Raw genomic sequence first — 143,495 nt, 5'->3', positions numbered from 1 at the left:
TTCTTTCTTTTTTGTTGGTTTGTCTGTAGTTGTTTAAAACCTTTTCAAATGTGAAAGCCCTTCTAGATGCTTAGTGCTCCTATTCTATGTGGGTTCACCCCTCATTCTGGGGGTTCTTCCTGGACCACTCCACCCACGGCCATTGCTCCATCACCCACCTATAACCCAACGACCTAAATAGTGATGTCCTTTAAGTTCCATCTCCCATCAAGAGGTGTTAAGAATGTCCCATTTTCTGTATTCCAGGAAAAAAAAATACAGTTGTGCAAATGAAAAGAGGGCAAAGCATGTGAACAGACAATTTACACAATAGTAGATGTTGATGGCTTTTAAGCATATGAAGATTCTTGACCCTCCTATACAACAGAAGAACGACAAGTCAACCCACAATGAGATGTGGTTTCTCAACCTTGCAGACTAACAAAGATGAAAGAATGATAACAAAAGAAATTGATGGGGTATTGGAGAACTAAGCATCATCCTTTTTGATGGCAATATCTATCAAAATAGAAATGCACGTACCTTCTGAGCCAGGAGGTCCATTTGTAGATAGTTACATGGAAAAGGCAGCATGCAAAACACATGGTGGCCCATGACTGCTTGTGTGCAGAAGGCACAGGAAGAACACATGCACACCCTGCAGATTGTTCAGAGTGGGGGAGGGCGGGGCGCAGAAACTACAGAGCTGGGAGTCAAGGCTGGGGAGGAACTTTTTCAGTGTGTAACTTTTCGTATTATTAGAGTATTTTTGTCTTCTGCATATAGTATTTTTACCAAAAAATTTAACATAGGAATTCTCATTGAAGCTCAGCGGGTTAAGAACCCAACTGGTATCTGTGAGGGTGCAGGTTCGATCCCTAGCCTCGCTCACTGGGTTAAGGGTCCTGCATTGCCACAAGCTTCAGTGTAGGTCACAGATGTGGCTCGGATCCCACGTGGCTGTGGCGTAGGCTGGCAGCTGCAGCTCCAGTTCAACTCTAAGCCCGGGAACTTCCATATGCTGCAAGGGCAGCCATAAAAAGGAAAAATAAATAAATAAATGAGTGGATAGATACATAGACAGATAGTTGGAGGAATCTTATAAACAGAAAGAGGAATAGTTGAGGCACAAGGGACCTTAAAGCCTATCTAATCTGATACCTTCTTTTGTGGATTTTGGGGATTTTTTGTGCTGTGAGGAAACTGAGGCCAGGGCAGTTCTGTGACTTTCCTAAGATCCAAGGCTGAGCAGGAACTTGAATCCAGGCCTCCTAATTCCAATCCAGCTACTGTCCCTGTCCACACACTGCATCGGATCTCTTGGCTGACCCCCTCCATGAAGGAAGTTCATCTAAATAATTGGAACTTGAGGAAGAAAGAAGGCATTTGTAAGAGTGAACAATGGGATATATGCATATTTTTAAAGTCCATTCTTATATTTTAAAATTACCAGACTACAGGCACACCTCATTTTATTGTGCTTCGAAGATACTATGTTTTTTTTTTTTTTTTTTTTTTACAAATTGGAGGTTTGTGGCAACCCTGAATGAGCAATCTGTCAGCGCCGTTTTTCCAACAGCATTTGCTCACTTTGCGTCTCTGCGTCACAATCTCTCCGTGGCGGTAATTCTCACCGCCTCTCAAACTTCTTCCTTTTTACCATCTTTGTGATGATGACCTGCGATCGGCGATCTCCGATGTAATACTGCCAGAAGATTATGACTTGCTGAAGGCTCTGAGGGCAGATAGCAGAAACAAACCAGACCAGTATCTACGAGGATGCGGGATCAATCCCTGGCCTTGCTCAGTGGGTTAACGATCCGGCGTTGCCGTGAGCTGTGGTGTAGGTCGCAGACGTGGCTCGGATCCCGCGTGGCTGTGGCTGTGGTGTAGGCCGGTGGCTACAGCTCTGATTCGACCCCTAGCCTGGGAACCTCCATATGCCAGGGGATCGGCCCAAGAAAAGGCAAAAAGACCAAAAAAAAAAAGAAAAGAAAAGAAAAAAGAAAAATCCCAATCCGTTTGTATTAGAGCTAATTTGATTTAGCTTTTCTGTTACATACCAGGTGAAGAGACCTAAATGATACATGTTTAAACAAATGAAAGTCCCCTCACTTCCATGTCCAAAGAATAACTACCGTAAAAAATTTTGTGCATGTGTCCTTTTTTACATACACGTATGTATAATTTTTAAAAAAATAATCCTCAGTTATACTATTCATGTTCTTTTACAGCTTGTGTTTTTTCCACTCCGTAATATGACATGAGTAGTTTCCCAGTCAGTAAAAAGAAAACTACCAGCTTGCTGCACGGTGTCCCATGGTGTGGCTGTAACTTGCTTTTCAAACTCTCCTAGTTTTAGAATTTTAGATTTAATCTCTATATTCTAGTAATGCTGTGAAACAGGGAGTGATGATATGGGTGGGCTCTGGAATCTGACTGCCTGGATGTAAATCCCGGCTTCACTATTGGCTGTGAAACCTCACCTTCCCTAAGCCTCAGTTCCTCCTCCTTCTGGGGAATGGAGGGGATCACAGGCTTTCACTCACCCGGCCTTTACTCCTTGCGCAGGAAGCGCTGAGGTGTGAGGTCCCTGGTGTGGGACCTGGCCCTTCGACCGTACTCAGTTAAGATAAGCTGGTGTTATTTTCCTTGAAGTCAATTCCTAAAATTGGACTCTTTGGGCACAAGCATGTTTACCTTTTAAATGTTGGTAGAAGCTGCCAGTTGCCCTCCAGAAATAAACCAGGTTGCATTTTCCCTGAGTGCCCTTTGACCTCCGCCTTTACCAACACTGGTTCTTTTTCAGTTTTTGCCGATCTAGGAGACCAAAACGTTACTCATTGCTGTTTTAATTTGCATTTCTTAGATCACAGGTAGGTCCTCTGATTGTTTATCACTTGTTTTGCTGCTACACGAACTGCTTGTTCCTCTCTCTTGCCTCTTTTCCTTGAATTGGAGTGTTTCTCTCTGGCTCTTTGTGTGCATTTAAGATTAAACCTTCGTCTGATCCATCTGATGTAAATATTTCACTCTCGCCTATCATATGTCTTTTAACTTTTTAAAATGTCTTTTGTTTTTCAGAAGGTTTTTTTTTTTTTTTTAACTCCACAATCCTCAAATTTCTTTGATGATATCATGCTCCATTGCCCTTTTTTTTTTTTTTGGAGGAGGGAGACGGTTGTTGGCCCACAGACACACTTTGAACATTTTCAGAGACGTCTCAATTGAAAATACCATAGGGACTACTGAAAGTTCCTTAAGACCAACACCACATAACAGGATACAATCCAAAGGATTGTATTTCTGGACAGGAAAACCCAGTTATGCAGGTCATATTCAAACAACCAACCCAAACCAATGTGTTTATAGTAATGAGGAGGGGGGTGTGCCATATTAGTTTCTGTCCCTAAAAAAAATGAAGTTAACAGAATTGATCCTGAAATACAAAAAGGCGTGCAGATTTTCTTTTGGTGCTTTTTAGGAAATAAGTTAAAATTCCACCTCTTGATGCTCTATATTGATTTTATCCATTTCTTCAGAGACATACTTCCTTCAAGGGGTTGACATACAGGGTAGAGGGTACAGACCATATTTCATCGATTAAAAGATACCACCATGTGTCAATATACTCTTATCCTTTAAATCTCTAAAGGAAAAAAAAAAAAAACACTGCTAATTAAACAATGACATGCCATGGGTCATGAGAAGGCTTCCAGTCTGAGCAGTGTTGAAATATGAACCTACTTTGCATTCTTCCTCCTTCCCCTCATATTATTGAAAATGTTTCCCCCCTTTAAAGACAATATTAAAGATGAGAACAATACAAAAAAAGGACAAGATTCACGAGATTTCTGTTCACCTTACCGTTACACTTATATTCAGATGTTATAAAGGCTCTCTTTAAACAGATCAAACAAACCGTTTTTAATCATTCTGTTTGATTCTGAAAAAACTAGCCCCGAGGAAAAACACAGAACTTCCTAAGAAGTTTGAGTTCTGTTTGAGAGATGGTTCATTTAAACTATTATTTATTAAACACTTAAATCATGCACTAAACCAGGTGCTTAACATCTGTTATCATTTAATTCTCACCACCACCTGTGATATTATTTTCATGCCGACTTTTTGGATTAGGACGTTGACGCATAGACACCTTAAATAACTTGCATAACAAGATGTTACGTGGCAGAGCCAGGGCTCGAACCCAGGTCTTCACGGCTTCAAAGCTTATATTCTTCAACACTTTATCATATGTCTAAATTATCTCACAAAGTGGAATAGGTAAAATTGAAAGAATTAATTGCTAGTAACTAATGTATCTGCTTACAGTAGCCCAATCTATTGAGTTGTTTGTTGTTTTTTTAATGTAGTCAAATCTTGTCTTTTTTTTTTTCTTTAGGGCATCTAGATTGGGTCTTTTTAGGATAGTTTTTGGTTTGTTTTCTTCTTCTTCTTCTTCTTTTTTTTTTTTTTTTTTTTGGCAACACCCAAAGCATGTGGAAGTTCCTGGACCAGGGATCAAATCCATGCCACAGCAATGACAGCACTGGATCCTAGCCCACTGAGTAACCAGGGAACTCCTAGGATTGTTTTTGTTCAGGATTCCTTTCTCTCTTTCATTCTTTCTTCCTTCCTCCTTTCCTTCCTTCCTTCCTTCCTTCCTTCCTTTCCTTTTTGGCTGCCCCATGTCATATAGAGTTTCCAGGCCAGGGATCAGATCCAAGCCACAGTTGTCACCTATACAACAGCTGTGGGATCCTTAACCCACTGTGTAGGGTGGGGGATCGAACCTGTGACCTGATGCTGCAGAGACACCACCAATCCCGTTGCACCACAGCGGGAACTCCTTGTTCAGGATTTCAGCATTTGGCTTTTCTATTTAGAGCAGGTTTGCTTGTGGCTTCTGGGCATACCATGGGATTTTTTTTTTTCTTTTTTCTGTTAAGTGTTTGAGCCATTATTATAGGCTGGTCTGAAAAAGGTTTATAGTGCCCAGCCCTGGGGGCTGGAAACTGTGTCCACAGTGCCCCCTCCTGGGCACCACCTGGACACCCAGCCTCAAATAGGCCTGAGCTGAGAGAAGATGGTGAGGATCCGGGTGGAGGAAGGGGGTGTGTCTCTGGTCTTCCATGGTTTAGTGTTTACTGAGCTACTGAGCGTGGTATTTAGCTGTGCAATAGGGGAAGGATACAGGCTATAGAAGTCATAGCGTTCCTGCCTCGAAGTTGCCGGGAAGGAAACAAACACATAAAAATCCTTTCAGGAGTTCCCGTTGTGGCGCAGTGGTTAACGAATCCGACTAGGAACCATGAGGTTACGGGTTCGGTCCCTGCCCTTGCTCAGTGGGTTAACGATCCGGCATTGCCGTGAGCTGTGGTGTAGGTTGCAGACGCGGCTCGGATCCCGCGTTGCTGTGGCTCTGGTGTAGGCCGGTGGCTACAGCTCCGATTCAACCCCTAGCCTGGGAACCTCCATATGCCGCGAGAGCGGCCCAAGAAATAGCAACAACAACAACAAAAAGACAAAAAAACAAAAAAAAATCCTTTCAGTTTTCCTCTAATGCCTGACTAACAGTCTGCTGGACCTTCACAAAACATTTAAATACAGATATGAGGTTGACCACATCACTTCAGGGAATACTCCAGCATTCTACCTTTAAAAAATGGGGAATAATATGGAGTTCCCGTTTTGGCTCAGCGGTAAGGAACCCAGCTAGCATCCATGAAGACGTAGGTTCGATCCCTGGCCTCGATCAGTAGGTTAAAGATCCAGCGTTGCCACAAGCTGTGGTGTAGATCGCATATGCGGCTTGGATCCCGAGTTGCTGTGACTCTGGCGTAGGCCGACAGCTGGAGCTCCAATTCGACCCCTAGCCTGGGAACCTCCGTGTGCCTCAGGTGCGGCCGTAAAAAAAAGAAAAAAGAAAAACATGGGGGGGGCTATGATCTAAATTCCATGACAACCATGTGCCTTAATTTCCTTTACCTGCAAAAATGGGGTAACTTGAATAGTCTATACATCCTAAGGGTATTGCAAGATCAGATTATGTGATAAATGGAAAGCCATTCAAGCGGGAAACAAATCGGCATTATACTACACATGCGTTTGTAATTCGCCTTTGTCATTTAGCAGTATATACTGGGCATCTTTCTGTGTCAGGAGAATAAAATCTACCTCATTCTTTCTAACAGCTACATAGGGTCCCATGGTTGGGTGTAGCTTGATTTTCTTTCTTCCAGTGAATTTTTTCCTATTTTTAAAACATACATAGCATAAGATTGACCATTTTAATCGTTTTAAATATCTATTTTGGTGGTATTAAGTATGTCCACACTGTTATGCAGTCATTACCACTGTCCGTTTAAAGAGCTTCCTTCATCATCCCGAAATGAAGCCCTGTAGCCATGAAACGATAACTCCCCATTCTCCTCAGCCCCTGGTGGGCTCTAGTCCGCTTTCTGTCTCCATGAATCTGCCTATTCTAGGACCCTCATATAACTGGAACCATCCAGTGTGTGTTCTTTTGTGTCTCCAGTGGATTTTGAAGGATGTTTTCTCGGTGGCCCTTCCTGCACAATCCACACTCTCGATTTTGAAACTGCTGAGGAGCTGGTGGTTGTCCTTCTCGGTGGCCCAGGCAAGACATAGGTCCCACTGCTGACCTTCTGCAACAGGCAGCCTCTGCAGGCTTCTGACGTGTCATTAACAAAACCCCAGGTCACCCTCCTTCCCCCGACAGCTACGCTGGCCAGTGCCGGACCAGGTTCTGTGGTGTGCTCTGCAGTTGGGAAATGAAACCTCATTTTGGAGATGCAGACACTGGATCAGAAAGGCTAAATGGCCTGCCTGCTCTTACTTAGGGACAGAGGGGGGTTAGAGTCAGGCCCAGGTCCAAAGCCTGTGCCCTTTGCCACTACCTACGAGTCTGACAAACACAAAAGCAATTGTTTCCAGAATATTTTCAACAATATTCTGACTAACACAGGTAGAACTCCAGTAACCTCATAACCCGAGGTTCTGATATGTAGCCAAAGTAAGAGGGGTTTGGGCTGAGCAGAAGAACTCCTCACTGATCCTCTCTTGAGAAACCTCCTCATTTCTTCCTCAGTTGCCCAGAGAGAGAACATTTTCACCTGCATGAGTATTTGAGTAGGTGTATACTGCCTACTATGGTCCAGCCTCCTTTTTCTTTCTTTCTTTCTTTTTTTGGTCTTTTTAGGGCCACACCCAGGGTATACAGAGGTTCCCAGTCTAGGGGTCAAATCAGAACTACACCTGCTGGCCTACGCCACAACCACAGCAACGCCAGATCCGAGCCACATCTGCCACCTACACCACAGCTCATGGCAATGCTGGATCCTTAACCCACTGAGCGAGGCCAGGGATCGAACCCGAGTCCTCATGGATGCTAGTCAGATTCGTTTCCACTGAGCCATGACAGGATCTCCCAGCCTCCTTTTTCAGGGGGTCTCATTCCCATCACGAGAGTATGTTGATTCAGGCAGAGGCAACCTCTGTGATCTCTGACATACATAACAGAATCCAAGTGCTAGTTTCATTTCTTCTGATATTCCCTAGCCAACTAAATGGGCAAGTGGGGTGTGTGTGTGTGTGTGTGCATGTGTACCCAGTTACTTCATAGAACTAGAGTCAATGCTCTGTTAAAAAAAAAAAACAAAAAAAACAAAAACCTAGTTTTGAATTTGATGGAAAAAATCCCCTAAAAATGGCTCTAACAATCACATGTAAAAATTCTGTTTCTTTCTCCTCCGAGGTGTCTTTTGTCTCTTGTTTTTGCCAAGAAGAAGAGAGCTCTGTTAACATTTTGCATCACCCTCTTCACGTGCTCGCCCGGATCCTCTTCGCCAGGCTCACATGTTTTGGCAGCCCGCGGGCGTTCCTCCCTGCTTCCCCCCCTTAAAGGAGCCTCGAGCAGCCGAGCGAACCAGGCTGTCACCCGGGCAGCAGGAGGATGGGTGTACTGCACGCTCTGCCTGCCCGATGTTATGCTCTGAGTCTGTTTTGACTAGCTGGGGAAGGCTTGATCATATCACCTGAATATGATGTACTACCCAATGCCACTCTCTTATTCATGAGGAACAGCAATAAAACAAATAATAATAATATCCCAAGGCCTCTTGGAAGGTGTACTGCTCAGGAGGTCAAGATTTGCCAGATCTGGGAGTTCCCGCTGTGGCTCCGTGGGGTAAGAACCCGACTAGTACCATGAGGAAGGATCCAGGTTTGATCCCTGGCTTCACTCAGTGGGTTGGGGAGCCGGTGTTGCTATGAGCTGTGGGGTGGGTCACAAACACGGCTTGGATCCTTTATTGCTGTGGCTGTGGTATAGGCCAGCAGCTGCAGCTCCGATTCAAACCCTAGCCTGGGAATTTCCATCTGCCACAGGTGTGGTCCTAAAAAGCAAAAAATAAAATATTTTCCACATCTGATGCTTTTTAGTGTTTTGGGTCAAACTAGTTAACATTTCTGTGTTGATGACTAATACCCAACCCCTACACAGTTACTAGGGATTTAATTATAAGACAAACGTCTGGTTTGTTATTATAAATAAGTCTAAAATTCAAATCACATGCAGCTCCATCCACGGACTAGCTTTGAAGGATACAACTTCACAGACCAGCAGCTGCCTTAAACACCGGTGCCGTGACACAAAGACTGAGGGTCCATGTCATGCTAAGCAATTGTTTTGATTATTTTTTTTTAATTGAAACCAAAGCTGCTGCCTGTCTTCACTCAGACTCTGTCAAAAGATGATCTTAACCTTTGATCCCTGTCTTTCAGTGGTTCGTACGTATAATTGTGCATCCCTGTTCAGTGAGAATCTTATAAATTAAGGAGTTCGTGTTACAAACAGGGTCCAGAAAAACAGGTGTTTTGTTTTGTTTTGTTTTTCTATTTTGGCCACAACTTGGCATATGGCGTTCCCAGGCCAGGGATCAGATCCAAGACAAGACTGCAACCTAAGCTGCATCAGCGGCAACGCCAGGTCCTCAATCCACTGGGCCAGGCCCGGGATCGAACCTGTGTCCCAGTGCTCCCAAGACACAGCCCATCCTGTTGCGCCACAGCGGGAACCTCCCTCCAAGATTTACATGCATGTCCTGACCATCCTTTGAGGTAGGTGAAATATGAATTATGCGGCTTCTGAGGTCTACACATTTTGGAGAGAGTGTTACTTTATATGCGAAATTCTAATATATATTTGTTGGACTTTTGATGCTGTGCTTGCCTTCAGCCAAGAGCTGAAACTAAACGAGAGGCCAGAGGTGAAGTAGCTAAGCGGCCCCTCTTCCGAAAAGATTTCCATCCTTCTCTCTCCACCCCGATAGCGTGTCCCTACCCAGGGCGCTGGTTTCAGTCTCTCAACAAGCCTGTGAAAGACATAACGAAGTGGATCTTTAAGGAACTTCACTCTCTAGTTCACGGGAAAGGATGTGTATACATAAAAGGGCTAGAGATCCACACGAGGTATTACAGAATCGAGAGCGAGAATGTGGGGACGAAGATGGGGCTGGGATTTTAAAAGAGGAGGAAATGGCTGAACTCAGGTTAGCGAGGTTCTTCTGCAGGAGACAGAACCTTGGGAGCGGCCTGTGAAGGGAGGCGTTGAACTAGTGCAGAGGACAGAAAAGTGGGCTTTTCCAAAGACTGGAAAATAGATGAGCTCGAGCAAAGCAAAGAGGTAGAACGAAAGGACTGTGCAGCCTCGTTTCCTTTCCATGTTTCTCTGCTGCTTTGCATCTCAGAGGTCCTCCCGCTCCAGCGAGGGGGCTGCAGATTCCGCGCCCAGACACCCTGATGTCTGCTCAGGGAACGTGGAATTCTGCTCTCCCATCTTTCAGGGGAGGGGAGGAGAATTGTATTTGATGGGGGAAAAACTTTAGGAGAAGTGTGCGCTTTTCCTCCCTGGCCCTTCCCTTTCTTCCCAAATGATTCCGTCATCCTAAAGTATTCAATGGGGCAGAGCGAGACGGACGTCCGCGGTGCGGGAGAGATGTTAGCACCCAAGCAAGGTGCATGCGGGGGAGCTGGCCTGACATGGGGGTCAGAGCCCATGAGATAGGGGCGTCCACATATGGGGTGGCTCCGTGTGTGTGTGTGTGTGTGCCAGAGTCTGAGCACGATGACCAAGCCAGCTTCGAGCGAGGGTATCGGGGCTGGAGCAGAGAGGAAAGTGGCCACGAGAGGGGAGGGGTGGCTGGGGAGATATTGATCAAATAAATATAGGACGGTTTCGCACTCAGAAAAAGAAGTTACAGATATGGAAAGAAGAAAAAACAAAAATTTTCACAGTGGTGTTAAATTGGGATTGGTAGGAGCCATGAGTTTCAAGCTAGATAAACGAGAGAGATGGAGAGACTGGATGGAGGGTAGGCAGAAGCACGGGCATAGATGTGCGTGTGCGCACAGGTGCCGCGGCATCCCGGACCGCCCCCTCCCCTTCCCCCTCCCCCTCCCCCGTTACTCGCTTTGGGAGGCTGGGTCTCTCCTTGCCTTTGCCTCTTGGTGAGGGGATTACAGTAAAGAGATCCTAAGACGGTTCCCCGCCGGTGCCCCCTCGCCCCGGTCCTCGTGCCCGTGTGTAACCCCCCTCCCCTTGCATGTGACACGGCCTGTGACTTGCTGCTAACCAACAACGCAAAGCTAATAGGAGGTCACTTCCGCTATTAATGTTGCATATGCTCATGACGCCTGTCTTGCTCAGAGACTCGCTCCCTTTCTGGCTTTGATGAAGCAAGCTCTATGTTTAGTGCCTCGCCCTGTGCAGAGGCCCACGTGGCAAAACAAAACAAAACAAAACAAAAAAACACTGGGGGCAACCTCCAGGAAACAGCCACCAAGAAACTGAGGCTCTCAGCCCCACCAATCCACAAAGAACGGAACTGTGCCATCCCACGAGCTTGGGAACAGGTCCCACCCCAGTTGAGCCTGGAGACAAAACCACAGGCCCAGCTGATGTTTTCTGGGGCTGTGATGCAGAGGAGCCAGCGAAGCCATTGCAGGGCTCCTGACCTCAGAAAGCTAAGATAATAAGTGTGTGTCATCCCAAGCTGCCAAGTCTGTGGTAATTTGTTATGCGGCTACGAGAACTAGAACTAGAATATACACCTTAGCTCTCCCTGAGGAGGCCTGAAGGCGCAGCACTCCAACAGCAGTGAGCACAGCTGGTGCCCAGATTTGGGCTTCTGTGCCATTTTCGACTAAAAGGACCCATGACCCCTTAGAGAAATGGCTGATTCCAAGAAGGCAGCAGAGAGGACAGTTGATTCTAGAACATTTGGCTATGGCAGAAAGGAAGAAGGTGCTCAAAGAATGATGGGGACATGTCAAAGGGAGAGAGAAGGCAGCTCGAGAGGGCTCCACGAGCCAAATCAGGAGAAACTTGAGCATCGAGGTGAATAATCATAGCAGTAGAATCTGAGCCTATGAAGGAAACTAGGAGGCCTTGAGTCCACAGAGATATAAGTAAATACTCAAAAGGATAAATTCAAAGTTCGATTAAAAAGTGAGATTTCGGAGTTCCCGTCGTGGCGCAGTGGTTAACGAATCCGACTAGGAACCATGAGGTTGTGGGTTCGGTCCCTGGCCTTGCTCAGTGGGTTGGGGATCCGGTGTTGCCGTGAGCTGTGGTGCAGGTTGCAGACGTGGCTCAGATCCTGCGTTGCTGTGGCTCTGGCATAGGCTGGTGGCTACAGCTCCAATTCGACCCCTAGCCTGGGAACCTCCATATGCCGAGGGAGTGGCCCAAGAAACAGCAAAAAAAAAGACAAAAAAAGTGAGATTTCTGGGGGGGGGGGGCACCAAGCCCATGGCAAGTGAAAGTTCCTGGGCCAGGGACTGAACCCCAGCCACAGCAGTCACAACACCCCATCCTTAACCACTGGGTCACCAGGCAACTCCAGAAGTGAGCTATTTAGATCATTTCAAATTACTTCTTAGGAGTTCCCTGGTGGCCTAGAGGTTAAGGACCTGGTGTTGTCACTGCTGCGGCTCAGGTTTGATCCCTGGCCCAGAAACTTCTTCATGATGTGGGTGTGGCTAAAGAATAATAATAGTAAAAAAAAAAATTTTTTTTTTAAACCAGCAAAAAATCTAAATACTTCTTCACACAATATTTCTTGATGACAGAGGAATAGACTAACTTGATAGCAGAGAGGCCTGGCCGATACCACCTCTCTTAAAGCTCCCTCCTCACCAATGGGAGAGCCTGAAATCATGTCACCTGATAGGATGCACTGAGAGCACGGGGACATGTATAAGCTATTCCTGCCCAAGATGCAGAACGTCAGCCTACTCACGAGGAAATGTCAGACAGATCCAAATCGGGGGACACCTCAAAACAACTGGCCTGTGGCCTTCGAAAGTGTCGGTGTCATGAAAGTCGAGGAGAGATGCGAAACTGTTCCAGGGCTGTGGGAACAGGACAGGTAAATGCAGTGCCTGGTTTTGAACTGGATCCTTGGGCTATAAACACTGTCGCTGGAGCAGGTTGCAAAACGAGAAGGACGGGGGACGATTCGATGGTAGAGAGGCACGGGCCCTCCTTTCCTGAGCACAGTGGACCTGCTCTGATGGTGCAGAAGAATATCTTTGAAGGGATTCCACGTGAAAGTATGAGAAGGTGATGGGCCATTATATCGGCAACTTCTTTGTTTTTCTTTTTAAGGCCACACCTGTGGCATGTGGACGCTCCTGGGCCAGGGGTCCAATTGGAGCTGCAGCGGGTCATCACCACAGTCACAGCAATGCTGGCCACATCTGTGACCCATGCCACAGCTTGCGGCAACGCCAGATCCTTCACCCACTGAGCCAGGCCAGGAATCGAACCTGTATCATCATGGAGACTACCCGTGGTTCTCAACCTGCTGAGCCACAACAGGAACTCCTCAGCAACTTATTTTTAATAGCTCAGTTTAAAAAAAAAGAGAGAGATTTTTGTGAGTTCCCTGGTGGCCTAGCAGTTGAGGACTTGGCACTGTCACTGCTGTGGCTCTGGTTGGATCTCTGGGCCAGGAACTTCCACATGTTGCTGCCCCTTGCCCACCCCACCCCCCAAAAAAGATTTTGTACTGTATTTCCAACTTTCTTATAACTTTATTCTTGTTTAAGAATTCCACTCCAGTGATTCTCAGAGTGTGGTCCCCAGAAGAGAAGCAGCAGCACTGTCTGGAAACTTGTTGGGAAATGCAAATTCTTGGGCCCACCCTGGCTCTATCCTTTAGCTGATAAGGAAGCATTCTTTTTTTAAAAAAATTTTTTGTTATAGTTGACTTATAATGTTCTGTCAATTTCTGCTGTATGGCACAGTGACCCAGTTATACATATATATATTCTTTTTCTCATATTATCTCCATCACATGTTCCATCACAAGTGATGGGACGTAGTTCCTAAGACCTCATTGTTTATCCACTGCAAATGCAATAGTTTGCATCTACTAACCCGAAACTCCCCATCCATCCCACTCCCTCCCCCCTCCCCCTTGGCAACCACAAGTCTGTTCTCCATGTCTGTGAGTCTGTTTCTGTTCTATAGATAGGTTCGTCTGTGCCATATTTTAGATTCCAGATATAAGTGATATCATATGGTATTTGTTGTTCTCTTTCTGACTTACTTCACTTGGTATGAGAATCTCTAGTTCCAACCATGGCATTATTTTGTTCTTTTTAATGGATGAGTAATATTCCATTGTATGTACGTACTTCACCTTCTCAATCCATCGATCTTTTGATGGACATTTATGTTGTTTCCATGTCTTGGCTATTGCGAATAGTGCTGCAATGAACACAGTGGTGCATGTATCTTTTCAACTGAAAATCTATCTCTAGATAGATGCCCAGGAGCGGGATTGTTGGATCATATGGTGGTTCTATATTTAGTTTTCTGAGGAAACTCCATACTGTTTTGCATATTGGTTGTACTAACTTACATCCCCACCAACAGTGTAGGAGGGTTCCCTTTTCTCCACACCCTCTCCAGCATTTGTTATTGGTACACTTACTAATGATGGCCATTCTGATGGTGTGAGGTGGTACCTCATTGTAGTTTTGATTTGCATTTCTCTAATGATCAGTGATGGTGAGCATTTTTTCATGTGCCAGTGGGTCATCCATACGTCTTCTCTGGAGAAATGTCTTTTCAATTGGGTTGTTTTTTTTGCTGTTAAGGTGTATAAGTTGTTTGTATATTTTAGAGATTAAGCCCTTGCTGGTCTCATCGTTTGCAACTATTTTCTCCCATTCCGTAGGCTGTCTTTTGGTTTTTTCGGTTTCCTTTGCTGTGCAAAAGCTTGTCAGTTTGGTTAGGTCCCATTGGTTTATTTTGGTCTTTATTTCTATTGCCCTGGGAGACTGACCTAAGAAAACATTTGTACAGTTGATGTCAGAGCAAGTTTTGGCTATGTTCTCTTCTAGGAGTTTTATGGCGTCTTGTCTTATGTTTAAGTCTTTAAGCCATTTTGAGTTTATTTTTGGGCATGATGTGAGGGTATGTTCTAATTTCTTTGATTTACATGCAGCTGTCTAGTTTTCCCAGCACCAGTTGAAGAGACTGTCTTTTCCCATTTTGTATTCTTGCCTCCTTTGTCGAAGATTAATTGACCACATGTGTCAAAGTTTCAGAACCACTGTTCGAGTCCATTTATTCAAAACATTCAAAAAGCCATTTTTTAGCTGAGTGTAACTTAAACTATTGAAGACACATAAGATTGGTTTTTTTTTGAATTCTCACCTCTCATTGCATTGATGATCCATTATATAGCTGATGAACTAGATGCTAAGACAGTGAAATACTGGATTTTAAAACTGTTTTGGAAAAAGAAGAAAGGAACTGCTCTTTATTGAAAGTATGTCACATGCCACATTTCTTGCTAGGTTCTTTCCTGTAGGAAAAAAAAAATCCGTAGTTTTTCAGGATAGCCTCCAGAAATTTACAAAATTAAATTGGCCAGAATCCCCTAACCCAATTCGCTGAATATACTAGGTTTTTAGAAGTCTATTCAACATTCATCCAGTAAACATCTATTGATCACCTCCCGTACACCACACAGTGAGCAAAGCACTGAAAGTTATACTGTAGTAGATTTTCAGACGTAGTGTTTTGTGGCTATGACCAAAACCTTCTCAGTACATAGAATCTTTTTTAAAAAAAATTACAGCTTTGGGAGTTCCTGTTGTGGCTTAGTGCTAACAAACCCGACTAGTATCCATGAGGATGTGGATTCAATCCCTGACCCCACTTAGCGGGTTAAGGATCTGATGTTGCAATGAGCTGTGGTGTAAGTGGTAGACGTGGCTCCGATCTGGGATTTGGCATTGCTGTAGCAGTGGTGTAGGCAGGCAGCTACGGCTCTGATTCGACCCCTCGCCTGGGAACTTCCATATACCACAGGCGTGGCCCTGAAAAAAAAAAATCAAAATAAAATGACAGCATTATTGAGATATATTTCACACACCGCATAGTTCATCTATTCAAAGTGTTAAATTCAGTGGTTTTTAGGATATTCAAAAGTCATGGAGTTCCTGCGTGGCACAACGGGCTGATGATCCTGCTTGTCTCTGTGGCGTTGCCAGTTTGATCCCCAGCTTTACACAGTAGATTAAGGATCTGACGTTGCCTGCCGCACCTGTGGCTTAGGTTGCAGATGTGGCTGATTCAGTCTGTGGCCCTGGAACTTCTCTATGCCACGGGTGTAGCTGAAAAAGCCAAAAATAAGTTTTCAAGGAGTGCTTACTAGATGTAGGGCACTGCAATAAGAAATAAGCCCTTCTAAGGTGTTTCTCGTGGTTGTGTTCAGTAAATGGGACACCTATGACTCAGATTTCCCTGGCAAGCCAGGAAGTATCTCCAGATCTCTGCATCTGGTTCTACAGGCCGAGCAGCGTGACTGAAAAAACTGGCGCTTCCAAACTCCCACAGAGGGCAGAGGCACATGGCGACGTGGGTTTATTTCTTATTTTTATTCCATTTTTAAAGTTACCTTCCATATACAGTTATTGCAGAATATTGGCTACCTTCCCCTTGTTGTACAATACATCTTTGAGCCTATCTGACACCCAACAGTTTGTGCCTCCCACTCCCCACCCTCTAGATTGCACCTCCCCCCACCCCCCGCTGGTAATAACCAATAGTTTGTTCTCTATATCTGTGAGTCTGCGTCCTTTATGTTATAGTCACTAGTTTGTGCTGCTTTTTAGATTCCACGTATTAGTGATATCATGCAGGATTTATCTTCATCTGACTTATTTCACTTAGCATAATGCCCTTCAGGTCCATTCATGTTGCTGCAAATGGCCACACTTTGTTCTTTTCTATGGCTGAGTAGTATTCCATTTTGTGTGTGTGTGTGTGTGTGTGTGTGTGTGTGTGTGTGTGTCGGGGGGGGGGGGTACACCTCCATCATTCATCTGTCGTTGGACACTTCTGTTGCTTCCATGTCTTAGCAGTTATAAATAATGCTACCCTAAAACACCAAGGTGCATATATCTTTTGAAATTAATGTTTTTGTTTTTTTCGGATATATGCCAACAGGTGGAATTGCTGGGTCACGTGATAGTTCTATTCGTAGTTTTGGAGACACCTCCACACTGTCGTTCACAGTAGCTGTACCAATTTACATTCCCATCAACAGTGTAGGAAGGTTCCCTTTTCTGCCCATCCTCACCAACGTTTGTTAGTTGTGTTCTTTTTGATGATGGCCATTGTGACAGGTGTGAGGTGATACCTCATTGTGGCTTTGAAATAACAACAGTTTTTGGCTCCTCAGGGAGCCAGACAGATGTGCGATGCAGAGAACAACCAAGACACCAGCCATTGGCCTGGATTTCCCACTTTGAGTTCAGGGTGGCCTTTAGGCCACTAACTGGTGACCCAGTAGCCAGATCTGACCCACAGAAGTGGTCTGTTGGGCTCACGTTATGTTTCAAACCTTCTGATTTGAATTCCTTTACTGTGTCTAGTCTCTTACCGTTCCTACTCATCTCCTGTTTTTTATACCTCACCTGCTTCTGTCTTTTACATTCTCTCTGGCTTCTAATATTCAATTGTGCACGTCCTGCTTAGCATGACATCTTTGTCCTATGGTGAAAGCCTGGGCAATTATTAAGTAGAGCGTTACTGTCAGCATCCCAAAGAAAAGAGTCACATACCTACACGGCATTGTCAACATGAAGGGGTTATTAAGCAGATAATTGAGCAACATGTGACATGGAGAACAATAAATAGATGGGACCTGTACCTACTAGGACCTTATAGACTAAAATAAACCGTGCTGACACAGACAGACACTCATGTGGTCAACAGAGATTGGAAAAAGACATACAGGAGTTCCTGTCGTGGCTCCGTGGTTAACGAGTCTGACTGGGAACCATGAGGTTGCGGGTTCGATCCCTAGCCTTGCTCAGTGGGTTGAGGATCCGGCATTGCTGTGAGCTGTGGTGTCAGTTGCGAACGCAGCTTGGATCTCATGTTGCTGTGGCTGTGGTGTAGGCTGGCGGCTACAGCTCTGATTCGACCCCTAGCCTGGGAACCTCCATATACTGCGGGTACAGCCCTAGAAAAGACCAAAAAAGACCAAAAAAGAAAAAAAAAAGGAAAGAAAGAAAAAGACACACAGGCCATGATGCAGGTCAGGCCTGGGCCCGGCAGCACAGCTAAACTTGTGACTCCTGTGAACACAGGCATCCTCAAAATGGATTTCTTTACAAAAGATACTCTTCCCAGAGTATCCCTTTTAAGATTTAAAAGTATTTGCTCATTAGCTCTCCATAATATGATTTGCAAGACTCGTGAAATTCCAACACTCTTCAGTAACACAAACGTGTTGTTTTCTTTCAGAGAGTTCTCTTATGGCAGATGTAGCCACTAAAAGGATGAGCTGGGTGATGAGAAATGCAGTTTGAAGCCATAACCATTTGGGCCTAGAAGCTACGGTTCCCCCAGGGTGTTCATGTCAGGCTGCCATGAGCCTTGGTTACCCGTGGTTCACGCCACACCCTCCTCCAGAGAACTGCCCTCGCCTAAAGGGAGACTCCTTGCCCAGAGAGGCCCAGGATGTCATGTTCCCCCAGGGAGGGAGGTGGCCTGCAGCCAATGAGTGATTAGTACAGGTCGTGCAAGTCCTGGACTCTTGCTGGGGCTGGGGGCGGGGTAGGGTGCAGTTCTGTCGTGCTGTACACCCTCTAGCTCCCTGTGGGGTCAGGCTGAAGCCAGACTTCACCAAACCCTCATTTTTGCCTGGCTTCTCCCCCTGCCATATCCTGCCTCCCTAACAGATTTCATCTGAGAGCACTCTCCCCGCCAAAGGCACTTGCACTAGAAACGCTACCTCGGGGTCTGCTGCTAGGAAACCCGATATAAGACACCTGACCTATCCTGTGAAGTGCCCCTTATGGAGTCAGGTTTTTAAACGGTTGTTAAAGTATAATACACATCATGTGAGACAGGTAATGGTTAAAAAGTAAGAGGCCTGAGCTGTGGCAGCCAGAGTGACCCTCTAATAGTGTCCTTAAGGCAGTTTGATGGCATTTAGGCTTCTGCTCCGCAGAAGAGCCATTTTAGTTCATACCCTAATCATAAAATTACTTTTCCATCAAACCAGAGTGCTTATAGCCCCCTCCCCCGCCTTTGGTGTGGAAGTGTGGTCAGAACCCAGAGAGAGGAAGACTAAGCTATAAAATGATGAAGACAAGCAGTGATTCTGGAGTTGCCCTCTTGATGTATACAGCATATGAGCTCTGCAGCTTACGGAAAAGTATATTCAGGAAAAAAGCATTTTTTTTTTGGTCTTTTTTGGTTTATTTTTTAGGGCCACACTTGTGGTATATGGAAGTTTCCCAGCTGGGGGTCGTATCAGAGCACCAGCTGCCAGCCTACGCCACACCCACAGCAACTTGGGATCCAAGCCATGTCTGCAACCTACACCACAGTTCATGGCCACGCGAGATCCTTAACCCACTGAGTAAGGCCAGGGATCGAACCTGCATCCTTGTGGATACTAGTCAAGTTCATTACTGCTTAGCTGTGACGGGAACCCCCAAGAGCGCTGCAATTTTGATCAGGGAGATGAGTTCATGGTTCACGTATCCCTCTGGTCTCCACATTTTACCATATACAACTCTTCGCCAGCACCTAAAAGGTGTGAGCTGGATGTGTGCATTAGTTTCCTATGGCTGCCAAACAAATAACCACAGATTTGGGGCTTAAAACAACAGAAGCTTATTCTCTCACCGTTCTGGAGACCAGCAGTCTGAGATCAGGATGTGGACAGGGCTTCGCGCCCCCCACACCAACACACACACCCGCCCCCAGTTCCAGCTTCTGGTGGCTGTAGGCATTCCTCGGCTTGTGGCTGCATCTCTCTGCTCCATCTTCACACAGCCTTCTCCTCTGTGGGCATCTCCTCGTTTGTCTGTCTCAAATCTCCCTCTGTCTCTCTTCCTAAGGACACTTGCCATTGGATTCAGGGCACAGCAGGATAATCCGCAATGATCTCATTTCAAGATCCTTCATCTCATTGACAAAGACCCTCTTTCACACTCACAGGTTCATAGGTGGCGATCTTGGTGGGGGGCACTTTGGGGTTGACCACAGTGTGTACAGGTGTGTGCAGACACAACGACACCAAGCGGAAGAGGGACTTGCACATTGGAACCACCCGATCGGGGCCAGACTACACACTTCTGCTCATAGTGAACCTCGCAGCCTCCACGCCTGCGAAGGTGTCGGGGAGGTTCTTGGTGTAGTTGTGGCGCATCATTGCGCCAAAGCACAAACTGCGTCACACGTGTGATGAGGTTAGTGCTGGCATAGGCATATGCACTTGGTCACTGAGTGGTCTAGCCGCCCCCCAGTGTTCTCATGTCACTGTGATGCTGCTGTTCTTGACCCCTGTAGATTGTTCTCATTACACATATTGCATTTTAGGGGAGGGCATGCTAGGCTGCGGCAGAATTTGGAATTTAAGGATTTCACAAGTTGCTGGGCCTCTTAAGAATACCAAGGATTGGGGTTCCCATCGTGGCTCAGCAGGTTATGAACTCGACTGATATCCATGAGGATGTGGGTTCAATCCCTGGCCTTACTCAGTAGGCTCAGTACGCTGGTATTGCAGTGAGCTGGGGGCCCAGGTCCCAGAGGAGGCTTGAATCCTGCGTTGCTATGGCTGTGGTGTTGGCTGGCAGCTGCAGCTCTGGTTTGACTGCAAGGCTGGGAACTTCCATATTCTGCAAGTGGGGCCTTTAAAAAAGAAAAAAAGAATGCCAAAGATGAATCACCTATGTGCAGTTTTCAGATGGCCGGTAGCATAAGGCTTGTATGAAGAACAGAAACTGTTGGTGACATTAGGAGACCAATAATTTCACAGCAAATGCCACTCCTCTTTAAACCATTGATATATATAAGTTAATTTTTTTATTTTTATTTTTTGGTCTTTTTAGGGCCTGGAAATTCCCAGGCTAGGGGTCAAATCGGAACTGTAGCTGCAGGCTTAGGCCGTAGCCATAGCGATGCCAGATCCGAGCTTTGTCTGCAACCTACATTGTAGCTCATGGCAACGCCGGATCCTTAACCCAGTGAGTGAGACCAGGGATTGAACCTGCATCTTCATGGATACTAGTCGGGTTGGCTACCACTGAGCCACAAGGGGAACTCCTCTAAGTTAAATATTCTTAAGATAAGTAATTGCGGCTGAAGCAGAAACTAAAGAAGTCTTTGAAACAGTTTTTCAGATACAGATGTTCTGACATCTTTGAAATGTTAAAATTTTTGAAAGCCTCAGATACAGCTGGGCATATTTTTCCTTGCATATCTTTAAAGGCACTTAAGGGAAACAAACAAAAAAATACTTAAAAATTTAATTACCAAGCATAAAAGGATATAGAGCCATGACAAGAGAAATAGTGAATTGGGAAACAAATTGCTTCACTAAATTACTTTCTTCTTATGTTTACTTAGATTGCAAATTAGGCCTTGAGGACCATCCTGATAAAATATATTTATGTATTTTATATAGTTATCATACATATTAATATATACTATACATAAAAATCTATACTATATGCTATCTCCATGCTATACCCTAGGTACAAGGAAACTTACATTTAAAAATTCGTTTTAGGGAGTTCCCATCGTGGCTCAGTGGTTAACGAATCTGACTAGGAACCATGACGTTTTGGGTTCAATCCCTGGCCTCACTCAGTGGGTTAAGGATCCGGCGTTGCCATGAGCTGTGGTGTAGGTTGCAGACGAGGCTCAGATCCCGCATTGCTGTGGCTGTGGTGTAGGCCGGTGGCTACAGCTCCGATTGCACCCCTAGCCTGGGAACCTCCGTATGCCGAGGGTGTGCGAGCCTAGAAAAGACAAAAAAAAAATTCATTTTAAAGATAACAGTAGGTTAGGCCGGAGAATTACTTTTCCTGGGATATTGGAAAAATAGCCCTTGTGCTTTTTGTCTCTATTGTAGCACTTTTCATCCTCTTCCCTGAAAAATAGGTTATGTAAGTAATATTGTTTGCCACAAAACTTAAGGACCTTAACTTCACTCTCTTTCTCTCTCTTTTTCAAAAAATTTTCCACATGCTGCCCAGCACTGTGTATTGCATATACTAGGTACTCAAAAATGATGACTGAAATGCAGCCCACATGTCAGGAAAGTACCCGGCTGAGTCGGAGGGTAGGCAAGTTACAGTCCTCAGTAATGTCTGGCGCTTTGGGGAAAAGTTTACCATTATTCTTTAAGGATAGATTTTCTTTTCCTCTTCTCTTTTTTTCCTTCTATTTTTGTCTTTTCCTTTCACCTACCTCTTCCCTCCTAACCATCTGCTATGGACTGTCTGTGTTTTCCCCATCCCCCAACCCTCTCATCTGTTGAAACCTAACTTCCCCTCTGATGGTACTAGAAGGTGGGGCCTTGGGAGCCACGAGGGTAGAGCACTCGAGAGTGGGATTAGGGCCCTTATAAGTAAGATCCCAGAGCGCTCCCTCGCCCTTTCTGCCATGTGAGGACATGGAGAAGATAGCAATTATGAACCAGAAAGCAGACTTTGGGTTTTTGGGGTTTTTTTCGGCCATGCACGTGCAAGTTCCCCAGCCGGGGATCAAACCCGAGTAACAGCAGCCACTGAGCCACTTGCAGTGACAATGCTGGGTCCTCAACCCACTGCATCCCAGCAGCAACTCCCAGAAAGAAGGCTTTTATTAGACACTAAATCTCCTGGTGCCTTGATCTTGGACTTCCCAGCTGCCTGACTGTGATAAATAAATGTTGGTTATGTATAAGCCATCGTGTCTATGGTATTTTATTAGAATTTAGACCAAATGGACTAAAACACTATGCCTTTGGCTGCCTGCATGGTGTGGAATCCACTGAAACTGTAGGCATTTCCTAGGTGGCATTGCCTGGAACTCAGGGAAATCCTGGGGAGGCTTGCCATTCCATGATTCCACCAAGAACTTGTCACACCCACCAGCAGCACCGAGGGAGACGGCGCAGAGGAAGTGAGTTTTCAAACTTCACAGGGAGTTCTGGTCCCCACTGTTACTCCATTCCAAATGTCCTTTTCATGTCACCATAAGGAAATAAGAAAAAGGGCACACACGCACACACGCACGAGGGCACATAGAAATCAATGTGAAAGAAAGAAGGTGAGTTTTGACAAATGAAAAAGGAGTTACAGTGGACTGGAGAAAGCAGAAGGAAAAATTAAGAGAATCAGGAGATCAATAGTAGATTATCCTAAATAATTGTTGGCTCAGGTTCTTTAAGCTAAAATTGAAAATATTGCTCAGAGTCTTATGGAACAGATTAATAAAACATCTAGTTTCCTCTAAATTTAATAACTTTTGGTTTTCACATATATTTTATTGATGAACCCTGAATTGTAACTGTTTTATTCATACTTGAATAAAACCAAATAGTGCATTCGTGTTACCCTGTGTGATGCTGCAGAACATTTGCACCCTGAACCCTACGCCCCAAGAACACTGTCTCTGGGTGTGTGGTTACAGCCCAGCCCAGCCCCACTTTTCTGGTTTGGCTAAGACAGCGTAAAAAATCCTCCCCCCTTAGACTGTTTTTTACCTGGCCTTGGACTCTCTGAAGCCTTTGTTTCTAAAGAGCATCAACTGTTTCTCTAAGTCCTTGCTTTTCAAAAAATAGACCGTGGACCAGCACCAGTGGCATCACCTGGAAGCCTGTGAGAAATACAGAAATCTTGGCTCCCACTTGGGAAGTGCCCACGTTCACGTTTGAGAAGCACTGTTGCTGTGCATGTGCGCTAACCCTGCCTCTTCAACTGGATCGCATTCACTGAAGGAATAGATTCTGCACTGCCCTGTTCATTGTGATCCTTCTTCTTTTCCTGACTCTTTGGCCAGAACCTAACATAAGGCTCCATACATAATAGGTGCTTAAAAATACTGACCAAGGAATTCCCTTTGTGGCTCAGCGGTTCATGAACCCGACTCGTATCCATGAGGTTGCAGGTTCGATCCCTGGCCTTGCTCAGTGGGTTAAGGATCTGGTGTTGCTGTGAGCTGTGGTGTAGGTTGCAGAACTTCCTACGAAGTTTTGTTTTAGGGCGAGTGAGGCCCTAAAAAACAAAACAAAACAAAAGGCTGACCAAGAACTCCTCCTAACTTGGACCCCTTCCTGCTGCAGTTTCCTAGCATTGTTCAGCCATTTGCCATCCAGTTCAGTCTGCCACACAGCTGCAGGAATACCCTGACTCCCATCACATGTGGCATTGGGCCTGTTCGGGGCTCTAGGGTGGTGTATACATTATTGGTCATGAAGTGAACTTGCTGACCTCTGGGATTTCACTGTTAGTGATGTGGTCTTGCCATTAGAATGGTTTAGAAGGGATGTTGATAGAAGGGTCTAGAGCTGGGATCACAAAATACAGCCTGTAGACCAAGTCCAGCCTGCTGCCTATTTTTTGTAAATGAAGATTTTTTTGGGAACACAGCCACACTCATTGCTGTATGTACTATCTATGGTTACTTTTCACCTAAAAAGGCAAAGTTAAAAAAAAAAAAAAAAAAAAGCAGGAGTTCCTGTCGTGGCTCAGTGGTTAACGAATCCGACTAGGAACCATGAGGTTGCGGGTTCAGTCCCTGCCCTTGCTCAGTGGGTTAACCATCCGGCGTTGCCGAGAGCTGTGGTGTAGGTTGCAGATGCGGCTCGGATCCTGCATTGCTGTGGCTCTGTCGTAGGCCTGGGGCTACAGCTCCAATCAGACCCCTAGACTGAGAACCTCCAATACGCCATGGGAGCAGTCCAAGAAATGGCAAAAAGACAAAAAAAAAAAGCAGAGTAGTTTTTTTTTTGTCTTTTGTTGTTGTTGTTGTTGTTGTTGCTATTTCTTGGGCCGCTCCTGCGGCATATGGAGGTTCCCAGGCTAGGGGTCTAATCGGAGCTGTAGCCGCCGGCCTACGCCAGAGCCACAGCAACACGTGATCCGAGCCGCATCTGCAACCTACACCACAGCTCACGGCAACGCCGGATCGTTAACCCCCTGAGCAAGGGCAGGGACCGAACCCGAAACCTCATGGTTCCTAGTCAGATTCGTTAACCACTGCGCCACGACGGGAACTCCCAGAGTAGTTTTAATAGGCATACAGAGCCTAAAATATTTACTCTGACCCATTACAGAAAAAAGTTGGCGTAATTGATGTGTGTGTGGCAAGTGCAGTTCCCCTGGGTCACTGGAAATTGCAACAACCCTGTGACAGGCAGTGTTCAAAGAAGGCCTGCAAGATCCCTGCCTCCGGGTATTCACACCCTGGGTCATCCCCTACCCTTGAATGTGGGCTGGACCTCGTGACTTACTCTGACCAAACAGATTATGGCAAAAGCCATGGGACATCATTTCTGTGATTAGGTTACAAAAGACTGGGACCCTGTCCTGCTGCTAGTACTCCCTCAGCCTGCACACTTAAAAAAATTTTTTTTTTTTTAGGGAATTCCTGTTGTGGTTCAGTGGGTTAAGAACCCGACTAGTATCTGTGAGGATGCACATACAATCCCTGGCCTCACTTAGTAGGTTAAGGATCTGGCATTGCCACCAGCTGTGGCGTAGGTCACAGGTGCAGCTCTGATTCAACCTCTAGCCTAGGAGCTTCCATATGCTGCAGGTATGGCCCTAAAAAATCCTTTTTATAAAAGTATAGTTTATTTACAATGTTGTGCCAATTTCTGCTATATAGCAAAGTAGCCCAGTTATATATGTGTGTGTGTGTATATATATACATATATATATATATTCTTTTTCTCATATTATCTTTTGTCATGTTCTATCACAAGAAGTTGGATATAGTTCCCTGTGCTATATAGTAAGATCCGCTCGCACACTTTGATGAAGTGAGCTGCCGTGTTGGAGGGGCCCATGTGGTAAAGAACTGAAGGCCCCTTCTAGCCAACAGGGCCAGCAAGGAACTGAGGCCCTTAGACCAAGAGTGTCCAGAAACGGCATCCAATCCTCCAGAAACAACCATGTGAATGAGCCTGGAAGTGGATCATTCCTGGGTCAAGTCTTTTCAGCCCCAGCTGACACCTTGAATACCTGATCTACAGAAACTGATAATAAGTGTTGTTATTTTAAATCACTCAGTTTGGGGGTAATGTGTTCAGCAGCAGTAGCTAACCAATATCCTAAAGCCACACGACAGATCTGGGCACACACTGCCATCGTATTTTTCAGTCCCTGGAAGGATACTGTCGTGGACGTTTACTGAAACTGGCTGGCCAGTGTCTGGACCTCTTTCCCGGTATTGGAAATTCCTCAGTGGTTGGGTATCAGCGACTCCCTTCCCATTAGGGCAGCATGTTCTAAACTTTTCATGTCATGCCAAGCATAGAAAATGAACGAGATATGTTAAGTACATGAGGCTACTCACTGCCTGATGGGGACCAGAACCACAGGCTCTGGCCACTCCAGGCCCACCTTGAATTGAAGGTCTCCATAACTTAGCATCTCTGTAAGCTGGAAATGTCTGCTCCCTGGCAGCCCCTGGCATGAATATGCAACCTAGGCTTGGCCAAAAAGGCATGAACACCTTTATGTCTCTTTATAAATAGCACCTCACACGGGCCTTTCTAAAATGATGTTGATACCCTCTGCCACCTCCAGTATGAGGAGAGGCCCGATCCACAGCCTCCTTCTCCGCAGCTGAAATCATTCATTTCTTGAGGTTGCTAGGTAGAGAGCAACCAGTAGCTTCTATAAAAAACTTCCCACAAAATATCAGATACTTTTATTCTCTCAGCTGTTCCTAGGATATGCAGAGTTCTAAATGGTTTCTAAGTGTGCTGACAGAATAAAGTACACCTTCATAAATAAAACCTTGATGACTATTTCAAGAAAGTCTGATGAGGCCTGGAGCCCATTTATTCTACCTTGGCTAGCCATCATTTAAATAGAGCTTGGCTTACATTTAGCTCGTTGCTGTGATATAAATGACAGACTTAGAACAATTTAAATACAATGACATCATGTAATTTAAAGTGCAGTGGCTTGAAGAAAGTCATCAAACAAGAGGTTAGAATTATCGGATATTTTTATTAAGGAACAACAGGGCATCCAGTTGCTGGGTAATTGAGGGAAAAATTAGACTCAATGACTATTAGTTCTGGCCAGGCATTGAGGGCCTTCAATTAAATCACCATTTACCTACCCTCTTCAAGACAAAATAAATCTCCATTCAGCCAAAAACGTTCCTGACCTGTTTGGCCCAACAATGACCCTGGTATCTTTGGAAGCAAACAAAATACCAGAATTGATATCGTGTAGATTACACGCGGAAAGCTCGGTTTTTTTGCCAGCTAAGGAAAGGATCACCTGAACGAAGGGAAGCGGTGAAAACAAAACAGTAATGTTAGGTAGACGGTCAGAGAGCAAAACTTGGCGAGTTGTGCCCAAGTAGTCGACCAAGCAAATCACTATTGGGAATTGCAAAGTAGGAAGTCCTATTTTTGACTCTGCTGACCTCAGTGAATATTTCCTTGTTTTAAAAATGAGCATAATTCTTTGCTACCTAACCACGAGGCCTGTGATGAAAATTAATGAGTCTATAAAAGGTTTTGATGCCTCTTGAAGCCCTTCCGAAATACACCTTGTGTTCATACGGTTCGTGTTCCTGCTCTTTGAAGAGATGCCAATCTTTATTAGTTTTCCTAATAAACGAGTGACACTTTCTGCCACTCCAGGTTCACTTTAAGGCCTCATAAAATTAGTAAAATGCTCCCTGTTTTAAGTGGGAGACTTCCCCCTCAGAAAGGGTTATGTTAGGTATTGAGGACCGTGAAGCACGCAGAGCAGTTGGTTTATAAAAGAGCGAGGCGGCCAACCGGGTCCTGTACGGAGGCACGAGCTCGAACAGAGCCCGAGCAGCCGGTGGACGCCTCACCTCCGGGAACCCGAGCTCCTGCGTTCGGCCGGAGCTCGTGGACCGGGCTCGCGGCGGCGCCAGCGGGGCTCGATTACTTTCGTCTGGGCGAGAAGCGGCCCCGCCGCGCCAGCGGGAACCCTACGGTGGGGAGGTGGGGCGACGACAACAAAAAGAAGTAAAGTAGGAGGAGGTTCTCCCGGGGAGGAACCGGGCGGGCGCGAGGAGGTGACGGGCTCTCGGGGACGGCGGGGACGCCCGCGCCCGGCCGGCGGGCAGCCGGGGAACCCGGGCAGGAGTGCTCCGCCCCGCGCCGCCGTCCTCCCCAGCGCCGCCTCCGCCCGGCGCCGGGACCCCCGCGGGCCAGCCCCCGCCGCCCGCGCGGCCCCGCCCCTCGTGCCGCGCTCGCGCCTCCGGCCCCGCCCCCTCGCCCAGCGCCGCCCGCGCGCAGCGTCTCGCGCCGGCCCGGCCCGCCCGCCGGGAAACAGCCGCGAGAGCAGCGGCCGCGGCGGCCGCTACCGCGCCTTCTCCTCCCGCGCTCCCGCCTCGCCCCCGCCCTCGGCGCCTCGTCCCGGGCCCGCGCCCCGGCCAACGTTCTCTCGGGGCCTCCCCCGGCCGGCCGCTCACTCCCCCGGCTCCGAGCCCCCCAACCGTCGCGCTCTCTCTCCCTCCGCGCGCGGCCAGCCGCCTGCTTCCGGGGCGGGCGGACTGGGCGCCTGGTGCCGGCGGCCGCAGCGACAGCGCCCCCGGGAAGCGGAGGAGGAAGGAGAGAAGAGGTGGAGGTGGCCGCAGGCTGAGTCGCGGCCGGGATGTCCGGGCAGCCGCCGCCGCCGCCGCCGCCGCCGCAGCAGCAACAACAACAGCAGCAGCAGCTGCCGCCGCCACCGCCGGCGGCCGTGGCCCCGGTGCCCGGAGTCGTCTTGCCGGCACCCCCGGCCGTCAGCGCCGGTTCCTCACCGGCCGGCTCACCAGGCGGCGGCGCGGGCGGCGGCGGTGGCGGCTTGGGGGCCGCGGCGGCCGCCCTGCTCCTCCACCCGCCGCCGCCGCCGCCGCCGCCCCCGGCCACCGCGGCCCCGCCGCCGCCCCCGCCGCCCCCGCCGCCCGCCTCGGCGGCCGCCCCCGCCAGCGCGCCTCCCGCACCCCCGGGCCTCGCCGCGGGTCCCGGCCCGGCCGGAGGCGCCCCGGCCCCGGCCCTGGCGGCAGGCAGCAGCGCCGCGGCGCCTTTCCCGCACGGGGACTCGGCCCTGAACGAGCAGGAGAAGGAGCTGCAGCGGCGGCTCAAGCGCCTGTACCCGGCCGTGGACGAGCAGGAGACGCCGCTGCCCCGGTCCTGGAGCCCGAAGGACAAGTTCAGCTACATCGGCCTGTCTCAGAACAACCTGCGGGTGCACTACAAAGGTACTGGGCGTGTGTCCTGCGGTGGGAGTAGGGCCGCCGACCCCGGCCCGCCCCCGCCCCCAGCCCTGCCCGGGCCCGGTGCCCTCGGAGGGGACTCGCCACGGGCTCTGCTGCTCCGAGGGCGGCCTTGGGGTCGGGAGAAAGGGGCGGTTCTGGGCAGGGGAAGGTGAGTTTAACGCCCTCGGATCTAATGGAGCTGGTAATCCCAGGCCAGGAGCAGGACACCTTGGGGGAATCCAGGATGACAGGACATAACTCGCTTTCTGATTTCCCTTCGAGATAAATCGTAGGGCCGGGATGGAGGAATCTCTGGGCTCGGAGTTGGGTTACATTGTTCTCCAGGTGGTGGTGGGTCAGGCGCTCTCCTCTTACGTGGGGGGAAGAGAGGCACGGTTCTGAGGGATAATTTCTAATTAAGGGAGAGCAGGGACGTGTAGGGGGAGGAGTAATCAGTGGAGGATTTTGCCCAAAATTAGGCCAGAAATCGTCTAGGGGGACAAAAGGACCGGGGCCCAAGTTTGGCGTCGGTGTATCTTGCTGAAAGCTACGGGAGGGTAAGAGAGGTGAAACCTCTGGAGTACGTGTTTTCTTAGGGGAGCAGAAACCTACCTCTCCTGATTGGAAATGCCCCGTATTTATGCGTTGGCATTATATAAAGTCCTGCTGGAAACAGGGATTTGTTTAAAATGTTTTTTAGTATATCAGAGGAAATCGCCTGATGTTTTTCACCTGCAGTTAAAAAAACAAACATCCTTAGGCTCAGAGCTTGTCCCCCTCCTCCCTCACCTACCTCTCCTATGTGAAAACAAAGCTTTAAGCAGATCAGTTGTATTTAAAATTATAAATGGCCATAGGAATTTTTGAAATGTAGTCCAAATTAATAGCACACATCAAGTTTACTTGTCTGAGGTGGTGGGGGGGAATCAATCCAACATATCAGTCTATCCGGAAACAAATCCAGTTTTTTTAGGCCCCAAACCTGCTGCTTTTACATTCAAAGCAGCCTCATTTTGATTGGTTTCAAAGGGAGGGTCTTACTCAGATCCTAGTGACGTGGAGATAGAGGGTATAAACCACCATTGTGGTGAAATTCTTCAAGTTTACCCGACTGAAATTTGAGAAGAACCTTGATAAATAAGTTACTATTTAATCAGAAAGGAGAAGGGCCGCAGAAATCTCCCAAATGATTTGGCTGCAAAGAATAACGCACAAAAATAGGCCTTGTTGAGTAGTCTTTCCTTTTATCCATAGATCCAGAGAAGTACTTTCAATTTTAAATGTTATGGGTCTTAATTGAAATGGTTGACAATTCCAAAATATTGGACCTCGACTTTCTCTTTGGTAGAACATTTTGTTAATATCCTATGAAGACTACTATTTAATTTGTTTTGTGTGAACATTGCTATATTGTGTAAGTATTTACCTCTGATCTAGCTACCAGAATGCTTTTTGTTAGACCCCACAAAACTTTAAATTTATGATTAATGGTTAATAATTAGCTTACAAAATCAAAGGAAGAAGATCGAGGAGATTACTGAACAAAGGATTCTAGCTTTCCAAGTTCTGCCATCATTTGCGATGTCAAGCATTTTCGCAGCCAGGGCCTCAGTTTCTTCCTCTGAGTGATGAGGGAATTGAACTGGGTGATTTGTAAGGCAATTTCCAGCTCTGAATCTCTGTGATGCCTAAGATTTGTGATTACAGTTTACTTTGCACTGTAACATGCCTTGACTAGTTTTACTAGCTCCTTTTACGTAAAATTGATGATTTGGGTCAGGGAAAAGTGCATCTTATGTGAAATTGGTTGGAGTTTGGAGTATTTATGACCCTGCTGTCTCCGTTATTTTTCCTGTTGGCCTCTTTATTACTTTGTATTGTGTAATACTAAGATTCACTTTCTGGAAACTTCACTCTTTTATAAACATAAACATTATTTCTGGAAGAACAGATTTTGTTGTTTGTCATCTTTTTTCTTTCCTCTCCCTTTCTTCTGTCTCCCCTTTGTCTCTTCCTTCCCCCTTGTCCCAAACATGGACTCTTTTGCCCCCTTTTTCTGCCTCTTCCTCTTGTTATTTTTCATGTGTGTGAGTGTGTGTGTGTTTTTCCTGCTGTTCTTCTGTGTGCCTTCGGAGTGGACCACCCCAGAAGTTCTGCACATCCGAGCACAGGGGGGATCATAGGTAGTGGTAATCAAACTTGCAGTGACAAAATCACATTAAAAACGACTGTTCATAAAGTACTTTTGTATATTAGAGAATTTCAAAAGATTGATGATAGTTATTTTCCAGAATGATGAGGATTTTCCTGACCTTTGAAGTAGAAATTTCTTTTACTCTGAAGTATTCTGTTTTGAAGATGTTATTCTCCTAAAGTGGAGTTACTCTTTGGAAGCAGCGAAGGTCCTTAACCGAATCGAAGGGATTAATGCCAGCTCTGTACACAGAGTTGATTGCATTGCAGATGAATTGGGTGTGTTGACTGTATGTTAACAATTTTAAAAACACTTTGCTTAGCAGTCACACACCAAATGTTGAACCTCTCAAGAATGGCCCCTTTCATTTTTAAAATTCTTGTCAGCTTTGAATAAGTACAAATATACGACAAACGTAGACCTAGTTGTAATGATACCTTTATCCCAGCCTAAGCATTTTAATGAATATGACAGAGTTTGATTAGTCTGAATGTTTCGGTTACAGGTTGCATTTTTATATTTGTGAAATTCCTACTCTTTGGATACTTTGCAAAGTGTTTTGATACATGCGCTCAGGAACGTGTCAGTGGATTGGGATAAGATGGTGGAATTCTCATTTTAGACATGAAAAAGTAGGAGCATCTGGAGGTTAGATTTTCCCAGTCCCAAGTAAGCCAGGATTGGAAACTAATTTTCGCCGATTCTGTATTGAGTGTTCTTCCCACTATACCCTGTTGCCTGTTTCAATTTCTATGAGACTTAGTATCTCAAATAGATAAAATCCAGTGATCATATTTATAACCTTTTGAAGAAGAGTTGACGAAGGTACTTCCTCTGGGGAAGAGTGCTGCCTTGAGTACACTAATGCCAAGGAAAAGTCCAGACACCTTGATTATCCTGATTTAGGGCAGCTTGGAAGAAATGTAAGATAAGTGAAAGCTGGGAATGGTAGGAAGTGTGAGGAGTAGTGAACCGCACCTTCTAATTGAAGTGTTACGTATGAATAGTAACCAAATAGCTTGAGCTTTTGGTACGCCTGTTACCCCTCCCCCTCAGTATCACCCGACATTGGGCCTGAAACACTTCCTAAATTTAATTGCTTATCTAATTTCTTGCACTTCTTTGTGTAGAACAGATATCTCAACAAATATTTGCTTGCTTACCAGTGTAAATCTCTTTTGAGATTTATGGGAGGTGATATAAAAAGGTTCTTTAGAATCGAAGAATTTAAAAACTGGGTTTTTCCCAGGGATCCCTTTGTCGGAATTTAGCTTTAAAAATGCTAGTCAATAATAGCATGAGTTAAGTGAATCTAACAGTCATACTTAACAGAAAGTAGACTATAATAACGATTTTTTTAAATGATGGTTTATTGAGCAGTTGCTATAGGGCAGATATTCTTTTAGACAGTTTGTATGTATGCCTAACTATTTATTCATTTCATTTATTCAGTGAGCTTTTAGTGAATGTTGACTCTTTTTTTTTTTTGTCTTTTAGGGCCGCACCAGCAGCATATGGAAGTACCCAGGCTACGGGTCGAATCCGGGCTACAGCTGCCAGCCTATACCACAGCCACAGCAACACCAGACCCAAGCTGCACCTGTGACCTACACCGCAGCTTGCAGCAACGCCAGATTCTTAACCCACTGATCAAGGCCAGGGATCGAATCTGCATCCGCATGCATACTAGTCAGATTTGTTTCTGCTCAGCCATGATGGGAACTCCTGAATGTTTACTCTGTGCCAGGTTCTGGGCACTCGGTGAATAAGATGCTGTCTGTGAATTCAAAGAGCTCGGAGGACATAAAACTGTGTAGTAAGGGGAGTGTTTTAAAAAGCACTGTGGTAGGTGGGCGGAGCATCTGCTCCAGGCTGACATTGGAAGGGGTTGAAGCTGTTGGGTCAGGGACAGCTTCTCGAAGGGGAAGAGGCCAGTGGTCAGTCTTAAAAGATGAGGATGCTATAGGGGAAGAGAAGGGGCTGGGCATTACAAGGGAAAAAGCATAGAGAAGAGAATTACTCTGTATGTTTGGAGCTACAGGCAATATGGGATGGTTGGGATTTAAGTGTGTGACAAGGAGGGAACAACTGGGAAGAGATCGTGCGAAGCCTTATAGAATATTTTATTGAGCTTAGATCATCTGTAAGAGATGAGGAATCATCAGAGGATTTTAAATAGGAAGTGACCGGCTCATTTTCATCTTTGTCAGATTGCACAACTAATTGGAAGATGGATTCAGGGGGCGCAGGACTGAAAGTAGCAGCCTCATCTAGAAGGCTGTTGCAGACTCTGTAAGACGTCAAGACCTAAGGCTGGTCGGTGGTGGGGTGGAAAAGATCAGACCTGCTGTGACCTGTATGGAAGTGACCCTGACAGGATATGATGGGATGATAGAGTAATCAAGGATGACGCTGGCTTTCTAGTCCTGTTAGTTTTTTGCAGTGGACTCGATCCAGTAATGAGTGCTGGGAAGTAGTACAGTATATTTGGAGGTACGTACAAATGGCAATCATGGTCATACTGTCTGACTTCTTGTAAACCAGAAGCCAAAAATCCAGTCTTAGAGAAAGAGCAGAAGGAGGTCTTCTGGAGTTAAGGTGGCTCTGTAATCGCCACAGTTGGAGTCCAAGATTGTCACTTTCTTCTAATGTTAGAATGACCCAGCTACAGTGCTCGCTTTGGTTGTTGTCTTTTCTTTTCCTTGCTGCCTGGTTTATCCTTTCCTTCTTATTTTAAATTCCTGATAGACTTAGCACATCGGCCTAGCTAGTTGCCCCTGTCCTTAGCTGGGCGGAGCTTTTCGTTGTCTGCCGTGGTGTGAACTGGTGGTCTTCTGGTAGGTGCTAACCTGTGTTGAATCAGCTCTAGGGACATTATGAAATACAGAGTGTTTGCCTGGCACAAGGGTAGTCTGGGCCCCACTTCCTTCTGTAGGGACGGTGCCGGGGGCAGGAAGAGCTGATACATAACATCACTGACCTGAAGTTGGGAGGGAGGTTGAGGTCATGACTGATTGGTGAGTCACCTCCAGCTGGTAGTTGAAACTCAGAGTGTATGAGAGAAAGTGAAGTGAGACGAGCAGTGGGCCAAGGATGGAACCCTGAGCGACACCAGCATTAAAAGACTGGGTGGAGCCCAAGAAGGAATAGTTAAGAGGCACCTGGACAGAGGGAGGGTAGTGTCACAGAAGCTGAGCGGAGGAGTATCAGAAATGAGGAAGTGAACTTTAGTGTCAGATGCAACAGATAGGTTTAGTGAGCTGGGCACAGAAAAATTTCCACTGCATTTGGAGATGAGATTGTTGTGGCCTTAGGCAGAGCTGTTTGAATTGAGTGATGGGGGCAGACATCAGAGTAAATAGAAGGGATCAAGCAGAAATTACAGTGAATTTAGATTATTCTTGGGAAATACTGATGAGGAAAGAGGCAGTATCTGGAGGAGAATGAGGGTTAAGGCAATTTTTTTTCCTCTATTTTTTTAAAATTTTTAAATTTTTTGTCTTTTTAAAAATTTATTTTTTTAGGGCCGCACTCTCAGCTTATGGAGGTTCCCAGGCTAGGGCTCTGATTGGAGCTGTAGCTGCTGGCCTACACCACAGCCCCAGCAACGCCAGATCCTTAACCCACTGAGCGAGGCCAGGGGTTGAACCCGCAACCTCATGGTTCCTAGTTGGATTCGTTTCCACTGCGCCATGACGGGAACTCCTTCTTTTTATGGCCGCATCCACAGCATGTGAAAGTTCCTGGGCCAGGGAAAGAATCGAGCTGCAACTGTGGCAGTGCCGGATCCTTTAACCCACTGCACCAGTCTGGGGATTGAACCCACACCTCCTCAGCAACCTGCATTTGGAGTTTTAACCCACTGGGTCACAAGGGGAACTCCCAAGGCAAATTTTTTTTTTTTCCCCCCAATGGCTGATGGTGGAGTTACGTTGTAGCTGGGATTAACTTCTAACATCAATGTGTAAAACGTAAATCCACATAGTTAAAAGTATCCCTCAAAAGCCCTTTAGAAAGTACTGTATTGGAGATATTGTATCATTCCTAAGTAGGTCCTGTTTTAGTTTCGCTGTGTCGGTAAAACTGAAGTGACATAAGTGAGATGAGAGTATGATGTTTGTGCAAGGTATGACGTCCCAATAAATGTCTACAAAATTTAACATTTTAACAAGTAAGATAAATAGTAACGATACCTGGTTTTAATAGCTTAAAGTTAGGAAAAAAGTTCATTATGCTAATCACCAACCCTGGTGCATTACTGACAGTGATTTATAACACAGGCATAGAATTTTATGGAAAGCGTCTATGTTTTTAGGACACTTTGCCCTTACAGGTTGAGGAGAAGGAGAGTAAAGAGGGAAAGGATGAAAGGACTAACCCCGGAGCTTGGAGGGAGGAAAGAGGTTCAGAAGCTGAAGACGTTTGGCCTTGAAGAGGAGGGAAGTATGCACTCTTCCTTTGATGATTGTGGAGCGAGGGACGGGGGTAGACAGAGCACCTGGTGAGAGTGGAGAGTAGAGCGTGACCCCATGTGACGGAGTGTATCATGGTGGCGTCCCTTTTAAGTCCCTTTTTATGACAAAGGAAGCAAAATTGTTTGCTCACTGAGTTTGAGTAGAGGACCTAAAGTGAATGAGGACCAGGCATTGGGGGAATGGGGAGCGAGCTAACTGAAGACGTCTAAGTTGTCATCGTGGGGGACCCCAGCTGACGTCGGCAGTCCACAGTGGTGGCTGTTTGCAGGGTGGTTGGACTTGATTCAGCAAAGGCCAGCTGCCCGGAGCAGGAGCAGGAGCAGGGAAGGTGGATTATAATGTTGATTTAAGGCTGTGGTTTGGCTGGTAGGGTAAGATGGAAGGAGAGACCAGTGAGGGAAGTCAAGATGTTTGAATGATCACCACGTCGTATACTATCCTGGGAGAGGAAAAAGAAAAGAAACGAAGAAAGGGTTCTGGGAATTCGAATTCCCTGGATATTGATAAGTGCAGGAGTGAATTCTTTAGGAAGGGGAGAGGGTGGGGGGTGTGTCCTGGGGGAAGACGTCGGTATTTCCGCTGTAATGCCAGGATTGCATTGCTGGAAAAAGCTCGTGTTTTCCACAGAATTGCACACTAAAAGTAACAGGGCTTATGGGAAAAATTGGGCTGGAGCAGACCACTTAAAACCTATGGAACTTTGTAACCAGAGCACTACAAAAATATCAGTCTTAGTAAAATACAAGCCCAGTTAAATTTCCGCTGCCACTTGTGCCCAATATCACTGGCTGTTAGATCCTTCACAGCCTTCAACTCTGGGGTTTGGTCTCCTTGTTGGAGATGTTAAGTTCTTGCCAGTCGTTTAATAAAATAAAAAAAAAAAAATCTGATTCAGGGTTTAGCCCTTTTCACCATTTTTTTTTTTTTTTTTAAACAAAGAGGAAATACTTACTCTTAGCTATTTAAGTGGCTAAAATCCAGAGAAAACCTGACCGTCCCAGTTGCTGGTGAGGGTGCAGAGAGCGACAGGAGCTCTCAGTGCTGCTTGTGAGAGTGCAAAATCACAGCCACTTTGGAAGATGGTTTGGCAGTTTCTACTAAAGCTAAACATAGTTCTAGCGTATGATCCGGCAGTTGTGCTCCTTAGTATTTACCCAGCTGATTGGAAAACTTATGCCCGTGCAAAAACCTGCGTGCGAAGCTTCCTGACTTTTCTCATCATCACCAAAACCAAGAAGCAACCAAGATGTCTTTGAGTAGGTGAATGGGTAAACTGTGGTACATCCATGCAATAGACTGACACTCAGTGATAAAAAGAAGTGAGCTGTCCCTACGCACAGAGACACATACGGATCTTAAATGCACATTGCTAAGAGAAAGACTCCAGTCCGAAGAGATTACATACTGTGTGATTTCAGTTAATGTGACAGAACTCTGGAGCTAGTGAAAAGATGAGTGGTTGTCAGGGGCCTTTAAGGGGAGAAAGAGGAGAGTGAGGCAAAGAACGGGATTTTTTAGGTCAGTGGAAGTCATTCTGTATGATGCTGTAATGTGTGTTTCACAAACACATAGAATCTCAGGCCATAAAGAGTGAACCTTAATATGTACATATTTAAAAAAATCTTAGATGGGAAGGGGGAAATCCTAGGATAGGATGTAGAATGTGACAAAAGAATGTATCTTACAGATGTATGAAAGAGTCTCAGGAGGAGGGAAAGGCACTGAGGTTACTTTGTAAGTAACTTTGGAAATCTGTGGAGTTTGTAAAACTAAAAGTATTGAGTTCTTGTTGCTAAGTTGTGTCCCATGGAGATACAGATGAACAATCCTGATATACTGGGATTTAACAAGTCAGCGGACGGTGGAGGGTGGGAACTGGGTTTCTAACCATTGAAGTGGAATTTTACAGGTAGGCAAAGGGTTGTGTTAGAATGATCCATGCCGTAATGGATTAGAGTTGGGCTCAATAGTATAAACTCATGTATAGCTTAGTATGTACACGAGTGACTACATGTAAAAGTGTAAATGTGTATATATATAGGGGTTAGTATACACACATGTTACTTCCTTGCTCTTATCAGTGAGAGGGCCTAAAAGCAGTGATACCCCAGCAACAAGCGTACCTGGTACCTAGATCTTGGGTTCTAATGCCGTTTGTTCGTAAAAGGAACCAGGGCTCCTTGGAGAAATAGCCGATTCTAGGACTGGGGCAGGAAACACACAAGTTGAGCTCCCAGCATCTTGTAGTGCCAGAAAGTAACAAACAAAACCAAAAAACACATAATGGAGGTATGTCAGAGTGCCAAAGCAGCCAACTGAAAAACCTCCCGGTGACTAAACGGGGAACAGTTTGAGCAACAAAAGGAATGAAGCAGTGTGGAATTATAACCCAAAGTAGAAAGTAAACATGCATGAGATACATGAGTCCATGCCAGTATTAAAAAAGAAGAGGCCTCTTAGCACTTCTTGATCTGTATTGTACTTGCCTTTTTCCCAGATGGCTGGATATAGCAGCAAGTATAGAGTTGCTGAAGCATCAAACACAGTGTACAACAGGAAAGAAAACCCTTCTGTAGGAGTCTCAGTTTTTTTGACTTAGGGCCTTTAGTGTTTTGCTAAAATCTTCTAACTCATTCATGTCCCTGGAAAGGCTGTGTTATGACCTGAATGTCTTTATTATGCTGACATCATTCCCGTGCTTACCAAGTGCATGTGAGCTAGTTTGTATTCAGGAAATGTGTTTTATAGCAAAACAGACTATAGAGTTTAATATTTCTGAGGTGGAATAGTTTGAGGGCATGTCAGAATCCAGAGTATGGCTCTGGGAAGAGTGATTGAAATCAGAGTGGAAGTTAGAGGGAAGAAGGAGGTCCTGGAATTAAAATGCAGGAATAAGAAAAACAATCACCAAAAAAGTGTCGTGTGTGTTGATGTGCATGTAAAAAAAGGACGTTCGATGGACTCAGAGAGGTTAGAGAAAGAAGACGTGAGGAAGTAAAGCTTGAACTAGGACGGAAAGGCCAGGCAGGGCCTGGCCAGTCTGGGAAGGAAGGGCACAGCTTTCGGGGTAGCAGGGAGCAGCTGGGTCTGGCCGGTGGGGCCGGAGCCGAAGGAGGTGGAAAATGCTGAGGGAGGCCGAGATCCAACAAGGGTTTCAGAAGGTCTCTCTTTTTCTAGGCCGAATGGGAGGTACCCTACCTGTGTTGAGGGCTAGCGGTACAAGGAAGGCAGTCTTAGACGTGGCTGCATGTTGGGGGGGTGGGGGCTGGGGTGGGCTTGATTCAAGTCCTTTCTGATTCAGTCGAACACCGGCAGCAGATTGTTTGACCAGGAAGAGCTGACCTTGTTAGCCTTAGAGTTCTGAAGTAATACATGTATTTGCTTCTTGAACCATCTAGAAAGCACTTAACGGTGAAGACTGTGGGTTTTTGTATTTTTTTAACTTTTTAATTTTTTTTTGTCTTTTTGCCTTTTCTAGGGCCACTCCTGCGCGGCATATGGAGGTTCCCAGGCTAGGGGTCCAGTCGGAGCCGTAGCCACCGGCCTACGCCAGAGCCACAGCAACACGGGATCCGAGCCGCGTCTGCAACCTACACCACAGCTCACAGCAACGCCGGATCGTCAACCCACTGAGCAAGGGCAGGGACCGAACCCGCAACCTCATGGTTCCTAGTCGGATTTGTTAACCACTGCGCCACGGCAGGAACTCCGAAGACTGTGGTTTTTAAAATGCACACTTTAAAAGGGGCATTCGTGTGCGGTTGTGCTTTGGTCACCACAGAATTTAAGGTAGTAAACGTCCTGCTGATGAACAGAATTAGAAATAGGCCCTTTTGCTCTTTTAGTCCCACCTGAAAGTGGTAAGAATCCTTTTAATCTTGCATCTCAACTTTTTCCTTTAAAACTTTAAAGTTAATTTTAAAATGAAACAAATCCTTTCAACGATTTCAGAATTGTCTTTAGTGTCTTGGTAGAGCATAATGAGTATCACTGAATCTTGAAGATTTATGACCGTGTAGTTCTTCACAGTTATTTTTGCGTAATGGAAGGATGTAGAGGATTTTAATTCAGACACGGATTTAATGCATGATTCTATCAATTCGGGGCAAGTTATATAACCTCTGTAAGAATGTCTTCATTTTTAAAAATGAGGTTAAATAATACCTGTTTCACAGATGGTGACTGAGAAAAATCTGTACAAAAGCACCTAATACTTTGAGATTGTTTAGCCTCTAATATTAGTTTCCTTTCTCTTTTCCCATAGAAATAGCTAGAATAGGAGGTGGGAATACATGTGAAGTGATCCCAGAATGCTCATTGTAACCGAATCCTTCCTGTGGGTTCAGGGCTTGCTCTGAATCACGCTTCTAGAATTTAAATCCCAGCGAGAATCCTGGTTTGGGATTCTCGCTCAGCAGTACCCCCTGGGGAGAGTTTCTCCATCTTCCCTTAGCTTCCTTAACTGTGAAATGATAATAAATAGTACCTACTTCATAAGTTGTTTCGAATGTTGAAATGAATTAATATATACAGTGTGTCTATTTATTAACCATTTTTTACATTGAAGTATAATTAATGTACAGTGTTGTGTTTTAGGTGTACCGGCAAAATGACTCAGTTATACATACACATATATATGTTTTAAGGTTCTTTCCCATTATAGGTTATTACACAGTATTGAATATTGTTGCCTATGCTATACAGTGAGTCCTTGTTGTTTATCTGTTTTACATATAGTAGTATGTATATGTTAATCCCAAACTCCTAATTTATCCATTCCCCCACCCCACCCCCTTTGGTAACTTTTTGTTTTTTTGTGTGTCAATTCAATGCTCTGGAATGGTGCCTTTCCCATAGTATTAAATGTATGTCAGCTATTATCCCTAAAAGTTTTGGGATAAGGGAATCTCAAGGTATACTTAAACCGAAAATAAAGGCTGGTTGATTTAGGACTCCAGAGTTAATCAAGGTATTCTTTAGTTATTTTTAACTTTAAATTTTAAAAATGCTTTTCGTATACATGACCTTTCCCCAGGCAGCTCAATTATTTGAACGTAAGTTTACTGAAGAAAGGTGTTTTGCTGAAGTCATAATTTATTGAATGCCCGTTTTTAAAGTGTGACTAGTGTATCATTCTGCAGAATTGAGCTGTTTTTTTCTTCTTCTCCTTAGCTCAGCATAAACATTATCTGCGTGTGTTAAAGCAGTTTTGTTGGCGCCTCTATGTTGCTGCTTACATTTTTTTTTTATTTTTATTTTCCCACTGTACAGCAAGGGGATCAAGTTATCCTTACAACTGCTTACATTTTTATCTTCTAGCCAAGTGTATTGCCTCTCAGCGGTCACCAGGCTGAGAACTTCTGCCCATAACACACATGCTTAAGACCTCTGTGAGCGGCCATAGACAAGAGCAGCTGAGTTTTTTCCAGTTTCTTTTAGGCCATGTGAACATGTGCGCGTTTGCATCACAACTAAACATAACTAACTGTTTAATGGTAGGGTGTGCATTGATAATTTGGCAGAGTAAGGGAAGATATGTGTGATGGTTTTTTTTTTTTGTGGGGGTTGGGGGGCGTGGGGGAGGTGGGCTATGCCTGCAGCATGTGGAAGTTCCTGGGCTGGGGACCCACCCTGCACCACAGCAGTGACCTGAGCTGCCTCAGTGACAACACCGGCTCCCCAACCCACTTTGCCATAAGAGAACTCCCTAAGATACAACTTTTGACTTAAAGGAGGTGTTTAGTTTTAAAACCAAATTGGTAAATTTGAGAGGGGGAGTTCTGCTAGCCACGAGGGTGATTAAGTTAGAGTCCGACTGAAAGATGAATGACACAAGTTTGTATTGGGTGAAGCGTATCTAACTAGAACACCTGAGTGATGATTGCGAGCCTTGTTTCTCCTACAGACCTTTGGGGGGTTGGGGAGCCTGTCTCGCTCCCTCTCTGAGTACTTTCTGACATGCTCCTTCAGCTTCTGTCTTTAATCTTCTGGTGGTTTTATGGGTATATTTCCTCTGCTCACTGGCTTTGTTCACATGCTAGCTTTCAGGGTAATTTGTGTCTTGGGCCATGAACAGGGGAGGTGATATGAGTAAAGAAAACCCTTTGGGATTAGATTGAGGAATAGCTAATTCAGAAGTTTAAATCCATTATCTAAAGATTTCCTAAGCATGTCAGCAATAGCGTGGTGTTATATTCCTTTGTTAAAAAAGAAAAGACAACTAGAGGTTAGATATGTTTGTCTAGAGGCTGTTATTGACCAAAGCAATTTTATGGATCAGCCTTCGTATAGAATTAATGATAAGACTATGTCCAAGAACAAAATTGTGAATTCTTAAAGTAAGAAAGCTGTTTCACCAATTGAATCTAATTGTATAAAATTTCACTTAAAAATATACTCTCTGATACAGATGCTTCCGGTTTAAAAAGTATAGGCCCTTGGGAGTTCCCACTGTGGCTCAGCGGGTTATGATCCTGACTAGTATCCATGAGGATGTGGGTTCAGTCCCTGGCCTTGTTCAGTGGATTAAGGCTCAGTTGGTTAAGGATCCAGTATTGCCGTGGCTGTGGTGTAGGCCGGCAGCTATAGCTCCGATCCGACCCCTAGCCTGAGAACTTCTTTATGCCACCGGTGCAGCCCTGAAAAGCAAGAAAATAATAAAAAAATAAAATAAAAAGTAGGCCCTTTGGCAAAAAAAAAGTGCTGTTTAGGAATTTTATAAATTATATTCAAATTTAGATCTAATAAAAATAATCCTTCTCATCATGTTCTTTAATTGCAGCTTTTTGTTTCTTAAAAATACTGTCTATCTTAAAATACTTGAATTTGCATAAAGGACTGCTAGGTTCACTGTGCTTACATTCTGAAATTTTAGCAAAACTAGTAATAGTTTGAAGAGTTCCATGACTCATTTGTGCTACTTTTCATATTGGATCAGTTATGATGAAAGTTTCATTAAGTCTTTGGTTATTTGTACTGATGGGAGCAGAAATGTATATATCATTCAGAACCCATATTTGATTCTGAATTATTTGTTAAGATTTTCATTTGACTGTCTTTGTTTCTTTCTTTCCTGTTTCTCATGCAGGTCATGGCAAAACCCCAAAAGATGCAGCTTCAGTTCGTGCCACGCATCCAATACCAGCAGCCTGTGGGATTTATTATTTTGAAGTAAAAATCGTCAGTAAGGGAAGAGATGGGTGAGTGTAAATTTTGGTGGGAGAAATCATTTGCTTAAAGTTAGTTATTTTTGTTTCAATTCATAACCATTTATGATATAATTGGACAATTGGAATTTTGTGGAAATGTCGGTAATTGCAAAAATGGCATCTGAGTATTCCAGTGTAGCAGGTTGGATCTGGTTCTGCTTAATACTAGTTGAAATTAACACTTGGGTTGATGAAATTACCAAGTTTTTCTACTAGGTTTGTCAGTAAAATGGAGAATTGAAATAAAACAATAGATTATGACTCATTTTCCATGCCTTTCTTACACTGCCATTTCATTGCCATTTTCTGAATTTCTGCTGAGAAGTTAAATCTCTAAGGTAGTTAACCAGAGCTAAAAGGTGGTTCATAGATATTTTACAGGGGTAGGGGCTCAGAATTGTGGGTATAGATGAGGGAAATTGTTTGCTCACAGTTGGCGGCGAGTCCCCAGAGTTAGGATGTGGTTTAGAAGTCTCCAAATGAGATCTTCCTGTAGATGCTGGAATCAGCTTTTATATCAGCTTTTCAACTTGGGATTGTGGGGGGTGTGTGTATGTGTGTGTGTGTGTGAACATCAGAATCAGAATCACTTAGGGGATTGTTAAAAATACAGTAGTTGGGGTCTTACCCTAAAAATTCCTTAATTAGTATTTTCAGACGTAGAGCTTGGGCAAGATAGGCATTTTGAGGAAATTCCACGTGGAATTTCAGTGCATATCTCTGACTGAGAGCTAATTACCTAGAATCATTGGATCTGTCTGCTGGTATATTTCTTGATAACTTCATTGTGGGATCAGAGATCCTTTAAAGCATCTATAGAGTCATTTGTCCAGCTACTGAGATAAAATTATGAGGCTGTGTGAGTTGACCTGTAGTGGAAGTGAGTCATTTAACCCCTCATGGTGCTTCTCTTTATTTGACGTAATAAGTGCATTCAGTAGATTTTTCCTCTTTACTTGCCGAGTATCTTCAGTGTCAACAGTATGGAAAGTACAGAGTGAAACCTTGGATTCAAGGATAACTTTTTATTCAACTACCTCAGTTTTCCCAGGGTGATGAAGCCAAAGATAAAATCAGAGAATCCAAGGATAAAGTGGTTGAGAGACCCCTGATTGAAATAGGCACATGATTGTAACCATTTCTAACTCTTCTAACTCTTCTGCTGCGTACTCAGTAAGCCAGTTCTTTTTATACTTCAAGTAATATCATCAACTCCATAATGCCGGTGTTGCTCAGGATAACTCCCAGGGTTCTCTTTACCTGTCGTCCTGCATATTCTGTCTTTGCATGAGCTTGGCCTTTTGTTTTGATTGCTGCAAATACCCTGACGAGTCTCAAGTCCAAAGCTACATCGCAGGTTATTCCCTTGAGCTCTAGACCATTATATCGCACCAGATGTTTGCATTTGAATGTCCCACAGGCACTTAAATTTAGCTTGTTTAAAATCTTTTTCTCAACCCCACTTTGGTTAATGGTTTCACCATTGGTGGAAACTCAGAATTTCCTGTCTCTAACTTTCTCTGTCCATTTCTACAGTTTCTGCTTTAGTCAGATCTTAGATGTTTGTCCTCTAAATTACTAAGGTCTCCCAATTGCTCCCTGTTTTGCTCTCACGCCTGTCTGTAACTGTCATCTGTCTCCTTTCTAATACACAACTGACCTGTGTCTGTCCCTTTCTTGAGATCATTTGGTACACCTTGGCTTTAAGAATAAAATCTAAAACTTAGCAGTGTCCTTCATGATGGGACTAATACCTTTGTAATTTTTCAGTCTCATCTCTTTTTTGCCAGGTTCCCTCATCATATTTTTTTCTTGCATTTTTGATGTTGGGCATATCTGGCATGTAGTAAGATGCATGCACCGTTTGTAGTGTGTAGGTCTGTGAGTTTTGACAGTCACGTATGTCGTGTAACCATCACCTCGCCCAATCTGTAGCACAGTTCTGTCACCCCCAGAGTTCCTCCACACCCCTTTTGACCTAGGCCTTCCCCGTCTCCAGCCCCTAGCAACCACTGATTGGTTTTCTTCCTTTATTGTTTTGCCTTTTCTTGGGTGGTATATAAATAGTCTTTTAAGTCTGGCATCTTTCACTTAGTGTAACGCATTTGAGGTTCATCCCTGTTGTTACCTGTATTGGTACATCAGTCCTTGTTATCACTCATTGTGTGATGGAACCAACCAAGTTTGCTTATTTACTCTTCAGTTGAAGGATGTTGGTATTATTTCCAGTTTTTGGCGATTAGGAATGTAGCCACTGTAAACACTTATGTGCAGGTTTTTATATAAACATGAATTTTCATTGAACTTGGATAAATACCTAGGAGTGGAATTACTGGATCCTTTGTTAGGTGCGGTTTTCTTTTTTTTGTTTTGTTTTGTTTTTTTTTAACTTTATAAGAAACCGCCAAATTGTTTTGCAGAGTGGCTGTACTAGCTTGCATTCCCACCAACATTGCATAAGAGTTACTGTGGCTTTACCTCCTTGGTAGGGCTCATATTGTCAGGGTTTGTTTTGTTTTGTTTTGTTTAAATTTGTAGCCGTTCTAATAGGTATCTAGTGGTTTCTTGTTGTGGCTTTACTTTTCCCTGATGACTAATGATATTGAAGAATCCTTATCTGCCCCCCCCAAACCAAACTCAATAATTCCTTTATTTTGATTTTAAATTATTTGTCAGCAGTTGTGAAGGTGGTGAAGAAATTATCTACTTAAAAATACTGAATTGATGGAGTTCCTGTCATGGTGCAGTGGTTAACGAATCCAACTAGGAACCATGAGGTTGTGGTTCGGTCCCTGCCCTTGCTCAGTGGGTTGACGATCCGGTGTTGCTGTGAGCTGTGGTGCAGGTTGCAGATGCGGCTCGGATCACGTGTTGCTGTGGCTCTGGTGTAGGCCGGCGGCTACTGCTCCAATTAGACCCCTAGCCTGAGAACCTCCATATGCCGTGGGAGTGGCCCAACAAATAGCAAAAAGACAAAAAAAAAAAAAAAACTGAATTGACAATTCAATTGAACAGAATGCCGCTTAGCGCAGTTCTCATTTTGGCATTCACCCTGATGAAATTTAAGGTCCTTATCCCTCATTTCTTTGCTAAGCTGAGGGAGCTCTGACTGGGGCATCTAGTTAATCTCCATTTCCACTTTTCTGCCGGCTTAGGCTTGGAGAAATAAGCCCCAGAAAATAGAAAGTAGAGTATTTAACAGTTGAATCAACATAAAGTGACCCCAGAGAAGAGGGATGGAACAAACTCTTTAGGTTAGGAAATGTTGCCTAACCAGACTGGTGTCCCCTTGCCCGATGTCCTGCAAAGCCAGTCTGCTGACCAAGTTGTGGTGAAGGAAGATACAGGGTTTATTGCAGGCACCAAGCAAGGAGGATGGGTAGCCCCTGCTCAAGAGACCAGAGTCCCCAAGGGCTTTCCGGGAAGGCTTTTTAAAGGCAACGGTGGGGCGAGGATTGCAGGGCGTGTGATCCGCCTGTGGACTTTCTTCTGATTGTTTGGTGGTGAGGGTGATGTTTGGGGAATCTTAATGATCAGCCTTCTGCTTGTGCTCCGCATGGAGTCACCATCCACCACCTGCAAGGGTGGGTCTTACTTTCTGCAGAACACCTGAAAAATAGGTGTCAGATGGTTGTGTATGTTCCTTGAGGAGGAACCAGGACTCTGTTCTACAGTCGCTGCGCTGTTGTTTGAAGCGGTCATTACTTTTCTTGTTGACTACTTTTCCTTTGTTTCTGCATCCCCTCCTTCCCTAATTAGTAACTGCTTGAGTCTGCTCTTTGGAAGTCAAGGAAGGCCTAGAAGATGAAAGTCTTTTTTCTACAAACAAACATGGAAGGGTTTTTATACCCAGGAAGGCCCCTCAGGGTCATTCACCCCTTTTCTTTGAAACTCCTCAATCCTGAGGGGATGAGGGGTGGACAGGAAAGGGAATAATTTTGCGTAGAGGTTAACCATAAACTTGGCAGGGGGACTTGGTTTTAAAAATACTCTCAAGGACCTTTTCCAATCAGAATTGGCATCTGTGGAACGTGCAGTGGGCACACGGGAGGTATGTGGTGCCATTAGGTACCCTCTGTAGGGCCCTGACCGTACTTGCTGCTCGTGTTTCTAGTTCTGCATCCAGGTTCTTCCTTCCTCCTCACCTATATTCACTTTCTCTTGTCCATTTCCCCACTTGCCAAGCTTAACTAATTATTCTTCAAGTCCTAGTTTAAAGGTATGTGTTTTTTTGGTGCCACTTTCTCCTCCCCAAAATATGATTATGTTTTTATTATGGTTCCTTTGCTTTTTTGGGCAGACTGTAATTATAATATCTGTAATTGTTTTTTATTGTCTGCTTATTGGTGGTGTGTACAGATTCAGTCTGGTGTACAGCTTCAATAAGGGACTATTTTATATTTCTGTAACTGCAGTACTTAATTTTTAGCTAGCATTCATATGAATGAACAAATGAATGGATGAGAAACAGTACCTACCTCCTGAGTATTCTTGGAGAAAACTGTTGTGTTTTCTTTGGTCCAATTTTGCTTATCTCTGGTAATCTTTTTGAACAGTTTTAGATCCAACCCACTGCTTTTGGAAGGAAAGAATGAACAATTCGTTGATGGGAGAAAAGCAAGTCGTGTAGCTTATTTTGGCCAAGTAATATCTTTCTGGAGATGTATTGAAGTATATCAAGAGATATTAAAAATTCCTTCCTAAAATCCTAACGTTATTGTAAAGCCTTGACCAGAAAGCGCAACCGTTAGTTACCTTTCATTTGCAGTGATATATGCTTATCTAGGAGTTTTTTATACTTAATTTAATATTGAGAGTTCCCTGGTGGCTCAGTGGGTTAAGGATCCAGCGTCATCACTGCTGTGGCTCTTGTTCCTGCTTTGGCATGGATTTGTTCCCTGACCCTTGAACTTGCAAATTTTTTTTGAGTTTTCTTTTAAACAGTATGTTTATCCAAGATAAGGACAAGTAAAGAAATATTTGGGTCCAAAATGTCAGTTTTCTTAAGAGAAATTGTCATTGTAGCAAGTTTTCTCATGAAATGGTAAGAACTGGTTATGAATTGCTTTTCAGTTTGTTTGTGAAATGCGTGATTTCTAGGTCTGCCTTGGAAGATTAGAAATATGACTGTGATTGTTATTTTTATTTCTTCATTGCCTAAGAGGTAAGGCTTGAAGGAATTTCCTTTGAGTGAAACAAATAATAGATTTTATTTTCTGCCTTAGGTTTTCATTTCAATGAAACATAATTTTCGTGTATGTTCAGCGAAGTTTAATTTATTAGGACAGAATAGCCTGTTTTAAGTTTTTTGATTAATTTAAAAATGAATTTCTAACACATTTTGCAGCCAAAAAATTAAATCACCTTATCTGCATAAAATCATTTTTTAGGAGATGTATTTAAAGGGTATGTATTTACTTTATGATTTTGCTAATTCTTATTGCCTGTCAAGATGAACTTATAAAAGTAGCCGTGTCTCATGAATGTACTTTTAGTTCAGGAATTTCATTCAAGTTTTAAATTATGCATATTAATAGAAGCAGTGAAGATAAAGTTAGGTGTAAATGTGAGAGATAATAAATTTTTTATTTGGAACTTTTTAGAATAAGAATTTATTATGAGTGTGATATTTTTAGCTCTTCAAACAAAATGTTGATGCCATTCTGCCAGTGCGATTCAGAAGAAACCAGCAAGTAATCCCGTCTCTGTTCTGTTCCTACATGCTGCTAATAATAAAATGCAGTCTTCAGACCATTCTTTCTATTCTTCCGGCCATTCTGGCTTAGGCCGTTTTGGATTATTCCTTCGGGGAGTGGAAAAGAAAGGCCTTTCTTCCCATCTAGCTTTAAAAGGCTTTAAAAGATCTTTCCTTTTAGTTTCCATTGGCGATAAGCAACAATGGAGAAAAGGATGGAAAATATTAACAAAGACATCAAATAAGCAATATGTTTATTAATGTAACAAATATATTGAACAGGTATGTATCAGGCATTGTCAGCAGCTGCATGTTAAGAAATTATTTTATTTATCTCTAATGCATAGTGTCTAGTGGAGGACCTAACACTGAGTAGAAACTCAATACATTCATTGAATGAACTGAATGTGGGTTCTTGTCCTCAAGGAATATCAAATTCAGTATTTGGAAGGTACAGTGAGGGCAGGGCAGAGAGAAGACATAATAAGTACTTAAAGAATGAGAGAGTAGGGAGTTCCCATCGTGGCTTAGCGGAAACAAATCCAACTAATCCATGAGAATGTGGGTTCGATCTCTGGCCTCGCTCATTGGGTTAAGGATCCAATGTTGCCGTGAGCTGTGGTGTAGGTGGCAGATGTGTCTTGAATCTGGCATTGCTGTGGCTGTGGTGTAGTAGGCCAGCAGCTACAGCTCCAATTAGACCCCTAGCCTGGGAACCTCCGCATGCCACTAGTGCTGCCCTCAAAAGAATAGAGAATGAGTATCTGGGCAGACTGAGGAGAGGATGATTAATTCTAGCTCAAGGAAACAGATTCCTAAAGGAAGTAGTATTTGCCTCAGAAAATGAGTAAGAATTTGAGGCACTTTGTTGGGGGAAGACATTCTAAACTGTGACGAACGGCTGGGCTGGTCTCAGGGGAGAAATGGACCTGTATGGTGTCTTTGGCATATGGCTCAGTGTTGTTGGATCTTGAGGGCTTGTCGTGAAGAATTTATGGAAGTAAGAGTGGAATTGGAATCAGATATTAGAGGGCCTTGATGATAGTTCTGAGGGGGAACCGTCTGTGTGCAGTAGGGAGCCTTCAGTCTTCCTGAGGAGGGCAGTGAGATAGGGTCTGTTTTAGAAAAGCAGTACTGGGTGGGGATGCGATGGCAGTGCAGGAGGTGCCTAGCGATAGGAGGTAGCCTGGGGATGGATTGTATAGAGGTTAAAAGGAGAGGAGGAGGAGGAGTTAGCTTAATTTTGTTGGTCAGAGAAAGAAAAGTATGGAGGAGCTGTGAGATTTAAAACTGTGAGTTTGTTGTGACAGCAGTTCATATCTGTAACATTATTTTTCCCTGAGAACTCAGCTGGTTACGGAGGAAAGTTGAATTGTGTGGTTGCTGCAGGATGGGAAATTCTAAGTTGGGTAAGTTGCAAGAGCAGTTGTAGTAGTTGAGGTTACTGATGAGGGAGCATTTAAGTCGAGAGTTTTCGTTCAGGCTGGGTAAGGAAGGAAATCAGTAAAGAGCTGATGAAAGCAAACAAAATGGAGAAATGTGTATGCTGCTGTTGCTCGTGAGGTTTGTGAAGAGATGTGGCGTTTCGGAGGTTGGAGCTGCTGGAGAGCCAGGTGGGATGTGGCAATGAAAGAGCTTATTGTGAAGAGAGACGGGGAGATGGGGGTTTTGTGCACTGTATCCTCGGCGCGAAGAGCCGTGCCAGGCACATAGCAGATGCTGGGGGCGTGTGTGGCCTGAGTGGAGTTTGGGGGGTGGGTAACACCTTCCCTCTGCACCCCCTCGGCTCTGCCTCGTACGGAGTGTGGGTGTCTGGTGTTTATAGATGAACATAGTGAGTCTTGCATTTTGGATACTTCCTTACCTATGTTTTGAAACCCCCAGAGATGGTTGGGAGCTGCGTTTTTTGGTGGTGAGAAAAACGTTATCTAACAAAGTACCCGGTGAAAGTGGGAAAAGTGCCCTAGAGATACATAACCGTCACGTTTCTTAAAGTGTTCTTAAGTTGGTTACCTGTCTTCGGGTAGTTTAAATCCCAAACCGCATCTGCCCCTTCCTCCATCAGGTGGTGTATTACCCAGCAAAGACGTGCATTTTTTAAGAGCCTTTTTTCCAGTGGTAAGGTAATGTACTCTTAATGCAAAAGGAAAAATCAAGCAAATCCTGTGAAATAGGAAAAAGCAGAGCTATTTTTTTTAAAAAGCATCTGCTGTCCAGCACTCATACTAAACTACAGTAAACATTTTGTGGTATATTCTGCCTGCCTTTTTTTCCTTTGTTTGAAGAGATTTTAACATTAGTCTAAAAAAGAAAAATTGGTTTAATATGTATTTGAATCACAGAAAAGAGATTTTTAAAACACATTATTCTCATGTGTAGCACTACATGATATACGTTTAATTAAAAATACAGAGATGATCCCATTTTAATAAATATCTTAAAAGATAGCCATTCATTTCAATATAGTGTTAAGATTGTGTAGCTTTGTCGTAATGAATGTGTTACTTGAAATCATATTTCAGTTTTTCAGAAACGGAAAAACAGCTTGTAACAATCTGTTTGTGTTTACCTCAGATAGATTGAGTGCTTGTTCTTTGCCTGCTGTTGGAATCACTGATGTGGAAAGTAAGTGGTCCAGCATCAGAGACAGGGTCTGTTAGTGCCGGACCTTTTGATTCTTTGTGGGTGATTTGGCAGTTGGGTAGGTTTTTGGGGGAGAAGTGGTTGAGATGTTGAAAATGATGAGACTGTAGTAACTGTTGGGGATGGAAGCACAGCCTGGCGAAGAGTTGGGCTTCATCCCGGTGCTGCTGTCCCTGCCACTTAGACGCTTCAGAATCTCAGCACTTTCCCTCCCCCTTGACGTTTTCAAACACCAAGTTAATGCTGTCAACACCATGTATTACCCTGATTTTAGTTAGGATTTTGCTGCTGTTCTTTATCACAAATTTGTCCATCCATGAACCTATCATTTGTTAATGCCTTTCAGGGTGAGCGTTTCCAAATCGGCTTTTATTCATATTCTCTAATTTTACACTTGGGTCTCTTCTTACTCTGAAAGTCTGTGTCTAATGCTGTTGACTAATTTTTAATTTGCTTTGTCCTAGAATATAATGATACATTTTAAAATCAATATACCAATATTACTACTAAGAAGAATATTGAATACTGTGTGATTTTTCCTTTTTTTTCTTTTTTTTTTTTTTGTTTTTTTGCTATTTCTTTGGGCCGCTCCCACGGCATATGGAGGTTCCCAGGCTAGGGGTCGAATCGGAGCTGTAGCCATTGGCCTACGCCAGAGCCACAACAACTCGGGATCCGAGCCGCGTCTGCAACCTACACCACAGCTCACGGCAACGCCAGATCGTCAACCCACTGAGCAAGGGCAGGGACCGAACCCTCAACCTCATGGTTCCTAACCACTGTGCCACGACGGGAACTCCTGTATGATTTTTCTTAACAGTTTTTATTTATTTTTGTCTTCTATCCCACTAGGGATAGACATTCAAACTACTGTGTTTTAAAGTCAATTGAAGTAATTCTTTTCTGTTTCTGTCACCAACTTGATACATTATTAGTTTCACTTGTTTATCTTCTATTTATAGGGTTTGCTTTATTCTTTTTGATTTTTGTTTTCTTTAAGTAAAACATTAGAACATTTTCATTGTTCCCAAATTAAAACCGTAGAAGGTTTGCTTCATCCTGGTCTTCTCCCCCAAAGGAACCACTTGGACTAGTTCTTGTTTTTCATTTCATTATTTCCTTTTGAAAATATAAGCAAATGTACCATAGAGCACTGTGAACAGATCTCACAAGTAACTGGTGACCCTCTTGCTTCTAGCTAGGGGAAGTGGTTAGCTGGAGATCGGAGCGAAAGGAAACTTCATAAACATTTTTGTGACTTTTGAAATTTTTTTTTTATGATGTGGTCTCTTTGCTTTTTTTAGAGGGGGGATTAGTATATTTTTACATTTAGAAAATTACTTTATCTAATCCCTCTTTTAAAGATATTCTCTCTTGTGAGCAGTGATGAAATTAGTTATCAACATCTTCACCTTCCCTTCCCTCTTCCCTAGAGCCTTTTTTTTAATTGATTAATTTTTTTTTGGCATTTAAAAATTTGTTCCTGATTCACTTTCAGTGAAATTCACTTTGGGGGGGTTGGTGGTGTAGGTCTGTGAGTTTTGACAGATGCGTAGACCCACGTAACAATCACCCTAATCAAGATCCAGAACAACTCCCTCATCTCCCAGAATTCCCTCTTGATGCCCCTTTATAATCAAATCCTCCCCCGCACCCCTAACTCCTGGTAACCGCTGGTCTGTTTTCTATTCCTATAGTTTCTCCTTTTGAAATCAGAGTGTTGTGTGTCATATAAATGGGAAGGTCATACAAACGGAACCTTTTGAATGTGGGCTTTTTTTTTTTTTTTTTCTTCAGCATGATGCATTTGAGATTCATCCAGGTAGTCTAGTGTATCAATAGATCATTCCTTTTTTTGGTAAACTCCACCCTTATCCACTTTATTAATTGTTATATGAAAAGCACATAACATTTGCCTATACAACTCTGTTTCCTGCTTCATTTAGTATTAGTTCTCAATTCAGTGTATTTAATACTCACCACCAGATCTTATCCCAAAGCTTCTCTTAGGGTTTGGGGTTGTCTGAAGCTCATTCTTTGCTAGAGCCTAGAAAGAGCTTATGGGAATAATGTTGTTTAAGTCCTTTCTGGTTCATAACATTTGTTTGTGACCATTATGCCCGTTATATTTGAAGGTTTGACTGAATATAAAATCCCTAGCTCAGTGGGCTTGGATATCAAGTATCATTGTTAGAGTCTTATGCCATTGTTTTTTCCCTTGCAAGAAACTTAGTCTTTTGCTTGGGTGCTCGAAGAATCTTTTTCTTTCTTTCTTTCTTTCTTGCTTTCTTTCTTTCTTGCTTTCTTTCGCTTTCTTTTTCCTTTTCTTTTTACGACCATACCTGCGGCATGTGGAAGTTCTGGAGCTAGGGGTCAAATTGGAGCTACAGCTGAGGCCACAGCCACAGCTATATGGGAGCCAAGTCACATTTGTGACCTACACCACAGCTTATGGCAGTGCTGGATCCTTATTAACACTGAATGAGGATTGACCCACATCCTCATGTTGGGTTCACACCTACTGAACCACAATGGGAACGGCCAGATTTTTCTTTAAAGAAACAGTTTTAAGTCAGACAGAGAAAGACAAATATCATATGGTATCACTTATACGTGGAATCCTTAAAAAGTGATAGAAATGAAATTATTTACAAGGCAGAAATAGACTCACAGATATAGAGGACAAATTTATGGTTGCTAAAGGGGGTAATAGGGGTGGGGTGTGCGTGATAAAACTGGAGTTTGGGATTAGCATGTACATACTACTATATGTAAAATAGGTAAACTATAAGGACTTACTGTATAGAATAGAGAACTATACCCAATTTCTTATAATAATCTATAATAGAAAAGAGTTTGGAAAAGAATATATGTAAAATAACTGAATCACTTTGCTGTACATTTGAAACTAACAACATTGTAAATCAACTTCAATTTAAAAAACAGTATTAAATATGTCTTGGTGTTAAGCGTCATGTATGACTGACTGGATGTAATAGACTCAAGTCTTCTATTTCAGAAATATTTTCTTCAGTGATAATTTTCAGTATTTTCCATTTTCTGTTACACAGGTTTCTTTTGAGGGGACTCTAATTTCAAGCATATGTTGGATCTTCTTTGCCTAACTTCATTATCATTTGCTCACAAAACCTTTTTGTTTCCTTCTTTGTGGTTTAAAATTTTTCCTCCATTCTGTTTCATCTTTTCTTGGAAGGTTTGTTCATTCTTGTGTTCCATTTAGTTTGTCTTCATTTTTTTTTTGATGTAATCCCCCCCCCAGTTCTTGTATAATGCTAATAAAAACACCATTTTCTTATTTATATTAAAAAATGGTGACTTCCTATGAAAAAGTTAAGTTAGAACACTTATGGAAAGAAATGGTATTGCTGAAAAACCTTAGAGTAAAATGCACCCCAATCTTAGGTTATAGGTGTACCTCACTTGGTATGATGGATAGTACCCATAAAGCTTATAAAATTGAAATGCGAAGCAGTTTCTTACTAACTTCTCATGATTTGGAATTGCTGTTTTCATTCTTCGTCAGTTTTTCAAGATGATAAGAAATAAAGGATTTTAAATATGGATTGCAGGAGTTCCCATTGTGGTGCAGTGGTTAATGAATCCGACTAGGAACCATGAGGTTGTGGGTTCGGTCCCTGGCCTTGCTCAGTGGGTTAAGGATCCGGCGTTGCCGTGAGCTGTGGTGTAGGTTGCAGATACAGCTTGGATCCTGCATTGCTGTGGCTCTGGCGTAGGCTGGTGGCTACAGCTCCGATTCGACCCCTCGCCTAGGAACCTCCATATGCCAAGGGAGTGGCCCTAGAAAAGGCAAAAAGACAAAAAAATGGATGGCAATATAAAGAATTTTATTAACCAAAAACTTCACTTTATTGGAGTAATAAATAATTTATTTATTTTTTTTTTTTGTCTTTTTGCTATTTCTTTGGGCTGCTCCCACGGCATATGGAGGTTCCCAGGCTAGGGGTCTAATCGGAGCTGTAGCCGCCAGCCTACACCAGAGCCACAGCAACGCGGGATCTGAGCCATGTCTGCGACCTACACCACAGCTCACCGCAACGCCGGATCGTTAACCCACTGAGCAAGGGCAGGGACTGAACCCGCAACCTCATGGTTCCTAGTCGGATTCGTTAACCACTGCGCCACGACGGGAACTCCGAGTCATAAATAATTTATTTATGCCTAGATGAAAAGTAGGATGTGTTTTATACCTATAATGTGATAAATTATTTTCCTCACTCTACATTTAAAACTGTAACAGGCTACTTTAAAAAACTGATATGTTGTTATCTGATACACATCAGATTCTTTGACAAAGGGTTATTAAGAGGAACTCTCAAACTAGTGTTCCGCTTTTATTGATCTTAGAGTTTTATTGTCTTAATTAAAAAGGCAGGATAAATGAATAGGTACTTAAAGTCCATCTTAGTAAACATAGCCAGGCCTTAATTTAAGATATTGATATTTATATAGCTATTTGAGAGGTAATGGGAGAAACACACAACTCAGGGGTTGATGTATATTATTGTGGCCTTTGCTGAGGCAAGAAGTAGAGCCTGTTAGTTTTTGGTTTCTGTGATTCTTCTGCTTTGGGAGAAATGGGGGAGGGGATCCTTAACCCAGTGAGCGAGGCCAGGGGTCGAACCTGCCTCCTCATGGATACTAGTCAGATTGGTTTCTGCTGAGCCACCACGGGAACTCCTAATTTGTACTATTTAGATGTGCATATTCTTGAATTCCTTTTGCATATTAATAGAGGCTGATCTAAGACTGTGCATGTTGGATATAGTGTGGTAAAGTCATTGGGACCAGCAGAGGCTTGGAAGGACGTTTATTATACTCATGGGACCCGGAGGGGGTTATGAATGCGGCTCAGGGTCACAGGGAAGCACCAGGTCTCAGTCAGGTGGGAGAAGAAGGTAGGGGAAGGTGAGGCTGAGCAGGGGTGGATGGTGTCAAATTGACTGCTTTGAATGATATCGGCCGGCTTTGGGCGGTCTCCAGTTATCTGGTACCTGATCTGAGATGATGTGGGGTGGGAAATGCTGTTTTAGGTGTGAGAGTAAAATAAGGAGATTGGGGCTGTGGACTCAGAATCGATTGGTTTGTGTGTGGGAGGCATGTTCCTGGCCAAGTCCTTTGCTCGCTCATAGGAAAGGGCAATCTCTCTGACCAGCAAGTTTTTTAAGATGTCAGGACTTTGTATGAAACACAGAAAATAGAAAACATGACTAGTACAGTGGCCAAGTGAAGTTGTATCTGATTACTCTGTCATATAGTTTGTGATATGTTTATGATCTTAGCTTTCTGGATAGTTGCTTTGTTTGCTTTTTCATAAGTTTTTAAAACCTTTTAGTTGGTGATTACTTTTTTGGTTTTTTGACCCTAAAATATGAATCTTTGAAACAGCTGATTAAATTATTTTCCACAGGAGGACCTGCAACTTTAATGGTTTTGATTTAATGGTAATGATTTAATGTTATAGCACTACTCTAGGGACCACTAGTTTGGTATATATCAGCAGTTCACTTTTTTTTTTTTTTTTGGTGATGCCTGAGGCATGCAGAGATGCCTGGGCCAGGGATCAAACCCACGCCACAGTAGTGGCAATGCTGGATCCTTAACCCACTGAGCCACCAGGGAACTATAGCAGTTCACTTTTTTTTTTTCCCTTTTTACTGCTGTACCTGTGGCACATGGACAATCCCAGGCTAGGGGTTGAATTGGAACTGCAGCTGCAGCCACAGAAACATGGAATCCAAGCTGCATCTGCAACCTACACCGCAGCTTGTGGCAACGCCTGATTCTTAACCCACTGAGTGAGGCCAGGGATTGAATCTGCATCCACATGGACACTATGTCAGGTTCTTAACCCACTGAGCCATGGTGGGAATCATTTTAATGATTCAAAGTAGTTATATGTTTCTTATTGATAAAGAAGAAATAGGTGCACATTCATATCTTTTTAAAATGTTTAAGATTGTAGCTTGTGAGTTGTAGATAAATGTCCTGGGTTTCTATATAGAAAGAGGCAGATATACATACATCAGTGTATCTTGCAGCACTTGTGTTCTTTTGGTCCTCTTACTATTTTTTTTTTTAATGGTTACACCTGTGGCATATGGAAGTTCCCAGGCTCGGGGTCGAATTGGAGCTGCAGCTGCTGGCCTACACCACAACCACAGCAATGCCAGATCTGAGCCACATCTGTGACCTACGCCACAGCTTGCAGCAACGCTGAATCCTTTAACCCACTGATGAGGCCAGGGATCGAACTGGCATCCTCATACTAGTTGGATACTAGTCAGATTCTTGACCCTCTGAGCCACAACAGGAACTCCTTGGTGCTGTTATTTTGAGAGTCTTACTTCATTATATTTGTGATGCCATTTGACAGAAATAAAACATTTTATTTCAAAAGATATGAAACAGTTTTAAAATCCTAAAAGACAGGATCCCACTTGTACCTTGAGTAACATGAAGAAACTATCCAGAATTTGAAATTTTAAAATTAAACATCAAGCAAGAAATTTGATAAATGACTGTTTGGCCCATTAGATGAATGCTTACTGAGCAGCCAAATTATTCAGATTTATATAATTTGAAATTTTCTTTATTTCTGAAATTCATGAATACTTGTGTTAAGAAATTACATTCATAAAATTGCTTTTCAAATAAGGCATTAAATTACTATGTAAATTAAAAGCTAACTCCAGCCCTGTAGGACAGAAATGTCTTGCTTGCCAGTCTTTTTGACATTGTATTATTTCATTCAAAAAGGCAAGTCTACCCCCACGTTTACCCTTTTGGAAAGCAGTGTTCATTTACATACTGTACAAGCTGTTGGTAAGATGTTTTGCCCCCGTGATTGTTTCATATCTTTACATTTCATTAAATACTGTTTCTATAACAGCGTTTGTAATGACCACATAATACCCTCAAGATTAAGCCATGTTGATGCTTGAACCAGTAGGTCAGTGCTTTTTGATTCCTGAGTAGTTGTCCATTGTAAGGAGTTGCCACGCTTCATCATCCTTTCACCAGTTGAAGGACTTGGAGTTGTTTTCAGGTTGTGTCACTAGAGGGAGGACAGCTATAGAAGTATTCGCAAACAGGTTTTTGCGTGAACCTCAAATATTTTTAAGCATGCTTTATTTTATGGATAAAGTTCTTTATTGTGTATGCTGCAGTATTTCTCCTAATTTGCCCTTTATATTTCCCCCTAACAATTAATAGACATTTTTAAAGAACAGTTTCAGATTTACAGAAAAACTAAGCAGAGAGTACAGAGTTCCCATATATTCCTCTCCTCCAGCTTCCTCATTAAGTTCTTGCATTGGTGTAATACATTTGTTATGATTGAGGAGCTAATATTGGTTGTTATTAGCTAAAGTCTACAGATTGATTAATTAGGCTTCCCTCTTTGTGGTGTACATTCTGTGGGTTTTGGCAGATGCGTTATGTCACACATCCACCTTTATCGTATCATGCAGAACACATATTTTAACCAGCCCCCAGATCCCCTGCGGTCCACCTCTTCATCCCTCGGCCTCTGCCCTCCATCTCTAAACTCCTGGCAGCCATGGATCTTTGTATTGTCCCCATAATTCTGTGTTTTCTAGAGGGTCATAATTGGGATCATACAGTGTCAAGCCTTTTCATACTGGGTTCTTTGACCTAGCAGTAGGCATTTAAGATTCTTACGGCTTGACACGGCTTGATCATTTCTTTTTATCGCTGAATAATATTCCTCGGCTTGTTTATTCAGCTATTAAGGAGCATCTTGGTGATGTTCAGTTTGGGGCAGTTATGAATAAAGCTGCCATGAACATTCATGTGTGGGTTTTTGTTTGGACATTTTTCAGTTCATTTGAATAAATGCCTAAGAGCATGCTTGCTGGTTTGGGTGGTAAGGCTGTGTTTAACTTTGTAAGAAACTGCCAGTATCTTCCAAAGTGGCTATCACTTTGCAGTCCCACTAGTGAGTTCCTGTTTCTCCGCATCCTCATTACTAATGGGAAGTCAGGGTTTGTTTGGGATTTGTGAACTATTATAATAGATGTGTAGTGGTGTCTCATCATTGTTGGAGTAATTTGCGGTTCCCTGATGGCATATAATGTTTAGCAGTCTTTTCATTGTGCTTTATTAGCCATTTGTAGATATCTTTTGGTGAAGTATCCGTTCGGAGTTTTGGCCACTTTTTAATGGGACTGTTTGTTTTCTGATTGTTGATTTTTAAGACAATTTGAATATTTTGGATATAAGTCCTTGATCAGATATGTGTTTTGAAAAATATTTTCTCCTAGGGTATGGCTTGTCTTCATTCTGTTAATACTGTCTTCTGAAAAGAGAAATTTTTTTTTTTGTCTTTTTTTTCCAGGGCCGCTCCCACGGCATATGGAGGTTCCCAGGCTAGGGGTCCAGTCGGAGCTGTAGCCGCAGGCCTACGCCAGAGCCACAGCAACTCGGGATCCAAGCCGCGTCTGCAACCTACACCACAGCTCACGGCAATACCAGATCCTTAACCCACTAAGCAAGGCCAGGGATCGAACCTGCAACCTCATGGTTCCTAGTCGGATTCGTTAACCACTGCGCCACAACAGGAACTCCCTGAAAAGAGAAATTTTTAATGAAGTCCAGCGTTCCCATTTTTATTTCACAGATCTTGCTTTTTGGTTTTATACCTGAAAAGTCATGGCTGAACCCAACATGGTCACTTAGATTTTTTTCTATGTTACATTCCACACACTTTATAGTTTTGTGTTTTATATTTAGGTTTATCATCTATTTTGTGTTAATTTTTGTAAAAGGTATAAGGTCTCCGTCTAGATTTATTTTTGCAAGTTGATGTCCAGTTATTTAGTACCATTTGTTGAGTCTCCTTTCGTCATTAAATGGCCTTTGCTCCTTTGTCAAAGATCAGTTGACTGTGTTTTTGTGGGTCTATTTCTCAGTCTTAGTGGGAAAGCATTTATTTTCTCATCAGTAAATACGATATTAGTTGTAGGGTTTTATGGATGTTCTTTGTCAAGAGGATGTTTTCCTGTATTCCTGGTTTACCGAGAGTTTTAATCATGAACGAGTGTGTTAGATTTTGTTAAGCTCTTTTCTATTATGATCATATGATTTTTCTTCTAAATTATTGATGAAATGGATATATTAATTGATTTTCAAAAATTGAATTGTCCTTGGTTGTAGTGTTTAATTCTTTACATACATTGTTGGATTTGATGTGCTGATATTTCGTTGTGGATTTTTTTGTGGTTTTCTCATTAGGGAAATGCTCGTCTCAAAAAACGGCTAAGGAAGTGTTCCCTCTGCTTGTATTCTCTGGAAGGGATTGTAGACAGTCATATCATTTCTTCCTTAAATTTTTTGTAGGATTTACCAGTCAAACTGTCTGACCCTAATGTTTTCCTTTTTGGAAGGCTGTTAATTATTGATTCAATTTCTTTAATATATAGGGGCATATTCAGATCATCTGTTTCTCCTGTTGTTAGTTTCGGTAGGTTATGTCTTTCAAGGAATTGGCCCATTTAGTTGTAATTATTAAATTATTATCTAAGTTGTTAATTATGAAATTGGTTTATTTTATCTCTATTATTATTAATAAATTTTAAAATAATTTCCTTTGTTTCTTTTAGTATCCATGAGATCACTAGTGATATTACTGACATTAATTATTGATTTCTTACAGTTCTGATATTAATAACTTGTGTCTTTTTTTTCTTGCTTAGCTTGGCTAGAGGTTTATCAGTTTTATTAAGCTTCTCAAAGAAACAGTTTGAGTATGTAGAGATAAAACTAGTTTTTTCATATTGTATTTGGTTTTTTTTGTTGTTTTTTTATCTTTTGTCCTTTTGAGGGCCGCACCTGGGACATGGAGGTTTCCAGGCTAGGGGTTGAATCGGAGCTGTAGCCACTGGCCTATGCCAGAGCCACAGCCATGCCAGATCTGAGCCACGTCTGCCACCCACACCACAGCTCACGGCAACGCTGGATCCTTAACCCACTGAGCAAGGCCAGGGATCAAACCCACAACCTCATGGTTCCTAGTTGGATTTGTTAACCACTGCGCCACAGTGGGAATTCCTCATATTGAATTTGAATCCTGATGTCTTGCTGAACGTATTAATTTAATAATATTTTGGTAAGAATTCTTTCGGATTTTTTAATATACAAAATTACTTGTACGTGAATAGAGGATGTTTACTTCTTCCTTAGCAATCTGGTGCCTTTTGTTTTTTGCACCTTATCACTCGGGCTAGAACCTCCAGTACTGTGTTGAACAGAAGTGGTAAAAGAGGGTATTTTTTCCTTGCTCATGATTTTAAGGGAAAAGCAGTCTCTTATCTTACCATTAAGTATGCTGTTAGCTACAGAGTTTTCATAGATACCCTTTATCAGGTGGAGCAGTTCCCTTTTATTTCTAATTAGGTGAATGTCTTTGTCAAGAAGGGTGATAGATCTTGCCTAATTCTTTTTCTAGGTTTGTTGAGATGGTCATATATCTTTTATCTTTTATTAATATGGTATATTATGTTGATTTTGTTTCTAAACTAGCTTTTTATTCTTAGCATAAATTCTTCTTGGTCATGATCCTTTTTATGTGTTGCTGGGTTTGGTTTGCTAGTAATTTGTTGAGGATTTGTGTGTCTCTGTACATAAAGGATATTTTTCTGTCATTTTCTTGTGATGTCTTTATCTGATTTTGTCATCAGGGTGGTATTGGACTTGTGGAATTAGGAAGTGTTTCTAACGTTGGGGTTAAGAGTCTGAGAAGGATTGGTGGTCATTTTTCTTTATATGTTTGATAGAAGTCACTAGTAAAGCCATCTGAGCATGGTCTTTTTTCTTTGTGGGAAGTTTTACGATTGCTGATCCCATTTAGGTAGTTATGACTTCCTAGGAATTTGTTCGTTTTTAAGTAGGTTATATAATTTGTTGCTGTATACTTCATAGTATTTTCTTACAGTACTTTTAATTTCCTAGTCATTTTTAGTTTGATAGGAATGTTTCTTCTTTCATTCCTGTTTTTAAATTTGTCTTTCTTTTACTTAGTGGAACCAGTTTTTTAGTTCATTGGTTCTGTTGTTTTTCTGGTTTCTATTTTATTTCTGCTCTAATCTTTATTATTTCCTTCCTGTTGCCTGCTTCAGGTTTAAGAGTTTGTTGCTCTTTTTCTAGTTTCTCAAGGTTGAGAGTTGGATTATTATTAAAGATCTTTCTATTTTATAGGCAATTGCAGCTATAAATTTCTGTACAAGAGTATTTTAGCTGCATCTTAAAAGTTTCGGTGTATTATGTTCTCATTCTCATTAATTTATAAGTATTTTTAGATTTCCCTTGTGATTTTTTTTGTATTGGTTTTATAGGAGTATGTTTAATATCCACACATTTGTGTACATTCCGTATTTCTAATTTAATTTTCTTGTGGTTGGAGAGTGTACTGTGTATGATTTCGGTTTTTTTTTTTAACTTGTTGAGGCTTGTTTTATGGTTTACTATATCTTGAAAAATCTTTGGGTAGAATATACGTGTAGGAGCATGTTTGGTGGAGAGTTTTGTAAACTACTGTTAGTTCTGTTAGTTCTGGTTGGTTTACAGTTATGTTCAATTTTTATGTTTCTTATTGGTCTTCTGTCTAGTTGTTTTATTCATTATTGAAAGTAGGTTATTGAAATCTCCAACCATTATCGTGAATTGTGTATTTCTCCCTAATTCTGTGAGTTTTAGCTTTAAACATTTTAGGGCTCTGTTAGGTTCATATTTGTGTATAATTTTTATGTTTTCTTTATATATTGACCCTTTTATCATAATAAATGTAATGTTTCTAGTAACAACTTTTGTCGTTGTCTATTTTGTCTGATATTAGTATAGCCGTTTCAGCTCTCATGTGATTACTGTTTGCATGGTATCTTTTCTTCCTTTGAATTTCAGCTTATTCATATGTTCAAGTTTAAAATGTCTCTCTCCATAGACAGATACCTCATTGGCTCTTAAGGAAAAAGAAAAGAAAAATTATGTTCTGTGAGTCTCTGCCTTTTGATAGGATGATTCTGTCCATTTGCATTTTTTTGCAGGTGGTACTGCTGATGTCTGCCATTTTGGTCTATGTCTCTTTTTCTGTTCTTCTCTTGCTTTCTTTCGTTTGAAGTAGATTTTTTTAAGTGTACTTTTTAATTTCATTGTGGTTTATTTTCTGTAGTTTTTGAGTTATTTTCTTTGTGTTTGCTCTGGAGGATTACTCATATAATATCCTAACTTGAAACAATATAATTTAATTATCAACTTAATTCCAATGGTGTGTTAAACCTAACTCAGTAATATCTTCATTTACTTCCCTCTCCTTTTTGCTATTATTGTCATAAATTTTTCAATTTATTTATTTATTTATATTTGTTTTTGTCTTTTTGCCTTTTCTAGGACCACTCCCATCGTATATGGAGGTTCCCAGGCTAGGGGTCAAATCGGAGCTGTAGCCACTGGCCTACGCCAGAGCCACAGCAACGCAGGATCTGAGCCAAGTCTGTCACCTACACCACAGCTCACAGCAACGCCGGATCCTTAACCCACTGAGTGAGGCCAGGGATCGAACCTGCAACCTCATGGTTCCTAGTTGGATTCGTTAACCACTGCGCCATGACGGGAACTCCATTATTGTCATATAATTATATCTTTATACATTTAAGCCCAGAGAGTTATAATTATTGCTTTATGTTTTTTTAAGTTAGTAGAAGAAAAGAGTTACAAAGAAAAATATTTTTATACTGCCTTTTTATTTATCTGTGGCAGTTATCTTTACTGATGTTCTTTATTTTTTGTATGTGTTTGAATCACTGTCTAGTTTCCTTTCCCTTCCACCTTATTTTTTCTTACAGTGAAGGTCTACTAGTGATAAATTCCATTTTTGTTGTATTTCTCCAGTTTTGAAATATAGTTTTATTGGGTATAAAATTCTTGGGGTTTATAGTTTTTCTTTCAGCAAGTGCAATATATCATCTCACTGCCTTTAGGCTTCCATGGTTTCCGATGCGAAGTCTGTTGTTGATCTAATTGGGTTAAATAGCATTAGCTGTGTGAAGCAATGATAATAATATGCTTTCATGGAGTTTGTGACATATAAAGAAGTAAAACATGACCCCAGTATCAGTACATATGGGAGGAGGTAAACAGGTGTTAGAAAGTTGTGTGTTGCATTGTTCGAATCTGATAAATATACTGATTCAATCAAGAATACAGTGTATTAAAGGTGAAGTTTTTAAAGAACATCTGTCATACTCATTAATACAATACCAAATGTATAGCAAAAAGTTCACAAGGGTTCATAAAATACAAAGAACACAGAAAAGTATGGAGAGAACAGATGGGACAGATAACAAGATAGTAAACGCCAATCTGTCTGTAATAGGAATTAAACTAAACTAGTCCTCTTAGTTTCTGTTATTTGATTGATTTTTTTTTTTTTTTTTTGGTCTTTTTAGGGCCGCACTGTGGCGTATGGAGGTTTCCAGGCTAGGGGTCCGATGGGAGTTGTAGCCACTGGCCTGTGCCACAATCACAGCAATGCTGGATCTGAGCCATGTCTGTGACCTGCACCACAGCTAACGGCAATGCCAGATCCTTAACCCACTGAGTGAAGCCAGGGATCAAACCCATGTCCTCATGGATGATACTCATGCTCATTAACTGCTGAGCCAGGACGGGAATGCTCTCTGTTACTTGATATTTGGGACAACATTTTTTTACTTACCAATGCTAATAATGTATAAATTGAAATTGTTTTGATATATTGATCTAAAAATTCTTTGTGTCCATTTCCCTTTGTAAACACATAGTGCCACAATAAGTTCTTTGTCCATCGAATCTTTCCACTCCCTCACTGCTGTTGAATTTGAGCTTGTTTTTATATGTCATGCAACACTTCAAACATCTACCAGCTATCTTGGTTCAGTGTTTGTTATGGGTCACACCCATCCACATCTGGTGTTGCAAATTTCCCCCGTCCTTGCACTCCTTCACAGTAGCTCACAGGCTGCATCATCTACTTCCTCAAGTGAACTTCAGGTCTTTTTCAGTGTAAGGTGCCTTATTTATTGTAGTATTTATGTATGTCTTGACAGCTCAACATATGTAAAACCATTTTTATTGAATTTTGGTGGCTTTATTGGGTTCTTAACTTTTTTTTTAAGTGTTATTGATGAACTTTTTGAATGTTTTGATTTTAACCCATCTTCCCCATAAGCTCTGTGGTTTTTATTGCATGAAGTTGTATAGTGCAGTGATTTTTTAAGGAACTCAAATGTCATGATATAGCAGAACTGACTGTAATTGCTCTTTCCCGTATCTTTCCAGTCCTTTGTCCATCTGTTGATCCAGCCTATTTTTTTTTTTTTTTTTGTCTTTGTCGTTGTTGCTATTTCTTGGGCCACACCCACAGCATATGGAGGTTCCCAGGCTAGGGGTCGAATCGGAGCTGCAGCCACCGGCCTACGCCAGAGCCACAGCAACTCGGGATCCGAGCCGCGTCTGCAACCTACACCACAGCTCACGGCAACGCCGGATCATTAACCCACTGAGCAGGGGCAGGGACCAAACCCGCAACCTCATGGTTCCTAGTCGGATTCGTTAACCACTGTGCCACAACGGGAACTCCCAGCCTATTTTTTGATGCATTTCAAAGTAATTAGACTTAATTCCTAATTACTACAACATGCATATCATTAACTAGAATTTGGTACTTTCTTACTGCTTTTCTTTAGGTCATTATAAAATGTATGTACAGGGAAATACACACATCTTAAGTGTACCTTTGGAGTTTTGCAGATGCATTCACCTGTGAAATGCAGGCCCCTTCAAAATGTAGAACTGTATCATCCTGTCCCCTCATACTCTTTCCCAGTTAGGCCCTGTCCTCACCCTCTCAGAGGTAACTCTTTTCATTTTGCCTGTTCCAGAACTTCCTATACATGCATGCCTTGGAGATACAGCAGGTTCACACCACCACAATAAAGCAAATAAAGTGAGTCACATGACTGTTTTGGTTTCCCAGTGCAAGTAAGTTATGTTAGCCATATACTGTAGTCCACTAAATGTGCAATAGAATTATGTCAAATATATATATACCTTAATTTTAGGATATTTTATAGCTGAAAAAAGGTAGTAATAATTTTTAAAGTTTGAAATACAAGAATTACCAAAATGTGACAGAGACACAAAGTGAGCAAATGGTATTGGAATATTGGTGCTGGTAGACTTGCTCTATATGGGGTTTGCCACAAATTTTCAATTTGTATTAAAAAAAAATCATAGTATCTCTGAAGTGCAATTAAATGAGATATGCCTGTAAAAGGAATCATATAGCATACACTCTTATTGAAAGGCTTCTTTGATTCAGAATAACTTTTTTTTTTTTTCCTGCACCCACCATATATGGAAGTTCTCGGGCCAGAGATCTAATCTGAGCCACAGCTGTGACCTACACCAGATGCTTAACCACTGCACCATAGCGGGAGCTCCGTCATTATAACGTTTTTTAGATCATCCATGTTGTGTATATCACTAATTCATTTCCCATTTTATTTCTGAGTAGAATGTAGCACAATTTATATATCCATCCATTTGGTGATAGATACCCAGGCTGCTTCAGGTTTTTTCTCTATTGTAAAGAAAACTCTTATGCATAATCATTTAAGTTTTCGGGTGCACATATTGCCTTCATTTCTCTTATGAGTAGAATTGCTGAGTCTTGGGGTCAGTACATGTTCGGTCTCTTTAGAAACTGCCAGTCATTGTTCCAAAAGAATTGCACCATTTTACATTCCCCCCAGCAGTCTGTGATAGTTATTGTGCCATATCTTTGGTAATACTGATGTTGACAGTCTTAAATTTTTAACGGTTTAGCTGGGGTGTACAGTAGTATCTTAGTGTGGTTTTCATTGGCATTTCTCTAGTGACCAGTAGTGTGTAGCAGTTTCATATGCTTCTTATTTATTTGCAGTATTCTGTTTTGTGAGTATTCAGATCTTTTTTTCATTTGTAAACATTGGATTGTCTTAGGTCTTTTGGGTGGATTTAAATTATGAGTTTATTATTTTATGGTTCTTGCTTTCTGTGTCCAAGTAGGTATTTGCTTTATCCCCAGGTCATTAAAATAAATAGGTTTATATGTTTTCCTTCTTTCTTTCTTTCTTTCTTTTTTTTTTTTTTTTTAAGGGCTGCAAGTGTGGCATATGAAAGTCCCCAGGCTAGGGGTCAAATGGGAGCTACAGCTACTGGCGTACACCACAGCCACAGCAATGCCAGATCTGAGCTGTGTCTGCAACCTACACCACACAGTTCATGGCAATGCTGGATCTTTAAACCCACTAAGTCAGGCCAGATATCGAACCTGCATCCTCATGGATACTAGTCAGGTTTGTAACCAGCTGAGCCACAATGGGAATTCCTTTATAGTTTTAACTTTCATGTATAGTTAGGCTATAGTCTGTCTTCAGTTGAGTTTTATATATTGTGTGAGGTAGAGATTAATGTTCATTTTTCTAAGTGGGTATCAGTTCCATCACGCTTTGTTAGAAAAATCTTTCTCTCTTTTGGATTGTTTTGGCACCATTATTTTATTGGTAAAATATTAAGTGACTCTGTGAGTGTGGCTCTTTTTGGGCCCTTTCTTAACCCATTGCATTGTTTTATTTGTTGATCCTTATTGCCAGTTCCATACTGTCTTGATTACTCAGGTTTATGTTAAATCTTAAAGATGATTAAGTCTTACACCTGTATTTTTCAAACTTTCTTGAAATATTTTTAGATCCTGTGCCTTTCTGTATAAACATTAGAATCAGCTTGTCAGTTTTTAGAAAAAAACCTCCTAGCATGAGTATAATTTGGATTACATTGATCTAGGATTAATTTGGAGAGAATCGCAGGCTTAATAATATTGAGTCTTCTAGTCCATGAACAGGATCTTTCTTTCCACTTAGTTACACCTTCTTTAGTTCCCTCTATCAATGTTTGGTAATTATTAGCAGAGAAATTCTAGTTGCCTTGTGTTCAGTTCTTCAGTATTTTATGTTTTCTGGTGCTACTGTAGATGTAATTTTTTTAAAGTTTTATTTTCTTAGTGTGTGTGTTTTTTTAAAGATTTTCTTTTGTTAAAACAGTGTTAGCTACAAATAAAGTCAGATTTATTTCTTCTTCTTTTTCCAAACAGGATGTTTTTATTGGGCGAATGTATTTTCCTGTCTATATTGTTTTAACAGTAAGCTATGTTAAACTCTAAAAATATGCCATACCGTTACTTTAAGAGTTTTTTTTTTTTTAGTCAAACTAATCATTTATTCATTCATTCAAAAATATGTATTGAGCACCTATTGTGTGCCAGGCTTCCACTGGGCACAGAAAATATAATGCTAATTAGTAGTCACAGCACAGTTCTTGTTAAATACTTGGCACACTTCTAAGTTTTTTGTTTTTAATGGCCCACGGCATATGGAAGTTCCCGGGCCAGGGATTGAATCCAAGCGGCAGCTGCGACCTGCATTGGACCTGTGGCAACGCCAAATCCTTTAACCTACTGTGCCAGGCTGGGGGTTGAACCCATGCCTCCACCTTGACCCAAGCAGGTGCAGTTGGATTCTTAACCCACTGCACCACAATAGGAACTCCCTAAGTTCCTTATATGCACCAATATATTTAGCCCTCACAATAAGCCTATGCGACAAGTTCCATTATTTTCAGTATCTTGTTCAGATGAGTAACTTGCCCAGTAAGTTCTGCCACTTACTAGATGATATTGTGTAAGTTATTTCTTTTTTATTTATGCCTTTTATTTCTCTTTATTGCTTTATTGAAATTCCTAGGGCTTACAGTACAGTGTTGAACAGAAATGGTGAGAAGCTGGCATTCTTACCTTAATTACCTTAATCTTGCAGGAATAGCTTTTGATATTTCATTATTAAGTATGGTAGTTGTAGGTTTTTATAAACATAGATTGATGAAGTTCCCTTGTAATTCTAGTTTGCTGAGAGTTTTTAAAATTGTGAATGAGTGTTAAATTTTGCAAGGTGTTTTTTCTACAACTATTTAAATTTTCATATGAGTTTTCTCCTAATTTGGTAAATAAAGTAACATTGATTGGTGCTTTGAATGTTAAACAGTGTTGTGTTCCTGGATTAACACCACCCAGTCTTGATATGTTATTTTGAGAATTCCATCTTGATTTTACTATTTGGCTTTTAAACTAATATCTCTGCGTTTTTTAGTGGTTAATCTAAAGATTTTAGTATATATTCCTGTTTTCATAATCTACTGAGAATTAACATTATATTATTTCACATTAAATATGGCAATTTGAAACCGTATAGGTCCATTTACCCCCTCGTCCTTCCTTTTTGCTGTAGTTGCCTTTACGTATTACATCTGCTTATCTTATGAACTGCACAATACATGTTGTTTTTGCTTTAAGCAGTCATACGTGTTTTAAGGAAATTAAAAGTGAAATCAGTCTTTTATAACCATGTGTGTGCCATTTCCAGTACTCTTCTTTGCTTTCTAAAAATCCAGGTGTCTGTCTGATACACCTTTATAATATATATGATAGGGAGTTCCTGCTGTGGCTCAGTGGAAATGAATCTGACTAGCATCCATGAGGATGGAGGTTCAATCCCTGGCCTTGCTCAGTGGGTTAAGGAGCTGGCGTTGCTGTGGTGTAGGCTGGCAGCTACAGATGTGATTTGGACCCCTAGCCATGGAACCTCCATATGCCATGGGTGCGGCCCTAAAAAGACCAAAAAGTATAATGTATGTGATAAATCTATCTGATGCCTTTCAGTTTGGCAGATTTTCTTTGGCATTTCCCTTAGCGTAGGTCTGCTGGCAATGTATTTCTTTTTCTTTTACCTGAGAAACGTTTTTATTTTGCTTTCCTTCTAGAAGGATATCTCCTTAATTTAACACCCTGCCTTGGCGTGGCTTCTCCTTCCCCTTTTCTGCTCCATTAAATATTTTGTTCCACTGTTTTTCGGCCTTCATATTTTCTTCTGAGAAGTCAGTAGTTATTCAGCTTGTTGCTCATATTGAAAGTAATGATACCTTTTTTTTTTTTTCCTGACTGCTTTCAGTTTTTTCTCTTCATTCTTCGTTTTTAGCTATTCAACTGTGATTTGTACCTTTAGTGGTTCAACTGTGTGTGCTTTTTGTGCTGTTTGTGCCTGTGTGTGCTTTTCTTTGTACTTAACCTGCTGAGGTTTGCCATGCTTCTTAAATCTGATTTTTTTTTTCTTTTACCTAATTTGGGGAATTTTTCTCAATTTTTTTGTTCCATTCTCTGTTTTTCTCCTTGTGGGGACTTAGATTACATGTATATTAGACCTTTTGATACTGCCCTAGGGACTCTTTTCATTCTGTCAGTACCTTGTCTCTCTGTTCTTCAAATCAGTTCTGTCTTCGTGTTTACTTACTCATTTTGCCATTTCCAACATGCCATTAAATACATTAGTAAATATTTATTTCAAATATATTTCATCTCTGAGATTTCCATTTTTTTAATTGTTTCTTTTTCTTAATTGAAATTTCCTGTTATTTTGTTTAGTACAAGCATTTTTCCCTTTGCATCCTTCAGCATTATAGCAGCAGGTGCTTTAAATGTGTTAACTGCTAATTCCAGTTACTTGATGATCTCAGGAACATTCTTTTTTGTTTTTTTCTCTTGAATATGGGTCATGTTTTCCTGTGTCTTTATATGTCAGGTAATTTTGAATTGTATTCTAGCATATTGTAACAGGATTATAGATTTTGAAAACCTTAATAGTGTTTTTTTCAGTAAGTAATTTTAATGGCATTTCACCATTTTCTTCGCTAATTGTCATTTCTTTGTCTCTTGCCTTCCTTCTCTCTTCTCACTTGTCTTCCTACTAAAGTCTATTCTCAAATAGTTCTTTTGTGAACATTTATGGACAGTAAAGTGTTAGCTTTATTGTGCCATGAAATACCTTACTTTGTGCTCATTCTTGGGTGATGCTTTACCTGGAAATTAAGTTCTAGGTTGAGAGTTCTTTACCTTCAATACTTTGTGCCATTGTTACAGCCATCAGCTGTTTCTGGAGAGAAGTCAGCTGTCAGTTTAGTTGTCATTCCTTTGGAGGTAATCTGCCTTTCTCTTTGGAAGCTTTTAGGATTTGGTTTGTACTGATAGTCTATAATGTGTTTACATGTGAATTAATTTTTATCTTTCTCTGTATTTGGTGTCTACTTTCAACCTAACATATTTATCAGTTGTGAAAAATCACTAGCTAAATTATCTCAGTAAATATGGGTGCTCCACTATATAGATAGATATAGATATATTTATTTATTTTATGGCTGCATCCACACCCTGTGGAAGAACCTGGGCCAGGGACTGAATCCCAGCTGCAGCTGCAACCTGTACCACAGCTGTGGCAACACTGGTTCCTTTAACCCTCTGCACCAGGCCACTGATCAACCCTGCAGGGGTTTTTTTTAATCTTTTTTTTTTTTTTTTTTTCCCTTAAATGGGAGTAACAATGTTTATTTCAGATTCTCTCTTGGGGATTTTTGGTTGCTTTTTTTTTTTTTCTTTTCTTTTCTTTTCTTTTTTGCTACACAGGCAGCGTTTGGAAGTTTCTCGGCCAGGGATCGAACCTGCCCCACACAGCAGTGACCAGAGCTACACCATTGGGAGTGCAGGAGCCTTAACCACCAGACCATCAGAGAACTCCCCCCAATTTTTTTTTTTTTTTTTTGCTTTTTAAGGTCCCACCTGCGGCATATGGAAGTTCCCAGGCTAGGGGTCAAATTGGAGCTACAGCTGCTGGCCTATGCTATAGCCAGAGCAACACAGGCTCTGAGCTGTGTCTCTGTGACCTACACCAGAGCTCATGGCAACGCCAGATCTCTGACCCACTGATTGAGGCCAGGGATCGAACCTGCCTTCTCGGGCATACTAGTTGGATTCATTTCCATTGCACCACAATGGGAACTTCCTAAGTGTATGTTTTTAAAAAATTTTTTGTCATACTGTCCATTGATTAATGATGTCGTCTAGAATGAATTCATGTTCTGGTTGTGTATTTCATTTGTCTTATATGCATCTTTGGTGTATTTTATTTTTTGACCCTCTCTCCTAAATTTTGTTTTTTTAATGATTTTTATTTTTTCCATTGTAGCTGGTTTACAGTGTTCTATCAGTTTTCTACTATACAGCAAAGTGACCCAGTCACACATACATATGTACATTCTTTTTCTTGCATTATCCTCCATCATGCTCCATCACAAATGACTAGGTATAGTCCCAGTGCTATACAGCAGGATTTGGTGTATTTTAGAATTTTGTTTTTGCTTCTTCATTTTAACTGGATTTTTTTTTTTTTCTTTCTCTTCAGGGACACACTCATGGCATATGGAGGTTCCCAGGCTAAGGGTCAAATCAGAGCTGTAGTTAAACCACAGCATCACAGGATCTGAGCTACATCTGCAGCCTACACCACAGCTCATGACAATGCCGGATCCTCCCCCCCACCCCCACCCCAACGAAGCCAGGGATTGAACCTGCGCATCCTCATGGATGCTAGTCACATTTGTTTCCATTGGGCCATGATGGGAACTCCAACATTTTTCTTGATTTTATTTATCTGTCTAGTTCTACACTGTCAAGTTATCCAGATACCTAAAATACTCATTTATTTAGTACTTTTAAGATACCATTTTGGAGCTTTACTTGAGCTCTTTACTCCTATTTTATAGTTTTTGTAGTTATGTGATTGGTATATGTTCTACTTCCTTTCTGTAGCTGGTTATTACCTGAAAAGTTAAATTGTTTTCCTTATATTCAGTCATTTTGCTAAAATACCTGATTAATTCTAAAAGCTTTTAGTAGATTTCGTGGTTTCCTCTGTGTATGATCATAGCAACTACAAATAAAGATAATTTTATATCTTGTAATATTTATTCTGGTTGTTTTTCATTTTCCTATTAAACTAAAGCCTTCAAAACAATGTTTAACAGTTGCAGGCATCTCCTCCCTTTAATGGAAATAACCTCAGTGTTTCGCTATTGAACACACCTTGCTTGCTGTATTAGATTGGAAACAGGTGTGTCAAATATTAGGTATTTTTGTTTTATTCTTTGTTTTTATTAGGAGTGGGAGCTAAAGTTTGTCAAGTACCATTTTAAATCTTGATACAGTCAGTCAACACTCTTAACAATTTGGATTGTGTGCTTTTTTATTTTTCTTTTCTGTGTTAGTACTTCTGAGTCTATTTCTTTATACTTTCCCCCTCTTTGAACTGTCTCTATCAGATTTTATTAATATTTTATAAGCTTTTAAAAATGAATTATGTGCTGTAATAATTTACCTTTTCTTCTTATTTTTCTTTGTGGAGTTAAATTCTAGTGTTTTGTAAATTAATAATTAGAGTCTCATTTAAGTACAGCTTGTCAGTTTGCCAAAATACTTTCGGAAAATCAATATATAGATATCCTGTGGCACATGCTTTTTAGTATAATTCTGTTAAGTATTTCAGATGTTTTTATGTGAATTAGAAATTTTTTTTCAGTTATGTCTGTGTGTGTGGTTTTTGTTTTGTTTTGTTTTTTTTTTGTGTGTGTGTGTGTCGTCTTTTTGTCTTTTCTAGGGCCGTACCCACAGCATAGGGAGGTTCCCAGGCTAGGGGTCTAATTGGAGCTCTAGCCACCGGCCTACACCAGAGCCACAGCAATGCGGGATCCGAGCGATTCGAGCTATGTCTGCAACCCACACCACAGCTCACAGCAACGCCGGATCCTTAACCCACTGAGCAAGTCCAGGGATGGAACCTGCATCCTCATGGATACTAGTCGGGTTTGTTACCGTTGAGCCATGATGGGAACTCCCGAATTTTTTTTTTATTTAACATTTTTCTTTTTTTGCTTTCTAGGGCCGCACCCACAGCAAATGGAGGTTCCCAGGCTAGGGGTCTAATCGGAGCTGCAGCTGCCAGCCTACACCACAGCACATGGCAACGCCGGATTCTTAACCCGCTGAGCAAGGCCAGGGATCAAACCCACAACCTCATGGTTCCTAGTCGGATTCTTTTCCACTGCACCATGACGGGAGCACCTAACATTTCTTTTTCCTTCCACAAGTCTCTCTGTACTTTTTACTAGCAGTCTTATTTCTGAATCTCTATGTGAAGATAAGTTGGAAAGATAATTATGGTTTGTTAGAATACATAAATATTAGTAATCCTTTGGGTGTATTTATGAATGATTGCTATAGGAATTTACTATGAATCTGGCTTTTGTTTAATAGTGCCCTTTTTTTCTATTCATGAATTCTAATAACTTTTTTGTAGCTACCCTTTTTTTTCATCTTGGGCTTGGTTCTGATAATGTTTGGAAGTGTTTGATAATTTATACAGATATGTCTATAATAACCTGCTTTTCTTCCTTCCTTTTTTTTTTTTAAAACAGTTACATGGGAATTGGTCTTTCTGCTCAAGGTGTGAACATGAATAGACTACCAGGTACACTTGTAATTGAATTACAGTACAGTCAGTCTTATGGCTAACTCTGGCTAAAAATGTCAAGTAATAACCTGAGATATTTAAGTACATTAATCTTTTGCATTTTAAATCAGTTATGAGTTCAAAGGGGAAGCTGAATGGTTCTAATAAATGTTATGCTATTTAGCAAAACAGCACATACACCATGCATTATTTTGTTTTGCTTGGTTTTGTTTTGTTTTGGTATTTTTAACATTCAGTATATGGTCATATCAACTACTTTAAATATTTTAACGTGTTTGGTTCTATTTCCAATCAACACATTCCTGGTTTTTAACCCATTTTCAGCTGTTTGATATCATGGGCATGTAGGCTGATATTAAATGTAAACTAAGACAGGTGTCTGAGCTGGCAGAACTGTTTCCCAAAACCATTAATCGCATGGATGTGATTCCTGAATTATGTTTTCTGGGATTCTCTTACAAATGTTAAAAATTAACCTTGGAGGAAACTTTTTGAAAATTGAAAGAAAAATTTTCTGTTTTGTATTAAACTGTGGGAGTGGTGTCTGTGTGTGTGTGTGTGTGTGTGTTTAAACCAAGTCAGAGTAAACCTTTGGTCTATTAGCAAAGGAAAGATGCATGGAAAATGTGTCTTGCCATGTTTGTTTTTTCTGATAGAAGTCCTCTCTGTTTTAAGACATGTTTTCAAAGTGATCTGTGTGGCAAATGTATTTTCCTTAATGCTGTAAGCAGTATTTTAATAGAGAAGTTATGTAATGTAATTGTTGAGAATTTAAATGTACTTTGGGGAATTTTATCTTGGTACTATCTGTCGTACTACTTTTGCCTATCTTGTTATAATCTTAATGAATATCTCTAGTATAGAGGAACCTTACTTTTCATTGTAAATATACTGGAACTTTCTCCTTAGGCTGGGATAAACATTCATATGGTTATCATGGTGATGATGGACATTCATTCTGTTCTTCTGGAACGGGACAACCTTACGGACCAACTTTTACGACTGGTGATGTCATTGGCTGTTGTGTTAACCTTATCAACAATACCTGCTTCTACACCAAGAATGGACATAGTTTAGGTACTGAGATCATGAATTGCATGTAAATAACCAGATGTTATGATTATTGTACTTACAACGTGGTGGTCATGTTGATTATGTAATTCTCCTTTATGAGTAGATGCCTCTGGAAATTCTTTGTTCCTTCTAGGTGGAAGTTGAGGAAATGGTGAAAATTTAAATCTGAAGTATGGGCACATAATCAACTGAAACCTCTGATTTTTCTTACAATGAAGGCCACATTGTATCACATATGTGGGCCTTATCAGAAATAATCTTCATGCTCAGATATTTATTCTAGTAGTAGAAAGCCAGGTGTTCTCTGCTTTGCTCGAGTACAGCCCTTCAGTATGATTCAGTCCTCTAGGTTCCAGGTGCTAAGAAAAAAGGGCTCTCAGTTTTTAGGATAGTGCGGGGGTAATGACGAACAAGGAAGATCTTGAGGCTCCCAGCCAGATGAAGGACTTTGACCTACTGAAAAATCAGCCCTGCTAACAAAGGATGGTGACTACAACTTCTGCAAAAGGAAGCAGAATTCAAATGAGCAAATAGCAGCAAAACTTGTAGAAGACACATGGCAAATAAATAGATTAATGAAAACTTGAGGGACTCTATCCATTGTAAGACCAGAAGGAAATTAGGGGTTTTAGTTGAATGTGGAGCCGTAATACTTTAGATTTAAAATTGTCTATGGTTGTTATGCTCCCTTTTCTTTGAAGCTTTTTTGGTTGTTTTCTATTAAAGTATAAAGGATAGTAAGACTGATGCTTTAAAAGTAAAAAAGTTTTACATTATTTTACTGTTTAAAACATCCTTGAGTCATAGCAAATTATTTCCAATGAGGTAAAATGAATTAACTCTTAAGTTAACCCCAGAAGGCCAAAGTTTCAGTTTGCTCATAAATAGTACTTAAAAATTAAGCCGTAAATAGTATGCCTAGACTATAATAAATGTTCTTTAATACAGAAATTCTGTAATTTCATAGTAGAAAATTCTAGATTTTTGGCATTGGTTGTAGTTACTGTTTTTTTAGTGTCTCAAAATACTCCTTATGTAAAGTTACTGTCTTCTTCATTGGTACATTCGGCTTAAATCTTTTCCTTCTGATTGTTCACATTGATTCTGAGGTCCTTTGCTCTCTGACTTAAAGGTTGTGACAGGTGCACAAAGATTCTCACAGTCTTCTTAGGTACAAGAATGTCGATAAAGGTCGCCATGCAGGTTATGTGGTTTTGTGATTTGGTTGTTGTGGCAGAATTGGTTCCCAGAAGGATACAGCCCTTTTAGTTTTTGCTGTTACTTTTTCAGCCCTGACTTACAAAGCAGTTACCTGGGATAGTCTTCATTGACTTGGCTGCTTAAGATACCCAAGATTTTTAAACTAAGCCAGGAGAAATCTGCTTTTAGGTATGACCTTTGGTTCAAAAATGTGAAAGAAGACTTTTTAAAACCAGAATTAATCTTCTTATAGTTTTAAAACTTTATTCCAGAGAAATTTTATTTGGGGGGAGATGAGAAGATCACAGGAGATAGGATATTGCCTTTACCTGTTAGATTTTCACAAGCATTTACGTTGACATTTTCTCTTGAGTTAGAAAGTTGTTGTAAAAATGTGAGATACAGGAGTTCCTGTCGTGGCGCAGTGGCTAACGAATCCGACTAGGAACCATGAGGTTGCGGGTTCGGTCCCTGCCCTTGCTCAGTGGGTTAAGGATCCGGCGTTGCCGTGAGCTGTGGTGTAGGTTGCAGACGCGGCTCGGATCCCGCGTTGCTGTGGCTCTGGCGTAGGCCGGTGGCTACAGCTCCGATTCGACCCCTAGCCTGGGAACCTCCATATGCCGAGGGAGCGGCCCAAGAAATGGCAAAAAGACAAAAAAAAAAAAACGTGAGATACTACTTAAGAAAAGGTAACTGATGAAGTCAGATTCTAATATTAAGTCATTTTGAAACATTTGGTATTCATAAATTTAATAAATATTAAGCACACAGAAAGTCAGTATAACAGTGGTCGGTATGAGTTCTTTAGTTGCCTGGGTTTCTCTCCTGGTTTGGCCATGTGACCTTATGCAAGTTACTTAACATTTCTGTGCCTCAGATTGTAAAATAGGATCACTCTAATACCTCCCTTATAAAAATTGTTAGGACACACTGAAATGATGCCTGTGAAGCTATTAACTTATTACCTGGCACACAGTGAGTACTCATGAAATGTTTAGTATCATATGCCAGACTCTGGACAGGTGCTGGGGATGGAATGGTAAAGCATTGGTGAGCAAAAATTATTCCTCTAGAACAGAGTCAGCAAGCTATGGCCCATGGGCCAAATCACTCTTCTCTCATTTTTTAAATAAAGTTTTATTGGAACACAGCCACTCTGCTGTGGTCCGTACCCATTCATTTGGTACTGTGTATGGCAGCTTTCCCGCTACAGTAGCAGAATTGAGTAGCTGAAACAGGAGCATGTGGCCTAGAGAGCAGACCATATTCCCTGGCTCTTTATAGTGTAATGTGCTTATCTTTGTTTCAGATTCTAGCTTCTAGAAGATAAAATTTTATTTTATAAAATTTTATTCAGTTAATTTTCCCTTGTATTTCCCAAAGTAGATACTTTTTAAAAAACTTTATTGTAGTTGATTTACAATGTTTTGTTAATTTTTGCTCCACAGCAAAGTGACTCATCAAAGTGGATAATTTCTACCCAAAAGCTGTTGCATTTTTAGTTTGTCTCATGAAAGTTTCCTATATATATAGATTTTATATATATATATATTTTTTTTTAACCATGTAGAGAGAAATGGAAAGGGTTTTGAGAAAATAATTAAAGGAGAAACATTTCAGTCTGCAAGTTAACTTATTTGAAATTTTTTAATTTTGTTTTATTGATTATCATTCATCAGTTGAAGATCACTTTTCAGAAAGCCTCTTTTTTTTTTTTTTTTTGTCTGTTTGTCTTTTCTGCAGCCACACCCGAGGCATATAGAGGTTCCCAGGCTAGGGGTCGAATTGGAGCTGTAGCTGCTGGCCTACACCAGAGCCACAGCCACGCCAGATCCGAGCCGAGTCTGCGACCTACGCCACAGCTCACGGCAACTCCAGATCCTTAACCCACTGAGCGATGCCAGGGATTGAACCTGCAACCTCATGGTTCCTAGTTGGATTCGTTAACCACTGCACCACAACGGGAACTCCCAGAAAGCCTCTTGATAGATTAGCAAATTAGGAAAAAGTTGTTTTCTGCATAAAATTTAAATAATTATACAACTTGTTCCTGTGCCATCTGAATATGTGTAGGTTGTGGTTGCTTTATTTGGCAGAGTTCAAAAGTGTTAATCTGTGGAATTAAGTCGGAGTTTTTATTAGAGTTTTTTGTAAAGTGAAGATTTAGTAATTACCGACAAGAGTTTTGTTTTGGGTTTTTTTTTTTTTTTTTTTTTTGCTTTTTAGGGCCCCACTCATAGCATATGGAGGTTCCCAGTGTAGAGGTTGAATTAGAACTACAGCTGCTGGCCTACACCACAGCCACAGCAATGCAGGATCCGAGCCACATCTGTGACCTACGCCACAGCTCACGGCAACTCCAGATCCTTAACCCACTGAGCGAGGCCAGGGATCAAACCCACAACCTCATGGTTCCTAGTCAGATTCATTTCTGTTGCACCACAGCGGGAACTCCACTGACAAGAGAATTTTTGCTAAAACATAAATTTAGACAATCAAAATCTGTTATCAGTAGACATTTTTGAGGAAAATGATTAGGCTGCTATTTTATGAAAAATAGTAAAAGGTGTATGGAAATATTTAGTCTTACTGTTTTCCAAATCCTGTTTAGTTCTCTGAAATTTTTAGAATAAACTTTCATGCTCGTTTGGCCCACAGTCACTTGGCTTTCTATGTATTAATGAAGCTAAAGGTAATCTGAATGTTTCATGGTGGGTGGGGGGACTCCAAATTTGTTTTTCCTTTGGACACACCAGCAAGAATTTATTAGTTTTTACAAGTCATAAAAACAGCACTTTAGGTTCAAATCACTATTTATTTAGAAACACATATAATGGAGACTTATAGTCAGTTTGCCTTTCAACTTTATTACTTTAAAAACAGTCTGATTGCTGTGTTTTCCGGTGATGTAGCAGTTACAGAGCCACAGGGTCTCAGGTGGGAAGAGACCTTAAAGATGCTTTTAACAGAAGGGCCCTCGTTTTCCAGATGGTGGCCACATCGTAAAGGTAGTGGTTCTGACAAGGTTTTGTTTTGTTTTAATGTGTGTTTAGACTGGAAGAATGGTGAAGAATCGTGATTAAGTGACTCACCTACACCACCCCTTCCCGTTTACTCTAGAGCTCAGTCTTCTAAAATATATGAGTGAGATCCTAGAGACATATTTGGTTTGTTTATTATCTATTTTCAGCTAAGTAATATATTTGAGTGTTTGAAGGGAGATTATTACTCCGCCACTTTGAATGTCAGGAGATTTATTTCAGTGAAATTGCTATTGTTCCGAGAGTTTCTTGCACACGACTGTTGAAATTACTGTCAGAGAACTTTCAAAAGAAATTCTCAACTGGATAAATCTTTGTCCTTTGAAAGAGGAATTAATTTTTCCCCCCAGAGTGGTCAAAAGTTTGAGAATGTACTTTTTAGAGGAATTTTTTTTTTTTACAAAATGAAAGTGCTGTATATTCTGTACACTTTTTTTTTTTTGGTAATAAAATCTTTCCCCTTGGAATTATTTAAAAGCTAAATCTAGATAAGGAAGATATAAACAATAAGGCTGGATAAAGCAACATAAGTGTCAGAAATTAAATGTGACTATTTTGCAACCAGTTTTCTTTTATGATTCCTAACATAGCTCTGAAGATATTTCTAAAACCATTTCCAAAATCCTGGAGGCAACAGCAGCACCCCAGAAACTGGTGTGTTACTCTAAAGGTGATAAGCTTGAAAGGGGACAGCATTCGCTCAGACCTGTGTTAATGTCATTGAGAAAAAAATTAGCCTTATTTTGTATTTAGGTTTTTAATATTTTTCCTCCTTTGCTATTCTTTCTCTTCTTTTTAGTTAGAAATCAGCTTATCACCATACTCTGCCTTTGAAAAACAGCTTCTAATGCCATTTGTTTTCTTTTCTTTTCTTTTCATTTTAGGTATTGCTTTCACCGACTTACCGGTAAGACATAATTTCTTGTAAAAGTAGTTTTGCACTTTTAATTAAAAGGAATATAAAGAAACTAGAACTGATCATGCTTAAAGTGCAGTCTTATTTTACATGCCATGCCGCACATGCATTAGAGCTCCTTTATCGAGCCGCTGTTGGTGCAGGCCTTCAGAAATTAAGAATCAGTTTGAGAAATGTCCATCTGTAAACTGATTAATTCAGCTGGGATTAAATTCTCTTGTTATAGAAGTTGTTGGCATTTAAAATGATGCACCTTTCCAGTTCCTTAGGCTGATTTGAAATCTGCCTTTTATAGATAGATACATTATTTGCCTTTGTTTTCATCAGAAAAAAATCTTATAAATGTAAAAACAAAACTGATGTTGAGAATATGATTTTATTATGTTGATTTAAGAGTTCAAATAGTATTTATAGTAGTTGTCTTCATCTCTCATGGGTTAACAGAAGTGAAACCTGTGTATTTTTTATGTATGTTCTTTCCTATTTACTTCTGTCTAATTCTACATAGGTGTGTTTTTTTGTTTGTTTGTTTGTTTGTTTTTACAAACAGTTTCCCAGAAAAGATTGTTTTACGTAAATCCATAAACTCCATACATGCTACAGCATGGATGAACCTTGCAAACATACTAAGTGAAAGAAGCCAGCCATAAAAGACTACAAATTGTATAATTCTGCTGATAGGAAGTATCCAGGATAGGCAAATTTATAGAGTCAGAAAGGGGTCTAGCGATTGCCAGAGGTTAGGGGGTGAGAGGATACAGGGAGTGACTGTTAATAGGTATGGGTGTTTGGGGGGTTTTTTTGGAGTGATGAAAATGATATGGAATTAGATGGTAGTGATGGCTGCAAAACTAGGGCTCTACTAAAAACCACTGCATTGTTATATTCTGTTTTCAGAAATCTATAATCTAGCAAATTAAAACGTCTATTATGTTTTTATAAATTCATAGTTTAGTCTGTTAAGGGCTTTGTCCTTAATCTCTTAACCTAAAATTCTTCGGTTTCAAGGTTAAGTGGTATAAAAGTTACACTTACTTTTCACTGAACCCAAGCTGACTCTATCATTTTTAGTGTTTTATCACTTTCCGATGACAGAAGGTAATATACAGTATTAACTATTCAAATAATAAAAGAAATGTTTATAAATACGGTAATGTACAAAAGAGAAGTTCCTTATAATTCCAGCCTCTTTGGATATAATGAATGTGTTGAGCATGTATCCTTCTACCTCTCTTTTAAACTTAGGTTCGGCAGTATGTCCATTATTTAAATGGAGGCTGGGGAATGGTGGGGTCATTGTTTAGACAGGTTCTGTAGCTTGCTTTCTTCATTTGGTAGTGGATATTGGGCCTCCTTCTGTGTCAGCATATGAATTTTTTACTCTTCTTTTTGTTGTTTTTATAGTACCTTATTGTAGGATGTACTAATACAATTGGACGATGTATATTTTTTCATATTCTAACATTTATGTGATGAGGTGCAGCTTAGAATACATGGCCTGTCAGAACTTAATAGGTAGTGTTTTTTTCTTAGACATAAAATGATGGTAAATCTTGTAGATATTGGAGTCTGAGCCGCCATGATTGTGGTATATAAAACCACCTGTGAAAGGACATTCTTTTTAAGGTTTTATTTGCTATTACAAATAATGCTGCAGGACATATCTTTGCACATGCTTGTTTTTCTGTGGGATTAATTTCTTATAAGCGAAACTTTGTCAGTTTTCACAGATTTTGCCAAATTTCTTCCTTAAAAGGTTCTTTTTGTTGTTGTTTTTGTTTTTTGTCTTTTTGCCATTTCTTGGGCCGCTCCCTCGGCATATGAAGGTTCCCAGGCTAGGGGCTGAATCGGAGCTGCAGCCACCGGCCTACGCCAGAGCCACAGCAACTCGGGATCCGAGCCGCGTCTGCAACCTACACCACAGCTCACGGCAACGCCGGATCCTTAACCCACTGAGCAGGGGCAGGGACCGAACCCGCAACCTCATGGTTCCTAGTCGGATTCGTTAACCACTGCGCCACGACGGGAACTCCAGGTTCTGTTGTTTCACAGTTCTGTGTATAGTGGATGAGAGGGCTTATTTTCTCAACCTTCATCAACACTGGGTATTCCCAGTCTTTTAAACTTAATCTGATGTACAAAAACAAACCAAAAAAACCCCTCATTTTAATTTGCATTTCGGTTTGTGTCTTCATTATTTTTGTCGTCATTTTCTATTTCTTCAAATTGCCTGTGGGTCTATTGCCAGTTAAAAATTTTTGAACTAGTAATCTTTGTCCTCCTATATCATGAGTATTTTTATATTTGGAATATTGATCCTTTCCTATATGAGTGGCAGATTTTTTTTTCTAGAAAAGGTTTTAACATAAGAGTCTTTTTGGCTTTCTGTATTTTTGTTTTAAAGTATGTCGGTTTTATAATGGGTTTAATGAAAAGAATGCTCTGCTAGAAGCCGAGAGACAAGCTGTGTGCTTTTGGACAAACCCCTTAAGCTCCTTGGGTCTCAGTTTTCTCATTGGTGAAATGAGAAGGTTGTAATAAGTATCTCACTCGTCTTTGGCTTAAAATTCTATGAATTTACGAGTTTTGTTGACTATTAAGAATCAGTACATTTGTGTACGTTGTGTTATCTTTTATTTCCCTAATCGAGTGTGACTGTATTTCTCCATATTTTGACATGATACTTCTGTTCTGATTTTGGTTGCTTGCTTGGTCAGTTGGTTTTAAAAGCACCCTGTCAGCTTTTTGTAGTGATGTCTATCTAAACATCTCATGTTTACACACAGATTATACTCTCTTAACCTCTCTTTACTTGATTTTGTACTGAAAGTACTTGTAATTACCATTAAAGCAGAGAAATAAGGCGTAAATGCAGAGAATGAAGATGAAGGAGGGTTTAGAACTGTAGAAAGAAAAGTTGAATTTAGATTGGTGTTAGATAGACCTCTGTTCTAATCCCACCTCTGCCACAGTGTAGAGTGACCATGAGCAAGTTAGTTAATCCCCAATCCTCAGTTTCTGTATCTTCGTAATGCAAGTAGTCATAACAGCGACTTAACGGGGCAATTGTAGTGACTAAACCCTCCTGTTTAGTAGACCATTCGGTAACTTATGTCCATTTTAGATGTAACAGCTGGTGACAGAACCAAAATGAAAGACAAGTGTATGTATGGTACACATACTTGAAGCTATTATATGTGATTGTTTAACCTCGAAATCTTGGAGTATATCTTGGAGTAGATGTATTGCTTTATGAATTTGAATGTTTAAATCCATCCTTTTCCTTTCTTGAAATGTCTGCATTTGAGTCTCTTATTTTTATGTAAAGAATCTCTTACTCTTAATGGTACTGTATTTTGCCTGTAATTAAATGCTTATCACCATCCCTTTATAAAGGCATCTTAGATGTACAGATAAATGAAATTAGTAAACTTAAAATAGTACATGCCCACTTAGGGTGTACTTCTATAGTAACTAGCTTTCACATACAGTTTCTAGAAATGCATTGCACGTATCATATATAAAAGGGTAAACCTGAATTAGATGTTTATCCTTGAATAACTACTGTACGACATATTCTTAAGAGCAAGAATGATGTCTTTATTTATTAGAAGTATAATGCCACATGGTCTCTGAATAAATAAGTAGCTTAGGGGGCTGCATGTTTTTCTTGATTAGATTACAGGAAGTGCTTTTTATTTTGTCCAGCATATAATACATTTTAGATCGTTTGCTTTAGTCTTCCTCCACTTGGTTTGGTTGAGCTTTTTAAATATTCATGAAGTAAATTTATAGTTCTCTTATTTTAAAGATAGCGTTTGAAAGAATGAATATGTTTTTAACATAAAAAGAATGGATGTTTAGTGAGATGTGTTGTCTTACAGCCAAATTTATATCCTACTGTGGGGCTCCAGACACCAGGAGAAGTTGTTGATGCTAATTTTGGGCAACATCCTTTTGTGTTTGATATAGAAGATTACATGCGAGAGTGGAGAACCAAAATACAGGCACAGATAGACCGGTTTCCTATTGGAGATCGAGAAGGAGAGTGGCAGACCATGATTCAAAAGTAAGTGAAGAAATAGGAATGGCCTTATTCACAAGCGCGCTTTTTATAAAGCATTTTTTCCTTTTGGTATGAAAGACAACTTATTGAACCTTTTTTATCTATTAATATAGATCCTAATAGTTTTAATGTATTAATGTTTCATTTAGTGACATGCATAGAGAATTGTATTTTAGTCTGATTTATTAATTTGCTGGAGGAAATAAAGTGACAGTAGATATCTTAGGTTAATATATTTGCCATTCTTGGTAATAGAAGTTGATAATTTCCATAGGTTACATGATTCAGCTATTAATAGTGCCGATGCAAAAGATAAATTCAGAAAGATAAATTGTGTAATTCATCGTTGTGGTTTTTGGACATGAACTTGACTGTGTTAATGTAAATACTTATGAGGAAAAAGAATTAGGAATAAGCATCAAAATAATGGCGTTGTTTACATACTGGAGTACAAACTTGATGTGTCTATTTCACATTTCAGGATTTGGCTAAATTTTTCCAGTGAATGGGATTCCATGCAAGAATAGGATCTACTGTTTTTGTTTACTTGGCTCTCTCTCCAGCTTAAGGAACTTTAAAACCTCCATTTGCTTGTTGTATATTCTCTTGTTAGACCTTTAAGAGGAGGTAAAGGGAACAAAGAGCAAGGAACAGTGAGCATGGGGTTAGGATTCCTCAGGTCAGTCATTGTTGAGGCATCAGTAATGATGTGGTGGAGGGCAGGCAGCAGAGAGCAAGAGTGGATGTCAGTAAAAGCGCCGTAAAATGAATGACCTTTCTCTCAACTTGTCCTTTACCCCACATTTTCAACTCGTTTTATTAGGGAGCTTTTTATGAACCAGAATTGCATTGTGGAAGTCAGCAGGAGAATATCGTTCCTGAGACGGTCGAACTCTCCAGACTGCCTTTGTTCAGAAGGCTAGCGATGACCCCTAACCTCAGTAGTACTGAATGGTAGCTCTTAAACTCAAAATAGTATAGACTTTAAACAAACACCATTGGGTTTAAATAGTCATTTTCATTACTATAACTCAGGAAATAGCAAAGCTTAAAGATAGCGTCAGTCTGACACATTTAATCATAAGTTGTTTTTTTTTCTTTTTAGGGCCGTACCTGAGGCATATGGAAGTTCCCGGGGTAGGGGTTGAATGGGTGCTATAGCTGCCGGCCTACACCACAGCCATAGCAGTGTGGGATCCGAGCCATGTCTGCAACCTACACCACAGCTCACAGTAGCACTGGATCTCCGACCCACTGAGCAAGGCCAGCGATCGAGCCTGAATGAATGTTCATGGATACTAGTCAGATTTGTTTCTGCTGCGCCACAATGGGGAGTCCTTAAATTTCTTATAATTTCTTTGAACAGTCTTAAATTTAAAAATCTGGTGGAGCTTTATGTGTGTATTTTTTGGAGGAAATAATTTTGGACACAGTGATGATTCTGAAAACAAGCTTTTCCCCTAGACCTGCTATCATCTGGGATTTCAGAGCCTCAACCCTAGTACTGCTGTCCTTGCAGTTGAAAGAGTAGTGAGACGGACTCAGAGTCCCATGGCTGCCCTGAGGGAGAGCTGAAACAGATTGCCGTCTGCGGGTCACATCTCTTGAAGCTTTAAAAATGGTTACCACGAGCATCATGGCAAGATAGTTGTGGAGGAAACATCGTTTATCTTAATCCTACAGCTGGGGTTCAGTGAGGGCCCACACCCTCCCCCATTCTTCACGAAACTGACACTCACCACGACCTCCTGGGAAGTCCATTTGAAAAGGCTCTCCCTTAATCTCTTAGATTAATTTGAACAATTAGATGAAATAAGATGAAAAATCTGTTCCTTAGGGAGTCCCTCCGTTCCCCCTCAGCCCCTTTCCCTGAACCACTGCTTCTAGCTGCTTTCTAAGGGCCTTTTTTTTTTTTTTTTTTCCCCTGTCTTTTTGCCATTTCTTGGGCCGCTCCCACGGCATATGGAGGTTCCCAGGCTAGGGGTCGCATCGGAGCTGTAGCCACCGGCCTACGCCAGAGCCACAGCACCTCGGGATCCGAGCCACGTCTTCGGCCTACACCACAGCTCACGGCAACGCCGGATCCTTAACCCGCTGAGCAGGGGCAGGGACCGAACCCGCAACCTCATGGTTCCTAGTTGGATTCGTTAACCACTGCGCCACGACGGGAACTCCCTAAGGGCCCTTAGTAGTGCCAGATGGAGGCAGGTTTAGGAGTTGACTGTTTACAGATCTATTGGATATTAGAGTTAATATTGTTTAGGCAACAATTTTTCTAAAAAAATTGTGGTAGATGTAAATACCACCAGATGGCTTTTTTAAAAATGTGCTTTCTCTTTGAAAGTGTCACTTAATGCGTAAATCACATGTGAATACTTAATCTCCTTTGCACTACCATACTAACGGTTTAGATTGGAAGTTCAACTCCCCATTGATTAATACTGTCACCCTCATAGACTTTGTTCTGGAAGATTCTCCTTCCAGGTTCATCTTAGTATTTCTTGTGTTCACACCTTGTGACCCCATCTTATGTAACCAATGGATTAGAAAAAGTGGTTGAACTCTGGAACACAAAGCATTAATCTGTTGTTTTCAAATTGTTTTAGTTTACAAAATGCTAACACTTTACTCATATAAGGCATACGATAAAGGTAAAACAAATTATGGTTGGTACGATTGACTAAAGGTGGGAAATGATAGGAAAGAACCTACAGATGATGGAGTGCCAAGAATCAAAGTCTTTTACTGTCCTTGATTCTCTGGATATATTAATTTTTAGGGAGAGTAGTCTCAGCATAGCATTTGCAGTTGTCTTTTTGGAAATACTACATGAATAAGACAAAATGACTTTTTGAACTTAAAGTCTTGATTGTTCCATGGGAGTAGGTTGGTTTTGTAACTCCAGCGTAGACCTTGTTTATATAAATTGTAGTGTGAAGCATGTATTCTCTTGACTAAAAGATGTGTGTTTCTTCTTTTTATTTTAAGAATGGTCTCATCTTATTTAGTCCACCATGGGTACTGTGCCACAGCAGAGGCCTTTGCCAGATCTACAGACCAGACCGTTCTAGAAGAATTAGCTTCCATTAAGAATAGACAAAGTAAGGACTCTGTGGTGCATGACTAACACTCATTTACAAATTATAGGTTTGGTGACATTGATTTTTTAGAAATTTTATTTTTTAAATATTTTTCAAATATATTAACTTAAAATTGATGCATCTGAAGTTTATTTTTATTGACATTTTTGAAGATCAGCTTTAAAAAAATTCACAGGACTGTGTTAGCATTCTGGATGTAGAAAGATAACTTTGGAGAAATTTTTGTAAGAAATGTTTACCGTTTTTTTTCTTAAAAAATGTTTTCTTGAGCTTTCAGAAGGTAGACATTTAATTAAAAGTGTTTTTTAAAATTGTTTCAGTCCGATGATTAGATGTTAGTGGAGATGATGTGTGAAATAAATTTAAGTATCTTTGCGTTTAAATTGCTGTCTTCTTTTAAGATAACGTCAATTGTAAGTATTTATTGCTTAGGTCCCAGTGCTTGTGGCCAGAGCTCTGGGGCCTGTTGTAACAAGGGCACGTCAGCCTGATAACGGTTCCACAATTAGCCATCCTAAAATTGGTGCGGGTAGTCCATCAGGGAGAGTGTGACTTGAGATGAACAGGGGTGAAAACTATAGACATTACGGGTGAATTCATGACGGGTGGAAACAGATTTTTTATAGGTCCTTGTGCTCAAAGCAACACTGACGACGTCGTGTTGCAGCCAAGTGTAGGCTCGTCCGTCTTTCTCACTGTGCTGTGAGCTCTGGCAGACAGGAGGCGATCGCTTCCTCTTCATGTGCTCCTCAGCTGCCGCACAGGGAGGCTCACTGGGTGGCTGTCGAAATTCAGAACTTACTCAGAGGCTAGCATTCTTTTAGTACTGGGTTCAAAAGGTTACAATATTTGGTGAGACGTCTTGAATATTATTTCTTCAGTGTTGCCTCCGGTCTTTTTTTAAAAACAAAACAAAACAAAAAAACACTCTTGAGGTATGGTTGACGTGTTAAAAGCTGTATGTACTTAGTGGGTTCAGCGGGACGAGTGTGGAGTCGATGTGCGTCCGTGGAACCATCACCAGGGCGTGTGCCACAACACACCTGTCTTTCTTGTCTTAGCGGTCGGTGCATCCGTATTGCTTATCAGGTATTTTTCCTATGTTAGTTTGTGTGTGTTAATTTTTTTTTTTTTTTCATGAAAGTACTTTTTTTTTCTAATTTTTTTAGTTTGTCTGAAAATTGTCCTTGAAATAGAAACCGAGTTAGAAAAAGATGAAATTAATCATGATAATTTATCGAAAGCTTTTTACTAGCTTTTTTTTTTTTTGAGGGTCTATTGTTTAAAAAAATTGATCTTTTTCCTTCTTTTTCTAAATAGGAATACAGAAATTGGTGTTAGCAGGAAGAATGGGAGAAGCTATTGAAACAACACAACAGTTATACCCAAGTTTACTTGAAAGGAATCCCAATCTCCTTTTCACATTAAAGTGAGTTTAATAAAATGTTGTTAATTATATGTATATATGTGTGTGTATGTATAACCAAAAATTATTTTTATGCTTTAATAGTTGTAATAAGTTTTGTTTTACCTCGTTTCAAATATTTAGATAAGAATTTGTGACGTAGCTCATTGAAGTAACCGGTTATATGATGTTGAAGAGTATGAACAGAAGCCATCCTTTGCTTTGTGTTTGCTCCTCTGTTCTTCTATCCCTGTGTCTAAAAACATGAACATCTTAGTAGAAGATGGGTATCTATTTTTCCTCCTGTAAAGTACTTTATAATAAGTTTGTGGTATTTTAAAAAATGCGGCAAAAATATGCACAGTATAAAGGTTGCCATTTTTGCATGTACAGTTTTCTGGTATTAAGTACACTCACATTGTTTTTCATCCATCACCAACTGTCCATTTCCAGAACTTCCTTCATTGTCCCGAGCTGAAACTTGGTCCCCATTAAACACTAACTCCTCGTCTCTCACTCTGCCTCCAGCTGCTGGCAACCACCATTCCACTTTCAGTCTTTATAAGATCACGAGAGTTTGACTCCTCTAGGTACCGTATGTACATGGAATCATAAAGTATTTGTCCTTCGTAACGGCCTTATTTCACTTACATAATGGCCTCGAAGTTCCTCCTGACACCTTGCCTTCTGACACAGTGCTACAAGATGGTGCATAATATTCCATAATGTGTCTCTTGTCACATTTTATTTATTCATTCATCCATCAGTGGACATTTGGGTTGCTTCAGCTTTCAGTTATTGTCAGTAATGCTGCAGTGGACATGGGGTCCCTGCGTTCAGTTCTTTGGGTATAAATGCACAAGGGGAGTTGTTGACCAGATGAGAGTTTTGGAAAATTTGTCCTCACAGTTCCCTCGCCCTGCGCTGTTTTCCGTTCCCACCAACAGTATAGAAGACTTCCAGTTTCTCCACATCCTTACCAACGCTGTTGTTTTGTTTCTTTCCTTCCTTTTTTTTTTAAAATGGCCATCCTAATTTGGCTTTTTTATTGGTCTTATGGGTCTTTATTTTAAGATTCAGGTGTTACTAAACTTAAGGTTTCAGGTCTTTAAGCACCAGAAACTCTTCCTAGTAAGCCCAATGTCAGAATTGTTTTGCTTGAGAGTAGCAGTTTAAATGTGGCCATTTTGGTCAAGAGGTTGCAAATGAAACTAGGGATGGTGGGGGGTGGGGGTGTTAGACTCTTTTTTTGTATGTAGGTCGGTGTGTGCGTAAAGCACATTATATTCTTCTGTACTATTTGGTTTCCAAGTGCAAATATAATTTTGATTAAATTATTTTAGCTAAAAATAAAAGAGTCCATTTTGGTTTGTTTATTATAGCTACAGGTAGATTTTCTTAGTGATTCTTTTTTTTTGTCTTTTTTTTTGTTGTTGTTATTATTGTTGTTGTTGTTGTTGTTGTTGCTATTTCTTGGGCCACTCCCGAGGCATATGGAGGTTCCCAGGCTAGGAGTCTAATCGGAGCTGTAGCCACTAGCCTACGCCAGAGCCACAGCAACGTGGGATCCGAGCCGCGTCTGTGACCTACACCACAGCTCACGGCAACGCCGGATCATTAACCCACTGAGCAAGGGCAGGGACTGAACCCGCAACCTCATGGTTCCTAGTCGGATTTGTTAACCACTGCGCCACGACAGGAACTCCTCTTAGTGATTCTTGATTAAAGGAGATAGAATGTCTTTTGCATCATACTCATTTTTCTGGAAAACTTTAAATTTATTCTAAGTAGTACAGTATATGAAACTATATTTACTATTTTTAGCACATAGAGGTCAGACTTACTGATAAATACAAGTTCTTGAACTACTTCCTTTCAGAAATCTGTTTCTATTTTAAATAATAGTAATTTGAAGATTATCTGAGTCAATTTCTCTTCTCTCTTTTTAGAGTGCGTCAGTTTATAGAAATGGTGAATGGTACAGATAGCGAAGTACGATGTTTGGGAGGCCGAAGTCCAAAATCTCAAGACAGTTACCCTGTTAGTCCTCGACCTTTTAGTAGTCCAAGTATGAGCCCCAGTCATGGAATGAATATCCACAATTTAGCATCAGGCAAAGGAAGTACTGCACATTTTTCTGGTGAGAAAAACTGGTGTTTTATGACATTATCTTTAAATTTCTATCCTTACTCATTATTTTGAACCAAAATAATTTTTTTAAAAAATCTAGACATTTCTGCATTTTGCGCATGTGTATATTTAATCTCAAGATGTTCTGGAAGAAAATTGTGGGCAGGTCAGATTCATGTGTTTTAAGTACCAGAAAGTGATTTAAAGATGAGCGGTTTCTACAAACAGGTATTAGCACATCTCCATCAGTGAAAAGCAGGATTCATGTTGTGTCTAGAAATTAAATCAGAGATAACTGGGAATGAGAAGGTAGTTGTGTATTTCAGTAAAGTGTAACTGTAAAGGAGATGTCCTGGCTGTGATGTCTGAAGCCACCCATCCCACCCCCGGCTACCTCTGGCTCAGTCTTCCCTGCCAAGCTGCCAGCAAGAGTCAGCTCCGCCCGGTTCATGTCCTCATGCCTTTCTGGACTCACCAGTCTCACTTCTGCAGTTCTCGTAGTTCAAGTTCTCTCCTTTCTTGGCTTTTATGACATCACTTCTACTGGTTTATTTCTTATCCTTCTCAGTCTTTTTTCTCTGCTTATCTCTTTAATTCTGTTTTTCCCAAGGTATTATCTTTCCTCTGTACTTTCTTTTTTTTTTTTTTTTGTCTTTTCTGGGGCCGTACCCGTGGCATATGGAGGAGGTTCCCAGGCTAGGGGTCTAATCAGAACTGTAGCCGCCGGCCTGCACCATGTCTGCGACTTAGACGACAGCTCATGGCAACACGCCAGGTCCTTAACCCACTGAGCGAGGCCAGGGATTGAACCTGCAACCTCTTGGTTCCTAGTCGGGTCCATTAACCACTGAGCCACAACGGGAACTCCTCCTCTGTACTTTCTAAAGCAGAAGTCAAATAGTATTTCCTTTCCTTTCACAAAGAAGAGTTAGCACCTTTCCTTGCTTTTTCCCTATTAACATAAGCCTTTTTTTTTTTTCCCCCCCTTTTTCTTTTAGGGCTGCACCCGTGGCATATGGAGGTTCCAGGCTAGGGGTCTAATTGGAGCTACAGCTGCCAGCCTACACCACAGCCACAGCCACGCCAGATCTGAGCCGCATCTGCCACCTACACCACAGCAACGCCGGAGCCTTAACCCACTGAGCAAGGCCAGGAATTGAACCCTCAACCTCATGGTTCCTAGTCGGATTCGTTTCCGCTGCGCCACAATGGGAACTCCTCTTTTTCTCTTTTTTTCCAGGTTTTGAAAGTTGTAGTAATGGTGTAATATCAAATAAAGCACATCAATCATATTGCCATAGTAAACACCAGTCATCCAATTTGAATGTACCAGAACTGAACAGTATAAACATGTCACGGTCACAGCAGGTTAATAACTTCACCAGGTAAGTCATTTCCCTAGCTCTTGCATTGCTGTAAAAGCAGCCTTAATTCTAGGTATCATCATTTTTAATAATTTGGAGAAATTGAGTTAGATGGCCCATAGTGTGGCTCTGAGAGTTTCCAAAGCCGCGGAGAAGGAAAGGGGGGCGTCCCCAAAGCTTCCATCTCCCGGTGTCCGTGGAGCCTCCTCCTCCTGTTCCTTCCTCTCCCTCTTCACCCCGTCTTCCCTCCAGCGGGGCAGTAGGGGCAGATCCAGGGTCCTGCCTTCTCGTCTTCCTGCCACCACAGACCCATACAGATGATCACCGAAATGCCATTTGTTATGTCTCCAGGTCAAGTCACAATAGTATACTTAATCTCTGGAGTTGACATATGATGATATGTTTACACCTTTTTTTTTTTTTTCCTGTGTGTGTGTGTGTGTGTGTTGGCTGAGGGGGGTTGGTGTAAACGTGTAGTGTTTCCTGAGTTCCAAATAACTAACTTTATTACAAAAAAACAGTCTTTGTGGGAGAGAACCTGTCTGTAAGTAGCTTGGTTACAGCAGCTGGTCAAGTCATTTAGCAAACCTGTAGGACGTCAGACACTCTGCTGGACACGGTCCCCACCCAGAGAGCTTTGAGAGGGGGCGTCTCTGTCAACAGATGCTGGCCTCCTCAGGGTTACTTTCATGAAAACTAAGGTGCAGCTAATGTAGTCATTTGAATTGAATGCTAGTGTGTGAGAGCAGGTTCTTAAATATTCTATCAGTTTGATGTTCGTTTGGTCTTAGAAGATGAATTGATTGGTCACACTGCATTTTGGGGAATGTTCGTCAGTGTAAAATTCTCCCATTGAAGGAGAGAGGACTAACTTTTCCCATGAATCTTAAGGGAAATGTGATTCTGGAGAAGGAAGTATGTGTGAAAATGTGTATTTGCAGGTGTGTGTGTGTTTGTTTTGCTTTTTAGGGCTGCACCCATGGCATATGGAAGTTCCTGGGCTAGGGGTCAAATCCGAGCTACAGCTACCGGCCTACACCACACCCACAGCAAAGCCAGATCCAAGTCATGTCTGCGACCTACACCACAGCAACGCCGGATCCTTAACCCACTGAGCGAGGCCAGGAATCGAACCCACATCCTCATGGATACTTGTTGGATTCGTTTCCACTGCGCCATGATGGGAACTCCCTGTATTTGCAAATTTGAAATTAACCAGAATTTCCAGATTCTCTCTCACAAGTGACAAAAACGTAGTGAAGTTATGGTGATGTGGTGCAGGTGATAGCAGAGTCCACAAAAATGGTATGAGAAGAACTTAGCGAAGGGGACTGCCTTTGCTGAGGTTAGGGCCAGCAAAGATGACATCTAGAAAATACAGAATTACAACATTGTAGTAAAATTTTTGTGTGGCAATTTAAAAGATGTAGCCTTTGGTACCTCATTGTGCTTTAAGGTACATCAGTACTTTATCATTGTTAGAGGGCAGACTTCTGCGGTAGTTTGAGGGTAGGACTGTAGTTGCTTCATGAGTTTTTCTCTTAAGTACTATCCTCATGGCAGGAAGTTGCCAAAAGAGACCTCTTATTACCTGAGTTGAGGGAATCGAGCTTAACGGAAGGGGTTGATTACACAGCATCCTCTTTTGTGCGCATTGTAGAGGAAAGTAAGTACTGCCTTGAACTGTGGAAGGTGAGTTATTTGATAGTTGCTTACAGCTTTCCTGTCAACAGTATTGTGAAGTAGGCAAAGATGGTATTAACTGTGAAAACCATTTTACAGATGTAGAGCTGAGTCCCAGAGAAGTAAGTGCCTTTTTAAAGGCCGTGATTGGTAACCAGGAAGCTGCAGAAGTGTGGCTGTTGTTTCCCAGGACATCCTGTGTCTACGTGTGTGCTTTTTCCACTCGTCTCACCTGTCGGAGATGCTCTTCCCTGCCCTTCCCCTCCTCCATCAGAACTTCTGTTCAAGCTGTAAAAATGCAGGTTCTGATGCTCCCTCTTCTAGGATGTTGGCCTTGATCTATATCCCCACCACGTGTTGTGCCACTGGTGGTGAGGAACTCCCATCATAGTGCAGATGCTCTTGAAGCTTTTTCTAGGCTGTTCCCTCTGGGAGGGCAGGGGCTGCTTCATTAAGTCCTGATTAGCACCTAACATGGCTCAGAGGCTCTTAAATGTGAGTGGAATGAAAGTGGCCCTCCCACATAGTATATTGAGTTGTCAAAAGTACATTTTTATATATCAGATCACTAAAAGCTACAGTCTTAAGAATTTCCATTAACCATTTTTAAAGTTTGATCTCTTAGCAGTTCTCAAATTTCATCATGATACTAAACAAGCTTTTCTGACTGACGAGGGTGTCTAGGGCCATTGTGCCCTTCTTCCTAGATCTTTCTGTGTCTTTTTCACCTTGATAGGTCTTACAGACAGAAGTATGTGTGCACCGGCACACGCTTGCCCCAGCTGTTAACCAGCGCTTGCTTTTGCTGGTGTCATGCATAGAGTGCCTCTGCTTATCTGCAGGCAATGTTTTTGAGGTTGTTTTTTTTTTCCTACAAACGAATATATATTGCTTTTTTTAGTGGGAGAAGGTCATTTTAATTTAAATATTTTCTAAATTTTCATCAAGTGCTGAAAATTTGTTCTGGGCTGTATAATCATCACCTAGATCTCGGTAGAAGAAATCTTAGAGGTTAAATGTTCATTGTTGCTTGGGGTGTGGATGGATCTGAAGGACAAACACTAACAGCTTCAGCGTGTCCACATGTTTAGAAAAAGCAAAATGAGTGAAAATGGGAAACCCCGTAAGTATCTGCAAAATAGCATTTTTAAACATTAAGATTCAGCAATATTTATTAATCTTCAGCCACTAAAAAAGCTTGAGAAAGAAAAACAGGTATGAGGAGATAAGACTGAGTAGTTTTTCAGATTATTATTTGCCTTTGAGAGAGTTTTTTTTTTTTTTTCCTGTCTTTTTGCTATTTCTTGGGCCGCTCCCGAGGCATATGGAGGTTCCCAGGCTAGGGGTCGCATCGGAGCTGTAGCCACCGGCCTATGCCAGAGCCACAGCAACGCGGGATCATCAACCCACTGAGCAAGGGCAGGGACCGAACCCGCAACCTCATGGTTCCTAGTCGGATTCGTTAACCACTGCGCTACGACGGGAACTCCTGAGAGAGTATGTTTTTAAGAAGTGAAGACAAATGCCAAAATGTCGAGACCATGAGAGAAGAAATAGTCTAGAAGCTCGTTGACTATGGGGGCAGGGAAAGAGGTGCAGTGGGGTGGGTTCCAGGAGTAGTTTTGAGAGGCTGGGCTGCGGAGTGGGCCTTCTGGGGTTGAAGGTGACTCCCAGAGAATGAAATGCAGATCTGAGTTTGAAAGGTAATGGCAAATGTGTGCTAAAGTCTGATTTTTCCATGTTGTTAGAAAGCCATACAACCCACTAGGTTTTAGTACCCGTTTTTCCTCCCTTATCTCCAGGAGTATAAATTTATTAAAAGTCAGCTACATATTTGGCGTTGAATAATTTCAAGACTTAACTGAATACCTTTTTTCCAGATTGCTCTTGCCTTGTGAAGTCAGTTTATAAGTAGGCTATGTAGTTAAGTAGTCATTTATTTTAAACTAAGCTGCAATAATGCTATTTCTAAAATTAGATTTGTCTTTTCGTTTTCAGTAATGATGTAGACATGGAGACAGATCACTACTCCAATGGAGTTGGAGAGACTTCATCCAATGGCTTCCTAAATGGTAGCTCTAAACATGACCACGAAATGGAAGATTGCGACACCGAAATGGGTCTGCAGTGATATTTCTTACATTTTTAATAAAAAATGATGACTACAAGGTTATGTTTTTACTTGTACTGATGAGCATAAGTCAAATTTAAAGATGTATGTGCCATTGGATTTGATAGTAGTGCATATTCTCTTAAAATTCCTTATGGCAGTGGGGTGCCAGAGACGATAGTTTTCAGTAACTTCTGCTGAACCGTCTGTTTCTGCACAACTGTAGTGCTTTCATCAGTGCAGAGGTACTAACGTACCAGTGTGAAATATCCTTTAGGATAGTTAAGGTTGGAGGTATGGAAAGATGTGGCTTCTAGACCTATTTCAGTATTACCAATAAAGACCAGAATGGGTAGAGATGCTTTTGTAAATTCTAGTCAGTTCCTTAAATTCATTTAATGTGGCTCTGACTGTGCATATAGTTCAGTCCCTGAACTATGATAGTAGATGCCTAAGTATGACACCCCATTTCTGCTCCCCCCCAATTATGTGGTTGAAAAATAGATTAGCATGCATAATTTTAATTTGTTGACAACTTGTGTAGAAATTGCACCATAAAAGTTAAACTGTCCGCAGACTTTCTCATCAATTGGAGAGGAAAAATTATTGAAGCTTATTTATTCTTATTTGTCAGAATTCCAGGACATTAGATTTCTTAGTATTTTGAGATTAAAAGGTATTTATACAAATTGTTAGAAAAGCTACTTCATAAATACAAAGTTATTCTTTTGTTACTTACACAGTCTCCCCGTGTTGAGGATTATGTGTTCCAATGTATAATTCACTCTTTCAGGCAAGGAGTGTGATTGAAAAGGCAGCCTAGTGTCACTCTATCAGATAGCAGCAAAACAACCCCAACATTCAGAGAGTAATTTGGGCATAGCGATTAAGAGCAGGAGTTCTTAGAGGCAGATCACCTGGAGCTGAAATCCTGCAGCTGCCCCTTAACTAGCTGTGTAAAACCTTGGACAAATTACTTAAGAGCTCTCTGCCTCAGTTTCTTCATCTGTAAAATGGGTGTAATAATAACTGCCTCATGGCTAATCTGTGAAAAGCGAATAGCACCAAGTAAGTGCTTAGTAAATGTTAACTACGATCATCATGTATGACTTATATGTTGTTATTAGTGATTGATCAGTGATTATTGTCAATCAAGATATACACTGTAAATTTTTTTCCTGAAAGTAGTATTTTTCTAAGAGCAGTGTCATTGCCCCTTCTGTGTTTTTTTTTTTTGGAGTCATTTAGTCTTTCTTACTGTCTCTCCTCTATATCAGTTAAAGTCATCTGAGAAGCAGTTACTAACTTTCTTCTTTTTATTTTTTAAATGTTGCTGTCGTTTTAGAAAATTGTGCTTAACTTTTCATAAAGTTTTCCTTGACACATGTACATCCCGACACTGTACACTGAAAAGTTGTCACCCGACGAGCTAGATAGTGGATGCTAGACTCTTGAGGCCTAGATGAAGTATACCCTTAAGCGGCAAAGTCCCGTATTCAGTTAAAAGTAAATCTGCACCTTTAGGTAAAGTATTAGGAAGTAGTTTGTAAATGAAGCATCCAAAATGTCGTAAGCAGTTTATGTTCATTTCTCCCCTGTATTCCGTTCAGGAAAGTAGTAAAATACCTGTTTGTTTTGCTTACAGAAGTTGATTCAAGCCAGTTGAGACGCCAGTTGTGTGGAGGAAGTCAAGCCGCCATAGAAAGAATGATTCACTTTGGAAGAGAGCTACAGGCGATGAGTGAACAGCTGAGGAGAGAATGTGGCAAGAACACAGCCAATAAAAAAATGTTGAAGGTAAACTTGTTTTCCCTTGGAAAACTACAAATGTTGCCAGGGAGCTCAAATGTCGTTTTGTAAAACATTGAGCAGCATGAGAATTCTGGTAGAGAAACTGGACTTGAACCCCTGGCTTCCTGCCTGGTCGAGAGTGACAACGTGTGGCGGTCAGGCAGCCGTGCTTCCCCGGGAAGTGCTGGACCTGGAGGCAAACACGTGCACTCGGTCCCGGTTCTGCTCCCCACCAGGGCTCGGGGGGCCCCTCACCAGCTTGCCCCCCCCCCCCCCCCCCGCTCTGCCTTCTTGGCGAAGTTACTAGAAGGAACGTGGGCCGCGTGCACCTTCTGATCCTCGACGCTGTGGTTCGGGCGCCAGAGGCCGTGTCTGATATGTGGGCTTCACTGGGATGGTGGTTGCTGAAGGGCTGGGTCATCTTTCGCAGAAGAGTTAGAGTAAGTTTTCAGGTCTCCTGCTGCCTGTGCTGGGTCATGAGGTGGAGGAGATGCAGGCAGTTGAGTCTGGGAGCCGCAGTTCTGTGTATCCGTTGAAGATGGAGTTTTCACCCACCCTAAGTCAGCCTCGCCAGCAGTTGGAGAGACGAGTCAGCCCTGCCAGTAGTTGGAGAGACGGGTCAGCCTCGCCAGCAGTTGGAGAGACGAGGGGTGTTCATATTCATGGAAGTCCCACCAGCCCTGTCCAGCTGCGAAAGGTCCCACCAGCCCTGTCCAGCTGCGAAAGGTGTTTTTTGTTGTGGTTTTTTGTTGTCCTGCATTAGGTTGAGCTCAGAGTTGATTTGTTTGAAACATCTCTTCTCCTGAATGTTTTGAAAGAAGTCCAGAAGTCAAAGGGGAGATGCATGTGGCGACCTCCCCAGTGATGCTTGGGTAGCGGAGACAGGGCAAGACTCGAGACCCCTGCCGTGCCTAGGAGTTCCCACTGAGGCTCAGCGGGGGAGAATCTGACTAGCATCCATGAGGATGCGGGTTCAGTCCCTGACCGCACTCAGTGGGTTAAGGATCTGGCGTTGCCGTGAGCTGTGGTGTAGGTTGCACATGTGGCTCAGATCCCAAGTTGCTGTGGCTGTGGTATAGACTGGCAGCTGCAGCTCTGATTCCACCCCTAGCCTGGAAACTTCCATACGCCGAGGGTGCGGCTCTTTAAAAAAAAACAACAAAAGACCTCGGCCATCCCTTCTTGACCTAAACTCAGAGAGCGCCAGTGAGCAACACCTAGTAGTGATAAATATGGCATAAAAGCAGCGAGAATCAAACAGCGCCTGCACTGTATGCCAAGGACAGCACCCCTGTGGGCAGAACCGATCTGTCTAGTCTAGGATGGGTTGTGAAGCCACGTTTACATCTCCAAGTGAAAAGACATGCATAACTTGATTTTTCCAGATTGGGGAATTTTCGTTATTACACAACTTTGTAGAATCTTCTCTGATGTCAACAATGCTAAGAAACTTAATTCTCAGGCTTTGTTCTTATTTCAGTTATCCATTTGGGAAACTTCTTTGCCAGTACGGGGGTTATTTTAGGGCAGTGGTTCTCAACCATTTTAGTATCTAAGCACTTTAAAAGCTGTTAAGGATTACCAAGGGGCTTTCATTTGTATGAGTTATATTTACTGATTTTACTCTATTAGAAATCAATGCTAAAATTATTAATTCATTTTAAAATAACAGTAAACCATTAAATAGTAATTTTTCATGGAAGTGTTATTTCATCTTCCTAAAATAAACCAAAGTAATGAGAAGCATGGCATCGCTTTACCTTTTTGTAAAGCTCTTGAATGCTGGGTTTCATGAACAATAAGCTGGGTTCTCATACCTCCTTCCGCGTTCGGTCTGTAGTAATATTGCACATCGTAGCGCCCCTGGAGAACCCCACCGTGTAGGGGTGAGAGAATGAGAGTGAGAAAAGAACAAGTGCTAGCTTAGTATTACCATGAAAGTAAGTTTTGTGTGTGTGTGTGTTTTTTATTTTTTTTTAGGGCCACACCCACGGCATATGGAAGTTCCCAGGCTAGGGGTCAAATCAGAGCTACAGCTACTGGCCTACACCACAGCCACACCCAATCCTTAACCCACTGGGCGAGGCCAGGGATCAACCCTGCGACCTCACGGATGCTAGTCAGATTCGTTTCTGCTGAGTCACAATGGGAACTTGTATGAAAGTAGTTTTGACATCACGAGAGCCCCGGAAAGGGTCTTGGACCCAGTTGTCCATGGACTGTGCTTGGAGAACTGGTGTTTTAGGGAGCATTTGGGAGTATGAAGTGTTTTTAGGAACTCATAGACTTTTTCACACTAGTTCATCTGACTGTTTCCTTGTTAAAACTATGCTAATTGAGTATGATTTTTATGTAGCGTCTTTGAGAATTTAACATTTCACGCTTCTTTAATCTTTGATTCTTACTTGCAAGAAGCACAAAAAATGGCACTACACGGCCCATTCTCAGAGATATTCCTTGATTGTATATTAAGTGAAAATGCAGTTTGTCATCTAAAGGATGTGGGTGACTTTGGGTTTATACCTCTGACTTCTAAGCAGATGCCAGCTACTCGTCATGGGTGACTGAAGTGGGTTTTTTTATCTTTGATTTTTCTGAATTTGCACAAACTTCGGAATCATACATATATAGAGAGAGAAGATTTGGTTGAAGCTGAACCACTTGTGGTCTTGCTGGGCTCAGTTGTGGAGTGGTGGGTGCTCTGCAGAGCGCTGGAGGAGCCCACCTCTGCTCAGGGTGGGCCTGGGCTCCCGCTGCAGCCTTGGTTCCCTTGATCTTTTTCTGGTTTTCTTGGTCTTCCTTTCCTCCTGCTGTTGTCTTTGTTTTTGTTGCTTACCTGCCTGAGTCTGCCAGTGGTCCCCAAGAGAACCACCTGCCTTGTTGAGCAGCTGTTTCTGGAACTCGCCAGGGTGGCAGGGTGCTCCTGGAGATGGAGGAGTCAGGCTAGACAAGCTGCCCAGCCTGCAGGTGGTTCCTAATCCAGTGATCGGAGCAGAGGGGGAGTCATTTGATGCACCTGTAGAAACTGCTGCAGGTTTTAAGCCAAATGTAAGTACAGTTGAAGAATCCTACCTAAATGTCACATTTCCCTCAGATATTGTTCCCACGGAGGTAATGTTTTTTACCCTGACCCACTGAACGAGGCCAGGGATCCAACCTGCAACCTCACAGATGCTAGTTGGATTCGTTACCACTGAGCCACGATGGGAACTCCTATTGATAGTTATTCGTAAATGACTACATGATATTCCTGTATGTGCTTATGTCAGTTTATTTAAGCTTTGTTCTATTTTAGATTTTTATTTGCCTTCTTTCAAGTGCTTTTGTGAACACCTTTTTTTTTTTTAATGATTTTTATCTTTTTCCTTTATAGTTGGTTTATAGCGTTCTGTCAGTTTTCTACTGTACAGCAAGGTGACCCAGTCACACATACATATATATACATTCTTTTTTCTGACATTATCCCCCATTGTGTTCCATCATAAGTGACTAGACATAGTGCCCAGTGCTATACAGCAGGATCTCATTTCTTATCCATTTCAAAGGCAATAGTTTGCATCTATTAACCCCAAATTCCCAGTCCAACCCACTCCCTTCCCCTCCCCCTCAGCAACCATGAGTCTCTTCTCCAAGTCCATGATTTTCTTTTCTGTGGAAAGGTTCATTTGTGCCATATATTAGATTCCAGATATAAGTGATATCATATGGTATTTGTCTTTCTCTTTCTGACTTACTTCACTTAGCAGGAGAGTCTCTAGTTCCATCCATGTTGCTGCAAATGGCATTATTTTGTCCTTTTTATGGCTGAGTAGTATTCCTTTGTATATATATACACCACATCTTCTTAATCCAATCATCTGTCGATGGACATTTATGTTGTTTCCATGTCTTGGCTGTTGTGAATAGTGCTGCAGTGAACATACAGGTGCATGTGTCTTTTTCAAGGTTGTGAACAGCTTTATACATGTATGTTTCTTCTTCAAAATGATGCCCCTGGAATAAAGTCGCAAAAATAGAATTACTGAGTCAAAGGATACAGTTATTGTGGCTCTTGCTACATACTGCTGTATTGCTTTCTAGAAACCTCTACCAGTTAACCAGCAGTAATAAAGGAATGTGCCAGTAGCACTACTACCTTAAATTCTACTTTGGTGGGTTTAACAGTATGGCAGAATTACTTATTTGCATCTCTTGAGTAACAAGCACCAGTTGTTCTTACAGTAGGATTTAAAATAGTGATGTTGCTTTGCTGATTTTATTCCTCTTGTAAAGAAAGATAAGGTACTAGATATTTACTCCTGGGAACTTGATGGTGTAAACACTGTAGTGTGTTTAGGATCTAAGCCCTCGGCTCTGGCTCCAGCCATGCCTCTTCTCCCCTCTCTCAGCCTCAGCCCCGTGTAGCCCGAGCCTGCTCCTGCGGCTGCCTCTTGTGACACAGTCAGTTCTCTGTGTTAATAAGCAACACACAGCACCTCATTTCTGTGCATGTCTGCCTTCCCCACAAGGTGGTGTGAGTCCTTGAAACAGTGACCAGGGCCTGGTGACCCCTGTCTTTGCTCTCGGTGTCTGGCAGCTGTGACCAATAAATACTTGTTGAGCTGTACTGAAAATATGAGGGTAGAATTTTAGACTTCATTCCTCTTAATATTTAGATTACTGGAGTTCCCCTTGTGGCTCAGCCAGAATCTGACTAGTATCCATGAGGACTCAGGTTCAATCCCTGGCCTTGTTGAGTGGATTAAGGATCTGGCATTGCAGTGAGCTGTGGTGTAGGTTATAGGCGCGGCTCCGATTTGACCCCTAGCCTGGGAACGTCCATATGCCACAGGTGTGGCCCTAAAAAGGCAACAACAACAGCAAAAATTAGATTACTAATTGAAAGAAAGAAGCTGTATCTTGCTACGAAGAAGTACAGTAGTAGCTGTGTAACCGCTCACTGCTTCCGTGTGCTTCTGCTTCGCAGGTGGGCGTAGTAGTATCAGCCTCTGAAGGTCATGGTGAGGATTTGATGAGATGATACACATTAGCCCTCAGAACACTGCCTCACACACTATTGTATTAGTGTACAACGAACCATTGCCATCACCACCTTTTCCTATGAATTTGTTTTGAATGCTAAAAGGTGGAAGCAGAACGGTTTTGATACCAGATTTGGGACTGCGGCACTGTACCATTTTAGTAGCTTGTCAGGGATGCAGATCGGGAGGATAACTTGTGCTTAAAGTTTTATGTAGCAGTTATTCCTCGGACAGATTCTTTAGTCCTTTAAAATGTAACTGCACTATAGGGAAGGTAGCACATTAGATAGTTGTGGGATGAATTAAGTCTTGAACAAAGCTTAGTCTCGAGAAGCCATGTGGTTGATAGAGAGTTAGCTTTATAGGATATAGGATGTGAATACTTTTTCCATCAATAAATTTGGATTGAGAGGAACCAGAAGTAGAATCTAGTATCTTTGTGGGGTGCATAAAATATCTTAAATACTGTCAAGACATAGGTCTTGCAGTCAGCAGGTGTATGAAGCTTTTTTTTTCCCTTGTAGCCAGCACCTATGTGTAGCGCAAGGTATTCAAAATAGTATAATTTTTATCTTCAAAGAATGTTCACTAATTACCGGGGCAAGACGTCTAATGTGAAACACTCAGCAGCGTAGGCCCCTGGAGGAGCCGCACGTAGCCCTGTCAGGTAGCTTCAGGCCCTGGACTCAGCCAACTCCGAGGCTGACTCAGCCATGCTTCATCTAAGGGCCACAGCATAGAGGCGGATGCAGATGAGAAAGGGCAGAACCAAGGTGACCAGGACCCTTCCCCCCCCGCTGGTCACATGACCACAGGGGAGCCCAGCAGCATATCTGGAGGTGGCGTGTTCGCTAGGAACTGGTCTCGCCCGTCTCAGGGAGCAGCAGTTTGAGGGTTGCCGGAACGCCCCCATCTCGTTTGCTCAGCAGGGCCCCCATCTCGTGGGCCCGCGGAACCGGGAGGGTGCCCTGTGTCCGACTGTGTCTCTGTCATCGTGCTCCCTGGACTAGGGGTGCAGTGCCTTTTGGCCGAACAGTAATTTATAATTTATTGAAAGATTAGAGTGAACCGACATTGCTGATTTCATTTAATTCAGTTAGTCCTCCTAAGACTTTGTGAAATCACACTGCTTATAGCCCCCATTATACAAATGATTGGTCGGGGGCTTAGGAAGGTGGCTCCTGCTTGGTTGCGCCACTTAACTTGAGGTCAGTGTTTGAAGCCACTCGAGTTATGTGCTCCCCGCAGAAAGGCAGAGCCATCATCTCAACATTGTGAGTCATTTCCTCGAGGAGAGGCGGCTTGAGGACGCTTAGAACTCCTGAGTGTCCCTGAAGGAGAGCCAGTTCACTTTTATTTTTTTTACTGAGTTTGAGTAGATGATGTCCAGTGAAATGTGTTCAGTTACCATGTCTGTTTAAAAAAAATAAAGGTGCAGGTCCTCTCCTTTTGATGTCAAATGCATATTAGTGGTAACAAATTACAAAGTAAAGCATCTGAATGTTTCGTCTTTACCTTAACCACTACTAGCCCATTCCACAGGAATTAGTTTCTTCCATTTCTACTTTACTTATGTATGTGTTTAGAGATAAGGGGAAGATGATGAAAATGGCTATTTACAAGAGAAGTGAAAACGAATTAGGCTTTGCTGCCTAATCTAGTTGTAAAATTATATATATATAAGTCCACAGTCATTGGGGTAAATGGGTGTAAGTGTTCGTCTAGTGCCTTAAAGCCGTGTTCACCTGTCTCTCAACTTGTAACCATGGCGAGCACAGTCACTGAACTATTTGATATTAAAAACCAAATTGTTGTTTTCAACAGGATGCATTTAGTTTACTAGCCTATTCAGATCCTTGGAACAGCCCAGTTGGAAATCAGCTTGACCCAATTCAGAGAGAACCTGTGTGCTCAGCTCTTAACAGTGCAATATTAGGTAAGTGAAGCCAGAAAGCACAACTAAAGTCTGGAGTATTTGAGAAGGTATTTGTGCTGGCATTTATATTTTGGTAAAATCATGAGACGTTTTCTACATTTAAAAAATTACTTTTAAGCATAGGAAACTTCCTCTGGAATCTCAGTCCTAGGTTAAATGGATTAAAATGGAGAACAGAGGCTCCATTGGGGCGCATCTTGTGATGTCTGGAAAACAAGGCCGTGTGTGAAGGTGCACACAAGCGCCTCCGGCCTGGGCTACACCACCCCTGACCTGGGCACAGGGCTTGTGGGTGATTTGAGTGTCATCAGTAGTCCCCTTGGAGACAGGCGATATTTACGCTGGAGTTCAGCATCCCCACCTGCATCCCTTAGCAAATAAAGGGAATGCAGAGTGTGGCTGCCACTACTAGGAGCACCTCACTGCAGAGTGTGAGTGTGGGTTTACATACTGAACAAATGCTTTTTATACGAATTCTGTACTTGCACGTTGTGTGTATTTATAAACTCTGCAGGGTTGATTGTCTGCATAAAACCATGTTTTAATATCTGGGTCATTTTTGGAGTTCCCATCATGGCTCAGTGGTTAATGAACCCAACTAGTATCCATGAAGAGGCGGGTTTGATCCCTGGTGTCACTCAGTGGGTTAAGGATCCAGTGTTGCCGTGAGCTGTGGTGTAGGTTGCAGACGCCACATTGCTGTGGCTGTGGTGTAGGCCGGCAGCTACAGCTCCAATTTGACACCCTAGCCTGGGAAACTCCATGTGCCATGGGTGTGGCCCTAAAAAAAAAAAAAAAAACTGGGTGATTTTTTTTAAAGGTAATTTAGATGTGATTTTTCTCCTGACCTCTTAGAATGTAATTCCTCAAGAAAAATGGGGGCTACCAATTTAGAAGTCTGTTCCATGCTGTTTTGGGGGTCCTGTTAGATTGGGGGTAGTGGTGCTTTGAGCAGCATGTTTGAGACAACCTTGGACAGGTGAGAGCAGTGCTGAGTTCAGCCAGGGAGACCTGTAACGAGGGCCAGGGCCCACGTGGCCAGATGTAAGGAAGCAGTTTAAAGTGTGTGTACTGGGCCTTCACCTGCTTCTTTGCCATCATAAAATTCACCACTCATTTATTCCATTAAGGTCTAATACGGAAGTTTTGGAACAGCAGTGTGTGTGTGTGTGTGTGCATGTGCGTGCGTGCGCGGTCATTTGCTTAAATTGAGAGTTTGTATATAATTAAATACTGTGAATTTTTTTTGGTTAGTGTGTTGTATTTTGCTTATACAGAATTCATTTAGCTCTACTGGGTGAAAGTATAAGAGTACTTGTATTTAGTAGCAGTGCTGGGATTGTAGGGCAAATTATGATTTACTGTAATTGTCATTGAAATGACTACATTGTAGGTAATGATGAAGCCCTAATTGTTTTGTATCTACATAACACTCAGACTTGTAGTTTAAGAAAAGTGACCAGTTTTCTTAACGACAGTTAAAAATCTTGGGTTCTCCAATGAAATTAAAATTTTAAATAGTAAATCACTTAGGATAATTATCCAGGAGATACATATATGTATTTCTTATATATTGTGCCATGTTATATAGTTAGGCTATAAATAGTGCTTAAACTTTATAGCTCCATCTGTAAATAGTGCTTAAAGTTATATGTAATTCCTGCAAATTTCATATGCCAAAAAAATTTCAAGATACTTAGAACCAAATGTGCCTTCTTCCGCCAAAATAAACTGTAATGAAGTGCTTATTACCTCTGAGCAAGGCTATTTCCCTGGGAACCTTCAAGAGAGGTTCAGAACGTCCCTTTGAAGGGATGCTTCTATGTCATTGTTTATTTTGTTATGTTGCTGTTGTGTAAAAATTAAGTTGTTCTTGATTCTGGTTTGTTTATAAAGCCAATGCTGCTTAGGGTTGACAAAAAACGTGATCACCATCAGAACTTAGCCAAATAACATCTTGCCAAAGAACAGCTTGTACTTTTAATCATTCTAACCCACAGATCATTTTCCACCAACCAGTGTATCTTTTCTTGCATATTTTTATTCTAATATTCTTAATCTTATTTTATCTTCTCTTATACTTTTAAGTCCTCAACCTGCTTCCTATTTTTGCTTCAACCCTTCCGGAACTTTTCTTTCTCCCACCACCAGAAGACAGCCTCAGAGCCAAGGAATTAAACCATGATGCGCCTTGGTAGCCAGGCCTCACTGTTCTTGTGCTTTGCCGTCAACTGCGTCTGCAGGACCCTAGTCATTTTACTCACTGGAATCTTCATAAAATTAAAAATTAGACATCTCCACACCAGAAGTTGCCAGTTCCTGTGGGTTTGGCCACTTTTATCACTGGTTCAATTTTTCATCTCCAGGAAAGAACAAATTTTGGTGGTGATTACATTTGTACTATAGCTGACACATTTCTTGTATGTAGGACTCTGAAAATTTATTGGTGATTCTTACTTATCCTGTCAATTGTAAATTAACCTTTCCAATCTAGGGTCGCTGGACTCTGTTCTCTCATGGTCACCACCCCAGCTCAAGTAACGTTCACCAGTGCGCCTTGGAGCCGATCAGGCCGCCCCTTAGGTCCTATCCCCAGAAGGGAAAGAATTCACCAGTGAAACTTTTACTGAAAATTTTCTCTGGTTAATGCCAACTGACCTTAATCAAATAAAAGAGAAATACTAACGATGCCTTACTCCCCACTATAGACATCAGTGAAAAATTACATCTTTCCCATCCTAGTTACTGTGAAAGTAAAGCTTCTGAATGTGTAACATTTTGAAAGTCTAATTCTGCAAGAATTCTTACACTGGAACACCCTGTAACCATCTTACCTGTCAGAGGAGATGTCCCAGGCATTACTCAGCCACTTAAAAACTACCTTTGCTAGTTAGGTAGTTAGCAGCATAGGCATTGGTCATCGTTGAAGTGTCATGCAGTATGTTCCTGATTGAGAGATGGTTTTTTAAAATGTCTTGCTAATTGCTGTTTCCATTTTTCATCGTTTTTCCTCAGAAACCCACAATCTGCCAAAGCAACCTCCACTTGCCCTAGCCATGGGACAGGCCACACAGTGTCTAGGACTGATGGCTCGATCAGGAATTGGATCCTGTGCTTTTGCCACAGTGGAAGACTACCTACATTAGCTATGCATTTAAGGAGCTCACATTTATATTGTGGCATATAGTCAACATGGAAGTAGACCAGCTCTGCTGAATGGAAATTTAGATTTTTTTAATTACATACTGGGGACAGGTTTTTGTCGCTTTACATTGCTTCCTAGTTTACAGCATGATGCAAATGATTTTCTAACTTAGTGTTAGGAGAAATTATTTTCCATCTTTAACCTCTTAGTTGTCTAAGAGTTAAATATTACTGAATTTCAGACGTTCAAATTGATCATCACAAATCCTTTAAAACAATTACCTAAAAGAAACCAAAAAATCCTGCCTTCTTTGTTGTGGGGGGAGACATGGGGGAGGAAACGGAACAGGTTGTGTTTGTGTTAGCATGTGGGTGATGTAAACTTCAAATCGAGAGATACTCTGACCCCCGCTCCCATACAAGCATTCAATCAGTGTAACTTGCAAAATGCATAAACATCTGACAGTTTGAATTTATAGTGTTGATGGAAGAAATCATTTTTAATGTGTACTGTACAACTTGAACTACTCAGGAGCTGAGTGAATATGTCTGTTGCTACTTACAATCCCAACCTGTTAGTCCCAGTAGTTTTGTTTTAACATGGTCTTTTTCAACTTTGTTTCCTGTTTAACTACAGATGACTTCTGTTGTAGACTCACAAGTTTAACTGTTGTATTATAACAGTATTACATGTCAACAGTGTGGTTATGACCTTTATTTATATAAAAACCAAATATTTAGTCAATTTACCGTGTCTTAATTTAATCTTTGTACACCTTCCATTTTTAAGTGCTTAAATGAGTACTATATTGCAATAAAAATGTAGTGATATAATTAACCAGCCATTAAAAATTTACTTCTACAGATGCTAGTGTCAACTGAGTTTATATATGAGGTACCTGCATACCCATGATTAACATAAAGTTAGAACGATTTAAGATGAATGGCTGCTACTGGAAATCTGAGGTCTGCAACCTAAGACCGGCCTCGATGGATTAGGGTCAAACCTGATTCTGTGGGTGATACAGGAAAAAAAGAAGGAAATTAATCTTATTTTCATAATGATAATACGGGATTCTGACCTGTCAGTTATAAAGCACCCCAAAACTGGTTAAAAGTAAAACATAAAAAAACAAGCTGTTCAATAGAATAACCATATCCTTTGGTTTGGCAAAGGTGTTTATTGGCTGTGTTTTGTACACTGAGGCTTAAACTTTCTTTACAAAGAATGGGATTTTTAGCTGTGCTAGGATACTGCACACTTCCACACAGTCTGTGAGATTCTTGTCAACAGCAGCAACACATCCCACGGACTAAAGCATCCGAGAGCAGCAGTGGAGCTTTACCTGCTGCACGTGCTGCAGGCTGGAGGGAGGGGCAGCAGAGGTGCCCCTGTGGTGTGGGTATTACGGGTAAACAGTGATAAATGAAAGAAGTCCTTTGAAAATGCTTTTTCTTCCAGGACTCAAAAAAAAAACCCCACAAGGCATAATTATACTCCAGGAGGATGAAACATCCCCAAACAGATTTAGGATTTTTATAATGACCCTTTAAAATGATTAATTTTTTCAGAAAAGTTAAATCCTCTAAATAACTAAGTTCTATACATACAAAGTACTCATTCTTCATTTAGCTTTGATGTGTTACTTCTTAGAAGTTTTCATCTTTCTGACCATCCAACGTCTTTTAAATCTCTTGGCATTTTGCTTTTTCTGGGATCCTAGAATAGAAGGTTTTGTGCAGTTAAGATTAGTAAAGAGATAGAACTCCAAGAAATAACTTTTCTAGATAACACATGGACGTAAGCACTAAAATAGGTATATGTACATACAAACACAACACTGACCTATGTTTCAGAAGCAACTCTAAAATAGCAATAGAAGCCATTCTGAGGGAAAAATGGGTACTTCATTTACTACCGCCTTAAAAAAGAACATTATTGGATACCTAAGACTATCAGATTCAAAAGAATAAAGCTGACTCTTACCCCAAGCATGATTCAAAAACTGGGCTGCAGCCTTTTTCACTGGTAACCTCTTATTGTCAAGAGACAGGAACTTGTTTACTAGAAAAGAGAATTACTGATCATTTCTCTGTTTAATTGGTAGTAAAAAAAGGAAGACAGACAGTCCATGAAGAAATTACCAGTAGTTCTGTTGGTTCCGGGACCATATAAGCAATTTTGTATGAAGGCTTTGGCTGCTTGCTGCCTTGAGTCTCTCAAATCTTGGTCTTTTAGCCTTACAGCCAAGTAGCTTTTATTCTGGCTGGTGAACAACACAGAAGGTCAAAATGAGGCCATCTTATTTTCAAAGTAATTTTTTTAGTTGACTCAAAACAGTGGGGACAAAAGCCCAAATCCTAACTTTGTGTATGTGTAAGATAATAAGACTAAAATTACAGGGCTGTTTTACAACTACTGTTTCCATTTCAGTTGAGCAAATAAATGTGTTTTCTTTAGCATAAGCATCAAGTGTTTCCACAGAGGATCCAATCTTAAACTGCTACTTAGGAATAAACCAATGCTCTCTTCCGAAGATCCCCTCAACACCCTGCACACAAAAGAAGGCGGCTCTTCTTACCCAACAGTCTGTACTTTTCGCACTTTAGCTTTCTTGGAGTCACTTCCTTGCTCACATTCTTCATTTTTCTTTTGCAACTTAACTAAAAAATTGAGTTATATTTCTAATTAACATTTGTGTAAAATAAATCAGGAACATATACTGGAGTTCACTTGAAGTATCCATTACACACCCATTTGTATGTGTACTTTTGTGAGAAATACAGGGCACAAAGTTGGCCGGGCCCGTTCCCACCCCCGAAGGATTACATCTGACAGCATATTACATCTGACAACCAAGGCACTTCGCACTTCATGAGAAGTTATTTAAATTAGAATAGTTTCGTACCTTCTTTCAACTTTACCGGTGACTTCTTCAGACTAAGGAAGAACAACAAGAAAAACATGGGTTAAGACAGCAGTCAGCAAAGACTACTCAATGTGTTACAAAATTTCACCAGGTTTTACAAATAAGCTCCTCCCCTTTTACCACCACCTTTCTCAATTCTTTTTTTTTGTCTTTTTTTTTTTTTTTTTTTTTTTGCTATTTCTTGGGCTGCTCCCACGGCATATGGAGGTTCCCAGGCTAGGGGTTGAATCAGAGCTGCAGCCACTGGCCTACGCCAGAGCCACAGCAACACGGGATCCGAGCCGAGTCTGTAACCTACACCACAGCTCACGGCAACGCCGGATCGTTAACCCACTGAGCAAGGGCAGGGACTGAACCCGCAACCTCATGGTTCCTAGTCGGATTCGTTAACCACTGCGCCACGACAGGAACTCCGTCAACTCTGACTTAGGCTCCTTAGGAAGAAGTCACTCCCCAGTGCACTGCAACGCCGGATCGTTAACCCACTGAGCAAGGGCAGGGACTGAACCCGCAACCTCATGGTTCCTAGTCGGATTCGTTAACCACTGCGCCACGACAGGAACTCCGTCAACTCTGACTTAGGCTCCTTAGGAAGAAGTCACTCCCCAGTGCACTGCCAACAACTTCCACTCTGCAAATTGTATACGAGGATGGGGTATCTTCTCGGAATTTAAAACTAAAATATATTAGGGGGCAGGCTTCCAAAGCAGACTGTTGTGGTTAACAGCTAAAGAAAAATAATTATACAACAAAGTCTTGAAATATGAAATGGAAGGTGGCAGGCTACCTCATCTTATTTGGAGAGATCTCTAAGGACTAATACAACAATTTAGACACAAGAAACAAGGACAGAGCACTATTCAAGAAGTCTGTGGTCTCAGGAGAGAAAGGTAAACTGGCAAAAACAAGAGATGTCTATACAGAAGCACCTGCACACTGGAAAAGTTCTACCGTGGAGGAAGTGATGGGCGGAGGGAGTAAGAGAAAGGAGGGGTGATGTCTGAGCTTGGTTTTGCAAGATGAGAGGGACTTTGCCGCTGTAATGTATTCAGCACAATAACTCTGGAATTGAAAATCTGAGGAGTTCCCATTGTGGCTCAGTGGAAGTGAACCCGACTGGTACCCGTGAGGTCATGGGTTCAATCCCTGGCGCCGCTCAGTGGGTTAAGGAGCCCATCTGCCTGTGGCTGGCAGCTGTAGCTATTTGACCCCTAGCCTGGGAACTTGCATATGCTGTACCTGCGGCCTTAAAAAGCAAAAAAAGAAAAAAAACTTGAGAACCACTGTCTTGGGCACAAAATATAGGGTTAAACTTTTGAACTGAAAGCAGTAAGAGGAGACAAGGGGGAAGAGGGGGGAAAAATAGCAAATATTTGGAAGCCTAAATTTAGTATGGTTTGATGGATTCCATGGCATAGATGAGGAAGAGGAGGATAGCATTTAGCTTTGAACATCTGGTGGGTGGCAAAGCTGCCAAATGAAATGGGGAACGAGGAGGGAGGACAGGTTGGTAGCAAGTAAGGCAAGTTGGGGACAAGCTGAGTTTCAGGAGCCTAAGGATAAGTGCCTGCCACTCCACTAAACCATCAATTCCAAGACGCTTTTACTCACACCATCTATCCTGCCCCTAGTACAATGACAGTGGGTGACAATTTACCAAACTGGTAAAATGTCACTGGGGTCAGCAACTCAGAAGCTACAGGTACCACAACAAAAATTAAAAATGGTCAAAAAGACACGAAATATTTCCCTCCACCTTTCTAAGTTCAAATACCTCCTGTATAGCTTTTAAATTTAGGCTTTATAGTTTCTTCAGTTATTTGGATTCAAATAAATACCTGTACCAGTTAGCACAGACTAACAGTCAAAAAGACTATGTAAACGAGTAATGAAACAAGATCCATTACTTACTCAGTCTGTGACGCTGCAGTTAACTTGTCTAGGATAGTATCTGGAAGAAGTTTTCTTTTCTTAAAAGACATTTTAAAAGTCAGTAAAAAAGGTTCATGACAACATGTCCCGGAGTGCTTTTGAATTTACTACCATTTTAAGAAGAGCCCTCCCTAGAGACAAAGAGTGAACTGGGCTGAACACTGCTCTCCACTATCTCTAAGCTGTGGGAAGCGTGGGAACCCGCAACTCCGAACCTAGTCCACGTGCTTTGAAAGATCTGAAGACTGACAAGTGCCCACTGTCATTCTACTCTCAGGTCACTGGTACACACTGAAAGCAGTTACTATCACGTCCGCCTGCGGGCAATTCTGTAGCCAGTCTGCTAAACGCCGGAGAGCAAGCCAACCATCCTCTTTGTAAGGCCCTCGGTCTACAAAGCGCTTAATTCTCACAGTGACCCAGTTTCAGATAAACTACCTCACGGAGCGTCAGAGGTTCTCACCTCTTCTCACTCCCATCTTCAACCGATAGACAACAAATCACCCGCGCATAGCCTTGTCACCATTGTCTAAAGAAAAAATTAGCAATCAGCGACCTTCCTCCACCCCATGTCCCAGCAGCTTCGAATTCTAACCCGAGCTGGGCTGTGAAAAACGCCTCCCTCCCCTCTAACCTTTTGTTCGATGAACAGCTCCTCGCGTCGCTTCCTCTTCTCCTTCAGAAGCGTCTTATCCCTGAAAGAAACGGTGGAAAAATCAGAGCTGGCAGGAACGAGCGGGACGGGAAGGGGCGTTTCTCCCCGCCTGGCCGCGGGCTCCGAACCTGCGCACAGTCTCCCGAACTCGCCGCTCTTCTTCTCTTGCTTCCGCCTGGGCGCTGGCGAAAGTGAGCTCCTCCGGGGCCTCGTCGTCAAGCTCATCATCCTCTTCGTCTTCTTCCAGCGGCTCGGCGGCCGAGCCGCTGCTGGGCTGCCCAAGCAACAGGCCGTGCTCCGCCTCCTCCTCCGAGGCGGGCGGGCCCTCGTCCACCATCGCGGACGCCGAGGCCGGGGCGCGAGACGCGCGCGGCCGGAGCTGCACCATGACCCAAGCTGCGCCGAAATTGCTACCCTCTGACCCGGAAGCAGCCGCCTGCGGAGCGTGACGTAAAGAGCAGGCGACGGGGTTCTGCCGCCCTCTGCAGGTTCGGAGGCTTCATTGAGCTACCGGGAGGCGCAAGCGCAGGGCGGGGAAGGGCGTGGCCTAAGGAAAGCAAGGGGCGTTCCCTTCCGCCCGATCCGGAGGCTGCGAGCGGGAGCTCAGGTGGTCATTTCTTGGTCCAGAGCTGCAAGAGCGAGGGCACGTGGAGCTTGTTTCTCGGCGGTGAGGATGCTGAGAGCAGGGTTAACTGGGTCCTCCATATAACTGGAGCCACGCCGTCCGGTGACTGCAAGCCCAGTCGCCCTATCGCCACTTTTTTTTTTTAAGCTCTGGGTTTCCTTGATCGATCCAGATTTGGCTTCCTTCACTCTCCACTCCCTAAAGAAGTGCGGTTTTTAAAAGAGAGAAGTGCGCTATAGTGGCAGGACCCCATGTTCCATTGTCACCAACGAAGAAACAAGGTCGACATACTCAGACTCAAATCCTCAGCAGCAAACGTGTGCGTGGCGACCTCGGCCGCCGTCTCGCAGGAATCCTGACCACCAGCCCTGGGCCACTACCTGTCCGTGCCTCTGCTCCGCGTTCTCACTGACCCCTCTCCCTGTATGTTGACTGACTTCCCCATTAGAACGTCAGCTCGGCGAGAGCAGGGATCCCGGGTTCACTGCTGCAACCCCAGGACCTTGCACAGCGGCTGCCCATGACACGCAGACTAGGTGAACGCAACCCCAGCCTGTGTATATTTACCCCACTCGCCCACCTGCCCCAAGTATGCGAATTTCGTCTCTTAGCCTCCGTGGCCCTTCATAATCTTTGCGTTTATCTTCTCCTAACCCATGATACAATAGCAAATGATTCATCGTTCTCTGAACAAACCAAGCTGTTTCATAGGCCCCTTGCATTTGTACAGGCGGTTCCTTCTAGTGATACCACCCCACCTCCCCCCGACCCCCCTACACACACAGAATTCCTATTTAAACTTCAAAAACTCCCAGCCTGGCGGACTTCCTCTTGAAGCCTTTCAAGCATCTTAACGTCGCCCCCATTTCCGCTGCGCCCATCGCCCATCGCCCATCTCTTAACTGCGTTCTCCTCTGAATCTTGCACAAATTTCTGTTGCTGTAGTGTCCACGCTCTGTAATAGTTTAGATGACAGTTGTCCCAACCAAATCCTTGTGAGCTCCTTGAGTCAAGGTCCACGTCTCACTGATCACTGTATTTCTAACATCTCTCATATGGTTGATGTTCAGTAATGTTAAATTAAGTCGAATAATCCTGCCTCACATGAATTTTGTAGTATTTTCAATGCTCTTTTCATCTTCTCGGATTTAGAAACAATTCCTAGTTTAAAAACAAGACTAGGAGTCCCCGTCGTAGCACAGTGGTTAACGAATCCGACTAGGAACCATGAGGTTGCGGGTTCGGTCCCTGCCCTTGCTCAGTGGGTTAAGGATCCGGCGTTGCCGTGAGCTGTGGTGTAGGTTGCAGATGCGGCTCGGTTCCCGCGTTGCTGTGGCTCTGGCACAGGCTAGTGGCTACAGCTCTGATTAGACCCCCTAGCCTGGGAACCTCCATATGCCGCGGGAGCGGCCCTAGAAAAGACAAAAAAAAAAAAGACAAAAAACAAGACTAAAAAGTGAACAAAAAATGACAAAACAGAAACAAAAAAAGCCACTGGTGCCAAGGCCTAGGAGGAAGGGAATTGAAAAGAAGAATTCTAAAATATTTACGCCTTGGAGTTCCCGTTGTAGAGCAGTGGTTAACGAATCCGACTAGGAACCATGAGGTTGTGGGTTCGGTCCCTGCCCTTGCTCAGTGGGTTGACGATCCAGCGTTGCCGTGAGCTGTGGTGTAGGTTGCAGACTCGGCTCGGATCCCGCGTTGCTGTGGCTCTGGCATAGGCCGGTGGCTACAGCTCCGATTCGACCCCTAGCCTGGGAACCTCCACATGCCGCGGGAGCGGCTCAAGAAATAGCAAAAAGACAAAAAAAAAATAAATAAAATACGCCTTGGTCAGATAGAAACGACAAATGAAAAATATAATCAGACTCTGAGACAGTATGCTGACTTGAATCACAGCTAACACTAGGGAGATGGATAGTGCACACTCTGAGAAGCCCTACCGCAAAGCTATTAGAAGTGAAGAAAGGTATTCTATGCAAAAACTGCATGAGAAGTATTACAAGCCCCTCAGTGTAGATGCTCTGACCCACCCGTGGAAAGTTTGAAGGGAGTCCTGAGGGAGCCTGGCTGGTCCTTGGGATTCCCTGAGGCTTACGGACCCCCCTCTTGCTCATGCAAGGGATCCTTAGGATTTATTAAAGGGCAGGACTTGCAAACACAGTACAGGGTTTTCTGTCACAGTGTCTTGTCATCTCTTTCTACAAAAGCCAAGGGTGTCATGTTAAATGCAATTTTTGTAAGGGGTGGAGGTGACGTGGCTCAGCTGCACAATTGCCCAGGGAGTCTACCTGGAATGTACGTCCTTCCTGCCACTCCTCCCCATCAAGCCTCTGATGCTGGCTGCCCGCAGGCCTTCGTGGTGCTGGATTCGACGGTGGGACTCGAGAAGGCTATATTCCTCCCACCTGACCTCAAGGGAGCATGACCACGAGCATACATCATTAAAGTCTCCCCGGAAAAACTCCCTTCGAAGAAATTCAGTGTCTGGAAAGCCTGGCAGACCCCACAGGGCTTGTGTTTACGATCTTGAGAAACGGCCGATCTGCAGCTCCCTTTCCCCCTTGGCTGCTGAGAAAGGTGGTGCTAAATGAGAGGCGGCCGTGTGTATCCACAGAGTCGACACATTTGCATCATTCTTCTCTCTCATCCTGATTTTCCACCTGGCTGTGACGTTTCCCTTCCTTCCTGGCAGGAGCATGAGTTCACGGTGTAAGCTCTCTCTCTGGACCCGGAGATAAGAAGGCAGCCAGACAAGGTAAGCACGGAAAAGAAAAAGCCCCCAACGAAGACATCTTTTGGGATAACCATCTTTATACAACAAAAGACCTGCTGTAGAGAGTGCTTTTATTTTTCACCAAACCTTGTGCAAAAGTCACAAACACCAGGGGTTTAGCCCTCTACTTCTAGCCTTGCCCAAAGAGCAGAAATACAATCTGGAAAATTACGTCTTTTAGATCATTCCCTCACAAACTTGTGTCCCTCCCCGTCACCATCCAAATGTGTCAGAGGCACCTTGTGTTTCGGTTCAAACCAAATCCCATGAATTGACTTCAGAAGTTCTATGACTTCGGAACATCTTTACTCCCCCTGCTTCTACGTCCCTGTCACTTGGCAGCAGTGAGGATTCCAACCGGAGAATCACAAGATATTGCCAGACCTTCCAACCTCCAGCTCACCAACGGCAAGGCAGTTCCTCCCGTAGGTGGCCTGGTACTTCGCTGTGCTGTGATCTTCCTTCCCCAGGACGACTAAGAGACAGGTTCAGTTTCATGAGGAGCTAGGGCTTCAGGAAGAGTCGTCCCACACGGCCCCTGGAAGTGAAACCTGAAGCAGGAGACGAGGTATGGCAGTTATGAGCAAAATGAACATTCTGCTACAGAAAGTCAACTCTCTGTTACATCCGGAGTCAAAGCCAGGTTCTCACACATGCAATCTTATGCCTTCTGGAGCCCAGTTCTGTCATCTGGTGTCTGACAATTCCAAACAAAGACACATCAGTCACCAAGGGCATCTGGGAAAGCAAAATGCCTAGAATTGAGGTGTTACAAATGAGAATTTTATTTTAGGAAGAAGGGGAGACTTGATTATAAAGTGCATTGTGTGATTGCTTAGCCAAGCTCATAACTGAAATTCTAAGCTTTATGAAACCTTACCTACTACACACAACAGCACTCACAGGTACTAAGGACAAGAGAAGAAGCACCTCAGGCACCACACAGACCAGGAGGACCTTAACTGAGGCATAGTAGCTGAGGCCTCTCAAGCCGCCCTCTGGAACTCACGACTAGCCCGGACTTGGCAAAAAGCAGGAAAAACAGAGAAAGAGGAGGGGAGAAAAGAAGAAAACCTAGCAATTTCTGCTTCCTTCAAGGAAAACATTTAGCGCAGGGGGAAACCCAACTAATTTCTGTGCATTATTACTAAGAAAAGCAACTGAAGGAGTTCCCGTCGTGGCGCAGTGGTTAACGAATCCGACTAGGAACCATGAGGTTGCGGGTTCGGTCCCTGCCCTTGCTCAGTGGGTTAACGATCCGGCGTTGCCGTGAGCTGTGGTGTGGGTCGCAGACGCGGCTCGGATCCCGAGTTGCTGTGGCTCTGGCATAGGCCGGTGGCTACAGCTCCGATTCGACCCCTAGCCTGGGAACCTCCATATGCCGTGGGAGCAGCCCTAGAAATGGCAAAAAGACAAAAATAAATAAATAAATAAATAAATAAAAATATGTAGGAGATAGAAACCACTGACGAAAGGAATGACAAGAAGCTTCAGTAAAATCTTATATTTTATTCTATTTTTTTCGGGGGAGGGGGTTGTTTGTTTTTGTCTTTTTGCCATCTCTAGGGCCACTCCTGCGGCATATGGAGGTTCCCAGCTAGGGGTCTAATCGGAGCTGTAGCCACTGGCCTATGCCAGAGCCACAGCAATGAGGGATCCGAGCCGCGTCTGCGACCTACACCACAGCTCACGACAATGCCAGAGCCTTAACCCACTGAGCAAGGCCAGGGATCAAACCCACATCCTCATGGATGCTACTCAGGTTTGTTAACCACTGAGCCATGATGGGAACTCCTTATATTTTATTTATGTGTTATTTATAGTCTACCTTATTCTGGAAAGGACTCAGACTGACAAGAATATAGGAACTACATTAAAAGTGAAGACAGGTGAGGTGGGGGTTTGGGATGGAAATGCTATAAAATTGGGTTGTGAGGATCATTGTACAACTATAAATGCAATAAAATTCATTGAGGTTAAAAAAAAAAAAAGGAAGATGAGGAAGCTCCCTGGTGGCTCAGTAGGTAAAGGACGCCACACCCATGTAAAGGTCACAGCTGCGGCACGGGTTCGATTCCTAGCCCGGGAACGTCCACATGCCACAAGCGTGGCCAAAAAAGTGATCAGAAAGGAGTCTGCCCAGGCAGCCTGGCAGGGAGGACACCGGGTGACAAGCTCTGCATGGGTGTTCCCGGCTTCGTGCTGAGTATGCACCGACCCACTCCAAATGCCATTCCTAAATCCAGCTTAAAAATACAGATGAAAGCCAAGTCTAAAGAATCACAGAAGAACTTTCGAGCTGTGAAAACCAAAAGCCTGATGGCAAACTCCCTGTAAAAAGACGGAGATACCATAGTCTACCATTCATCTCTCGTTTGCTTCCATCAGAACAACTACAGGCCAGATAAGACAACACAAACGCCCGTGTTTTTAAATTAGAACAGCAGATAAAATCTGTTTGGACGCGCGCATCCAAACCCGCCTGGGCCGTCCATCTCCCACCGGGCTGGGGACGGACGTACCTGAATCTGTTGGTGGCGGGGGTCGCTTCCACGTTAAATTCGGCCACCGGCACTCCCCGGGCGGACACCTGTGGGGCGAAGAGGGCCGCGGGGTAGACCACCGAGGACGTTCCCACCTAGGGAGCAAACAAACCAGGCGGACAAGTGACCACACTGCAGGGAGGAAGCACCGTCTCAGAAAACCTTACACAGACTCAGCAGTTTGTGGTTGCAGATGTGCAGGAAGCTCAGCTGGATGGGATAAACCCAGAAGGTCTGGGGGCAAAGGGGAAGGTGGGAGGCAGCCCCTAACCCCCAGAATTCAGGAAGAGTATGTGATGTGAAAAGGAGAGGTTTTAAGTTAGAAAATCCAAAGAGGAGTTCCCGCCGTGGCGCAGTGGAAACGAATCCGACTAGGAACCATGAAGTTTCGGGTTCGATCCCTGCCCTCACTCAGTGGGTTAAGGATCTGGCGTTGCCGTGAGCTGTGGTGTAGGTCGCAGCCGAGGCTTGGATCTGGTGTGGCTGTGGCTGTGGCTGGCAGCTGTAGCTCCAGTTGGACCCCTAGCCTGGGAATCTCCATATGCCTCAGGTGTGGCCCTAAAAAGCAAAAAAAAAAAAAAAGAAAAAAAAAATTCAAAGGGAAAACATATATATGTCATGTATAATCCTCCTTCTCCGAGAGTATCACTCCCAGTTCACACTGTGATGTACATCCTTTCGGGTTTTTCTCCATGAACCTACATTTATGAACATTCTTTACAAGAATGGGAGGCCGGGCAAGGTTTACGAGCCAGCTTCCCTCGCCCGCCCGACCATCTATGAGCACACCGATGCCAGACCCGACACCGGGTTTGCAAGACATACCAGCTGAATGGATACGCACCCCAGAGGGGGGCCTTGGCTTTTAGAGACGTGCTTAGGAGAACTTGAGATATGCACGCCCTTTGTCTGGTTAATTCCATTCCTAGGAAATCTGTCCTCGGGAGATAACTTGGAGAGCGCATGCTAAGCGTTCTAAGGCGAGTTCACCACAGCTGGGTTTAAAACAGCAAAACATCCAACAGTCTAAACGCCCAACAATGGAGGATGAATGAACTACATCATTTTACATCCAAACAATGAAACATCCAAAGATGCAGCCAATTAGAAGATGATGTGGATTTGGAGGCAGTGACATGAAATATGGTAAATGACCTGCTCTGTGAATAAAGTCATTTCAAAACAGAATAGCGCGTAGGAACCCACTTTTGAATGTGACTATGTGCACATCTGCACAAAGGTCTAGACCCTGTGGGTAAACTTGGTGTAAGAGGCTGGACAGCAAATTCTGTAGGTTTTGCAGGCTACACAGCTTCTGTCACCCGCACTTGGCTCTGCCATCAGAGTGACAGCAGTCAGAGACAATACACAGAAGACTGGGCATGGCTGTGTTCCAATAAGACTTTGCCATGAGATAAGGTAAATGATCACAGGTTGCTCGTCTCTGGTCTAGAAGGAAACACACCAATGCGCACAGTGACTACTTCTTGGATGGTGGAATTATGTGTGATTTCTAACTTCTTCTTTATAATTTTATACTTCTTGGTATTTTTTCAGATTTAATCATGAGCATATATTACTTTCAAAACCAAAACCAATAACATGCTTTTTCATTATTTTTTTTTCCGGAGGGGAAAGGCTTTGAGAAGCCTAAGACGTGGACTTACAGAGTTTTATATTTTAAGATCATATCTTAGTCACTCTTTCTTAGTTTTTCTGTAAGACACCCCCAGACCTCTCAACACACCCTGAAGAGAAGGAAGGAAGGAGGGGAAGGAAGGGAAGGAGGGAGGAAGGGAGGGAGTGAGGAAGCCACACCCCGACCCCAGGCCTGGGGTTTCAGAGCATCTCCAGGATCAGAGAAGGACATGACCTACCACTAGACACAAGTCACAGAGGGCCAGCTCTCTGTCAACCTCCTCCAGGATGGCAGGGTCCAGGTTCTCTCCAAACCACACGACGTGAGGTCGCAGCAGGCCCCCGCATCCCGCCTCTTCACACCTGTAAGAGTGTCATCCTTCACCCAAGCCTTGATCACCTGCAGCTCTTGATAAATGCTCTATCGGAGGTCTGCCCGGGGCAGGGGCGGTCAGGGGAAGGCCAAGGGCTGCCCCAACTCCAGTCTGTCCGCGGAGGTCACCCTGAGCCTCCTCATCCCCCCCTCCCTCCTAGCCCACCTGAGCTTGCCCTGCTTTTAGGTGTCGGTGTCAAGTTTCTATCGCATCTGGATGCTCTGGGGAGACTTGCTGGCCTACAGGCTTCAGCCAACCTCCATGTTCTTTCTTTTTTCTGTTTTTTCTTTTTAGAAAGCCAGTGACTCCAGGGACTCACCTTGAAAGTCACTTCCTTTTTAAATTTTTTAATTTTAATTTTTCGCTTTTTCTGGGCTGTACCTGCGGCATATGGACGCTCCCAGGCTAGGGGTCGAAGAGACGCTGCAGCTGCCAGCCAAGCCACAGCCACAGAAATGCCAGGCCCAAGCCTAGATGTTCCCTTTGGAAACAGCTTTTTCTTTCCCAGGTCCTTCCTCACACTCATGGGCACAATGGTGCGCAATTACCCCGACCGGGAGGAAGCCTGGACTTGGATGTGCCTCCAACATGCCGAGTACCTGCTAATTTCATTAACGACCTCATTCATCTTCTCACAGATTCACCGCTCTCTTGTCCCATCTACAGCCAAGTTTTCCAGTGTCCGTTGCTAAAAATCTCTCACCTTGGAGTTCCCATCGTGGCTCAGCGGAAACGAATCTGACTATCATCCATGAGGACGCGGGTTCGATCCCTGACCTCGCTCCGTGGGTTAGGGATCTGGCATTGCTGTGAACTGCGGTGCAGGTGCGGCTCAGATCCCACATTGCTGTGGCTGTGGTGCAGGCCGGCAGCTGCAGCTCTGATTTGACCCCTAGCCTGGGAACCTCCATATGCCTCAGGTGTGGCCCTAAAAAGACAAAAAAATAAAAATAAAAAATCTCTCATCTTTCACTCATGACCACCCATAGGTCATCTTATATAGTCATCATATTAGCCTCCAACTCACAATTCTTTAGATCAAAACTTTTAGATCAAACTTTAGAATTTAGTAATGAAATCCCTTTTTTTTTTTTTAGTCATTTTGTCTTTTCTAGGGCTGCACCTGCAGCATATGGAGGTTCCCAGGCTAGGGGTCCAATCAGAGCCGTAGCCACCGGCCTACACCACAGCCACAGCAATGAGGGATCCGAGCCGAGTCTGCAACCTACACCACAGCTCACGGCAACGCCGGATCCTTAACCCACTGAGTGAGGCCAGGGATTGAACCCACAACCTCATGGTTCCTAGTCGAATTTGCTAACCACTGAGCCACGACAGGAACTCCTGAAAACCCTTATTAAAAAAATTAACAAGTTTCTGTGGTTCAGTAAGTGGGTGAAATCTTAGCGGAATCACTTCGGAGAGGGTAACGATGTACTTTCACGGACTCAGCGCTCTGAGGAGTCCTGCAGTAAAGCAAACGGACTTTGTTCAACCCGGGGTTCCCACATTCATTTGAGCACATGACATCTTTTTTCCAGGTAATACCTATCGACATCACACGGATCTAATGCTCTATGAAACACTTTTGGAAGCCCCATTTTAATGTCTGGTTTTGAGGGAGTTCCCATCGTAGCTCAGCGGGTGAAGGACCTGACGTAGACTCTGCGAGGACGTGGGTTCCATCCCTGGCCTTGCTCAACTGAAATAGTGGGTTAAGGATCCAGCATTGCTGCAAGCTGTGGCATGGGTTGCAGATGCGGCTCGAATCCAGTGTTGCTGTGGCTGTGGCGTAGGCCTCAGCTGTGGCTTCAATTCGACCCCTGGCCTGGAACGTCCATGGGCCACAGGTGCAGGTATAAAAAGAAAAGAAAAATAGTGTCCAGGTTTGAAAAAATCTTTCCAAGGTTTTCCGCTGTTGTTAATCTATGAAAATTCTGTTTGGTCCTCTGACGTCGCCTTTGAGAGACCTCTCACAGACCCTGTCACCCCAGGCTAATAACGGAGGAGGAGGAGGAAGACGAAGAGGACGAGCTAAGGCTTAGTGACCAGTCAGTTCCTAGTTCCAAGACGCAGGCTCCAGGCTGGACACACACCGGGTAAAGCATCTGCAGCGCGACAGCTTCTGAAACCTTCCAGGCTGCCAAGGATCCCGCCACAGCACACAGCCAAAAGGCACGGGCAGGAGTGCTTCTCTTAAGCCTGGTTTGGCTCGTCCTTTGTCCTCTCACCCTTGACCTCACGAGTCACGGCTGGCTTCTGGATGTGCCCGTGAAAGAGGCATCTGGCCAAATGAACTTAGATTCGGACTCCTAATTTTCTTTTTTCGCAACCCGGAACATCACATACAGACCAAAGTTATTTACCCACCGAGGGAGTTTCTCAACTGGGATTCTGGCATCTTGAGTCTCAGGTTCTGGAGCACTGAAGCAAATAATACCAGAGAAGAAACGATGTCCTGGGTCATTGAAGAACAAAGAAATAAGATAACCCAGTAAGAGTGCCCACCTGCCTGGCAGCATATGGTACCAAACGCCTAACGAATACACACTGACTTAGAAGGGTTCTAGAAGGATGGATACCAAACTATTAATTACCAGTGGTTCTCCCTCTAGAGAGGGAACTGTATGTCAGGAGGGGTGGAGGACTTCCACAGCCTGCCTTTGTCATCATAATTTGAATCATCGGCGATGACATCATATTAATACATTACTTGTATAATTTATACTGATTCAAATGGCCAGGTAGAGCCTTCCCCCATATTCTGAGTCTACTCTTATTTTTTTCCCTAATTATAATAAGAGTAAATGTTCATCATAGAAATGCCGGAAAATTCAAAATGATACAAAGAAGAAATCAAAACTGCCCACAATCCCACCATTCCTGTTAATCTTTTGTTGAATTTTCTTCTGGGCTTTTATCTATATGCAGATACATCAACATGGTGATGTGTGTGTGTGTGTGTGTGTGTGTGCATGTGTGTGTGTGTGTGTGTCTTTAAATACAAAGCCGGGGTTATTATTACAGAGAGTTAGATCCTGTGGTTTGCACTGAACACTGTAAATTGTGAGCAAAACATCTCTTTTCTCATACTACTGTATGTCGTCTTATTTCGCATAAATATCCATGGGAATTGTAGCTGAAGGTTCAATTTCTTCACATTTATATTCAACTTAAAAGAGAAAAGAAGACGTGTCCATCCTGTAACGCCAGATAATTACCCTTTTCCTGATAAAGCTGGACAAATCGGACTCTTGTAATTCTCAGCTACAGCTCCGCAAGAGGTACATCGGGTTTTAAATAGACTACCTGAAAAAGACAAGTTAAACAAGACCAGAATTCAGGATGAGGAAGAGCAATCCTCTCCATACATAAAAGGGTACAACTAACTTCGCTTGTACACGTCATTTTAACAAACGGGGCCACCCCGGGTTTCATGGGAAACATGAAGGCACGCGGCACCTTCGAACATGCCAGGAACACCTCCCTCCTGCGCTGGGTAAGCTGGAGGGGTAAGCTGGAGGCAGGTGAGACAACTTACTACGCAACCAGGGACTCTGATTCCCCGGATGTCCAGCTGGAACTGAAGTGGTCCAGAGGGTAGAAGAAGCCACTCTAAACCCAAGGGCAGGATCTAGTAAGTACAGGCCTGAGAAGAGGTTCAACAGCCTGGGATGTGTTTTACTACATCTTCACTCTGACTTAACAAAGCTGGAATCTTTTCCACCAGGGCAGCTCAAAAAATATTCAGCTAATAAATGAAGCAAAGAATTGTGCAGACCAGCCATAACTGACTGACCTCAACTCACTACATATTCACCACGTGCCCGGTGCTGGCTGCAGTGGACACACGTGCTGCCTTCTGTCTGGGATCCCTTCCCTGGGGACCACCTCTCCTCGAGCCCACGCGCTGATGGAGCGGAGAGTCACCTCCCCAAACCCGAGCTCGGGCACGAGCTCCAGCCTGGTCCAAGCGTAGCACCCTATCCTTCTCACAGCAGCGTCTGGACAAAAAGGAGGTAAGTGACCCAATCAAGGCCATCCAGAGACATATTTTCCAGGGAGACAGCTAATCTAGAGGGAGCCCAGAGCCCCCAGAGGCACTGCACTGGTGCTGGCGTGCGGCTGGTCAACTGCAGGGGGAGAAGGGGGGTTAACTCAGAGTAAACAAAGGGAGGAAAGGCGAGAGTGAGATGCAGGGAGAGGAGGAAAGGGAGCCCGATGACGACTGGGCTCCACCAGGGCTCCTCCGTTTTGTGAGCCCGTGTGCCAATTCTGCCAGTCTTATATGCCCCTCTTTCCACCTGTTATGTCTCTGAAATCCAGACGTGTCCTCCAGCTGTTACCGGAGGATGGAGGCCAGGTGGCTGTCACTCCTGCACAGACTGGGTGAAGGATGGTGATGCAGATGGAAACGTGGGGTGACCTGGGGCTAATTCTCGGTGGCTTGAATGGACCAAGGCAACGTCCAGGGGATGTTTCAGCCAACAAACCACTGAGGGGCCATGAGAGGAAGGAAACGAATGCTGGTGGTTGTCTAGAACCCTTCCCCTGCCACCTTCCGGTGAGATGGAGAGAAGTGCAAGAGCAAGCGTGCAGAACGAGTGTCAGCAGCTTGGAAAAGACCCCCCAAAAGAATGGGGCGCATGCTCTCAGGAAAACACTGCATCACAGATCCCAGGGATGGCACAGACCACGGCCCTGGGGAAGGCATGGTCACTGATGCCCCGGAGGCACTCAGACGTCTGAACAGTAAGCTGAACAGCAGGGAATGTCTAAACCACTAGAGTTCCCCCATATTTTGCTTTTTACACGCACAAGAGTGACGCTGCTTCTAAACATCCGTGTCTAAGTTAAGTTTTAAGGCACCTCTTCCATGAGCATAAGAAAACAATTCTAAGGGAGAATATAATGTCACAGTTTAGGCAGATAATCTTCTTTCGCACTGAAAACATAACGCATCTTAGAATTGATGGCATCTTCAGTTGGATAAAAGGAGGGGCTTTCTTTTATTTTTTACCAAATGGGGAGCATTCTCATCACTCACAACCCAAAAAGTCCCAACTAATGTGCATACGATATCTCACTTAATCCTGAAAACAACTCTGGAAGATGGGTGTTACCGTTTTGTACACGGCAAGTGACACAGCTGATATTCCGAAACTGCAGAGATAAGAAGAGCCACGTGGACAGTGGCCCAGACCCAGCAGCAGAAGGTGCCAGAAAGACTCTCAGTTAGCAGGTGACTGGTGCTGGGTCACAAAACCGAGATAGGATCCAAGCGAACAGCACTTAACTTGCATCACCAGGGTAACCACAAGCCCGGGCAAAAACGGGCACCTTCGCCCCCAGAGAAGAACCAGACACCTTCCCCACGGGGCCACTGCTTCCGGAAATGCCGCGATTTGAAATGCATTCCTTGGGACTGAACTTCTGTTGACTTTTAAATGGAATCCTCGCGTGCCCACACTCTGACCAGGCTTGTGGTGAGGGCCAAGGGGAGAGGTCGAAGAAGAGGGAGGGACGCGGAGGGAGTCCTCGGGGCGGAGCAGGAAGCAGAGGGACCCGAGCCCAGCCCCCCCGGAGTCACAGACCTGGTGCTCGCTGCAGCGACGGTCACTGCGCCGGCAGCTCCTGGGGGCGCTGGGGCTGAGCAGAAGCACAGCTGCTGCGGAAGGTGCCAATCTGGGGGCCGGGGACTAAATGGATCCCCGAGGCGCCAGGTCTCTGGGGCCTGGTCCTGAGACAGCACAGCTGTTCAGGGGCCCACAGCTCCCGTGTCGCCCCAGCCCTGCTGGGCGGCTGTCTGGGAGCAGGAGGCCCTTCAACCAGACCCCAGGAAGGGCAGAGCGTGCAGCGTGCAGCCCGGGCTCCTCCAGAGCACCCCGCACTCCAGGATCGTGTCAAGCGGTGGCTCCAACGCAGCTGGGACCCAGCAGTACATACATCACCAGGTCTGGTTCCCCCTCCCACGGGAGGCTGAGGGTCCCTCACCATGGATTTCCAGAAGGTTCTTGGTGCCAGCCTTGCGGTGCAGCTCGTCGATGTTCTGGGTGATGACCACGAGCCGGCGGCCCTGCCCGTGCAGCCGGGCCTCACACTGGGCGATGGCCAGGTGCCCGGCGTTGGGCGCCCTGCCCTGCACCACCTCCCGCCGGTGGTGGTAGAACTCCCACACCCGGGACGGGTTTCGGGCAAAGGCCTGAGGGGTGGCCAGGTCCTGGGGGGAGACATGGGAGGTGGTCAGGGAGGGAAAGGGGCGCTGATGCTCCAGAAGCCAGGCGGGCACCCCCTCCTGGCCCCCTTGGCTCTCAGCAGCCAGGCAGCTGTGAGGTCACGCCAGGGGCACACAGGACAGGACGGGGGCCTGGGACCCATGAGGGACCCTGGAGAAATCGGTTTTAATTTTTCCAGGGACAAGGCGGGGAAGGTGCAGCCTCTGCCATCCTCCACCCCAGTAAGTTAGGGACGTGAAGTAGTGCGACAGGTGGGAAGGGAACTTAGGCTGAAATCTGTTTGTCACAAGCTCTTCATCGTAGAAGTCAACTCATTTATCCACGACAGAGGAAAATGCACAAGCCTATAAAAACTTTTTTAAAGTATGATTCCTCCTCTAGGAGAGACAAATTCAGGCTCCAGTGGAATAGCAGCGTGGCTGGGGGCTGCCGGGCTGGGAGCCGGCAGGGGGAGGAAATCCTAAGCAGTGACTGAAATATCCCCTGAGCTGCATTGTGGTGGGGATGGAATTACGCATTTTATTTCACTCCCAAGGTCACCCTTCTACCTGGTGGTGACGTCGGCCTCCACCTGGGGAGTGGATCCTCTGTGCTGTGAGTGCCCACGCTGGTCCTATACTTCCTTCCTGCCCTCTGCCTCGAACCCGAGTGGCCTGAAGCAGTGAGGGGTGACACACAGACCCGCACCCTTGGAACACAGCCGGGGTCAAACCCTGAGCTGCTCTGACAGCACTGACCACGCCCTCTCAGCCCCTCCTGACACCCTGGGCCTGGCTGCACGAATCCAGGGCTGCGTCCTCCTTCTGCGGGACCCGGAGGGCCGCCCCCGCTGGTCTCCCCTCCTTTGCCTTTCACATGATGATCCCAGCAGAGGGGGGACAAGCCCTCCCAAACCTGTGCCAGCCTGAAACATTGAACAGAGGAAGGAAGATTCACCCACCCTCTGCTCAACAGGAAATTACCCACTAAATCTGGAAGTCATATATGGAAGGAATTTTTCTGACCACCTTTCTTCAGCCAATAAAAAATCTATTAAGCATCTGCATGAGCCAGAGTTGGAGATGGAGCCATGAAGAAGAGACGAATTTCCCCGCCCTCTAAAACTTGGGATTTCCTGGGCTGGGGGCAGAGGGGGAGACTGACTGTGAGGCCTTGAGGGAATATTCTGGGGTGCAGGAATGTTCTCACTGTGATTGTGGTGGTGACTACACCACTGTATAGATGTGTGAAAACTCACTGAATTGTACACTTAAAATTGATGAACTTTACTGCATTATATTATTTCTCAATAAAATCCAAATTTTTTAAAATGCCCATCAACAGATGAATGAATATATATATATATATATATATATATATATATATATATATATATATATAATGGAATACTACTCAGCCATAAAAAAGGACCAAATAATGCCATTTGTAGCAACATGGATGGAAACAGAGACTCTCACACTGAGAAAAGTAAGTCAGAAAGAGAAAGATACCACATGATATCACTTATATGTGGAATCTAAAATATGGCACAAATGGGAGTTCCCATCATGGCTCAGTGGTTAGCAAACCCGACGAGCATCCATGAGGACGCAGGTTTGATCCCTGACCTCACTCAGTGGGTTAAGGATCTGGCATGGCCATGAGCTGTGGTGTAGGTCGCAGATGCAGCTTGGATCTGGCATCGCTGTGGCTCTGGCGTAGGCCAGCGGCTATAGCTCTGATTAGACCTCCATATGCTGTGGGTGTGGCCCTAAAAAAATAAAACAAAATAAAATAAAATATGGCCCAAACGATTTCTCTACAAAACAGAAAAGACCATGGACATGGAGAACAGACTTGTGTTTGCCGGGGGGAGGAGGGGAGGGATGGATTAGGACTCTCGGGTGAGTAGATGAAATCTGCTGCATTTGGAGGGGGTGGACAATGGGATCCTACTGTGTAGCCCAAGGAGCTATCCATCGCATCACTTGGGATGGAACATGATGGAGGATGATGCGAGAACAGGAATGTGTATATATACATACAACTGGGTCACTTCGCTATACAGCAGAAATTGACAGAACATTATAAATCAATTATAACATGACATTTTTTTTAAAACGGAATTTTTTGACGTTCCCATCGTGGCTCAGCAGAAACGAATCTGACTAGTATCCATGAGGACCCAGGTTCGATCCCTGGCTTCGCTCAGTGGGCTGCGGGTCCAGCGTTGCCATGAGCTGTGGTGTAGGTCACAGACACGGCTCAGATCACGCATTACTGTGGCTGTGGTGTAGGCCAGCAGCTGCAGCTCTGATTCAACCCCAGCCTAGGAACTTCCATATGCTGCAGGTGCAACCCTAAAAATCAAACAAACAAACAAACAAAAGAAGAGCCTCTTAATGTTCTGGAAATGTGACTAACCTGAGCTTGCCATTTTCTCCAATAACCTCCTGCTCCTCTGAAGGTCGGAACCCCACTCTCGGCACTAACGCCAGCCCCCGAAATGACGACTATGTGCTTGGCTTTTGCAAAATGCTTCCGAAAGTCGGCCATACCTAAAAAGAGGATGAATCTTCATCAACCCACTGACCAGTGGACATTTACATCCCGAATCAATTGCCTGTATCTTGCAACTTGACCTTGAGGGCAATTCTACCTTAAGATACCCCAGGAAACCTCGCCATGCACCTCACGTGTGAGTGCGCAGCATCTTAAGAAAGAGGAGGGTCTTGGGGTGCACAGCACTGGCTCTGAACCCCACCCTTACCCCCCCTCCCCATCCCCCACAAATGAGAACTCCTGTGAGTGGCTGAGCCTCTGCCATCCTGGGTCCCTTGGCTGTTTGCTGTGCACAGTGGCGCCTTCCCTAGAGCGGGGCTGCTGGAGGGTTAAGCAGGCTAACGGATGGGAAAGCATCTTCCTTGTCATGGGGGAAAACAAGCCTGCGGGGAGGACCTCAGGCCCGCTGGACCGCAAAGCCTTCCCTCCCTCCCTGCATTCACTTCCCGTGTGGAGGATCTGCTAATGGCCCTTCCCTCAGCATCACGACCAGGGAGGGGGCAGGACCGCTCCTCCGAGCAAACGCTCTGCCCCATCCGGACACATGGCCTCCTTCGCAGCCCACGGAAGGGCTGGTCTTTTCAACATGGCAACCTCAGAGACCTGGGGCAACCAAGGGAGCGGAACGCAGAGAATAACACCACAGCAGGTCGTCCTGTCACAGCCTATGGCCTGCCCTCCAGGAGCCAAGGCCTCGCCCTGCAGCCCCAGGTATCCCCCTACCCGATCTCAGACCCTGAGTCGGACAAGGGGCAGGGGACTCCCAGGCTCTGTACTCAGCACTTCACTGCATCGCAAGGTGGAATTTGCCCCTGAAAGCCGTGTCATTGTCCCAGGACAAGAATGAGGGGCCAGACTTGGAAGTGCCACTGTTTCTCCTGCAGAGGTTGGGTCCAGGCATAGTATGTGGCTGAGAGCGACACCCTCTCCCACGCACTGCAGCTGTGCAGCCCCCCTGCGCGGGATAAGGAGATGCTGCAGCCCTCGCAGGCCAGGCCTGAGCAGCTCAGCAGAGCTGAGCCTGAGTGTGGGAGCAAAGACTCCCCCTTTGGCCCCCACCCGGAGAAGCGGGTGTGGACCAGCATGGCCTGCAGCTGGCCTGGGCCCTGGGGGCAGGGTCTGCCTGGGCACTGCCATCTTCCTGGAGTGGCCAGTCTGTGCTAACACACTAGAAGTTCAGCAAAAATGGAAGCAGGTTCCTTGGTTGGGCTGCTGGAGGAGGCTTTCTAGTGCCCCCCCCCCCGACTCCCCCGCTACCCCTGCCCAGAGTCAATGGCAACCTAGGCTAATTAACCTCACGACTGACTCAGTGCCCCTGAGACATGGAACCGGTGATGGAGAAAGGAAGGAAGACGGTGGGAGGGGCTCAGAGACGGCAAACTGAACATCACGTAGCCCCAAGCTGGGGTGGATCCGACTGGATGCTCATACCTGATGGCTCCCTCTGGGCAGGGATGGACTTCCTTACCCTCCAAAGCCCAGAGCTGCCTCTACCACCAGCCCAAAAAAGGCTCAATCTGGAGTTCCTGTTGTGGCGCAGTGGAAACGAATCCAACTAGTGTCCATGAGGATGTGGGTTTGACCCCTTTGGCTGTGGTGCAGGGCGACAGCTGTAGCTCCGATTAGACCCCTAGCCTGGAAACTTCCATGTGCTGCAGCTGCAGCCCTAAAAAGCAAAAAGCACCCCCTTCCTTTCCTCACTGACGACTGGTACGAACAAGCAAAGAATAAAAGCAGATCCTCAGAAACGAAGCAGCAGGGGCTCCAGCTCCCTCTCCTGCTGTTCTGGGAGCTCTGGGACCATGTTTTCAGCCGCATAAGCTCAAAGGAACGAAGATGGTCCCGGCACACTTCCCTTGGGGCATAACCAGCCCAGCTGCCTGCCGCCCACACCAGCACTCTGCCCAAATGCACGGCCCTTTCAAAGAGAGACCAGGGTGAACAATAAGGCCCACTAAAGCTGTCCAGCCAGGAAGACCTCAGAAAAAGAAACCCAATCTTTGTAGTTTAGAGTTTGTAATTTGATCTAATCTCCTGAAAGAACAAGGAGCTTCATAAGACAATGAACCAGTACTTTTCTAGGAACTGTTCCCATGACTCCTGGTTTCACACACACATCCTTGAAGGACCTCCAAGTTCATGGACAGAACTTGCCCTAGCCAAATGTAAACTCTGTTACCCTACTGATGAGCAGATTCCCAGGTCAGAATTAATTTGTAGGTTTGTGTCACATAGAGATACAAATCATTTCTGTCCAGGAGAAAATGTAACCCCACAGTACCGCAGGACCGGCTGAGAGGTGAGGGGTTTAAAACACAAATCATGGAATTCCTGTCATAGTGCAGTGGTTATCAAATCCAACTAAGAACCATGAGGCGGTGGGTTCGATCCCTGGCCCTGCTCAGTGGGTTAAGGATCCCGTGTTGCTGTGAGCTGTGGTGTAGGTTGCAGACATGGCTCGGATCCCACGTTGCTGTGGCTCTGGTATAGACTGGTGGCTACAGCTCCAATTAGGCCCCTAGCCTGGGAACCTCCATATGCCACAGGAAGCCGCCCTAGGAAAGGCAAAAAGATAAAAAAATAAAAATAAAATAAAATAAATTTAAAAAAATAAAATACAAATCATGCCTGAAAAGCTTAAATGCAAACACTCTGGAAGAAGCAACCGAATGTCTTCCATGGACTGAACTTGGCTACTAAGAGATGATTCTGACCCTATCCTGGCAAGAGCCTCCCTAAGGAGAAGGGGACAGAGTGGCTTTCTCCAAGGTCGTGCCCAGAGCCCACTTCGAGGCAGACACTCCCCCTCCAAGTGGAGGAACTTTCTCAGATGCCACTGGAGATGAGACGGCAGGCTACGGGAGACCTACTTGAACTTGGACGAGCCATTGTTGGGCAAATCCTGGTTGGTGCGGAGGCTGGAGACGTCAACCCACAACGCAGCTGGGAAAGTAATAGGCCCGGGATGCCCCAGAGAGGTGGCATCAGGTTTTCTCTGCACTAATTTTTTGAGATGGGCTGTAGAAAAATCACAAAGAGAAACAATCAGAAAAACACCTGTATTTCTACAAAGACATGCATGTACACACACAAGTAGGAATGACCTGAACAAAAATTTTCTGCAGCAATCTTCGCAGCGCTCATCTTCTAAACAAGCTGTTTTGATTGGTGTTCTCAGGCGCTCCTAGGTGTCGTGGAGCAGTGGTTCACAAAACATGGTCCGCAGACCAACGGCAGCAAAAGCGTCCCCTGAGATCTTGTTAGAAATGCAAAGTCACCGGCTCCGCCCCAGACCCACGGAATCAGGAACCTTGGGGGCGGAGCCTACATCTGTTCGAGGTGGTTCAGATGAAAGCTCAAGTTTGAGAACCAAGAGATCCCATGTCAGAAATCATTTGAAAAACAGGTTCTGGAGTTTCCCTCATGGCTCAGTGGTTAACGGATCCGACTAGGAACCATGAGGTTGTGGGTTTGAGCCCTGACCTTGCTCCGTGGGTTAAGGATCTGGCATTGCCGTGAGCTGTGGTGTAGGTTGCAGACGTGGCTAAGATCTGGTGTGGCTGTGGCTGTGGTGTAGGCCGGCAGCTATAGCTCCAATTAGACCCTTAGCCTGGGAACCTCCACATGTCATGGGTGTGGCCCTAAAAGGAGAAAAAGACCCCCCCCCAAAAAAAAAGTTAAAAATAAATGTCTGCAAGATGAGGCTCAAAAACCTGTTTGTGTCAAAGCAGATTTAGTTCCATAAATCATTCCAATATTCTGATTTCCCATGTTAAAAAATAAAAAACCCACCAGAATGAAGATGGTCTAATTTGACAGAGATCTCCGGAATATCAGGTGATACAGTGTTTTGCAAGATATAAGGATACAAGTTATACCACAGTACGTATTTGCATGTGTGTTTTAAAAAAATAAAGACCTCCCAAGAATTGGGGTGAGAAAGAGCATAGATGGAGCTAGGACTGAAAGCAAGGCTCTCCAGGAGAGGTGTTTCTATATGACCTGCATTGACAGTGCTCTCCAGCCAAGGCCCCAGAACACACCTGCAGTCGAGCAAGGTGCAAGGCAGAGGAGCTCAGGGTGCGGCGCTGCAGGTGCTTCAGAGATGGCTAGAAAAGGACCTGGGCTTGTGTTGGGGAAGCCGGTGGCGGGGTGGGGGGCGGGGGGCGCTCCTGGGAGGAGGCCTTGTTCTGGACTGAACCCGGTCAGAAAACAGGATGCTCTGATTGGCTCTTTCAGTGAATCCCATCTAGGAGGAAGGAAGTGTGAGGCTTGGGCTGCATCAAGAGGTAGCGGCCCTCCTGTGAGCCAGGAGAGGAGGAGGTTTTGTCATTTTTGTGGTTTAGACCAAGTTGTTATTCATGTCTGGGCCCAGACCCTAATTACGGAGTTGTCTTATTTTTGTCCTGATTCACCGTAGTCAGGGGGTGGCCTTGTCTGGTGTTCTGTGAAATGAGTTATGGTCCCCAGGCCTATCAGAGAGAACCAGGTCAAAAGCTGGAAGCACACTGAATGCCTACCAGCGAAAAGACGGGGAAACAAATTGTGGTTCATCCACGCCATGAAACACCATTCGGCAGTAAAAAGAACAACCGCAGCAACACGGATGCATTTTCCAAGTACTGCACAACAGTAACAGGACAGTGGAGAAGCCTGGCAGACGAGACCTTGACCAAATGGCCAAAGTTAGCACGTTCACCGGTAGAAGAACATACTGCCTCCATCCGCCTCCTGATATGAGGCGATGAGAAGAGGAGAGCATCAGGGCAGTGGCATTTTCTCCCAAAATGCAATAGCTCATGTTAATTGTTCTAAGCCCAACGGACAGTGAAAGGAGCCAGGATGCTTCAACAAAGTTATCAAGGCTTCGAAAGACAAAGACCGGGGACTTGTCCCAGTTTGAAGGCGAAGGAGACGGGCACTGTGGGATCCTGGACTGGATTCAAGACATGAAAAGGGACGTGTGTGGCAAAAATTGAATGAAGCCAGCCAATTGCTTAAGGCTACTGTATCAATGTCAACATCCTGGTTTAGATCACTGTCCTAAACTAGGTCACGTGAGATGCCCACTTTAGGGGAAACTGAGTAGAGTACATGGGAACTTTGTACACTATGCCTGCAACAATTCTGTAACTCTAAAGTTATTTCAAGAACCAAGTTGCTTTCTCCTGAAAAAAGTAAAGCACTATGCGAGTTCCCATTGTGGCTCAGCGGAAAACGAACCCAACTAGGATCCATGAGGATGTAGGCTCGAGCCCTGGCCTCACTCAGTGGGTTAAGGAGTCAGTGTGGGTTGCAGAAACGGTTTGGATCCTGAGTTGCTGTGGCTGTGGTGCAGGCCGGCAGCTGCAGCTCAGATATGATTGCTAGCCAGCAGCTTTGGCCTTCAAAAAAAAAAAAAAAAAAGCATTATGCTAAGTGGAGTAAGCCAGACGCAAAAGACTACCTACGAAATCACCTCCCTAGTTTTTAGGTCCTGGGGGAAGGGGAGGGCAGTGGCTGGGAAAATTCTTTTGTGGTGGTTTTTCAAAACTCATAGAACATAAAAGGGGTGAATTTTACAGTGTGTAAGTTAGTTGCATTTCAATAAACATGTAAAAACTAGAAGCAAGCATGGCAACAAATCTTCATTGTAAGCTGTCTCTGCTGTAATCACAAAGCCTGGACAAGACCCTTGGACACTGAAAGACAGGAGCTTGGAGGAAAGGGTGTAGTGCTGGCTCCCATGATAACCTCAGGGGACAAGACCCTCCTGCTGCCCAGTCATTTGTGCAAAGAAGGAATGCAGGTCAGAGGCAAAGGGAGTGCCCAAAAAAGGCCCCTGGCTGCCAGGCTGCCAGGGGGAGGAGGCGGGCAGACTCAGATGTCCGTGGCCAAGGAGGCCCATTCCTGTGGGCATCCTGCAGAGTGCAACAGTGCAGATGCCCGACCAGCCCGAAAATCCCCCCAGGGCTCTATTTAAAGGAAGCAGGAGGAAAACGGCTTTGGCAGGATCATCCACCAGCATGGGCATAAGCTTCTGACAAACTTCAATGGATGTGGAAAAACTAACTACTCGAACACCTCAGTAGGGAACACGTGAGGTGTGACTACAGTTTGTTTTCTTTGTTTAAATTATGAAACAATTTACACGTACACCAAAAGAGAAGAGTATACTGAATCCCATGATCCCATCACTCAGCTTCGGTAACTACCAAGGGGGTTTTCTCCCATCCCTTCGAGGCTTTAGAATATTGTCATAGGTGATAACCGTTAAACTTGCAAATCTTGATAAACACTGTAAAGATTAATGTCCCACAAACTGCTTGACTTTATAGAAGCTCCCTATGTGCTGCCTGAAGTTACATGTATTTTGTGTTTAATATCTTCAGCTGTTTCTCTCAAAGATGGGATTGCACTGTGGTGTTCTAATATTTAAATCTGGAGGCATCAATTTGGTCTGGAGAATTATTTCTTTTTTGTGTGAGTGTGCTTTTTAGGGCTGCACCCATGGCACATGGAGGTTCCCAGGCTAGGGGTCAAATCCGAGTTACGGCTGCCGGCCGTACACCACAGCTACCTACACCACAGCTCACGGCAACGCCGGATCCTTAACCCACTGAGCGAGGCCAGGCATCAAACCCGCAACCTCATGGTTCCTAGTTGGATTCGTTTCTGCTGCTCCATGACGGGAACTCATATTTTCTTCTTTTGTAGGTTTTTAAATGTTAGAGAACATTCCCACTTATTTTCAAAGAATACTAGACAGCTCCTGAATAAATGGTCACATTTTTTTCTTAGACATGTAGGCAGCATTTTAAAAGTCATTAAAACTTAAACGCATTTAAGGATTTAAAATTCAATCAACAGAGGCATCAACATAAAGCAACTGACTATATTTCTAGATGTACAGTTCTTCTGCATGAGGGTCTAAATGACGGGTTCCCTGCGGGATGGCTGTGCCATGAGGGCAAATCTTCATTCTCCCCTGAACTTGAGTATCGAATGTGCTGCTAATTAAAAAGAGTTGTCGAAAATTCGAGAATATTGAGCATTATTTTTTAATAAGGATTGATAAAATTAAGACCTGTATTATCTGGGTAAAACATTATATATAACTTTTTTTTTTTTTTGTCTTTGTGCCTTTTCTATGGCCGCTTTCCACGGCACATGGAGGTTCCCAGGCTAGGGATCCAACCGGAGCTGTAGCTGCCGGCCTATGCCACAGCCACAGCAACATGGGATCCGAGCCGCGTCTGCAGCCTACACCACAGCTCACGGCAACGCCAGATCCTTAACCCACTGAGCAAGGCCAGGGATCGAACTCGCAACCTCATGTTTCCTAGTTGGATTTGTTAACCACTGAGCCACAATGTGAACTCCAAAACATTACATATAACTTTTCATTTAAGTTTTTCTATTCAAATGTTTTCATTACTGAGTCATGGTAATTATCTTCACTCTAATACTAAACTCAAAATAACAAAATAGAAAAAAGTTTTAGGAGTTCCCATCGTGGCTCCAGGGTTAATGAACCCAACTAGGATCCATGAAGACTCGGCTTGGGTCTCTGGCCTCGCTCAGTGCGTCAGGGATCCGGCGTCACCATGAGCTGTGATGAAGGTTGCAGACTCGGCTTGGATCTGGCGTTGCTGTGGCTGTGGTGCAGACCAGCAGCTGTAGCTCCAATTTGACCCCTAGCCTGGGAACCTCCATATGCCTCGGGTGTGTAAAAAGCAAAAAAAAGAAAAAAGTTTTACTTGCTCATGTTTCAATAGTTCCAGATTTATTTCAAATCTTTCATCATACTAATTTATAAGTGCAATCGAAGTTTTTCATGTCTATCTAAAGTAATGAGTCAGGGGATAATTTTGGTCCTGGGGGTTACCACAAAAGCCAAACAGGTCTACTGTCTGTTTTCGTAGTCATGTCATGATTTTTAAAAAAATGAATGTGGGAATCGCTTTGCTAAATTCTGCAAGTCTTTCAGTAAATGTGAAAACGAAGGAGACTAAAAACTTTTCTGTTTTTGAACACCACCACCATGTATTTCCTATGATGGAAGTGCTCAGAATATAAGACTGTTCTCGAGATGGTACCACAAAGTGCATAAATGAAAGATTATATTAGGAGGTGGAGCGAAAAGAAATTTACAAAAAAAAAAAACAAAACCCACTTAATTTAAAATACACAGTAAGTACACTGCAAAGGAACTGCAAAAACTTACAAGGGTGTTCAATAGATACTTCTGAACACCTACGAGCTACCCAAATGCAATGTACCAGCCCCCAGCCATCAGCACTGGCAGACTCACTCCCTCTCCCCCTCTCCCACCTGCTCTTGTCAAGGTCACCTTGCTGAACCCAATATTCCATCCTCCTACTGCCTCACGCCCAGCCTCTGTCTGACCCATGTGATCACACGTCTGGGAACCACGTGCTCCTCCGTGCTTCCAGTCGTGACCCTCTCCCGGTTTTCCTCTTACCTCTCGGATCTCCCAACCACCCAAGGCTTCAAGAGGGCTCCCCCACCCCCCAAGGTCCAACAGACGGCTCCCGCCTCACACAGCTAAGCCCGAACTCTGCACCGAACTCAGCACTGGCCTCCTGGGCCCCTTCTCCTGCCTTCCTCTCACATCTCACACTTACAGCCTGATGCTCAGCAAGTCCCGACGGCGGCGGTTTTAAACAACGTCCGAATCCGACCGCTCCTCCCCGCCCTCCCACCCGCCCCCCGGGCTGCTGCAGTGCCCAGAGTGACTCGGGTCAAAGGGGACTCCGTGCTCCGCGCCCTTCACAGCGGCCTACCAGGCCCATCGCCCTGGCCGCCTTTCCAACCTCCCCGGTCTCTCCGGCCGCAGTGGTGCCGGGAGATGACGGGACGGGAGCCTCCGCGCTCATCTGTCGGACCTGGGCCCCCTCCCGCTCCCTGAAGCGAGGCCCACTCCCCTCCCTCTCGCCAGTCCCCTCGCCCGTCCCCTCCCCCTCGCCCGTCCCCTCCCCCCTCGACTCCGCGCGGACGCAGGAACCGACGGGCCGAGCTGGCTGCGCGTGCGCACCGCGGACGGGCTGGCCCCGCCTCCGCGCCCGACCGCGTCCGCGTCTTGTCCCCAGGCCGCGGGTGCGCTCGGCCCGGCGGGAGCGCCTCCTCTGCCGGGACCCCTGGGCTGGAGCCCAGGAAGGCCGCGGAGGGCCCGGCCCGGCCCCAGGGTGGACTCACCTGTAGGAGGTCGGAACTACAGCAGCAGCGGCGGCGGCTGCCCCGGCGCGGGGGCGGGACGAGGAAGCCGGGGGCGGGGCGGCTCGGGCCACCTGCTGCGGCTGCAGCGGCCCCTGCCGGAGACCTGCGTCTGGCCAGGCTGGCGGGCCCCGAGCGGCCTTCCCTGGGCCGGTTCTTCATCAAACAAGATTGTTTCTTTGCGTTTCTTCCTTTGGGGCACGGCTGGGCTCCGGGAGGGGACAGGATCTTGCTTTGTCTTGGTGAGCTCCCCAGACATGTAGTGAAGGACAATCGGCTTTCCTCCTTGAACCTGCAGCTAGATCGCACTACTTTGCGGCAGAGCGTTTGAAATGTGGGGACTGGCTTTCCCTGAAAGGCTATTTCCAATGATAGTTAGCGGGGTTCCCAGGCCAGCCCTCCAAACCTGAGTTCCGGTACTGAGATCCTTACCTGGAGTCCCAAAAGGAACAGTTTCAGGGCCTTGAGGACTCTGTGACCCACGTGGCTCCATGTGTCTGAATGTCCTTAAAATCAGTCATCTTTGTCTTTGATTCAGGGTTCCCACCAGCACTGCTTTTCCCACAATGGAATTGCCGATGGGCGTCGTGCCAGTGATTTGAAAGGGCAGTGGTCTGAGAACTTAGGTGCATAGAATGTTCCATCAACATTTGTTTTCTTTTTTCCCAGCCGAGACCTCAACCATTTCCCTTAGTTTGGCTGGAAATCCTGCACACGTTGGAGCCTCTTGTTCTTGCAGACTGTGCCAGCCTTCAGAGACATGGAGCCCAAGAAAACTGGAGAAGGACCTCTCACCTGGCTCTTTTTTCCCTTTCATGTGTGTGGCACTTTGTACCAGACACCTCTAAGAAACTCACATTTGAACCAACTGAAATCTTGCCCACTACTTGATAAAACAGGCGGAGAAACTGAGGCCCAAGGAGGTCAAGTAACTGCTGAAGGCAGAAAAGCTGTTGAATAGAAGAGCTGGGATTTGAGCCTGAGTGCTTCGGCTCCAGACACAAGGGTCCACCCCACCACCATATACCACTTTTCCGTAGCCCCTCACTGCAACTTTCCATGGTCCAAAGGCCCAACAGGTAGCTCTCTGCCACCACCACATCAGGCCCTTCCTTAGGCATTGCATTCCATCAAGGTCCAGGAGTCACTGCCCACGGCTGCCCATCACATACCCCTTAACCACATCCTTTCTTCCAGGCTTAGAAAAGTTGACTCTTCCACCGGTGTCAGGCTACTTCCTCTTCTTGAAGCATCAACCGCCATCTTTTCCATCTTTCTGGGGGGAGGGGGGTGTGGCTGCACCCAGGGCATGTGGAAGTTCCCTGGCCAGGGATGGAATCCTAGCTGCAATACCAGATCCTTAACCCACTGCGTCACAGCAGGAACTCCATCTTTTCCATCCTTAGAGCAACTCCAACTTAATTTCTTGATGCCCTCATCCTTCCAAAATGGAAGCGTGTCCCTCTTCCTAGAATATTTGTTTTTTTATTCCCTCCATAGTAACTCCTCTCATCCTTCCCGTCTCAGCTCAGTTGTCACTCCCTCAAGGAACCTTCTCTGACCCCAGCTCCCGCTACCTCCTCTACGTGAAATCCCTTGTCTGTGATTCAGGCTCTTAGGCACCATAACAATTCTCCGAGGGAAGACTTCAAATGTGTTTCTGTTCATTTGATTAAATTTTCTCTCCTCGCCAGCCTGTAAGTTTCCCCGAAGAGGCCCTTTGTCTCCCTTCACTCATCATCATATTTCCAGTCCCTCACAGGACCTGATAGGAGATGCTCAGTTTATTAATTCTTTTATATGTATTAAATGAACGAATGAACAACCTCACAGGAAAAGCAGCCCACTGATGTTTTTGGAAACAGACAAGGAGAAGTAGGTATAGGATGAGAAGAAAATAATAGACACTCTTGGGATTTTCCATATGCTCAGATTTTACCCAAGTCCAAGGTCCTTTGAACTTGCTCCTTCACTTCATGATGGATGTGCGTGGTAGATGGTACCACCAAGGAAGGCCTATCTAGTGAACTGAGAGGGGAATGGGAGCTCAAAAGAAGAAAGGGCAGTGGGAGTTCCCGCCATGGCGCAGTGGTTAACGAATCCAAGAACCATGAGGTTGCGGGTTCGATCCCTGGTCTTGCTCAGTGGGTTAAGGATCTGGTGTTGCCATGAGCTGTGGTGTAGGCTGCAGACACAGCTCATATCCCGTGTTGCTGTGGCTCTGGTGTAGGCCAGTGGCCACAGCTCTGATTTGACCCCTAGCTTGGGAACCTCCATATGCCGCAGAAGCGGCCCAAGAAATGGCAAAAAGACAAAAAAAGAAGAAGAAGAAAGCGCAGTAACTACAGAGCCTCTGAGGGTGGATTCATCCTCAGGGTAGAAAAAGTCAAGGGTGATGAGCAGGATGCAGCAATAAGCCAAAGGTTTGGAGGAGAGGGGAGGTTCCAGGTAGGGCACAGTGGTCATCACGTGAGCCAGCCCCAGGCCAGTCCCCTGAACAACATACGAGTTTGAAAGAGGAAAGAGCTCTTCTAAAAGGAAAGCATTCAGCTCATTAAACTCCGTGATCCCTGGGGTTAAGGATCTCTCCTGGGGGCCTCTAAGAACGAAAGCCAAGAAGAGCAGTATTCCGGGCTCCTTACCCATTACACAGGAGAAATGACATGTGCACAGTGGCCCAAGGAGACTGTTGAGGGGTGGGAGGGACTCAGTCATTTTGCTGGTTTCCACCGTGCCACAACGGGAACTCCCGAAGATGTCCACAAATGAAGGAAGGAAGATAAGCACCAAACATTTGGAAAACCAGCATGACAACAGTAACAGCTTTTGCATACTATAGCTGTACAGGCTATTAGACTAACAAAATAAGTGTCTAACTAGTAAACTGACCTCAGTTTTTTGGTATCCTCAGTGATGAGGTCTGGGGACATTCCAGTTATAGAAGAAGAGTAGTTTGGTTCTTTTTTTTTTTTTTTGTCTTTTTGCCTTTTCTAAGGCTGCTCCTATGCCATACGGAGGTTCCCAGGCTAGAGGTCTAATAGGAGCTGTAGCCACTGGCCTACGCCAGAGCCACAGCAACATGGGATCTGAGCCGCGTCTGCAACCTACACCACAGCTCACAGCAACGCCGGATCGTTAACCCACTGAGCAAGGGCAGGGACCGAACCCGCAACCTCATGGTTCCTAGTCGGATTCGTTAACCACTGCACCACAACGGGAACTCCGAGAAGAGTAGTTTGGTTCTTAACTGCAAGCAGAAACCACTTCTGGCTGGTTTAGTATGAAAAATTAAGTTATTAATAAAAGACATTATAGGAGTTCCTGCTGTGCCACAGTGTGTTAAGAATCCTACTGTAGGAGTTCCCATCATGGTGCAGCAGAAACCAATCAACTAGGAACCGTGAGGTTGCAGGTTTGATCTCTGGCCTCAGTGGGAAGAGGATCCAGTGTTGCCCTGAGCTATGGTGTAGGTCGCAGATGTGGCTCGGATCTGGCACTGCTATGGCTGTGGTGTA

General features: G+C 43.5%; 3 protein-coding genes across 7 annotated transcripts; 1 reads left to right on the top strand and 2 right to left on the bottom strand.

The window, feature by feature from the left end:
* Positions 1-27,864: 27,864 nt before the first annotated feature.
* On the top strand, positions 27,865-109,259 carry RANBP9 (RAN binding protein 9). Its single transcript, XM_047796390.1, has 14 exons — positions 27,865-28,780; positions 42,534-42,645; positions 74,477-74,529; positions 75,442-75,609; positions 80,732-80,754; positions 84,648-84,832; positions 87,818-87,930; positions 89,251-89,359; positions 91,285-91,475; positions 92,706-92,850; positions 96,511-96,632; positions 98,268-98,419; positions 105,259-105,370; positions 108,386-109,259. The coding sequence occupies exons 1-14, from the start codon at positions 28,192-28,194 to the stop codon at positions 108,514-108,516; spliced, it is 2,205 nt and encodes a 734-aa protein (XP_047652346.1). The 5' UTR covers positions 27,865-28,191; the 3' UTR covers positions 108,517-109,259.
* A 416-nt stretch (positions 109,260-109,675) lies between these two features.
* On the bottom strand, positions 109,676-114,451 carry NOL7 (nucleolar protein 7). The gene is made up of 8 exons (XM_047796391.1): positions 114,160-114,451; positions 114,011-114,071; positions 113,356-113,414; positions 111,424-111,455; positions 111,097-111,178; positions 110,660-110,781; positions 110,502-110,579; positions 109,676-110,234 (listed from the first exon to the last, which is right to left on the bottom strand). The coding sequence occupies exons 1-8, from the start codon at positions 114,417-114,419 to the stop codon at positions 110,158-110,160; spliced, it is 771 nt and encodes a 256-aa protein (XP_047652347.1). The 5' UTR covers positions 114,420-114,451; the 3' UTR covers positions 109,676-110,157.
* Positions 114,452-117,486: 3,035 nt separating this feature from the next.
* Positions 117,487-140,027, bottom strand: SIRT5 (sirtuin 5). Of its 5 annotated transcripts, none has more exons than XM_047795120.1 (9): positions 139,963-140,027; positions 133,635-133,782; positions 130,627-130,760; positions 127,982-128,207; positions 125,209-125,296; positions 124,358-124,411; positions 121,853-121,976; positions 119,955-120,070; positions 117,487-117,983 (listed from the first exon to the last, which is right to left on the bottom strand). In XM_047795120.1, exons 2-9 carry the CDS (start codon positions 133,747-133,749, stop codon positions 117,908-117,910), a joined length of 933 nt encoding a protein of 310 aa, XP_047651076.1. In that variant the 5' UTR covers positions 133,750-133,782; positions 139,963-140,027; the 3' UTR covers positions 117,487-117,907. The 5 variants fall into 5 exon arrangements, with proteins under 5 accessions (XP_047651076.1, XP_047651078.1, XP_047651077.1 ...); XM_047795122.1 differs by lacking the exon at positions 139,963-140,027 and adding an exon at positions 139,551-139,671; XM_047795121.1 differs by lacking the exon at positions 139,963-140,027 and adding an exon at positions 139,392-139,458.
* Between the last annotated feature and the right edge of the window lie 3,468 nt (positions 140,028-143,495).

The sequence above is a fragment of the Phacochoerus africanus genome, chromosome 9 (genome assembly GCF_016906955.1).
Source record: "Phacochoerus africanus isolate WHEZ1 chromosome 9, ROS_Pafr_v1, whole genome shotgun sequence".
Lineage (NCBI taxonomy): Eukaryota > Metazoa > Chordata > Mammalia > Artiodactyla > Suidae > Phacochoerus > Phacochoerus africanus.
Note: the sequence above shows the minus strand (reverse complement) of the source record. Positions and strands in the feature narration are given on the sequence as shown.

Coding starts and splice junctions, on each gene's coding strand:
- NOL7 (XM_047796391.1), bottom strand. CDS start 114,419: ATGGTGCAGCTCCGGCCGCGCGCGTCTCGCGCCCCGGCCTCGGCGTCC. Junction 114,072..114,159: donor GTTCGGGAGACTGTGCGCAG/GTTCGGAGCCCG, acceptor CGTTTCTTTCAG/GGATAAGACGCTTCTGAAGG. Junction 111,179..111,423: donor ACCGGTAAAGTTGAAAGAAG/GTACGAAACTAT, acceptor TCAATTTTTTAG/TTAAGTTGCAAAAGAAAAAT.
- RANBP9 (XM_047796390.1), top strand. CDS start 28,192: ATGTCCGGGCAGCCGCCGCCGCCGCCGCCGCCGCCGCAGCAGCAACAA. Junction 28,781..42,533: donor CCTGCGGGTGCACTACAAAG/GTACTGGGCGTG, acceptor TTTCTCATGCAG/GTCATGGCAAAACCCCAAAA. Junction 84,833..87,817: donor TGGCAGACCATGATTCAAAA/GTAAGTGAAGAA, acceptor TTTTATTTTAAG/AATGGTCTCATCTTATTTAG.
- SIRT5 (XM_047795120.1), bottom strand. CDS start 133,749: ATGCCACCTCTCTGGGGCATCCCGGGCCTATTACTTTCCCAGCTGCGT. Junction 125,297..127,981: donor GAACCTTCTGGAAATCCATG/GTGAGGGACCCT, acceptor TGTCTTTTTCAG/GTAGTCTATTTAAAACCCGA. Junction 117,984..119,954: donor CCCGCCACCAACAGATTCAG/GTACGTCCGTCC, acceptor CTCCTGCTTCAG/GTTTCACTTCCAGGGGCCGT.